General features: G+C 52.9%; 4 protein-coding genes and 2 long non-coding RNA genes across 15 annotated transcripts; 4 read left to right on the top strand and 2 right to left on the bottom strand.

Moving 5' to 3' along the window:
- Positions 1-17,244: 17,244 nt before the first annotated feature.
- Positions 17,245-36,693, top strand: Mycbpap (MYCBP associated protein). 3 transcript variants are annotated; one of them, XM_059271560.1, is made up of 19 exons: positions 17,245-17,352; positions 23,333-23,460; positions 24,232-24,391; positions 24,477-24,580; positions 25,229-25,412; positions 25,663-25,778; positions 26,450-26,600; positions 27,512-27,627; positions 27,708-27,823; positions 28,234-28,345; positions 29,430-29,619; positions 30,044-30,231; positions 31,662-31,808; positions 32,133-32,582; positions 32,974-33,095; positions 33,854-33,969; positions 34,482-34,627; positions 34,847-35,017; positions 36,521-36,693. In XM_059271560.1, the coding sequence occupies exons 1-19, from the start codon at positions 17,310-17,312 to the stop codon at positions 36,620-36,622; spliced, it is 2,862 nt and encodes a 953-aa protein (XP_059127543.1). In that variant the 5' UTR covers positions 17,245-17,309; the 3' UTR covers positions 36,623-36,693. The 3 variants fall into 3 exon arrangements, with proteins under 3 accessions (XP_059127543.1, XP_059127542.1, XP_059127541.1); XM_059271559.1 differs by lacking the exon at positions 17,245-17,352 and adding an exon at positions 17,385-17,573 and having other exon boundaries at positions 32,998-33,095; XM_059271558.1 differs by lacking the exon at positions 17,245-17,352 and adding an exon at positions 17,386-17,573.
- LOC131917603 (uncharacterized) lies at positions 29,111-30,381 on the bottom strand. Its single transcript, XR_009380708.1, has 2 exons — positions 29,699-30,381; positions 29,111-29,573 (listed from the first exon to the last, which is right to left on the bottom strand). It is a non-coding gene; the product is annotated as an uncharacterized LOC131917603 (long non-coding RNA).
- Positions 36,694-37,923: 1,230 nt separating the features above from the next.
- Epn3 (epsin 3) lies at positions 37,924-47,082 on the top strand. Its single transcript, XM_059271567.1, has 10 exons — positions 37,924-38,350; positions 41,303-41,985; positions 42,957-43,075; positions 43,846-43,926; positions 44,117-44,245; positions 45,084-45,171; positions 45,612-45,881; positions 46,026-46,130; positions 46,235-46,462; positions 46,555-47,082. Exons 2-10 carry the CDS (start codon positions 41,445-41,447, stop codon positions 46,881-46,883), a joined length of 1,890 nt encoding a protein of 629 aa, XP_059127550.1. The 5' UTR covers positions 37,924-38,350; positions 41,303-41,444; the 3' UTR covers positions 46,884-47,082.
- Positions 42,192-46,913, bottom strand: LOC131917602 (uncharacterized). 4 transcript variants are annotated; one of them, XR_009380704.1, is made up of 6 exons: positions 46,581-46,911; positions 45,984-46,124; positions 44,884-44,979; positions 44,102-44,198; positions 43,475-43,613; positions 42,192-43,101 (listed from the first exon to the last, which is right to left on the bottom strand). It is a non-coding gene; the product is annotated as an uncharacterized LOC131917602 (long non-coding RNA). The 4 variants fall into 4 exon arrangements; XR_009380705.1 differs by having other exon boundaries at positions 43,475-43,560; XR_009380706.1 differs by having other exon boundaries at positions 43,475-43,549.
- A 77-nt stretch (positions 47,083-47,159) lies between the features above and the next one.
- Spata20 (spermatogenesis associated 20) lies at positions 47,160-59,743 on the top strand. Of its 5 annotated transcripts, none has more exons than XM_059271564.1 (17): positions 47,160-47,274; positions 52,272-52,477; positions 53,383-53,568; positions 53,668-53,732; positions 53,846-54,000; positions 54,077-54,220; positions 54,321-54,522; positions 54,776-54,906; positions 54,995-55,099; positions 55,317-55,391; positions 55,490-55,699; positions 55,785-55,977; positions 56,201-56,369; positions 56,630-56,841; positions 57,994-58,193; positions 59,129-59,209; positions 59,383-59,743. In XM_059271564.1, exons 2-17 carry the CDS (start codon positions 52,284-52,286, stop codon positions 59,551-59,553), a joined length of 2,493 nt encoding a protein of 830 aa, XP_059127547.1. In that variant the 5' UTR covers positions 47,160-47,274; positions 52,272-52,283; the 3' UTR covers positions 59,554-59,743. The 5 variants fall into 5 exon arrangements, with proteins under 5 accessions (XP_059127547.1, XP_059127544.1, XP_059127545.1 ...); XM_059271561.1 differs by lacking the exon at positions 47,160-47,274 and adding an exon at positions 52,020-52,151; XM_059271562.1 differs by lacking the exon at positions 47,160-47,274 and adding an exon at positions 52,045-52,166.
- A 3,577-nt stretch (positions 59,744-63,320) lies between these two features.
- Positions 63,321-129,904, top strand: Cacna1g (calcium voltage-gated channel subunit alpha1 G). Its single transcript, XM_059270711.1, has 40 exons — positions 63,321-63,477; positions 64,663-64,824; positions 65,093-65,148; positions 65,353-65,669; positions 72,862-72,973; positions 73,204-73,337; positions 73,625-73,722; positions 75,665-75,824; positions 76,721-77,021; positions 77,191-77,283; positions 79,661-80,444; positions 82,346-82,722; positions 95,336-95,487; positions 96,167-96,352; positions 96,440-96,554; positions 96,634-96,789; positions 101,409-101,493; positions 101,574-101,770; positions 105,025-105,456; positions 106,312-106,412; positions 106,524-106,647; positions 108,353-108,421; positions 108,582-108,766; positions 109,663-109,789; positions 111,277-111,402; positions 112,258-112,347; positions 112,958-113,150; positions 115,159-115,212; positions 119,895-120,046; positions 120,739-120,848; positions 121,530-121,663; positions 121,924-121,994; positions 122,123-122,201; positions 122,301-122,422; positions 122,711-123,064; positions 123,734-123,877; positions 125,653-125,787; positions 127,237-127,414; positions 127,653-127,822; positions 128,983-129,904. The coding sequence occupies exons 1-40, from the start codon at positions 63,321-63,323 to the stop codon at positions 129,712-129,714; spliced, it is 7,524 nt and encodes a 2,507-aa protein (XP_059126694.1). The 3' UTR covers positions 129,715-129,904.
- Positions 129,905-137,359: the final 7,455 nt, after the last annotated feature.

Here is a 137,359-nt window from a genome sequence, read left to right as displayed (position 1 = left end):
GTAATACCTAATGCAGTATAAACCTATGTAAATAGGGCTGTCGAGATGGCTCAGTGGCTAAAGGCACTTGTCATCAAACCTCACAATCCTAGTTTGGTCCCCAGGACCTACATGGTAGGAAGGAGCTGCCTCCTGTAAATTGTCCTCTATCCTCCACAAGAGTGCCATGGTGTGCACAGACATCCTAAATAAATAAACATAATTTTAAAAAATGGGGCAGGGGCATTGCTGGGGTGATAGCTAATCTGTTAAGAGCAGTTAGCACTTTTGCAGAGGACTTGGGTTCAGTTCCCAGCACTTACATCATGACTTACTCACCAAGTTCCAGGGGGATCTGGCGCCCTCTTCTGGCCTCTGCAGGCACCGGGCATGCATATGGTGCACATACAAGCAAGCAAACACTCATAAACTTTTTTTCAAAGATAATTTTTAACTGAAAATAAGTAATATAAATAGTAGACTGCATTGTGTAGGGCATAATGACAAGGAAGAAAAGATGTAGATGTTTAGTACAGAAGCAGTTTTTCCCCAAAAATTCCCCATTGGGAATTTCTCGAATCTGCAGATAGCGAACCCACAGATACACCAATCTTTGAGCAGCTGAGATGATGAAGATCCATTTTACCCTGGCCCTACTCTGTGGCACCATCCTTTTCCTGGGATAGAAGCATAATCTCTTTTGCTTGATTCAGCAAAGAAAGCCGTGGAGTGAGATGACTGAGTTGTATAACTGCTTGGTGTTCGCTACTACTGTTTGCTACTAGTCCTTGGAGTATAGGGGAGCCTAGAATCCTGAGAAGGGGCAAGAGATGTGCTAAGCCCCAGTTGTAAGAAGTAATGGGTGGACCACTGTCTGTGTGTCCCTTTGGGACAGGGACCTGCACTATTCCAACAGAGAGACTGTCATATGGCAGTTTGGTATCAGAGTGGAGCCAATGGTGGGCAGAGGAGCAGCCAGGCTTGGCTGCAGAAAGAGAAATTAGCATTTGCTGTGTAGCTAGTATATTTTCAGGTAGTTAGTACAGCATAATTGAGACTAAACTGTCAGATGCAGTCTGTGGTCCCAACATTCAAAGATTAACCGTTACTAGGCTGGGTGTGGTCGTGTGGCTCAATGGTAGAGTGCTTGCCTAGCATGCAGCAACTTTGAGTTCCATATCCAGCTCTGAGAAAATGAAGATTTCCCACTGTTATGATTCTGTGGATATGATGGGGATGTGGCTCGGGTCTTAGAGGCTTGCCGACTGGTGCACTGAATACGCCTGGCAGACGTCCAACATTTGCAGTCCTTGCACCCAGGAAATGAAGACAAGAACCTCAGGAGTTCAAGGTCAGCTTCAGCTACATAGCATTGGGACAGCATGGGCTATATGGGACCAAAACTCCAAACTAAAACAGTGAGCTCTCTGATTTCTTTAACCAGAGTTTACACTGTACCTTTTCTAATACCATACATACATTCATCCATAGTTAGTTACCTAGAACCCAGTAGAAGACTCCCAGATCTCCAGTTCTTCTGTCTTTCTTTTTCCTGAGAGGAACTTTAAAGCCAACTTTTATACTATTATAGACAGGTAATACAATGGAAACATTAGGCAGAATTGTAAATGAAAATCAAAACCCTGGAAAGGCTCCCACTGTTCTTATTTGCCCATGTTTCCTTCCTGTGTTTGTCCAGGATAAGCCATAGTTTTGCTGAGTATCCAGGCACGGGTCTAATTTTGTGTTGTGACCCTTTAGCTTCTCGTTTTTCACAAGCAGTTCTGCACTGTGCACCATGGTCGTCTTTTTTCTCTCCCTAACTACTGAATGGTGTTCCAGTGAGTGAATCATTTAATAATCATTACCCTAATGTAAGTCACTTACATGGTTACTCAGTTTTCCCAGTATGAATAATGCTGCAGCATGTTTTTATGGATATCATTGCTTCCTTCATTTGGATTATTTCCTCCAGTCAGTGCCCCAGAAGGAGATAGCCGGGTTAAAGGGTGTAAGTGCTTTGATGATCCTTGGCATGAATGACTATATTGTTTTCCGAAGGGTTTCCCTTTAAAAAAAAAAAAAATTCTACTAAGAAAAAAAAATACACATCTCTTTTTCAACCACATAAAAGAAAAGTAAAAAATTATACTACAGAAATTTCTACAACATTCGGATGATGGTCGTTCCAGACAGCTCGTGATGCATAGATATATATGTAGATGGAGAGATAAAAATAATTTTTTCACAGAAGAGATCATCTTCCTATGCCAGTTTTGCAGACTAGTGTTTTTCTTTCCTTTTTTTTTCCCCAACTCAACATGGTCCTGGGTTTTTCTAATTGATTCTTTGAGCAGCTGCGCCCGGGTGCTGGGATGATGTCGTGGGAGAATTGCTATAAACCAGACGCTGTGCCAAGGACTTTACCTGAGTTAGTTTGTTGAGGCCTGACAAGATCCAGCGAGAGACTCTGCCCCTTTCACAAAGTCACAGACTCAAAGAAATTGCCCAAGGTCACGTGGCCAAGGAGGGGGGGAGGGTGGTGCTCAAGCCAAATTCTTTGGATCTCCAAAACAGATGCTTATACAAAGTAGTACAAGAACATATTTTAAGAACATGTTTGTTTGTTTTTAATTAGCTTTTTTATTGTGCCCTTAAAAAGAAATTTTTTTTTTTTAAAGTGACGATCCCTTACTGCTCCTACCTCCTGAGCACCTCTGAGCACCAGGAAGAGGAGAACCAGGGAGGGGTGGTGTCCACGGCATCCACTCACACACAGAACTGAACAGACAAGCGCAAAGTCCGGATTGAGGTTAGAAGATGACAGCAGAGCACAGGAAGGACCGAGGGTGGGGAGTGGGGTACCCTCAGAAAATCCAGCCGCCCCCAGCTGGGCGCCTGGAGGGAGACAGGGTTGGCTCTAAACCAAGAAGACAGAAGCCATTTAGAAGGGAGGGAGGAGGGCAGCAGAGGGGGTGGGAGGGACTGTTTGGCAACTGGGATCAAGGGATTGCCCCCTCCACCCCCGGTGGGGCTGGTCTGGGGCTACCACATGCTCTAAGCAGGGGCTGGATACAGTTCACTTGTGATTCATGTTTGAGCTCTTTGTGTTGCTGCTGGCCGCCACCACCACCACCACCACCACCACCACCGCCGCCGCCACCACTGCCACCGCCTCTGCCTCTGCCTCCTCCTCCTCCTCCTCTTCCTTTTCATTCGTCTTCATATTTATTTTATTTTCTTTTTAAAAATAATTTATTTAACTTTATTTTATGTGCACTGATGTGAAGGTGTCAGATCTCCTGGAATGAGAGTTACAGACAGTTATGAGCTGCCATATGGGTGCTGGGAACTGAACCCAGGTCCTCTGGAAGAGCAGTCAGTGCTCCTAACCACTGAGCCATCTCCCCAGCCCTTTATTTTTAATTATATGTTCCTGTGTGTCTGTGTGTGAGTATGTGCACATGAGCAGATGCCCCTGGAGGACGGAGGCTTCCGATGCCCTGGACCTGGAGTTAGAGGTAGTTGTGAGCCGCCTGATGTGAGTGCCGGGAACCTGACCTGGGTCCTCCGCAAGAAGAGTGCCTGCTCTTACCTGCTGTACTGCCTCTCCAGACTCCCCCAGGTTCTTGTTGATAGCATCCTTGGAGCTGCCTTGATGGTCTTAAGGGGTACATTCTCAGATGCCCAAAAGGTGAACACCAAGTCCTCTTTCTTGTTGTCCTTAATCTTGTAGGCTGCATCATGGAGAGTATGGTGGCAGTCCTGGTCTGGCTGCATCTTGACAAAGGTTGTGGGGGGTGGGGGTGAGGGGGGCATCCATAGTCTGCCCTGTGCTGCCTGCTTGGGTCTCCATGCCGTCCTCCCGGATGGTGTTTTTGTTCTGACTCAGGCAGAAGAACACTGCTTGTGTCTCTTGACTTTCCTCTGGTGCAGATGGCTTGCACATCATTCTTTCATTGGACACTTTGGTGTAACCCCAGAGACAGCCACACGAGTGACCATGTTTCTGGAAGTGAAAGAAAGACAAAGAACAGCGGAAGAACTGAGCTTTTGTGGCTGCTACTGGGATTGGACTGTTTGGTTTTGGGATTGGTTGGTTGGTTGGTTTTGAGACAGGGTCTCATGTAACCTAGTGTAGCATCCAACTGTAGCTGAAGATGGTCTTGGATTTCTAATTCTTCTGTTTCCACCTCCCCAGTGCTGGGATTCTAGGTGTGGCCACCGTGTGTCCTTGATGTGGTGCCTAAGATCATCTGAACCCCAATGCTTTGAATATGCTTGATGGCGTATATCAAGGCTTGTAAGTGTATGATGGCAAACACACCATCAATTGGACTCCACCCTCAGCCCTAAGCAATGCTTTCTTGATGAGGCTGGATGGAAGGTCTAGCTAGGTAGACAATGGCAGGCAGATAGATAATTACAAATATATTAACTCTGCCTTACTTACTGCAAATATTGCTTCCGATATTGTTTTATTTTGTTTGTTTGTTTGGAGACAGAGTCTCACTGTGTTGCTTAGGCTGACATTAAACTCAAGATCTTCCCGCCTCTGCCTCCCAAGAGCTGGAATTTATAGTCTTGCTTGTCTCAAAGCTACTCTTTTTATCCCTCATAAATTCTTCCTCTTTTGGAAGTGAGTCTTCTAGAAATTTCAACTATATTTATATAGTTGAGTCCATCTGTTGTTGCCTTGTGACTTTTTCTGCCAGGCTCAGGCTCATATGTCCATTCTAACTCCAGAGGCATGGCAGTGTTTAAGTTGCCTCTCTCTTCCCAGGAAAGGCCACTGTCGATGGATGGGTTCAAGTGGGTCTGAATTCCCTTCTGTCGTTTCCCACCTATGTGACTAGGAAAGACTCTTCACTCTGAGTTCTAGGTTTCCTGGCTAGTGAAGGAGTTGGACCAGCCCCAGGTGCTCCAATTTGTCTATGTATCAGGGGCTCCATAAGATACATTTTCCTGCCTGCTCTGTCAGATCCCAAGAATCCAGATTTCCAAACCTGGGAACATAGTCAGTGCTGTTCTGTGCCTGCCATACTGAGCCCCTGCTCAGACCTGCTTTAGAGTCACCGGAAGCCAAGATCTTCAATGGCTTCCTGCCCAGGCTAGGAGTAGTCAGTGAGTGAGAACAGCCAGCAGCCGTGACTGCTGGGCTCCAGGAGCTGGTAACCCTGCCTCTTCCTCTTTGTCAGAGCCCCTACTTGGAGTACAGCCTGAGAAGCAGCCCTGATCACCGCCTCCTTGGCAGTCCTGGGGACTGCCACAGCCACATTCCTGGGGAGAGGCCAGTTACTTAGCAGCTGGGTCCTTATAGCCAAGCCACTCATCCTTTGAGTCTGGGTGTGCTCCCTGATGAAAGCAGGAACAGGGCCTTCCTACAAAGCTGTTGAAAGGGTACCAGTGATGGATGGGTGGGTGGAAAGAGCCTAGAGCTGTTCCTTGTGTAAATGGGCTTGCTCACGTGTGGAGGGCATCATTGTCTGTTTTCATCAACATTTCCAGCTGTAGGGGAGACTGTCCTGAGGTCTGTGGGCTGGGTCTGAGAATTCAGCTGACATAAGGCAGAATAATAGGAGAAGGCATACAAAGTGGTACTAGCTTAATGTGGCACAGGAGAATGCATAAGAACCTGAAGGCCCAAAGACACAGAATTGGTTGGACAAAAGTAGTAAATTAGGAAAATGGGATAAGGCTAAGGGGCCATGGGTTGGAAGAGCGAACTGGGTGGGAAGTAACTAGGAAGGTAAGGGTGAGTTGGGGGAGGTTTGTACAGGTTTCCTTGGGCCTCACACTCCCATTCTGGGACAGAGGGGACATTTTTCAAATAAGATTATCCTTTAGAGACAAGGTCTTACTATGTAGCCTTGAATGATCAGTTCTCCTGTCTCAGTCTCTAGAGTGCTGGGCTTACAGATGTGTGTGCCACTGTGCCTGGCTCACACAGGAGTTTCATCTACGGTTTTCTCTTTTCCTCCTAGTGTTGAGGATGCATGCTCAGGTCTCATGCATACTGGACAAACATTCTGCCACTGAGCTGTCCCCTCTAATCCCTCACCTGCTACTTTTAAGAGCAAGGGAGTTTGCATGCCTTTAATCCCAGCACTTGGGAGGCAGAGGCAGGCAGGTCTCTGTGAGTTCAAAGCCAGCCTGGTCTACAGAGCGAGATCCAGGACAGGCACCAAAACCACACAGAGAAACCCTGTCTCGAAAAATAAAAAAAAATAAAAAAAAAAAAAAAAAAAAAAAAAAAGAGAGAGAGAGAGAGAAAGAAAAAAGAAAAGAAGAAAAGAAGAAGGAAGGTCACAGTGATCTCCTTGGGCCTGCTTTTTCTCAAAGGCCTTTACATGAAAACAGTCAAGACGTCAAGTAGATTTGGGGTCAACATGTTAATAACTTGCTCACTGTACTCAAGCATGCCGGCCTTAGGGAATGCAGATCTACAGCTGGAATTCCTGGCGTCTGACAACACACAGATCTGTCAGTTCCTTGTCACCAGGGACCCAGGGCTCCTGGAAAATTTTTCTTCCTGGCTCAGTGGAGAACTTGTCTCTTGGGGAGTTGAGAGGGTATATGACTGGCAGCCTCCAGGCATCATAGGGCACCTGCCCGTGTGACTCCTCACATGAGTGCTCTTCCCTTCCCCCAACAGGTCTGACAGGAATGGCCCCATTGCTCCAGTGACAGATCAATCCAGGCAGGGACCACCCTGCCTGATACCTGAGGTGCCTCAGGACATGCCTTTGCTTTACCTGAATCTCTGGACTTTGTCTCTTCTGGTTCCTTTCTAGAGACTTCAGGTTATTCTAACGCAGCCTGGGCCTGGCTTCTGTTTGGGGATATTTGGTCATACTGTATGAAAATATGTCGCTGTTTTATTCTGATTGGTTTAATAAAGATCTGAATGGTCAACAGCAGGAGAGGTTAGGCGTGACTCCAGGTTAGAATCTGGTTTGGGGCAGATTTCACCAGGGAGACTTGGAGCAAGTCAGACATAAAGAATGGAGAAGAGCCAGGTGGTAGTGGCGCATGCCTTTAATCCCAGCACTCGGGAGGCAGAGGCAGGTGGATCTCTGTGAGTTCGAGGCCAGCCTGGTCTACAAAGCGAGTTCCAGGAAAGGCACAAAGCTACCCAGAGAAACCCTGTCTTGAAAAACCAAAAAAAAAAAGAAAAAAAAAAAAAAAAGAATGGAGAAGAGGTAAAGAGCTATGAGGCAAGATGTATATTAATAGAAACTGGTTAATTTAAGTTATAAGAGCTGGCTAGGAACAAGCCTAAGCTAAAGCCAAGCTTTCATAATTAATAATAAGTCTCTGTGTCATTATTTGGGGGCTGGCAGTCCCCAAAGAAAGTCTGACAAGGAAGACTGGCAACAGTCCTGGAACCTGATCAACTCACACAGGCCTGAGTACTTTGCTGAGCTTTCTTGTAGTTAAGACCCCAGGGAGAGGCTGGAACCCTGAGCTGTGGGCACTAATAAGGGCTCAAAGGTAGGCAGGGTCTCAGCTTTTGGTCATTAAGGAAGTTGCCATGGAAATCCCCCTTCCAGCCTCCTTCAGATTAATAATAATGAACAGTAGGAGCCGGAGAGATGGTTCCTATGTTAAGAGCACATTCTGCTCTTCCAGAGGGCCTGAGTTCCATTCCCAGCACCCACATCTGGTGACTCACAACTGCCTCCAGGGGAATCTGACGCCCTCTGCTGGCCTCCACAGGCATCTGCACTCACATGTACATAACCACCTCCCCAACACATAATTAAAAATAAAATAAATAAAAAGATAGGAGGCCAACACAGGTAGGAGGAGATTGATCCAGTCTAAAAGAGAAACAGAGCTGGGTGGTGGTGGCTCACACTTTTGATCCCAGCACATGATTGGCTCATGCCTTTAATCCCACCACTAGGGAGGATCATGCCTTTGACCCCAGCACATGGGAGGCTCATGCCTTTAATCCCAGCACTAGGGAGGTAGAGACAGGACTGTAAGGTGGATGGAGACAGGATCTCATGCCCATTCAATTGGAGGGTTTGTAGAGACCGGATGCCCATTCAGCCTGAGATTTCGAAGAGGTAAGAAGTGGCTGACTGCTCTGCTTCTCTGATCTAGCTTTTACTCTCGATATCTGACTCTGGGTTTTAATGTTAAGACTAATTAGGATCATACTCTACAGTACACATAAAGGACTTATAAGGATGCTGAGTCCATGGTAAGCCCTGGAAAATGTTAGTCATTCGGTGTGAATCCCTCTAGATTCATGGGCTGCTCCAGAGAGGGACAAAGAAACATCATTGTAACAGGGTGTGGCCTTTAGAAATTATTTTATCATTTTTTTTATTTATATGTTTTATGTATATGAGTACTCTGCCTGCATGTATATCCATGTGCCATGTGTGCCTACTGCCCTTGGAGGCCAAAAGAGGGTGTCAGTTCCCCTGGAACTGGAGTTAAAGATGGTTGTGAGCTGCCATATGGGTGCTGGGAATTGAACCTTGCTTGGGTCCTCTGGAAGAGCAGCCAGTGCTCTTAACTGCTGAGCCATCTCTCCAGGCCTACGATTATTATTTCCTAACGATCTTGTTAATTTTTTAAAATATTTATTTTTTATTCTTGTGTATATGTTCGGGTCTGCATGCGTTGGTGTTCTGTGTGTGTGCAGGAGCCAGTGGAGGCCAGAGTTGGAATCAGAGGCCCTGGAAGTGAAGTTGCAGGCTGTTGTGAGCCGCTGCCATGTGGATGCCGGGAACCCAGCTCCTCTGCAACAGCAGTAAGTGCTCTTAACTGCTGAGCCATCTCTCCAGGCCTAAGATTGTTTTATCTTATTTATTTTGAGACAAGGGCTCATGTGGTCCAAGTCTGCCTCTAACTGGTTGTATAGTTGAGAATGACTTTGAAATCCTGATCCTCCTGCCACCTCCACTCAAGTGCTAAGATTACAGGCCGACAGCTCCTTGCCTGGCTTCTTATGGTAGTTCTTGCTACTGCCTTAACAAATGCCCACAAGCTGTGGCTTAAGACCACACAATGCCTTATCTAACAACCAGAGGCCAAAGGTCTCTAGTGGCTAACTCAAGTCATCAACAGAGCTGTGTTTCTCCTAGGGGGCTCTAGAAAGAATCTGTTCTGGGCTATCTGAACTTCAGTCTGTGGCTTCTCCTGGCCCTGGGCTACAAGGTGTGCTGGCATCGGCCAACAGCAACATCCCCTCTGACCCTGACTCTTCTCTCTCCCTCTTTAATGAGTTTGTGATGAAAAGGGTCAGTGGATAATCTGGGATAATCTTCAGATCCTTAATCACAGCCGACAAGTCCCTTTTGCCTTATACGGGAACACATTTCACAGCTTTCTGCAATTAAGATAGGCACATCTCTGGGAAGTCTACAAGCTGCTTAAAAGAGACATTCTAGTGGAGTTGAGTGTTCTGGGCCTTAACTATAATCCTTTTCATCTGTGCAGGGTTTAGAATCCTTCCATATGACACTTTTTTTTTCCTCCTTGAATTGATCCTGGGAAATCAATGAAGTAAGTACTGAGCCTACACTGTAAAAGAGGGAACAGCACTTGGCAGGCCCTGGGCCAGGCCACACAGCTACAAAGAGACCCAGGTTCAGAGCTTTTATTATTTTGTCTCCTTAAATATTTACTCATTTATTTTGAAGCAGGGTCTCAGTGTGTAGGTCGGGCAGGCCTGGAACTCACAGAAATTCTCCTGCCTCTACCCCCCAAGTACTGGGGTTAAAGGTATATGGCACCATGCCTGGCTAATATTTTGTTTCTAAAAAATAATACATTTTATAAATTTCATGTAGTTATGGTGTGTGTGCACACTTACACACCAGGAGAGCTGAGGGCAGTCTGCAGTGGTCAGGAATTTCCTTTCACCACATGGAGTCCAGGGAAGGGACTCAGAGCCTCAGCCGTGGCGCGCTTACACAATGCAGTTGAGAAAGACCCGTGTTAAGACCACAGGTACATCAGCTTTATGCAGCATCAAGAATGGAAGCCAAGACTTCATGCATGCCAAGCAAGCACTCCACCAACCAAGTCTTACCCTCAGCCCCCAAATTAATGATGCCTCTTTTTTTTAAACCAAGTACTGGAGATAGAACTTAGAGCCTAGTGCATGCTGGGCAAACACTCTATCACCATGTGATATCCTCTATATCACTATGTGATATCCTATGAGGATTTCAGAAGTTTTGATCCAGTTCCTCCACCCACAGTTCCCAGCCATTTGCTTCCAGAACAATGTGCCCTTGGTGCATTGGGGTGATTCCTCAGGTACCTGACAACCTACAGGACAAAGCCCCCCAAAGTGAGCTGGTTCCCACGGCCTAGATGTGTCCTCAGCAGGCAGCCCTGAAATCAGGAGGGTGAGATGTGGGCAGAAAAGCTGTTGTTTTTGGAGTGTGTGTGTGTGTGTGTGTGTGTGTGTGTGTGTGTGTGTGTGGATACCCTTGGCCCAGAGCCCCAGAACTCGGTGTCCGTCCGTCTGAGGCGTGTCCTCCACAGCAGCTGAGGCTGGAACCCTGTTTGCCTGGAGCACTCTTCTTCTTAGAAAAGCCTTAGTGAGAATCTCTCATAATCACTCCAGTGTGGTTTATGGTTTTGCCTTGGGTGCTACTGCGTGAGAGGAGAGCTCTCCCGGCCCCACAGATGCTGGGGGAAGCTGCCGTGGAACCTCCTGAAGCCTCTCTGAGCACCTCTCCCCCACCCTACCCACCACGATGGTCTTTGTGTGCCTTCCCTGTTCCAGGAACTGGGTTACATTGGATCTGAGCAGGGCCCTGTTCCCTGGTGCATTTGCCTCAGTGGAAGGAGATGGATGGGGCCCGTGGAAAGGCGTGTGACAAGGAATCAGAATTGATTTGTGGGGTGGGAGAGACGGTGACCGCGATTTTGTGGCAGACAATGTCTCCAGCTCTAAAGATGATAGTTCAGATAGGAGCAGAAGTGAAATATAAGCACAGGCTTTGACCAGGGGGTCCATGAGCCTCACCCTCACTCTAGATGGCCCCCACAAAAGGATTGATTGTTAGGTCCTTCCAGCTCAAGACTGGAAGAAGCATCCTGGCATGGTGGCACTCATCTGTAATCCCAGTCCTGAGGAGGCTAAGCCAGAGTCACCTGTGGTTGGAGGCCAGCCTGGACTACAAGGCAAGAGTCAGCCTGGAGCCACATAGCAAGACCTTGTCTAACAGAATTAGATAGATAGATAAACAAATAAATAAAAAGAAAAGGCAAGAAAGGAGTTTGAGCCTGAGAGTAGTAATCAGTGTCATCTCCGAGGCCGAGTAAGTCCACTCTGGAAACGGTGTCCAGCTGTTTTCAGGGCTGAGAATACTGTAAGGTTCCACTAAGTAAGGGTCCAGTAAGCAGGCAGTGGCCTGATGTCAACTTTAACGAGGGTGGCAACCAGATGTGAGACCAGCTGTGGAGAGCGAGTGAGCTCTGTGTGTGGGTGGCCATATGGAGGGAGGCAGGAGGATAATCAGGGAGTGGGGCAAGCGTCTGCAGAGACAGAAGTGGGGAGCCGGAGGGCAAGCCATCTGTGAAAGGCTTGAGGTCAGGCTACCCCGGCTCAGGCTTTGGGAAGTGACTGTCCCCGGGCAACTAATGATGCTGTTGGGTGGATCTCTATCCAGGGAGGCTGTTTAGCCTTTGGAAAGAGCAGTGACAAAATACTTTGCACTTGGCCGGGTAGACATACATAGGGACATGAAGTAAGCCTTGACATCATCTGTCAACCCAGTCACCAGCTCCCCCTCCCTGGGCTGGAGGAATTTGCTCAGGGTTGCTACCTGGGAGGAGGCTGAGGGAGCCTCACCAGCTAAATGATGCTGCTGTGCCTTTAACTGGCACTTCCTCACTTCCTCTCTCTGGTCTTTGGTACCTGTCCTGTCACTGTCTGGGGTGCCTGCCCCTTATCCTGTCTGCTGCACTCTTACTGGTTAGCCCTCCTCAAACTGTGTCCTCTACTGCTCATCTGCTCTCCTTCTGCAGTCCGCATAACACACGTGATCATGTCTGCCCCTCTTCCCAGCATGTACAACCTGGTTGTTTGTTTGGTTTGGTTTGGTTTTCGAGACAGAGTTTCTCTGTGTGGCCCTGGCTGTCCTGGAACTCACTCTGTAGACCAGGCTGGCCTCGAACTCACAGAGATCCACCTGCCCCTGCCTCCCAAGTGCTGGGATCAAAGGCATGGACTGCACAGAGAAACTCTTGTCTTGAAAAACCAAAGAAGAGCCGGGCGGTGGTGGCTCACGCCTTTAATCCCAGCACTCGGGAGGCAGAGGCAGGCGAATCTCTGTGAGTTCGAGGCCAGCCTGGTCTCCAAAGCGATTTCCAGGAAAGGCGCAAAGCTACACAGGGAAACCCTGTCTTGAAAAACCAAAAAAAAAAAGAAAAAAGAAAAAGAAAAACCAAAGAAGAAAGAGGAGGAGGAGGAGGAGGAGGAGGAGGAGGAGGAGGAGGAGGAAGAGGAAAAAAGGAAATATGATTAAAAGAATAAAACGTGCAGATGAATGGATAATCAAAAAAATCAATGAAATGACTCTTAATGATGTTCTGCTATACTCATAGATTGGTGTCTAGCTCAGTCATCATCAGAGAGGCTTTCTCAGGCAGCTGATGGGAGCAGGTGCAAAGACCCAGAGCCAAACATTTGGAGGAGAGCAAGCCCAGGTTGGAGGTCTCCACTGGGTCCTTTCCCTTGGAGCTCAGGGAACCCCAAGGAAGGAAGGAGGAGGGATTGTGGGAGCCAGAGGGATCAAGGACGTCAGAGAGCATGCCCACAGAACCAACTACACAGAGCTCATGGAGGCTCACAGAGACTGAAGCGGCAATCACAGAACCTAAATGGGTCTGTGCTGGGCCCTCTGCATATATGTTATGGTTGTTGGCTTGGTGTTGTAGTGGGTAGCTGTTCCAGCTTTGACCTTGAAACACTGCCCCTAGAGTGACAGCAGGTAACTGCCACACCTGCCTATGACCTGCCCCTGGGGCGTGGCTGAGAGGGAGCCCCTTAAGACTTGAGGTGCGTACTTGCTTGGCCCTTTCTGGATACCTCATGGTCCTGGAATTTGGATGGGAGACCAAGCCAGAGTTCTCTGCTGGATGGTACCTTATCTCTCCTGGATCCTGTAACCAACCCCTATTGGCTGTAAGTTATCTCAGAAATAAACCTCTCTTGATTACCAGATAAATTACGTGGAATTGCCTCTTTAAATACAGTTATATGGTGTTTTTGTAGGGCTCCTGACAGTGGCAGTTGTGTGTGTGTGTGTGGGGGGGGGGTCTCTGACTCTTTGCCTGCTCTTGGGATCCTTTTCCTCCTACTGGCTTGCTTCGCCCAGACTTGATGTGAGTGTTTGTGCCTGGTATTATTGTACCTTGTGCCATGTTCTGCTGATGTCCCTGGGAGGCCTGCTCTTTTCTGGGGGAGACAGGGTGGGGAGTGGATGTGGGGGAACTGGGAGGAACTGGATCTGGTGGGGAAACTGGGAGGAGTGGAGGGAATAAAAAATATTTTATTATTTACAAAATAAAAAAGAATAAGATAATTCACAAAGTAAGTTCAGAATAAACCTAATAAACTTGAAAACTGTTTAATCTCAATAAAAGTAAGTGTGCAGATGAATGGATAATAAAAATGTGGTATCCAGTAGAACATGACTCAGCTACGAAAAGGAAAGAACTACCTGCTAAACAAAGCAACAGCAGAGAGTTTGAGATTTCATTGACACACAACATCCAGAATAGGCAAGCCATTTAGGCAGAAAGCAGTGTGTGGTTGCTAGAGTCTGGAAGAGAAGAAAACGTGTGGTGGGTGTGATTAGTGAATACAGGGTTTCCTTCTGGAGAATGAACACATCTTAGAACCAGATGTAGCGCTCACCCAATGCAGTGACTGCACTAAATGCCACCAAACTGTACAGGTTAAAATGGCAAATTTTATGTCACTCCTGTTTGGTCACATTAAAGAAAATCAAATGTGGGGGCTGGAGAGATGGCGCAGTGGTTAAGAGCACTGACTGCTCTTCCAGAGGTCCTGAGTTCAATTCCCAGCACCCACATGGTGGCTCACAACCATCTGTAATGATACACACAGACAGAATATTGTAATAAATAAATAAATAAATCTTTAGCCGGGCGGCGGCGGCGGCGGCGGCGGCGGCGGCGGCGGCGGCGGCGGCGGCGGCGCACGCCTTTAATCCCAGCACTCGGGAGGCAGAGCCAGGCAGATCTCTGTGAGTTCGAAGCCAGTCTGGGCTACCAAGTGAGTTCCAGGAGAGGCGCAAAGCTACACAGAGAAACCCTGTCTCGAAAAACCAAAAAAAAAAAAAAAAAAAAAAAGAAAAGAAAAGAAAAAGCCCTGGTCTGATCCAACACTTTCATGAGGTACAGAGGGAGGGAGACCCATGGAAGGTCGGTCCCTTGGGCTGGTGGCAGAGCCAGCACCCACCCACTTGCCTGACCATGCACCATGCCTTCCTCTGTCCTTTGATCCCACTGAAGCCTCCCAGCTGGGCTACCCACAAGCTGTGGAACTCCACAAACTTAAAAGGCCTTCCAGAAGCTGGGTGAGGATTGGAGTTACAAGAATGTTTGTCTTTCTCTCCGTGGACTCCCAAGCATCTAGAGTGCAAGAGGAGGCATCTCTCACTTTCCCCCATATTGCGTACAGCTTCTGAAGTAACCTTGGGAGTGAACGGTCCTGTCTCTGTTTAAGAAAGAACTTGTGTGAGTTCCAGGACAGCCAAGGCTACACAGAGAAACCCTGTCTTGAACTGCCACCCCCAAAAGAGCTTGCTGTTTGCTTGGAAGGAGGGTACTTAGCTAACTGCCTCGGAGGACCGAGGACTGTTCTTTATCCAGATGCCATTGCTACCTTGACCTAGACTTCATTAGATGTGCGACAGTGTGGGGTTCTCTTAGCTGACACATTCATGTTTTTTAAAGTTATACTTTATTCTTTTGAGACAGGATCACGCTGTGCTGCCTAGGCTGCCCTGGAACTCACTATATAGCCTCGGGTGGCCCCAAACTCGACATTCTCTTGCCTCCTCATTGTTATTCCAGACACGCACCACCTGCTTAAGGTTTATTTTTAATTGACGAGTGATCATTGCATATGTTTATAGAGTCCATGTGATGTTTTGATGTCCTCCCCCATCATCTTTCACTAGCTTGACTGAAAATGCACACGAATCCCCCCAACACTGAGACCCACTCTCAGAAATTTCTGTTGTTTCCTGCTTGCTCTCTTTCTTGCTGATTAACCACACAACCATATAGTTAGGAATGCACAAACGCTCCCTTCCAGAGCACTCCCTTGTCCCAAGTTTAAAAAGACATACCTGGAAAAGTGCTTGCCAGAGACGCTGACCACAGCAAAATCCATATACCAGTCACTTTAACCAACCCGGACGCTTTGGTTGGTTGTTGTTGTTGTTTTTGTTTTTGTCATTTTTCTTTCTCTCCATTCTTTCGCTCTTAGTTTTTTTCTTTCTTTTGTTTTGTTTTGGTTTTGTTTTTTTTGTTCCCCCGAGACAGTGTTTCTCTGTGTAGTTTTGGTGCCTGTCCTGGATCTGTAGCCCAGGCTGGCCTCGAACTCACAGAGATCCGCCTGGCTCTGTCTCCCAAGTGCTGGGATCAAAGGCGTGTGCCACCACTGCCTGGCTTTAGTTGTTTTTTTTTTTTTTTTTTTTTTTTTCTTAGCAGGATTTTATGTGGCCCAGGCAGGTCTAATGTCCACTATGAAGCTGAGGATGACCTTGGACTTCTGATCCTCTTGCCTTTACCTCCCAAGAAGGGAGTTATGTCTTCTTTAGATACACTGGTCGACAGCTCTCACCACCATGAGCATAGGATGGAGTGCCACCACATTCCAGAAGGGCTATTTTTTTTTTTAAACATTGCATAATTGAAATGACTGTCTGGTACCTACATACCTTCTTTTGAAAAACTATGAGGGCTGCGGTAGAGGTCAGTGACAGATCACTTGCCTAGGGCGCAACGAGCCCCTGAGTTCAATCCCCAGTGTTGGAACCCACCACCATCTTTACCCAAGCTCCGAGGAGATCCAGCACATCTGTAGTCTCCATGTTTGGGAGGAGAAGACAGGAGGACTAAGTTTGAGGATAAGATGGATTAAAAAAAAATCACATCTTTAAAAATCAAAAAGAAAAACCATGAGACTTCTTCCTTAGGTAGGCTGTCATAAAGGTCCCATAAAGGTTGGCTGCTGGAAGCGCTCTCTTTCCATTACTGCTCCTGTTAGCCGCGACTCCACAGTTCCTACAGCGGAAGCCAATCTCACCAGTGCATGTTACCTAGGCCCCATACCTCACTTCCATAAACCTTTCACTCTTGCCGGCATCCCAGACCCTGCTCCCTGGAGGGCCCAGGTAACAGTGCATCTACCTGGTGTGTCCTAAGTGCCCCCTAAGTGTCCCTGGGGTGGAGTAGGAGGACTGTCCTTGGAGCATGTATCAATTATGGGGAGCAGGATCTAGAGGAGCTTGTAGTAAAGTCCCGGGCCTGGAGAGGGGCCCAACGTCAGAAACAAACCAGATAATTCCAGAATGCATTAGAGCCCTAGATTAAAAATAATAATAATAATTAATAATAATACAGATACACTTAGAAATTTGAAAAGCTGGGCAGTGGCACACGACTTTAATCCCAGCACTTGGAAGAGGCAGGAGGATTTCTGTGAGGTCGAGGCCAGCCTGATCTACAGGGTGAGTTCCAGGCTACACAGAAAAACCCTGTTTCAAAAAAAAAAAAAAAAAAAAAAATAGAGAGAGAGACAGAGAAGAGAAGAGAAACGAAATTTGAGATAACAGGAAAGGACATCTTCACTGGGGAGGGAACCAACGGCGACATCTTTATGCAAAGACCCCAAGTATGGAAAAAATTAGGCTGGCTTAGGAAGTGAAGTCCCAGTGGCTGATGCATGGGCAGGGCAAATGACAGGAGCGTGGGGCAGGCAGAAGGGTCTGGAGCACCTATGACAGAAGTGGTCAAGGCGTGGTCAGCCGGGGGTTCAGGGAAACCTGAAGGTCGGCCAGCAAGTGGTGGCCCAGGGCAGGGGTATCTGCAAGGAGTCTGGGTAAGGGATCACACAGGGCAGCGGAGTTACTACTGTCCCTGCTCCAGCCACTCGGTCAGCTACTGCAGCTACCCTCTGTCCTACCCAGACCTGCTGATGACGCCTTGGAGCTCTCTAGCGCCTCCTGTGACGTCAGGAGTCTGACCCGGGCATTCTCCGGGTCTGCGAGCGAGCGTGAGGAGCCGCTTGCGGCGCGCGGGGTCGCATCCTGATGAAGAAGGCTAATGACAAGCAGTCCCCGCCCAAGTTGCTCGGTGGGTGCGCGCCCCCGCGCGGGGCGCTGGTTGCTATGGACGCCGCGGCGGCCGCTTGAGGGCGGGGTCGCAGGGGGGTGCCGCGCTGCGCAGTCACCCTGGGGGCCGGACGCGCAGGGCCACGCTGGTAACCTAGGGCGGCACCATGAAGGCCCTCAAGAAGGAATCCCGTCTCAAAATTCCAACCAGCAGGTTCTTGGAGGCCGCAGAGAGCGTCAAAGGTTGGCGCTGGAGGCCTTGGGTGCTCAGGAAAACCCGACAGGGATGCTTGGGCTGGGTGCTCAGGAAAACCCGACAGGGATGCTTGGGCTGGGGTTAGGACACTACAGATTCGAGGGAGGGTCACTGAGACCGTGGGGTACACCACACAGGGCGCAGAGCTCTGGACTTCGGTGGTGGTGATACGGCGAGTGAGGGACTAACAGAGGGACTTCAGGGGTCAGTGACAGGGGGACAGCCTTGGACAGGAGGAGTAGGCGACCTCCAACTCAATTTTAGAGTGGTGCAGGGGACAGACTTCCTGGGTTGGGTGAGAGGTCCAAGAACCAGGGAGCACCTAACAAGGTTCTTGGGAATTGAAGCAGGGGTCATCTAAGAATCATGCTGGGGAAAAATCCACTAGTAAAAAAACCGACAACGAAAACCCTAACTCTGTTGGTTTCAAGTGACATTTATTTCCTACCTCTTGGCCTTTCCAGCCTCATGACAGATACTCAGTCTAACGTGGACTAGTACCATGAATGTTTCCATTTCCCATTTGCAACCTACTCCCGTTAAAAAAATCCTGCTGGGGATGGACCCCAGGGGCCATGTGCATGCTAAGCAACTCTCTGGTGCTGAGTTACCCCTTACCCTGCTTTTATTTACTGAGGTCTATCATATGTGGACACTGGTAGGCACCTAGGTATCAATATTGTGTGACTCCAATCCTCCAGAAACACAATCAAGCGAAGACCCAGAGGAATACCGAAAGACTTAGAAAAGCAAATGTGGATGCCTATGGGAATTAAGGACCCTCAGAGCTTCTGAATTAGGCCTTGGTTGGTGGACTTAGAGGGAAGGGTTTTCTGAAGTAGATGTCTTAAAGATTAAAGAAAAAGACAAATTAATAAAAAGGAAGGCTTTGCTTCTCTGGGTTTGGAGAGCAGTGTGAATTCGTGACTCAGTGAACATAGGAACCAGAGGACTCTGTGCAGGTGTGCAGGGGCCAGACCATGAAAGGGCTTCCCGTGCAAAGTCAGAAAGTCTTGTTATGTGACCTTGTAGGCCCTGAGGGGACCCAGCCTCCTAGGCCTGGTGCAGCACACTGAAGAGAAGGGCGGGCCAGGGGTCAGTGGAGCCCCTGGGAGGTCCAGAGAACTCAAAAGCCCTGAGTGGGTTTGTCTTTCTTTCTTTCTTTCTTTCTTTTGGATATGGCTTTTATGTTTCTTCATAGTATAAAAAAGCTGGTGCTGTTTCATGACATACTTTTAATAGTTAAGAGAGAAGGAGAGAGAGAGAAAAAAAATCGGTTCCCTTTCCCAAGGGCAGCCAAGGGCTCTTCTAGCCGCTGCCTCGTGCTTACCTACTTTCAGGGTGATCTTAATCAGATTTGTACTCTCTGCTGTAAACAGATCAAGGAAGGATTTTTTTCACTGTGTATTTGTTTTTAATAAGGGAAGGATTCGATTTGTTAAATAGTCTTTGAGTTAAGAACATGCACCAGAGTGGGGGTGGGGAGTGGGTGGGAAACAAAACCAGTGTTTCACATGGAAGGTCACTTTCTCCTGAACTTTCTTAGAAGCCTCCCAGTGTCCAGGCCACAAGTGTGATCTCGTAGTCTTGTGCTATGTGTCTCTGAGGTCTCTGATTCTTGAACATAAAGGCAAGCACACATGACTGGGAACCTGTTTAGAAACCTGAACTACCTACCCAGGCCTGTGGCTCTCCTTGGCCTTGTTGCTAAGCTACAAGTAGCACCAGCTGCCCCTTCCATTACAATGACAGCTCCTCTCTGGAAGGGACAGTTTCTGCCTTGGTTCCCTCAGCTCAACCCTGAGGTCAGTTTCCCCAAGACTTTCAGCAACATCGAGGAACAATGACATTTGTTCAAGAAGTAGAAAAAAAAATCAGACCCCCTCTTCTACCCCCTCCCTCGGTCCCCCTCTTCCTGACCCCCTCAATAACTCCTCTTGCCTTAGCTCCATCAGAGGTATTGCCCGACTGTCCCATTCAAAGAGGCTTGTGTCTGACCCCTGTCAGCACAGAGAAATGCCAGCTCCGTGGCTCACCAACAGCCCCACTCAGCTTGGGTTTCCAGAACAAAGCACATGGGCCTCAAGTTCAGTAGTGACACACCCCTACCCTGTGGGGTCCTCCAGGACACCCCGAACTGCCCCCAACCTAGGACTGGTCCTTCCTGCCAGGTCTGCCTCCAGTCTGTCTGTCTGTCTGTCATTGGATGGGTCATTCTGAAATGTCAGCACTCCACTCTCCTGTTCCAGGGGTCAGATCTCTGATCTGGATTTCATTTAATATCCATTACACACACACACACACACACACACACACACACACACACACACACACACACACAGAGACAGAGTTAAATTCATGCCCGAGAATATTCACTATTCACTGAGCACCTTTGTTATTGTGGTTCTTTTGTTTGGGAATAAGGTCCCAAAGCCACCATGCTGTCTTCCCTCATCCTGATCCACGGCCCTGCTTCCCCAGCAAGCTTCCCATGTCGTCATGCCGCACACACCTGCCACATTTAGCCTTGCTCACTCTGGCCTTACCTGTATTACCACCATCTGCAGGTCCATCTCTGCAAAGCATTTGTCCCTTTCCAGCTCCTCCAGGCTGGATAGCTGTCCCTGCATTAGGGTCCTCAATTCTGCAACTGGCATAGTTATTCTTTGAATATCTAATCAGACCTATTAGCATGCTTTCCACGCAGACATTCACATTAAGATCACTGTGTGTTTGTTTCCTTCAAGAGGAACCACATTGTAACCTCATAGACTATCTTCTCTGTCCTTTGCAGCACATAGAAGGTGCTTGGTGTGCCAGGCATAGTAGCTCACATCTGTAAAACCAGCACTGAGAAAGCTGAGGCAGGAGAATTGCCATGAGTGTGAGGCAAGCCTGGGCTAGATAGTGAGTTCCAAGTCAGCCTGGGCTAAAAGGAGGCCCTGCCTCAAAAGAAAACAAAACAACAAAAGAAAGTGGATAGTCTCTAAGATGAACTTCACTTTAAAATGCATATGTCAGTTTAATGAATATTTAGTTAACCAGAGCAAGCCCTGTCCCCCCAACTGTGTAGAGTGGCAGCATTTATGGTAATGCACTCAAGATAGTTCAAACCTCAGACCAGAGCTTTCAAGGGCTGCTTCAATCTCAACCAATCAGGGTCTGTGTTGCTTGCTAAGCGTGGTGGGAACTTTGGCCCCAGGAGTCTTCAGCAGTGTTGAAGGTTTGTGTTTATATCTACCTACCAGTAATTCTATACCCATCGGTGAAAGGCACATCTGGGACTGTTTAGTCCCTAGGGAAGATGTAGACCGATCAAGGTGATGGGTAGAAGAATCAAATGTCCTGGAAAACATAAATAATATGGAAATGCTTCTAACATTGGGTTGTCAACTGGCCGCAGTTCCCTCATGGGTTGCCACCTGCTTTGACGTTGGTATAGAAGGGGAGAGAATTAAAAATTGGAATCCAAGCCCATCTAGATGGGGGCCAGTAATCTCAGGTGGCTGAGGCAAGAAGATGGCCAGCCTGGGCTTCAATAGGAAGATCCTGTCTCAGAAAGAAAGCTTGGGCATGACACATGCCAAAGGTGGTGTTGACACATGCCTTCAATCCCAGCACTCGGAGGCAGAGGCAGGCCAGTTGAGTTTGAGGCCAGCCTGTTCTACAGAACAAGTTCCAGGACAGCCAGGGCTACACAGAGAAACCTGTCACTGGAGGAAAAAAAAAAAAAAAAAAAAAAAGAAAAAAAAAATCTAAATCAAAAGCCAAGGCTGCATCTCCAGGTGTGGTGGAAGATCAGACCGAAATGGGGTCAGACTGCTCAGCTCTGCGTGTGTCTGTGTGTGCACTTTGTGCAGAGACATCCTGAGCTATTTTTCCTGTGGAGGAGACAGACTTAGAGTTATGTTTGGAATGAGTTTTTTTTTTAAACCACCTGCAATGTGGACATTTCCTTAAAAAAAAAAAAAAAAAAAAAAAAAAAAAAAACAGTTTGTGTAAACCAAAGCCCCGTGATGTTGTAGTGGTGTGGTCTCTGACAGATTAGAGAAGCACTAGATAAAACCAAAATGTTGTTCTAAACACCCTGACAGCTGAGTTTAGCTTCTCCTTTGGATTTTTTTTTTTTTTTTGTATAGATGTTTACATCAAACTCTCCTCAGCTAGAAGGGGGAAAAGATGAAATTACCAACCAGAGGGTCGAGGTGTATGTACATCTAAAGGAGTTAAGCCACCTCTCTGGCGGCAGACAGAACGCGTCCTGGCCAGAGGGCCGCTGGCTGTCACTTAAGTGGCGTGAACTCTGATCGCTGCACTTTTCTGCAGTCGCATGGGCCACTGGTGGCATCTGGCATCTCTGGCTGCAGTAGACCTTTAAATAATCTTGTCCTCAATCTTGGCCCCCTGGGCTGTTCCTGGCCCTGCCCACCTCTGTCCTCAGGGTAGGCTGAAATCCCTCGCATGGATCACTAAGCTCTCAGTGTGTGTGACTCCTATTTCCTCCTGCCTTTCTGCCTCTCACCCGCTCTCACTCCACTCCAGTGATTTCACAGTGCATGCTTGGAGTTCCAGAGGGTTCTCCCTCCTCTCTGGCCTCTAGGCCTCCCTACCTTTCCTTCTGGAATGTTTGTTTTGTTGTGGGGCTTCTCTTCCTCTCCACTCTCAGTAGGGATATCACCTCTTTATGGAAGCTCCCCTAGCCTCCCCTGGGTTGGGGCGCCTGAGTGCCTGACCTGTGTCCCACACTCGGTCAGCCTGACCATTCTGTCTCCTGCAACTGTTGGCACCCCAAACTGAAACTCTCTTCCCAGGACCTCACTATATAGTTCTGGCTGGCCTGGTCTCCCTGTATAGACCAGGCTGGCCTGAAACACAGAAATCCTCCTCCTGCCTCAGCCTCCCAAGTGCTAGGATTAAACTTTTAAAAAAAAAATTTTGTATTTATTTTATGTATGTGAGTGTTTTGCTTAATGTATATATGTGTACCACATGCATGCCTGATGCACACACCTATCAGAAGAGGGCATCAGATCTGCTGGGATTGACATTACAAATGGTTTTGAGTTGGCATACAAGTGATAGCAATCTAAATCTGGGTCCTCTGCAAGAATTACAAGTGCCAGATCGTGGGTCTTACAACGCTGGTTAAAACTGGTATTGCTACAGAGGCAAGCGGATTTCTGTGAGTTTTGGGCCAGCCAGGTTGATATAGTGAGACCCTGTCTCAAAAAGAGAAAAAGAAGCCCAATGCCAAGCCGCTGCATGTGGTGGCATACACCGGTAACCTCAATGCTTGAAAGATGGAGTGAAGAGCATCAAGGTTATCCTGGGCTACATAGTGAATTTGAGGCCAGCCTGGGCTACATGAAACCTTATCTCAAAAAAAAAAAAAAATCAAAATTAGCAGGACGGTGGTGTCACATGTCTTTAATTCCAGCGCTCGGGAGGCAGAGGCAGGCATATCTCTGAGTTCGAGGCCAACCTGGTCTACAGAGAAAGTCCAGGACAAGCAGGGTGGTACCCACCTTTAAGTCTAGCACTTAGAAACAGGTGGATCTCTACAAGTTCAAGGCCAGCCTTGGACATGTGGTGTCAGGAATTGAACCCAGGACCTCACTAACCAGAACATGCTTGCTAGGCAAGCACTCTACCACTGAGCTGCGTCCTGAGCTCTCAATCTGTCATCTTATTTATGTATGAATATATGCAGAGAGCTCTTGGAACACATCTTTTTGCTTCTCTCCAGAAAAGAAGCGGGCAAAGGCACCTGAGCAGCCCACTCCCCCCATTCAGGAAGAGCCTGAGCCTGTCAGTAATGTCTTACAAGGAGATGACATTCTTGCCTTGGCCATTAAGAAGGAAGACCTGAAGAAGGTAAGGCTGAAGGCCAGGAATCCCTTCGAATACCCAGCCACTCTCATGGTCCATCCCTGCCTTGGCTTCCTGATCCCAAGGAGCCACCAATTCCATTAAAAAAAAAAAAAAATCCATCAAATATAAAAATACAAATTCTTTTTTTTTTTTTTTTTTTTTTTTTGTCTGAGTCAGGGTTTCTCTGTGTAGCTTTGGTGCCTGTCCTGGATTTCGCTCTGTAGACCAGGCTGGCCTCGAACTCACAGAAATCTGCCTCCCGAGTGCTGGGATTAAAGGCGAGCGCCACCGCCAACCGGCTAAATACAAATTACTTCAGCATCTAAAGGAACTTACAGGAAGCTAGGTTTTCAAATTTTGAGATTCTAGTGGAGCCACAAAATAGTGAGATACCTTGGGGCGTGCCATCGTGCCCATTCCGCAGATGGGCAAGTAAGTTGAAGCAGCGTGGTTAGAAAGGAGCACAAGGCTGCTGCTGAACTCCAGCGATTTCCCTTACCTGTCAGTCCCCCTTACTGAATCTGTCTGGACATGCCAGGTACCGTTTCTTCCCCTCCAGGTTGTTTCTAAATCTCAGGTCTGTCACACAGGCCTTTCCAGGTCAGGACGTATGGATGGAGCTGGGGGAGCCGACTAGTCAGTCCTCAGGAATTCTACCAAGAACTGGAGTGTGTGTGTGTGTGTGTGTGTGTGTGTGTGTGTGTGTGTGTGTGTGTGCGCGTGCCCCTCCTCTGCTTCCCAGGTAGCATTTTCTTCAACTTTGTTTCTTTTTAGCAACACGTTCCTCAGTTAGTAGATACAGGAGGAAAGCCTGTAGTTACACAGAAGTTTATCATCCGTAAGCTCAAACCGAAGGACTCCAGCAGGAAGGTCTACCACTTGGTAGCACATCCTGCTCATCCTGATGCTGCCACAAAGCCTCTGGACTACTCTGGTATGGGTTCTCTAGACCTTGCATTCTTGGGTGGGTCGGGAAAGCCGACTCTCCGTCAGACAGTTTTTCTGTTTCTCCTCCCCAGGTCCCGGGGACAGCTTCTTAAGTGGTGACCAGATCCTGCCTCACCAGATCTTGGGGAGTCTCCAGGACTTTAAAAGAATCGCAGTTGCTCGAGGGAATACCCAGGTTTGCTCATAAAGAGCTATGTGGCCAAGAGAGATCACTGAAGCCATTTTGCTCCCCTGCGGGGTGGAAGGGGTGCGTGTGGAGGTGGGAGTACATGGGTAGGATTCAAGAGATAGGCCAGTCTCTGGGCTTAGGTGATAAGTGACCCTTTGGGAAGTCACAGAAGCCAGTTGCCAGTTTGAACAACCTTCTGCTGAAGTGGGAATTTACTAAAAGGAATTCAGAGCTTGCCTTGTGGAACTCTGGGTCTGGGTAGACTGAAACCCACCAGGCAGCAGAGCTCTAGGCCCAGCTCCTCATTTCCCGTCTCTGAAGACTGGATTGCTGGAGGGAGATGTCCCCCACTGTTCTCTGTGCTACCTTCCTGTCACCTAGTACTCCTCTGTCACAGATCCTCCCCTTCGATTGGGTGTGGGTACTAGGGGCCCAGCTCAGTTACTCTGAGGGAAGTCATCCGTTGGGAAGAGGAGCTACCCTAAAGGATGTTGACCTTTCTGGGCAGAGGGAACTGTCACTGTTCGGCAGGCCCCCTGGTTTGTTTCCTGTTCCTTGCCACCCCATTGGTCCTGAAGAGGAGGCTCTCTTAGAGCAGGACGGAAGCCAGGGCCTGGGCCCAGGTCAGTCTTCCTCCACACTCGTGTGTTCCAGCTGGCCAAGCTGATACACATCAGGCCCTGTGTGATGACTCTCATCTCAGCGAAAGATGAGCCAAAGCCAAAGGCCCCAAAGGAAGAGAAGAGACCTCCATGGGCCCCACCTCTTCAGCACAACTTCCTGAAGAACTGGAGACGGCATGTCGCTCTGTGGAAGAAGCAACAGGAAGCCCTCAGTGGTGAGCCAAGCTGACAGGGACCTGCCAGGCCTCCACCTGGCACAGAGGCTCCTCTGTGTCTTCTCCCCTACCTGTCCACAACCTGGACTCGCACTGACTAGCATTTGTGCCGCCGCTCCGAGAGCCCCTGGTTCTCAGGCCTCAGTGGGTCCAGAAATGAGCGGGAGAGTGGGCCACTGGATCCATAGTGCCAGAGCCTGTGGGTTCTGTTTTGGGGCAGTGGTCACATTTTTTCCTTCTCCCTGTCTAGGGCATCTGAAGAAGCCAGTGAGTGAGTTGCTGATGCACTCTGGGGAGAATTACAGAAAGATCCAGGAGGAGCGGGAACTGATCGACCGTGCACTTCCAACCCAGCATGACAGAAAAGTGAAGACACTATTCCCAAGTACAGAGAGAGGGAGACAGGGGGGAGAGACAGACTGCACATGGGGAGTGTCAGCTGGTCTCCAGTTACATGGCTGGGGAGAAAACAGCCTGTCCATTACCAAGCATTGTCAAGCCCTTGGGATCTTCATGTTTCGGGGCTGTGCACTTTAATAATTTAGCCTGTGGTGGTCCCTGGCGGTCAGGTTATCATAAGATTCTAAATGTTTGTCTCCGAAGGGCTTTGAATGTATATATATATTTTTTCTCCTTTTTTTGTCTAACCAAGGCCAAAGCACTGGGATGTGTTTCGGCACATCAGTGAGTTCCTGGGCTGGGACCAGCTCACCCCATCTTTTTGGTATCTTTTCTTTCTTTCTTCCTTTTTTTTTTTTTTTTCATTTTTCGAGACAGGGTTTCTCTGTGTAGCTTTGAGCCTTTCCTGGATCTCGCTCTGTAGACCAGGCTGACCTCGAACTCACAAAGATCCACCTGCCTCTGCCTCCCAAGTGCTGGGATTAAAGGCATGCTCCACCACTGCCCGGCTCTTGGTATCTTGAAAACAAGAAAATTGTTAAATGCCCACTCTTCTGCCATTGGGTCCCAGTGGATGCCCCCACCAGCCTCTGACTGAGGTACGGAGGTGACCTCACTGTTCCGTCCCTCTTTGCCAGGTTTTTAAGGCAGCCAATTGCTTCTGGAGTCCACTGGAGTACCTGGGAGATGAGATGACAGGTCTTCTCATGACAAAAACGAAATCTCAGCGTGGCCTGGTGGAACCCATCACACACGTCAGGAAGCCCCACTCCATCCAAGTGGAGACTGGTGAGAAGCAGGGTCTGAACCCATTCACTTCTTCTGCCTAATGAAGGCGGCAGGGCAGTATGGTGTGGTCAGCATGACTCTGGCCCAAATCTGGGATCACACTTGGCTTTGAGCAAGTCCCAGACTCTACCTGGGATCCAGTTCCTTCCTCAGTGAAACTGATAGACGTGATAAAGGAGGCAGGGTAGTTAGGACCCTGGGCATAGAGCTTTCACTATCCCCATGCAGCTACCGAGTCCCTGGAATGTGACTAGTCTGCATAGAAATGAGCTGTCAGGGTAGACCAGTCAGTAGTCATTTCTATATTGGTTGCATTTCTATATTGGTTGCGATAATAGTCTTCATATAAAGTGTTAAAGGAACTATGTTACAATGAATCTCACTTAGAGTTGGTGAGATTTACTTTTTCAACATGCATCTAGAAAATCTGAAGTGACGCACAAGGCTTACATTTGTGGTCTGTGCTATACTTCCATGGGGTAGCCAGGCTTTAGAGCCCACCAGCCTGTCCAGACTCACACCCCAGCTGTGCTGGCTTTCTGAATATCTGTGAGGTATTTGGCTCCCATTGCTCTTGATTTTCTTTCATAAGCATTGTGAGGGGTTAAAAGAGACATTATATGCATTTAAGGGTTTCTGGCTCCCTTGCTAAGACTCAACAGAAGGTAGTTGCTGTTGTTACTGCAATCCAAAGATTTGGCTATCTGGCGGCTTATTTTGTGAGGTTCCTGTAGACGGTTGCTAAGGAGGTATAGCACCAGAGAACTGAAGCAGAGCTGCCCCACAGAAGCTGTATTCACTCCCCAATCCTCCTCAGGAGTGCTGTTGGGATGGGTGTTCTCAGGGCCCTTAGGCAAAGGGTGGGAAGCGTGACAGCAGCCTGCGCCGAAGGTCTTCCATCTCCACTCTAGGATTACCAGAGCAGAAGGATGCTTGGTACCGTTACACCTGGGACCGGAGTCTGTTTCTGGTCTACCGACGCAAGGAGCTAAGGAATATCATGGCAGAACTGGACTTCAACCAGCAGGTTGCTAATGCCTTCATACCCTATCCTGAGGTGCTTCAGGTAGCCTGCCAGCTAGCTCACACTACCTCTATTCCTCTTAGGATATCGATGGCCTGGAGGTGGTGGGTCGTGGGAAGCCCTTCTCGTCTATCACTGTGGAGGAGTATTCAGCATTCGAAAAGAGTATGAAGAGCTCCTCTGAAGACACAGCGTTCCTGTGAGACTGAGCCCTGAGGAGAGAGGGAGGCTTAGTTGCTCTGACATCCACCAGTGTTGGAGGGCAGGTTTTCCTTTCCGAAGTCAAAATCAGAGTGGCCTCATCCCAGCCTTGCCCAAGGCTGCCTCCCTGTCCTCTGACGCATTACTGCATGTCTGACCGCTGTCTGCTGCCACCTTCTTCTCCTTCCCCACAACTGGATCCTAGAGGGGATTGCCCATATATCACTGTGGTACTTAAATGTCCTCACCCCCAGAACCCTCCACAGCTAATAACAGGGAATGGCCTTGGAGAGAGACTCAGCAAGGCTGACCAAGTCTCTAGATTTCCTGACAACTGTGTCCATAGTTCCAAGTGGTGTGAGCACTCAGCCTCCAGGAAAATAAATAATCGTGTTTTTTTTCTTACAGAGACTCATTGACCAACGTCTCTGACATGGTCCCCATGCCTATTCTCGGCCCTTCGCTGCTGTTCTGCGGGAAGCCAGCTTGCTGGATCAGAGGCAGTAACTCAGAGGACAAGGTAAACTGCCTTTTCAGCTTCATGCACTTGCAGGAAAGGCCTCCCTGATGGGCCAGGCCCCAAGGTGACCGTGACAGTCACAAGGAGTCCACACAGTTTCTGATAGGTGTTTTTATCTGATTACACATTCCACATGCCTGGAAATGGTAACAGCAGCACTAACTGAAGCAAAATGAGATCACAAGGCTGAAAAGGCTGGCGGTGGTGCACACCTTAAATCCCAGCACTCAGGAGGCAGAGGCGGGCCGATCTCTGTGAGTTCAAGGCCAGCCTAGAATAGAGCAAGTTCCAGGACAGCCAAGGCTACACAAAGAGACCCTGTGGTGGGTGGGGGGAGACAGACAGACAGACAGAGAGCATCACTGATAATACCTAGTTTTCAACTAGCCCTCCAGCAGGCAAATAAACCCTTTTACATGGATGGGGCTAGATGGAGGTTTTAGGATAATATTTAATATTATTATTTTTTTATTATAGTTTGTGTATGTGTATGTGATATGTGTGCAGACTTACACACATGTGCATGTCCAAATATGTGTGAGCACACATGTTGGGTGCAGTGCACATCTCTTGTGTGAACGTCTGTGTGTAGGCCTGAGGCTGACAGAGCATCTCCATCTCTTACTTTACACCTGTGTACTGAGGCAGGGGCTTTCACTGAACCTAGAGCTAATGTTGGGGTGAGTCTGGCTAGCCAGCTCACTCTGGGGATTCCATCTTCACCTCCTATGTGCTGGGATAACAGGCAGACCATCACACTCAACCTGGCTTCTGGAGATCAGATCTCCAGTCTTTGGGCTTGCAAACTAACCTCTGAGTCACCTCCCCAATACCAGTTCTAGAACATTCTTCAGATGCTAAGGAGCAAAAACAATACCGGGTGTCAAATACTTCTCTTCTTAGTGTTGGTGATAACCTCAGAGGCAATTACCGGTGTAGGGTTGACACCACTCAGGGTGACCAAGCCCAGAGGAACAGTGTCAACACTGGACTTTCAGAGAAGTCATAGGAAACAGGGATGACTTGGCCACCCTAGGGCGAAACTTCTAGCCAGCACAGTGCTTGTACCCACTTCCTCCCACAGCAAACCATTGGAATTGGTGTTCGCCTGACATTTGAGACCCTCGAAGGGGAGAAAACATCTTCAGAACTAACTGTGGTCAATAACGGCACTGTGGCCATTTGGTATGACTGGCGACGGCAGCCCCAGATGAATTTTTTCCAAGACCTAAAGAGAAACAGGACACAGCGGTTTTACTTTAACAACCGGGAAGGTAACCCCAAGCTACCCTCCTCACCAGCTCCCCATTTGCCTCAGTGACCGGGACACTCCAGTGTTTGGTTAGTACCTACCGGTCTCTCCCCTCTTTCTGCCTTGACTCTCTGGTTTCTCTCATGAAGTGTGTGGTCTAACTACTCACATTTGTTGAGAAAACAAGAGAATTCTTGAGAATGCAGAGCAGGAGGAGCCGTTCAGGGAGCACAGACCTGGGGCCAGGATGACCAGCTGTTCCTGACTGACTCGCTCTTTCCCAGCTGTAACACTCAAAGTCACCCACTCCAGGAAACCTTATGGTCCTGAGAAGCAGGGATGGCTGGCTGGTGACCAGATGTGGGCTGGGCTGCAGTGCGCTTTCTGCACGTAGACTGGTGGTTTGGCCAGCCTATCATCACAGCCTCTGCCTCTGTCTCTCTCAGGTGTGATTCTGCCTGGGGAAACCAAACACTTCACCTTCTTCTTCAAGTCTCTGAATGCTGGCATCTTCAGGGAATCTTGGGAATTTGGGACCCATCCTACCCTCCTGGGAGGTGCTGTCCTTCAGGTCACTCTCCATGCTATCTCACTGACCCAGGACACTTTTATCGAAGAGAGGAAGTTGTTGGAGGTAGGAGACTTAGAATGTCAGCCATGGGGACAGCACATGGGTCACTCAGGGGTTCCTCCAGGGATCTTTAATTTTCCTAGCTTGAGAGGTGATTTTTTTCTCACCACACAGACAGGTAACTGCTCTTGCTTAGGAAACAATACCCAGGCCTTTATGATGTAGAAGATGGGAAGTGCAGGTTAGGGCAGGACAGCCAGAGACCCTACCTTGCAGCCCTGAGTTAGAAGGGAACAAGATGAAATCCTGAGATACAGACTTCACAGAATTATGTATGGAGTCCCTAGTAGGAGCTTTCACACTGGGGCTCTGAGTCTCGGGTGGATATGGGAGACCTTGGGGGGGGTTGCATTTTGTCCATGGCTGTCTGCCGCTGTGCGGTAGAGTGGGACTGAACTGACAAGACTTCCAGCCCAGAGACAGTGACTTCAATAACCAGCCTCGGTACCCTTCTCATTGTCGGCCTCCCTGCAGAGTCAAGGTGAGAGCTGGAGGCTCTTGTCCCCGTTCAGTCTCGGTGTGGTTTTCTTGTGCCCTGCTCTGTGGGATTCTGTGGAAAGCTGGGCATTTATGTGGTACCCTACACACAGGCTGGGGCTTGGCCCGTGCCAATTAGATTGTAACTTTGATAAAGGCCAAGTTCACTGTATTTGCTGACTCTAGGACCTGTGTGTGGTGAGATGCCCTTCTGCTTGGTTTCTATGACACTGTGTGGCCAGGCCAGAGGAAAGTTCACTACCATTCTGGGTTTTTTTGTTTGTTTGTTTTTTTGTTTTTTTGTGGTTTTTCAAGACAGGGTTTCTCTGTAGCTTTGGAGTCTGTCCTGGACTAGCTCTGTAGACCAGGCTGGCCTCAAACTCACAGAGATCCACCTGCCTCTGCCTCCCGAGTGCTGGGATTAAAGGTGTGCGCCACCGCTGCCCGGCTTCACTACCATTCTTAATGGCGCCCAACTGTGGACTCTGACTCTACCCCTTCTTCCAATAGGGGAATTGGAGGGTCCAAATCCTGTGCAGGAGTGGCTCTCCTCTGGGACTGGCCTCTGCTAGATGCCTTTTACCTTTTTGAGTGGAACATGGATGCTTAGAGACCTGGAGATTTTTGTGTCTTGAAATAATAAGTGTCGCCGGGCGGTGGTGGCGCACGCCTTTAATCCCAGCACTCGGGAGGCAGAGGCAGGCGGATCTCTGTGAGTTCGAGGCCAGCCTGGTCTACTGAGCGAGATTCAGGAAAGGTGCAAAGCTACACAGAGAAACCCTGTCTCAAAAAAAAAAGAAAGAAAGAAAGAAATAATAGGTGTCTGTGTAAGCCAGAGGGACTGACGTCCAGGCAGGAACTCAGACCCTACTCTAGAATGTTCTGACTCTCTCCTTGAGGATACATGGGCAGTGGAGAGCCTAGGCTGCCATCTTGCACCATCTTTCTTTCCCCAGAGTAAGCTGGCTGCCCACGAGGCTGTCACCATCGCACAGAGTGTGCTGCAGGAGTTACTGAGGGGGGTCTCGACTCCAGAGCGCGTACCATCCCCTGTGGATGCCAATCTCACCGAGGAGGACTTGTTCCACTACAGGAATCCTCGGGTATGGGTTGGCCCTGTGCACTCTGGGTGATTGTAGTAGCAAACCCTTCCACGTGCCGGAACCTGTGCTGGGCATCTTCCACAAGTAATTCACCTCCTCACAGCAATCCTAAGAGAGAATGAGTGTGATTTACACCCTTACAGGATGTAAATACAGGAAATGAAGGCCCAGAGAAGTTAAGGAATGTACCCAAAATAGTTCACAAGTGGGCGGATGCTTAGTAAGACCAGAACATCACATGATTCTTCATTTAAGCCTTGCCTGTCTTGGAAGGCCCAAATGCATGTGCCTATGTGTCTGTGTCCTCCCTCACCTTGGCTGCAGTTGCATTACCAGCATCAAGTGGTGCAAAACCTGCACCAGCTGTGGCAGCAGTACTCGTTCCTGCCTCTGAAGACGGACGAGGCCAGGGCAGGTCAGGAGGATGCCCTCAGCTCCAGGGCTCGGCCTGTTCCATTGCCGTTAGTGTTTGTTGATAAGGCCCAAGCAGACCTCGAACACTCGATGAGCAGCAGGAGCAGCAGGAGCAGCAAGAGTCCAGTCTTGGAAGCCTCCCAGCTGCAACTGAGGCAGGAGTCGGATGCCCCCAAGGAAACCCGAGAGCCCTTCCTGTCTCAGAAGACTGGTGTAGGCACCAAGAGCTTTCCACGGAAGAGCATCATGGAGGAGATCCTGGTGGAGGAGAGTCCTGACAGGGAGAATACCAGGAGCCCTTGGGAGCTGGAAAGCCTTCCCCTGCCCAAGTGGAACCTCTGCCTGGAGGACTTCAGAAAGGTGACCCTAAGACTCTGACGGGGTTGGTGGAGAAGGTCCCTGAGTGTGTTGCTCCTTTCTGGAACCCGCCGGGGAGGCTCCAGCAACTTCCCTTGGCCCATGGGCATATAGATGAAACCTGAGGGCCCAGAAAAAGTAGTCTCTTGAGTCAAAACTTTTTTTTTTTTTAAACAATGAGCTTCTGTGATAACCTTGAAAACTGAGGTTCATGGGAGTAGATTTTTTGAGGCAGGTCACTGGTTCCTAGAGAAGGTATCTTCTTTCTATAGACTCCATAGCTTCTAGTTTTGGGTCCTGTTCCATGTAGCCAGGTCCATTGCTAGGGAAAACACAGGGACCCTTGGAGTTCTGGTCCAGAATGGTTGCCCATGGTGTCCATGGCCCTAACCAGGCAGTGATTACCTTTCCTGAGGAGATCCAGAGAGAGGATGCCCTCATCCGGCTCAACAAGGCAGCCGTGGAGCTGTGCCAGGAGCAGAAGCCATTGCAGTCTGACCTCCTGCACCAGATGATGTAGGTACCCTCCAGGGGACCACCCCAGATCTCCTTCCCCTGGTAGTACCTGGCCGGGGGGCCTGGGAAGGTAGTTCCGGACTCCAGGAGGCTATGTTTCCCTTGAGCTCGGGGTGCTAAGAAATGCTGCAAACATCTCATACTCTGGAACGCGCCACAGCAGCCTCACAGCTGCCCAGTTGCTCCTCTGGGGAGCAGTGCCGTAGAACAAATAGTTAGCCTCCCCCACCCCATCCCTTTCCCCTTGTCTTGTTCCTTCTCGAGCAGAAGAATGGGGGCTGGGGTGGGAGGGGGCAGAGGACACTTGAGGAGAGAGGGAGCCTCACAAAAAGCTTCACTTCTCAGTGTCACCGAGCCGTCACCTGTTTGGACTTATGTGGATAGGTTTTTGAAAGGTCCAGAACACAGCCTCAGGAGCCTCATGCCGGGCATCTTGTGCAAGGCTCAGCCCTCCCCACGGAGCCTGACCAAGACTAGCCATCACTCCAAGCTGGAATTTAGACTCTCAAGCAAGACTGAGTTCATTCAGGCTTATTAATACTAGTCCTAGTCCTCCTCTCTCGGTTGCCAGCACAGGGAGGCCAGGTTCCGATGTGAACACTTGCATGGTGTCAGGGAGGATTGGCTGCTTGGTAACACGGCATTTTCGTGGTAGTGTTCCCCCGTGCTGGAGTCTTTAAAGGCAGGCATCCGAGCCTCCGAAGGTTCGAGGACAGTTCTAGAGTCAGGGCTTTTCTCCAATGTGTCTTTTCCTCTAGTTTGCAGCTGTGGCGAGATGTGATTGACAGCCTGGTAAGCCAGTCACTGTGGCTAAGGGCTCTTTTGGGATTGCCTGAGAAGGAGACGGTTTATTTGGATGTTCCAGAAGACCAAGGTCAGACATTGTGGGGGCTCACCTCGATGTAGTCTTCTCCTCCTCAGCCCTCTGCCCTGAAGGCAATAATACCTTGACTGTTTAACCCCTTATGGTAGGTACTTGAGTCCCTAGTGGTGGGGCTCATCCACCTTGGGTTTTTTGTTTTGTTTTGTTTTCATCCATCTTTGTGTCTGTTGCCAGGACTTGAGACTCAGATTCTACCTTGTTGGAGTGCCCTTGTTTAGCACGCTGAATCACAGGGAGTTTAAACAGAGTGGAGCTGGGACTGAACTGTCTCTTGCCCTGGTCACACAGCCTTGTTCCCTAAGGTCACATGAGGGCTCCAGGAAGTCTTCTTCCCCACTTCCTTAGCCCTCTCTTCTCTCAGCTTGCAGGGATTCTCTGTTTTCCTCATCACCCAGCTTACCTTGGTATAAGCTTGTGGTGTAGGCCAGGCCATGCGCGCGGGGGTGGGGGCGCGCCGGCGAGGGGGGGGGGCTTCTGTATGTCTCCCACTTTCTCCCTCTTAGGTCAAAAGTCCCCCACAGTCATAGAAGTGAAGGCGGTGGTGAGTAAAGTTGGGAAGGAGGAGCGGAAAGGGGCCACCCAGGAAAAGAAACTTCTCGGTGCCAGAGACAAAGAAGAAAAAAAGGGGGCCAAGGCGTCAGGGAAGGAGGTATATGCGGCTGTGATCTGCACCCCGATGGGGCTGGGGAGTGCTGGGGGGGATGGGAGGGGGCCAAGGTATCAGGGAAGGAGGTATGTGTGGCTGTGATCTGCACCCCAATGGGGCTGGGGAGTGCTGGGGGTGGGGGGGTGGGAGGGGGCTCCGGAGAGAACATCAGACCTCCCTCAGAAGCTGCTGAGGTTGTGTGTCTCCAATTTCTCCACGCAGGATCGCCTGAATAGCAAGAAACTGAAGGCAAAGGATGACAAGAAGGTGGTGAAGTCTGCAAGCCGGGACAGGCTCTCCTCAGAAGACCCTACCCCTGACAGCACGGTCCCTTCGCAGGAGCCCATAGACCCCCTGGTCATGCAGAAATATACCCAGAGGTTGCATGCTGAGGTGAAGGGAAGAGGGGACTGCCATACCTCCCAGGCCTCACCCCTGCATCTCTCATTCCCTTTATTCCACTGAGGAGCACTTGCTTTTACCTACAAAAAAACCAAACAAACAAACAAAAACCAAAAAACAAAAACCAGAGAGAAATGAAGGTTGGCCAAGGAAGGGTGCCTTAGGCAGAGGAAGTAGCTTATGCAGAGGAGGAAGTGGGCCAGGAGAGTGGCAAGGAAGAGAAGCTTCGGACAGGGCATGTGGGTGGTCAAGAAGGACTTGGCTGGCCCATGTGAGGCCTTGGAGTTTTCTCTGAGTGACCCCGGGAGTCATGCAGAATTCCTCATTGAGACTGATGTAATCGGAAGTAGGGTGCCTCTAGCTGTCCTTTGGAAAACAGACTCCCGGGAACACACCAAGGGTGAAGCCCTTCCCTTTGTAGAGCTGCTTCTACCTCCCCACAGGTACACACTGGTAGAGGTGTGTTTCCTGGGCCATGGAGGGTTGTCTTAGTCCTCTTTCTGTTGCTATAACAAAATACCACAGATCAGGAGGTTTATCTTGGCTCATGGCTCTGCAGGCCAGAAAGCCCAGGAGTAGGGCACCCAGGAGGGACTCATGCTGCTTCAACTCACAGTAGGAGGCAGAGGGGCAGCTGGGCTTGGGTGGAAGGTAACACAAAAGGAGACTTGTTTTCTGACAACCGCTAGGACTCACTGTGGTGAAGGTATTAATTGCTCTGTGAAGGTGGGACGCTCATGACTCAAAGACCTCTTAAAGGTCTCCAGATTTCTCAACACTCAACGCGGGAAGCAGATTTTAACATGAGCTCTGGAGGGGGCAATGTACATTCAAAGGCTAGCAAGTGTGCATTTGCTGAAAAGACTTCATCACGATCTGGTGTTAAGCAACAGGTCCTCAGAGACGCCCCAGGTCATCTTAGTCTTTGGTTACTATGGTTTTTCAAGGTGTGTGGGAGGTCTGCAAAACCACACTAAGTCAGCATATCTAACAGGGATGCTTCCTCTTTCGCTGATAAGGCATTGCGAATCTGGGCTTGCATTACTGTACACTGTGGGACCGCCCAAGGGTCTCATTTGACCAGAAGTAGTTTGCTGCTGCCTGTGACATCACTGAGTTTTCTGATGGCTGATGGGCTCTAGAAAGGAGTTTTAGGGCTCTGGGGACTCTGGGGTATAAACCCTTCTTTGACTCTACGGTATTGAGTCAATTTTCTTAGGCTGTGTGGTCCAGCCGCAGTAGGGGGCTCAGTCTCGGTTTTGGAAGCTTCAGTATGTAGATCTATGATCTTACAGGAAGGAGAGTTGGCTTCTGGAAAACCAACACAGAATTGGAACTGAGCCCAGGCCCACTCCAGATCTAAAAAATTACATGCAGCAATACACTATCCAACTTGGCATTCTGCTCTCCATATTTCCTCTTTAAGTAAGGCTGGTACATTGGTGCCTTCTGCAGAGCCAGCCTTGGCCTCTGATGTTTATCCCATTCTTGCAGGTCTATGGGCTGCTGGATAACCTGGTTACCGACATGATGATCCTGGCTGATGAGCTCAGCCCCCTAAAGAGTGTTGAAGAACCTTTGCGTTTTTGCAGCTGATTCCTGGGCCCGCAGTGCCTCCTGGGAAAATGGTTAGAAAAAGTCAATAAAGAATCTTTAGGTTCCTACCACACCCGTTCATTGTGCCTCTGGGGACGCTGGGTCTCAACTGTGTCAGGTGATGGTCTAGGACCTCCTGTATCCCACCTGCCCACATGTGGTTCTCAGAGCCACCCACATGGAGGGAGGCGATGTGCAAACGACAAAGCAGGAGAGCAGGTCAGGTGACAGGGCAGATCACCTTTGGAGGTCTCTGGAGCAGCTGCTGCGTGCCTCAGGCCCACACTTTCAGGGTCATGCTTCTCAGATTCAGCTCAAGTGGCGTCACATAGTAGGGACCGAGCGAGGGACTAGGAGGAGAAGCAGGGCTGATGGAATCTCACTTTCTGGAATCTTCTACTTCAGCTCACCTCATCCTTCAGGATGGCACTTGCCAAGCTTTCTAAACCCCGGAGGAATTGGGGCTGAGCCCAGACCCACCCCAGGTCTGAAGAAAAACAAAAGTACAACTATTTGCTATAATCCAAGAAACTCTCACATGTACAAATTTCCCCTCCCCATCTGTTCTCTTTAGCACCCTTGTCCTGAGCAGACGTTAGTCTTTGGGGCTCTGGTCGGCTTCATCCCTTCTGCCAGTCAACTCATCTGGCCCTGAACCATTTTCCTGCTACAGTGAAAAATGTAATCTCAGCAGGACACTGAAGGTTGTAAATTCAAAATCAACCTGAGCTACATAATGACTTGGAGGCCAGCCTGGGCTACACTACACGGGGAGACACTGTCTCCAGGAAAACAGCTTTGAGAATTCCCACTCCTTCCTGGAACGAAGGAATGTGGGACTTGTCAAATGGGTGAAGGGTAACAGCTGGGAAAGATAGGCAATGCCTCCTCAGGTCCTCCCGGGGCTTCTGTTGTAACAACTGGAAACAACTTGTGGGCTGGGGGGGTCTCTAGGAGCAATGGAGGATTAAGGGCAGCCGGTAGCTTGGGAGTAGCCAAATCCTGTGGGATTCATACTGACCTCAAGAGCCTTCAGCACACTCCATGTGAGATGTGGAAGAAGGAGTTTCAGAGCCGGCAGGGCCCTTCCAGAGTTGGAGTGAGAGAGTCCTCAGGACCCTTGTGGTAGCAAGGGGAAGCCAGCTGGGAGCAGGAAAAGACAAACCCCAGGGGGTGTTCTGCCTTCTGTTTTACTGTCGCCCTGACTAGGAGGGGTAGGGCGTGGTGGTGGTATTGGAGTTGCCTCCACCCCTACCCCATTCCCCTTCTAGCTGAGGAGGTAGTGGAAAGGTTAACTCCCTGCAGGGTGGGAGTGGGTCAGCTCCAGGTCTGTACCCCTGAGGTCACCGGCAGACAAACAAGCAGGCCTCCTCCCCTGAAGGCACCGCCCGGCAGACAGCAGGAAGGGGTTAAACACGCCCGCCCGCCCGTCATCCTGTGTCCTGTTACTGCTGAGGCAGACCTGCCTGGCCAGCTGAACAACTTTCCTCCCGAGACTGCTGGCCGGCAGGAGTCGGAGAGGCAGCCGCCAGAGGCTGAGCTCCAACCCGCTGAGGGACCCTGCTGTCCTTCAGAGGGCCCTGTGCCTCTCGGTCGAGGGTGGGGCTCCCGAGACCAGGGTCTATGGTGGATGGCTCTGGAGCTGCTCCTGAGGCTGTGCCGTACCCTGCAAGTCAGAGGGTCACTGCAGAGCCTGCTGGGGCTGGGGCGAGGGAGCCCACACTGGAGGTAAGCTCCCTCCCGCGCTGCGGTGGTGCCCTGCATGAGAGCGGGGGCTAGAGTGGGCTCAGGACTTAGTCTCTCTCCCAGGAAAGGCAGGACTGTGGAGGACCTGGAGGCTTCTTACCTGCAACCCCCTCTACCTTCCTGGTCCCTCCGGAAAGGGACAGGGACGTAGGGCCATCCAGAGGTTCTTGGTGGCGTTCCCCTCAGATCCTGCATATCTCTGTATTTACACCGCTAACCTCAAGATGCCCCCTTAGACCACTCCAGTGCTCCCCAGGACACAGCCAACTCAGATCTGATGAAGCCAGACAGCCTAAGGTTAGCTACCATCCAGTCCCACATCCCTCTAGCAGCAGGAAGGATATTGCCACTCCCCCATTGCTCACTCTGGGCTTGATGGGGACAGAAGATGGGGAGGGGTGCTGGCTGGTGGAGGTGCGCACATACTTTGGCAAATTCGTGCCATGTGATTGGTTCTTTCCGTCTCTCTGAACCTCCACCCTGGGGATGCCATCTGCTTCCTCACTGCTGACTTTTAGGAATTTCTCCATCCCCCACCCTGGCACCCTTCTGGACTTGTGTCCTGAGAAGTTCTACCACTCCAGTTCCTCCTTGGGGACCCGTGTGGAGGAGGGAGTCTCTACTCTCTGCCCCCACCCCCAGACCAGCCTATGCTCCCTCTCTGCTAGTACCCTCCTGCTTTCTTTCCATCTCTGAAGTGGCCTCCCCAGCTTCTGGCTTCTCAGTGTCCTTCCCTCCACCTGGCAGGGTCTGGCTCAAGGTCACTGCAGTAATTCCATACCCGCTGCCCGGGGCTGCCGCTGCAGCACCGTCTTATCGGCAGCTGGGTTTGTGTTTCACTCCCTTTTTATTCCTGGGCATATTGTGTTCGATAAAACCTTCTGCTTGTAACACCGCTGGCAGGGCTCCCAGCCGCTCCTCCAGCCTTCCTTTCCTCTCAGCCTCAGCTTCGTGCACGCTCTGGGACCTTACCCTGCCCCTCTTGCTCCTTACTGTGTCCCTACTGTGTTAAACTCCATGAGAGTAGAGGAGAGGCTGGGGTGGAGGTTCAGGCATCTCCTTTTGTTTCCGGTCCCCTCCTTTCCCCAGCTCCAGCAAAGGTGTGCAAGCAATGTCCACCTTGTTCCCGAGAGGAAAGTCCATGGAGGGTCATGGGGCCTACATAGAGAGGTCCGTTCCTTCCCGTGGAGGCTGGTTGTACCCACCCTGGCAAAGTAGGAAGGCCTGGGAAGCCAGGCCCAGGTAGGGCTCTGGCGGAGCCAGGAGTCTGCTCTGACTGGTTCTGCCAATTCCAGCAGCCAGCAGGGAGGAGCATGTACACCAGGGCGGGCTTCGGGCACAATTATTCCCATCCTGACTGCCACTGCCAGCCCGCCCTCCCACTGGGGAGGTGAATACAGGTCTGAGTCACTAGTGAGGGGGAGGGCAGGAATTAAACAAGTTGTGGCTGTGGCATTCCCACAGAAGGCCAGCTGGACAGAAAGACATAAGGTAGGCAGCACTACGGGCCAGGGGGTCCAATTTCCACAGACTCCCATCCTTCGGCCCAAGATTGGGACCTGCCAAGGCCTGTGGGTACTTTGAACTGAGCCAGTTATTCACTTGCGGGTGCTGGAAGGACAAACTTCCTATACCGCAACTCCTACCCCCACCTTTCAGGAGGCTGGGACAGCTGAGGTCAGGCCGGAGGGTAATCTGGGGAGGTGTGATCTCTATGGTGGTGGTGGGGCATTCATGGAGAAAGTGGAGGTTCTGCTGACCCAGCTTCTCTCCGTGTGTGTGTGTGTGTGTGTGTGTGTGTGTGTGTGTGTACACATGTATTCGTGTGTAAAACTATATTAGTGCCATGATGATAGCAGGGAGGCTCCTATTTTGGGTTTCTGGCAAGGCCTTGGGGGACTCTTCTGCCTCCCGAGGCTGTGGAAAGACATGTGGCCGACCGTCCCTTTGAATCTGCGTCTATGGGACTATCAGAGGTCTTCTGTGTGCCTAAGGCCTTGGTAGTTTGCTTGGACTGCCCCTGCCCTCAGGGAACTTCCACTCTGGCTGAAAAGGCGGTTCTGAGACAATTAGATGGATTAATTAACAAACCAGGTGACGTTGACGATAAGTATTGAATTAGTCTCAAGGAAACAGGTGGTCACCTCAGCCCTGCCACCTACATGCCCTTTGACACAGGCGGGTCACAGCACTCCTGTGCGTGTGTGGCAGAGGCCAGCAGGTGCACCCTCATGCTCACAGATTGCTCACTTCGCTCGCTCGTCCCCTCCATCTCCTCACCCTTCTCTCTGTGTCCCTAACTTAGTGCCACCTCCTCTAGGAAGTGGCCCACTATTCTCTTTGCTTGTGCCTTCTTTACCTCTGAGCATGCCCACAGTGGGCTGTGGTCGGCGGATCCTTCCACTTGGATGTGGGTGTTCTACAAGCATATTGGGGGGCTTAGGGAAGACCCCCAGGAAATGGGTGTTGAGTGAATTAAATTATGAAAATTGGCCGTCTGAGAGGAAAGAGTGAAGGGCTGAACTGGAAAGGCACAAATGGAGGAGGAGGAGACAAGCGTGAGGGAGGCGGGAAACTGACATTCCTGGTGGTCACTTTATGATCCTTGAAGCCACACATTCAGGCGGAGGGAGGACTGCCCCCACTTACCAGCTCTGTGATGTCAGAGGAATAATCATGGACTCATTCTCTGAGTCCTACTGTCCCCCTATGTGACTAGAGATAGGCATCTCAACATCTTGGTCTGGTGGTCGTATGGACAAGCATGCCAAACAAACAGGGTCCATTGAGCAGTGAGCACAGTAAGAAAAATAAAAGTAAGTGTTGGCCAAAGCCACTCCTGGCAGCAGGGACACTCCGGCCAGGTCCTATTTGGTGAGTGAATGCACGGTGAGGAAGCCACCGATCCTGAGTCCCAGGTCCTCTTTTCCTCAGCCCCATGTGGAACCCAAGGACGCAGCCGCCCTGCTGAAAGCACGGTGGCGGCCCACCCTTCGAGACAGTGACCTCAAGACGGTGGCCCTCAGCCCTCTACCTCCGGCGGGGGTGGGGGCTGCCCACCTCCAAGTCCCCAACCATGACAACCTCTGCGCTCCGACGCCAGGTGAAGAACATTGTTCACAACTACTCGGAGGCTGAGATCAAGGTGCGCGAGGCCACCAGCAATGACCCCTGGGGCCCACCCAGTTCCCTCATGTCAGAGATCGCTGACTTGACCTTCAACACAGTGGCCTTTGCTGAGGTTATGGGCATGCTGTGGCGGCGGCTCAATGATAGCGGGAAGAACTGGCGACATGTGTACAAGGCTCTGACACTGTTGGACTACCTACTCAAGACGGGCTCGGAGCGTGTGGCCCACCAGTGCCGTGAGAACCTCTACACCATCCAGACACTCAAGGACTTCCAGTATATTGACCGCGATGGCAAGGACCAAGGCGTCAATGTCCGTGAGAAGGTCAAACAGGTGATGGCCCTGCTCAAGGACGAGGAGCGTCTGCGGCAAGAGCGAACCCACGCCCTCAAGACCAAAGAGAGAATGGCCCTGGAAGGCATGAGCATTGGCAGTGGGCAGCTGGGCTTCAGCCGAAGATCTCGGGGATCCCCCTCCTCCTACACCTGTGAGTAGACCCTGATGGTATGGCTGGAGAGGGTGGTGATGGTGGTGGTAGCCCAGCCACAGTCCTGACTCTGCAGCCAGCAGCCATGAATGAGAGATAGTTCCTACCCCAGAAAGGAGGCTGGGAGGACCCATCCAGATAAAGAACGTAATGTGTAAAGCACTATACTTGCACATAGTAGGTCCTCTGCAATTCAGATGAAATAATGACATTATCAATTGCTTATCCTTGTTATTAGTTAGCTGTTGAGAGGGCGGCATGGAGGTCGAAATGCAGCCTCTGGAGTTGCATACCATTCATTCTGTTCCTTCCAAGCTGCGTGGCTTGGGCAACCAGCTCTTTGTAAAACAGAGGTACACTTACCTCCCTCTATTGTTTGATCTGAGAACTGAATGAGACAAGGCCCGAGAATGCCCTTGACCCTTTTACTCAGACACCTGACATTCTGTAAATCCCCACCACTCAAGAGTATTGTCCTTGAAAACAAGGGTGGCTGATGATGAAACATCCTTCCTGATGGCTTGCCACAGTGGTGGAGGCCTTTGTGACCTTAGGAATACCAGAACGGCCCTCCTCCATAAAGCCCATGATGGCCTGCTTGGGGCTCCGAGGCTGTGATTTTCTTTGATTGGCAGATCCCTTCCTCTTAATCCCCGTGGCCCCAAGCAGGCTAGGGTCCCATTGGAAGGGTTCAAGAGCTGATGTCAGGGACCTGCATTAGGTTCTGACTTAGGGCCCTAAGTGGCCAGGCACCCCCTGCACTGTCTACTCCCTGCCAAGGTGACCCTGGCATCTGCCTTAGCAGTGAAGTGGAAAATCCACAAGGGGTGCCCAGTGCACTGCCTGGCTCCCTGGAGCCTGACTAGCCAGTCTCCTTTGGCTCCCTCTCTGTGAGCCCCAGCTTCCTGGCAGGCAGAGGAGTGTGGGGACCGTGGGGACCGGTGTGCTCACGGGAACCCCACTTGTTGCAGCTGCATCCTCGTCCCCGCGCTATGCCTCAGACCTGGAGCAGGCCCGGCCCCAGACATCCGGAGAAGAAGAACTGCAGCTGCAGCTGGCCCTGGCCATGAGCCGTGAGGAGGCTGAAAAGGTGAGACCTGGGTCTGCACAGGATGCCTGTGGAGGAAGGAAAGGGCTCTGGTACTCACTAGCCTCCACCTGGGCTCTCCACCCTGGACCCGGAGACCCACTCGAGCTCCCAAGACAGCACAAGGGCATGCCGATGTTCCTGATCTGTCCCTGTCGTGGACTCCGACTTTCAGTGTTCTCAGGCAGGGCTCAGAAGAGGGCGCGTGTAGCTGGAGGTGTGTGTGTGTGTGTGTGTGTGTGTGTGTGTGTGTGTGTGTGTGTGTGGTGCACCTTAGGGGTCTGCTCTCTCTTGGTGGTTTGGGAGAGGTGTGTGCTGAGAACACACTCTGAGAAAACTCTGGGACTACTGCTCCCTCCCGCCAGCCGTCCTTTGGAAGGACAGGGACAACACCTCTGATACCTCATCATCTTTGCCATTATCTCTGTGGATCCAGGCGACCAGGCAGGAAACACTTATGCCTCTTGCATGGGTGGGCTAGAGACGTTCTCAGGGTACCCAGAAGAAAAAGATATGTGAGACCTGAGACTGCAGAGGGTGGCTAAGGAACAAAAAAAAGCAGTTGGGTGCTCACTAGCCTCTACTAGGGAGGCTGATTCTTAAGCTGCATCTCAGGCCCAGGCAGGGAGACAGCCACTCTTTCCAAGCCCATCCCCTGGAGCAAGGGGCATCTCTGTCTCCATCACTACGCTTGGGCAGGACTGTGTTGGCCCTCCGGCCCCGGGGGGTGGGAAACGCCGGGCCAAGTTCACTCCTCTCTTCCTCCCTCACAGCCAGTCCCCCCAGCCTCCCACAGGGATGAGGACCTTCAGCTGCAGCTGGCTCTGAGCCTGAGCCGGCAGGAGCATGAGAAGGTAGTACAGGGGCAGAGTCACCTGGGCCACAGGTGCCGACCCTGATTTGGTGCTGGTGAAGGCATTGGTGGCGGATCCAGGGGCACTCACTAATCAGCTTCTCTGTGCTGCGCTAACGTGGGTGCCTCCCACCTGCTCTCTGCTGAGCCCAGTCACCTGCTCATGCCCTCCCTACCTGTCCCTTCTGCAGGGGGCCAGGTCCTGGAAGGACGATGACTCTCCAATGACCAATGGCGCAGAACCTGCTGGCCGACGTCGGCGGGACAGAGAGCCTGGGAGAGAAGAGAGAAAGGAGGAGGAGAAGCTGAAAACGAGCCAGGTAGACAGTGGGCTGAGGAGTGCGGGGCAACGGCATTGGCGTCTGTGCAGTGCGCAGAGCGGAGCTCGCTGCATGCACCAAGTGGGAAATGAAGGTGTGGCGCTCCGCAGGGGCTGGTGACAGAGTTGACGTGAGGTGGCATATCAGAGTCATGATGGAGACTCCTTGGGCTTCCTGCCACTTAATGACTTGGGACATTCTTACTGGCCTCAGTTTCCCTTTTTGCACAGTGGGTGTTTTGGACAGTTCCAACTCTCATACTGTAGGATCATGTGATACTGCGGGTCTGGACTAGGAGCTGGTTCAAGCACATGGTGCTGAAAATATCTCAGGTTCCCTGAGAAGGGGAGCAGGTGGCCACTGAAAACAAGATAACCTTCCCAGGCTATTCATTCTGTCCCCGGGGAGCCTTTCTTTTCTTCCTCTCCTTGTCTGTGGTGGTCAGTTTCTCTTGGGTACTGGGCTAGAGAAGTAGACTCAAAAGGAAAAAAAAAATCATCTGTCTTGACTCCCCCTTTCTGCTGGCCTGGGATCTAACCCAGCTCAGCCTCTCTCTAACTATGTAACTCCGGACAAATCATTTCCCCTCTCTGGGCTTCAAATAGTTAGTTCATCTGTAAAATAGGTACATTACCTACCTCACAGCGATGTTATGAAATGGGACACTTCATGGATGAGGAAACGTTTTATAAATGGGAAGTGCTGATCAGAGGTGAGGGGTCATTAAAAGATGCCTGTGGAGTGAAGAAAGGAAGGGAATGAGCTGGCTTCTGGTCAGGCCTCCCCTCCCTCTGCACCCCACCCACCTCTGAGCCATGGTTGCCTCTCTCCTCCACAGTCCTCCATCCTGGACCTGGCTGACATCTTTGCACCTGCCCCAGCCCTGCCTTCCACACACTGCTCTGCTGACCCATGGGACATCCCAGGTGGGCACACAGGACTTCAAGAGCCCCCCCACACACACACACACCCCAAGGCTGGCCTCTGAAGAGTCCCTTCCTTCCAGCCACTTGCTGGCAAATCACCTCCTCTCCAGGGTCACTGTGCTGCCTCCAGAATAGGGTCTTGCAGTAAGGGCCAGGGGAACGTATCTGCAGATCTTAGCTCCTGGGAAGCTCAGCAGAAGACCTAGCTGCCCTCACTGGCTAGCCAAGCCCTGACAAGGCCAAAACTCCCAGGTTTGGGGGTCCAACTTCCTAGGTTTGTTAAACATGGGCTCCAGAGAGCTGCTTGCTCCCAAGTTAGCATCCCACTTGTGAAGTGGGTACCACGCCACCCAACCTGGGCTGGGCAAACGGGAAGGGCCCTGGACAAAGGGTGGAGGAGTGTTGAGACAATATCTGTTCTAGCTCCCTCTCCTTTCCAGGTCTCAGGCCGAACACTGAGCCAAGCGGCTCTTCCTGGGGACCTTCTGCAGACCCCTGGTCTCCAGTTCCCTCTGGAAATGCCTTGTCCCGAAGCCAGCCTTGGGATTTGCTTCCTACTCTTTCTTCCTCTGAGCCCTGGGGCAGGACCCCAGTGCTGCCTGCCGGACCCCCCATCTCAGACCCCTGGGCACCAAGCTCCCCCAACCACAAACTCCCCAGCACTGGAACAGACCCTTGGGGGGGCTCTGTGGAGACCTCTGACACCTCTGGTAAGTGGAGGGCACATGAGTGAGAAGCTGGGGACTTCTGGGTCCCCTGCCCTCCAATACCGAGGACAGTCTATGGTGAGAAGGCCATATCCCAGACCGTACCTTTCTTCTAGTTCACTCCATTTCCCTCTTTCTCCTGGCTAGCTCTAGGTGGTGCCTCATCCTTCGATCCATTTGCCAAACCTCTAGAATCCACAGAGCCCAAGGACAGCCAGGCCCTGGCCACGGGAAAGTCCAGCAGCCCTGTGGGTGAGCAAGAGGCCAGGGGCTACAGCTATTTGGTTTAGGGGGGACTCCAGGGGCGCCTCCGCCCTCTTCCTTCGCTACCACTGAACTGATCCCCTTTCTTTTAGAGCTAGACCCATTTGGAGACGCAAGCCCCAGCTGCAAGCAAAATGGCATGAAGGACTCTGAAGCCCTTGACCTGGGTGTGCTGGGGGAGGCGCTGCAGCCAGGAAAGGAGGCGCGCCCCTGCCGGACTCCGGAGTCCTTCCTGGGCCCCTCTGCCTCTTCTTTGGTCAACTTGGACTCACTAGTCAAGGCACCCCTGGCTGCAAGGACCCGGAACCCCTTCCTGACAGGTAGAACGCCCTGGCCAGGCGTCTTGGGACCCCGTTGGGCCTCGCCACTTCCATCGTGGCAAAGCCCTTATCCTCTGTTCTCTCGCCCGCAGGTCTGGGTGCTCCGTCCCCCACTAACCCGTTTGGCTCGGGCGAGCAAGGCAGGCCGACCCTGAACCAGATGCGCACCGGCTCGCCCGCGCTGGGCCTGCCGCCGGGGGGACCCGTCGGGGCGCCCTTGGGCTCCATGACCTACAGCGCCTCCCTGCCCCTCCCGCTCAGTAGCGTGCCGGTCGGAGCGACCCTCCCCGCCTCGGTCAGCGTCTTCCCGCAAGCCGGAGCCTTCGCCCCGCCGCCCGCGAGCCTGCCTCAGCCGCTGCTGCCCACGTCCGGCCCGGCGGGGCCGCTGCCCCCGCAGGCTGGCACCAACCCCTTCCTCTGAGACGCTTCGGCGCCTGCGCGCGAGGCCCCGCCTCCTCGAGGGCGGTCGTGCAGGTTGAGCGTTGATCCAGGCCTCCGTGGACCCCTGACCGATGCTGAACGAGCTAGGGACTGACCACATCTAGGGGACGAAGACTACACCCGCCTAATAAAGACTGGAATCTACGTCTTCAGCTCTTACCAAGTGGACTTTTTGAGGGGTGTGGCAGCTGGGTCCGGACCACAGCACTGATTACCAGCTAAGGCGGAAACTACTTGACAGTCTAAATTCCCTCAGAGCCCTTTCAAACCCCCATTCCCATCTCATGTCGGCCTGGTGCCTTCCTTCCCTATGCTCTCACTCATTCAGGCTTTCATTCACTATCACACACGGGATACTCCCATAGTAAGGGGTAACAGCCTTTGCTCATTCTTTGATGCGCTATGTACCTTAGGCAGAGAATTTCATGTAATCGTATTGCAAGGAGCCTCCGCAGTTATACTGTTACTCAGGACTTCAGCGTTTGTAGGGCCCTACCCAAGCTAAACATGCAGAGCTCCTTGTCCAAAACTGGGTTAAGAATTTCAAAACAGAGTTGGATGGATATGGTGACACATACCTGTAATCCCAGCACTTAAGGAGGCTGAGGCAAGAGGATCCTGGGTTCAAGGCCAGCCTGGGCTCAATTTCTTTTCTTTTTTCTTTTTTAAAGGCAAGGACAGGAGAACAATAAACTAAGGGCCCAACCCTCCCAAGTGAGGTGGCACAGGTCTTTCTAACTACTCCTGTTTAATAGCCAACTGAGGCTTTGAGAGAGAGGTACAGTGGCATGCTCAGAGTCACGAAGCTGGAGTGACATGGGGCTGGAATTCAGAGTCAGACAGGCTGGCTCTCTGAGCTGGACCAGATTTAATTCAGCAAACACTGACTGTCTTGGACAAAATGCTGGGCTCACCTAGGGGGAACCAAGGAGGCCTGAACCCACATCTCCCAGGAGCTAGGAGGGCAGCAAGGTAGATGTCCCACTAACACTGGATGTGGCTGCAGCATAGGCAGCCACAGGAAGCCCCTTCTCTTATGTCTGACTTGGTCTTAAACCCAGCTCTGCCCCCACCATTTCACCAGGGCTGAAGGGAGCCACCTTGACCTCCAGAGGTCTGGCCCTCTGGAGGGTTGTTGTTGCAGCGTTTAGGAAACCAAAGAGAGGCAGGTTCTGGGATTCTGCCCTGGGGGTTACCATGTTATCCATGTGTACTCAGGACTCAGGGTCTGGCCTGGCAGGCAGCCTGGTGCTGGCCCCACTCTCTTTGGGGTCACAGAGCCCATGTGGACTTCCTCAGCCTGAACCACCACCGTTGGTGGAGGTGGCACAGTATCACTGTCCCTCCTGGGTACATGGGCAGGAGCTATTCTGCTGGGAAGGGAGGGAGGGCAGGAGCAGCTGCTTAGAAGTCAGCTGGGTCTGCCAAACTCTGCTCCAGGGCTGAACTTAATGATAATCGCTTGGTAATAAGTGGTTAGGCGCTCTTGAGTAAATGACTTCACCTCTCTGTGTCTCTGCCTCTGTTTCCTTACTTGCCAGAGATCCTTCCTCGTGGGTTTGCTATGCAGATGCTCCCAGGCCAGTGACTATTCCTCCCCTTCTGGCTTCTGCCCCACCCAAACCCAGAAGGTTCAATGCTTTTTGGCCCCAGGCTTCTGTCACCCCCCAAACCTCTGCCCCTCCACCCCCAGAGCCCCGAAGAACAGGTGGGTGGCCTTGCTTCCTGAAGCTGCTAAGCTCACCTTCGTCCCCCAGGCTGGCACTCTGCTCTGCCCTGTCTGGGGCACTCCCCATTCCCAGCATTCTTTCCCCATGGCTCAGCTCTCACCCCAGTTCCATATTAACTCCCTGATTCGGGCCTCTCATCCGTCTTCACGCCGCCAGCACCCCAAATCCTTAGCACTCACGGCAGCGCTCTTGCTCTCCCTTGGGAGCTGCTCTTCTGGACCCAAAGTATGTCATGTAGGGCAGCCCCCGCCCCTCCCCCACCCCCACCCCACCACGTCTTTTGCGCTCAACCTCAGACTCATGTCAGAAACCCTGTCTCTCCTCTAGGCCTCTAGGTCTTCAAATCACTTTCTTCCAGCCAAGTCCTGCTCGCCAATATACAGCCTCCTTGGCTTCATCCCTCTTGAAATCAAACCAATTCTCTTCCCCTCTTTCTTTCATAGCTGGTGGGCTGCCTGCTCTCAGCCTGATGTTACTGGGACAACACTCACCAGGGCCAGCTTGCTAAAGCTAGGGGGCATTTGTCCTTTCTTTAGGCACTTCATCCTGTTCTTCTGCAGTGTGTGTGTGTGTGTGTGTGTGTGTGTGTGTGTGTGTGTGCATGTGTGTGGTGTGTATGCACATGGGCACATGTATATGTATCTTAGGCCAGAGGACGGTCTAAGATGTCATTCCTCAGGTACCTTCCACTTTGGGAGACAGGGTTTCTTTTTATTTTAATTGTGTGTGTGTGTGTGTGTGTATTGCTGTTTTGGCTGCTTATGTCTGTGCACCACACGCATAAGTTACAGACAGTTGTGAGCCACCATGTGGATGCAGGGAATTGAACCTGTGTCCCCTGGAAGAACAGCCAGTGTTCTCAACCATCAGGCCATCCCTCTAGCCCTAGGCAGGGTTTCTTATTGGCCTGGAACTTTGCCAAGTAGACCAGGCTAGAAGGCCAGTGAACTCCAGGGATCCGTCTAGCTCCACCTCCCTCTTACCATTGCTGAGATCACAAGCACATGCCACTGTTTGGGTTGTTGTTTTGTTTGTTTTGTGGGTTCTGGGGATGGAACTCGGGTCCTCAAGCTCTTTATTGACTGAGGCACCCCTCCACCGTGTTCTCTCCACCCCACCCTCCCCACCACCAACTTTTTCAGACAAGTTCTTTTCTTGCAGCTCACGTTTGGCCTTGAGCTCATGCTCCTTCTGTCTCAGCTTCCAGTCTCATCATCTCCCTTAGCTTCCTGAGCACTGAAATGTGCAGGTGTGTGTTACCGTGCCTAGCTGCTCTTCAGATCCTTGTGGCTCTGCTTCCGGAATGCAAACCTCTCTGAGTTTATGCATGGGCCCCTGCCTGTCTGTGCTGTCGACATTGAAGGGCCTGAGCTCTCTGCTCCCGATATGCTATTTCCTCAATGGCTCTCTGCATAGACGATCCTTCCTTTCTCCCAACAGTCTCCCCTCTATCCATCAGTCCTTGCTGCCTCCTTTCTACTCGGATGTCTCAAAGGCATTCAGACCAATCGGCCCCAAAGTGACCTCATGACCTCCTCCAGCTCCATACTCTTCAGAGAAAGACCTTATCTCTGACGCCCGCTCTCTTCAAAGTCAGAAGACCCACCTTCTGTAGCTCTACCCCACCCCCTGACAAGCCTCCTGTCTCCCTTGGTGTGCTGCCGTGACCTCCTCACTACCCTCACTTCCACCCTTTCTCCTTTCTAGTACATTCCCTACCAGAGAGAACCGGAGGAGCTTTGCAAACTGCAGACCTAAGGGGCTGCTCTTCTGATTCAAGCCTTTCGATAGCTCTCGTCATCTGTCATCAAAACTCCCTTTCTTTCCTGAAGTGTGACTCTGTGCTGGATCACCTGTGGAGCATGGACAAGATCCTAGATTCCATCCCTAGCAAGCCCCCCCTTCTCAGAGTTCACTCCCTTCCCTGGTCCTACCATCTCCCTAACCTCCTGTGATGGCTAGTTTTATGTCAGCTTGACACAAACCAGAGTGATTTTGGGAGCAGGAACCTCAACTGAGAAAAGGCACCCCCACCAGAGTGGCTTGTGGATAAGCCTGGGGTGCATTTTCTTGATTGATGGTTGATGTTTGAGGGCCCAGGTCACTGTGGGCAGTGCTACCCCTGAGTCAGTGGTCCTGGGTGCTATAAGAGCACAGGCTGAGCAAGCTATGGAGAACAAGCCAGTAAGCAGCATTCCTTTATGGCTTCTTCTGTGGTTCCTGTCTCCAGGTTCCTGCCTTGAATTCCAGCCCTGTTGTCCTGGGTGGTTTTGTGTGTCAACTTGACACAAGCTAGAGTCATCGGAGGGAAGGAGCCTCAGCTGAGGAAATGCCTCCTTAAGATCCAGCTGTAAGGCATTTTATCATTTAGTGATCAATGCGAGAGGGCCACCCAACCCGTGGTAGATGGTGCCGTTCCTGGTCTGTTGGTCCTGGGTTCTATTAAGAAAGCAGGTTGAGCAAGCCAGAGGAAGCAAGCCAGTAAGCAGCTCTCCTCCATGGCCTCTGCATCAGCTCCTGCCTCTGGGAGCCTGCCCTGTGTGAGTTCCTGTCCTAACTCCCTTCAGTGGTGAACAGCAAGGCTGAAGTGTAAGCCAAATAAACCCTTTCCTCCCAACTTGCCTTTTGGTCGTGGTGTTCTATCACAGCAATAGAAACCCTAACTAAGACACCTGACTTCCCTTTGATGATGGACTGTGATGTGGAAGTGTAAGATGAAATAAACCCTTTCCTCTCCGAGCTACTTTTCGTCTTGGTGTTTCATCACAGCAATAGAAACCTAACTAAGCCAGCTCCTGGCTGTGTTCGTTACCTATCTTTTTTTTTTTTTTTTTTTTTCCATTTTTCGAGACAGGTTTCTCTGTGTAGTTTTGGTGCCTGTCCTGGATCTCGCTCTGTAGACCAGGCTGGCCTGGAACTCACAGAGATCCGCCTGGCTCTGCCTCACGAGTGAGTGCTGGGATTAAAGGCGTGTGCCACCTCTGCCCGGCCATTACCTATCTTTTTACTCTTGGCCCTCCAGCTGTGCTGGCCTTCTGCTGTTCTTCAGGCCCAACAGGACCTTTACACATTCTGTTCCTTCCGCTACTTCTCTCACTCACTGCAAGTTCTCTCTCGTTCTTTCTAGCTACTACACAAGTAGGATTTCCTCAGCAGAGCTTTCCTCCTTGTCCCGTCTACTGGGTCAGGTCTCTTGCTAGGTTATACCCACTCGGGGCGCTTGTCCCAGTGTGCGGTTGAAGATTTACTAGCCACAGTCTGTGAATAAGCGGTAAGGAGGAGCACACTGGTGCCCAGTGCCCGGCAGAGTAGACAGCAGTGGACACGACACTGAGTAAATAAAGTGAGTGAAGCAAGCGCATAGAGCGTGCAGTAGGACGCACTGGCTCAGCGTCATCATTCAGGGAAAGCTTCCCGAAGTGGGTGGGTTCTAAGCAGGACCTTGAGATGGGCAGACTGAACCAAGCAAAATTGTGCTGGCGGAGCAAATCCTTCGACTGGAGCCTCATTTTTCGCTTGTAAAAGGGGCAAGGGTTAGGCAAAATGATCGGATGCTCTGAGATCTCACGCCCTCCCAAGGGAGAGGGTAATTTTTCCCGCCAGCACTCTAAATCTAACCCATTTTATTCCTGTTTTAGGCGCGGAGCCTGATGGATCGTAAAAAGCACGGCAGGTCTGTATTTCCGCGCTCTAACGCCGGGCGGCGCTCGGAGACCAGCCACAGGGCCCGAGATACGGCGAGGACCGGGCCCCGGGTCCGCCCCTCGCCAGCACGGCGACCCGAACAGGAGCAGCCACACTGTGAGAGTAGGCCTGACTCGGCCCCAGCCTCCCAGCCCCGCAGGTATGAGCAGGTCACTGCAACATGCCTTGCGCCTGTGGGGCCCTTGATCCGTCTCTCAGGCACCGGTCTGTGGTGTCTGCTCAGATCCTTCTGCATACTTGGCCCTCCCCAACACCATCTGCTCCTTGGTTCCAGCAAAAAGGCTTCCTTATCTGCCTAAGGGCTGGCTCAGGCTAGCTCTGGGACTATCTTAACACCACCTCTCGGAAGCCTTTCTAGAATACTGTGCTGTCCAAAGGCCCTTCCCCTGAGGCACGCATTTTGTCACCGTCTTACATGGCTGCACTGGCCTGTTATCTTTTAGCCGTGTTCCCAGGACCACTCTCTCAGGTTGAACCCCCTGAAACAGGCCTATTTGATTCTGCGTGCTCTGTGTGCAGTACAAGACCTGGTCCCACAGAGTGCCCTGGGTTCTGTTTTTGGTTGTGGGCCTAGCAGTCTCTGCTCACTTCTTCTGGTTGTCCCTCACCTGGCCCAGTCCTGGACCTAGTTCCTTTTGACCTGTCCAGACCCCGGGGGTAACTACTTCCTTGCACAAGTCCCCCACATGCATGCTAGGGATGTCTGCAGTTCAACCACGCCAGGGAGGAGCCCTCCATGGGTGATAGAACCCAGCTGGAAGGACCATTCTACTCATTGTGACCCGCACTGACCTCACAGACATCCTATCTACTGCCCATCCAAGAAGCTGGGGGAGCCTACCCTGGCAGGGAGCCCCTAATGAGCCACCTTTCCTCACCACCCCCAAAACTTAAGGGGGAGCACAAAGGCCACAGTCTCCCCCGTGGTTCAGAAAGGTGGACTGGACTGGGAGTAGGAGCCCCTGAGGCTGGGTGGAGTTGAGCTGGTTGGGGTGCACCAGGGAGAAGTGGTCCTCATTAGCGCGACCTCTCCGCCCGTCCTAGGGGTAGCTCCTCCCGAGAAAAGGACCGAAGTGCTACAGTCAGTAGTTCAGCGCCCATGCCTGCTGGAGGAAAGGCTAGCCGAACCAGCTGTGCGCCGCCGCCACCAGCACCTGAGAAGGCCCCCAACCGCCTGATCCATGAGAAGTCACCATACCTCCTGCAGCATGCCTACGACCCAGTGGATTGGTGAGTACTGTTCCAGGGCTGCCCTTGAAGCAGCTGGAGTCCCAAGCTCCTCTGAGACTCCCTAGGTGGCTGAGTGATGCCTCTTCCTGTCGGACCTAGGTACCCCTGGGGACAAGAAGCCTTGGACAAGGCCAAGAAAGAGAACAAGCCAATTTTCCTCTCAGGTATATACTCACCTTCCCCAGTACGGGGTTCCGTGACAGGCAGCAGATTAGGGAAGGTCTGGTTCTGGGTCTCAGGGACCTTTTCCTGCCCTCACGGCTCTCTTCCATCTTAGTGGGGTACTCCACCTGCCACTGGTGCCATATGATGGAGGAAGAGTCCTTCCAGAATGAAGAGATCGGGCACTTGCTCAATGAGGACTTTGTGTGCGTGAAGGTGGACCGAGAGGAGCGGCCAGATGTGGACAAAGTGTACATGACGTTTGTGCAGGTGAGCCATCTCCTGCGGCAGTCTTGTCCACACCTGTGCGTGGCAGCTCCCCTGACCTTGGCCCTCTCTCTCTTAGGCCACCAGCAGTGGAGGGGGCTGGCCAATGAATGTGTGGCTGACCCCCAGCCTTCAGCCTTTTGTCGGGGGCACCTACTTCCCACCAGAGGACGGCTTGACTCGCGTTGGATTCCGAACCGTGTTGACGAGAATCCGTGACCAGGTCGGTGGACAGCAGGGAGGGAAGACGGCCGAGCCCGGGCTGAGGGACCACAGAGCCTGCAGCACGTGCTGACCTCCAGGTGTGTGCTCGCCTCCTGTAGTGGAAACAGAACAAGAACACCCTTCTGGAAAACAGCCAGCGTGTCACCACGGCCCTTCTAGCCCGATCTGAGATCAGTGTGGGTGACCGACAGATGCCACCCTCTGCGGCTACCATGAACAGCCGCTGCTTCCAGCAACTGGATGAAGGCTATGATGAGGAGTATGGCGGCTTTGCTGAGGCCCCCAAGTTTCCCACACCTGGTCAGTGACCTCTGGCCTATATAATGACCATGTTGACTTAGTTAAGTGGCCCAGTGACCCTGGCCTGTCTTGCGAGGCTGAGCGGCCCAGTTCCTCTCTGCTCCCCCGTGGACCAGTGATATTCTGACCTCTGACTGGGGCAATGGCCCGTGTCCTCTGAGTAGATAGTGAAAATCCCGTCTTTCAGTCTCTGACAGAGACTGAGGCGTCAGAGACCGCCTGGCCCTCTCACCCTCTTCCCCCTGCTCCACAGTGATCCTGAACTTCCTGTTCTCCTATTGGCTCAGTCACCGGCTCACCCAGGACGGCTCCCGGGCTCAGCAGATGGCCTTGCACACGCTAAAAATGATGGCCAACGGAGGCATCCGGGATCATGTGGGGCAGGTGAGGGGGAGGCCAGGTTCCCTGGAGGGGCAGCAGGACTGGTGACAGAGGCTGAGATCAGCCTAGCCCCACATCCTGCCTGGCACAGGGCTTCCACCGCTACTCCACCGACCGCCAGTGGCACATCCCCCACTTTGAGAAGATGCTCTATGACCAGGCACAGCTGTCGGTGGTCTATTCCCAGGCCTTCCAGGTGACTTTTGCCCCTAACCTCAACCCTGGCCGCCAGTCCCAAGGCCTTCCAGCTAACAGTGGCTTCCTCCCGATTGATTTCAACCCGTAATTCCTTCTCACATCCTGGATACCTGGGCTTCCCCCTCCCCCCTCCCCCCTGCTTTCCTGGGAGAACGTGCTCCATGAATCCAAGCTGCCCCAGTGCCCTCTATTTACAGCCTCCATCCCCCCCACAGATCTCTGGTGATGAATTCTACTCTGATGTTGCCAAAGGCATCCTGCAGTATGTGACCCGGAGTCTGAGCCATCGGGTGTGTGTCCACTGAGGCAGGCGGACCTGGCTGCAGGAGGGCTCAAGGCCTCCCGTTGCCTTTTGGATGTTGACCATCCAACTCTCCTATCCCCACAGTCTGGAGGGTTCTACAGTGCAGAGGATGCAGATTCTCCCCCAGAAAGGGGCATGAAGCCCAAAGAGGGGGCTTTCTACGTGTGGACAGTCCAAGAGGTCCAACAGCTGCTCCCAGAGCCTGTGGGAGGCGCCAGCGAGCCACTGACCGCCGGCCAGCTCCTCATGAAGCATTATGGACTCAGTGAAGCAGGCAATATCAGCTCCGCTCAGGTGAGGACCTCCAGGGACACACACGAGAAAGACCCCAGGCCTACCAAGTACACGGGCTCCTTCCGACTAAGGCTGTTTTTCTCAGGATTCCAAGGGGGAGCTGACTGGCCAGAATGTTCTAACAGTGCGGTATTCACTGGAGCTGACTGCAGCCCGCTTTGGCCTGGATGTGGAGGCTGTGAGCACGTTGCTCAACACGGGGCTGGAGAAGCTCTTCCAGGCCCGGAAACATCGACCGAAAGCACACCTGGACAGCAAGATGCTGGCTGCCTGGAACGGTGGGATGACCCTCTCTGAGCACTGGTCCCATTTGCCCCTTCAGTCTTCCCATCCCTTCTTCCTAGGCTTCTTTTCTTTATTTTGATTTAGAAAGAAATAAACAGAGACTTAGGGTCTAAGTAGCCTGCCTGGGCTAGGCATTTGGAGGCTCAGGTGTGTGGTGGGGGTCCCCGGAGCGCTTTCGATGGCCTCTTACCACCCCTGGCGCCTCTTTTCCTCCAGGCCTGATGGTGTCTGGCTTTGCTGTGACGGGGGCTGTCCTGGGCATGGATAAGTTGGTCACCCAAGCCACCAATGGCGCCAAGTTCCTCAAGCGGCACATGTTTGATGTGGCCAGTGGCCGCCTGAAGCGAGCATGCTATGCTGGCTCTGGAGGAACTGTGGAACACAGGTAGGGGGCTGGACAGACCAAGAGGCCATCTCCTTGTGTGACTTCAATTCTTGTTCTTCCCCTTCAATCGACTGATCAGTCACTCCCCCACCGTGTGCGCACTTACTGCTCCTGGACCCCTTGACTCTTTTGGGAAATGGGCTAACTGTAGCCACAGGAGAGGTGGGTGTTGAGAATTAACAGAGAGAAAGTATGAAAAGTGTGCTGTCTGCATATTCCTAGGCCTGTCCTCAGACTTCCCTTCTCTCCTGTACCCCTAGTAACCCACCCTGCTGGGGCTTCCTGGAAGACTATGCCTTCGTGGTGCGGGGCCTGCTGGACCTGTACGAGGCCTCCCAGGAGAGCTCCTGGCTCGAGTGGGCTCTGCGCCTGCAGGACACACAGGACAGGCTCTTCTGGGACTCCCGAGGTGGTGGCTACTTCTGCAGTGAGGCTGAGCTGGGGGCAGACCTGCCTCTTCGTCTGAAGGATGGTCAGTGTGGCTGTGGGCCAGCCTTGGGTCCTGGTTCTAGGCAAGGCAGGGCATTTCCTGAGGGAGACATTTGTGCAGCCTTGCAGTAAAAAGCTGATGTGGGGCTTCTGGCTTCACGTCTTTATTCCGTGTGACTTTGGTAGTCTCCCGTTCTTTCTGAACCTGCTTCTTGATATACAGGTGAGTGTAGAGGCAGTCATTCCTCAGAGTTGATGGAGAGGTTGTTCTCGCTGTCCCGTGAGCATGCAGTGGTCTTTGAAACCCACAGATTCATTTGTTAAACAAGAATGCCTTGGTCTCTGCCTGCAGGAAGTTTACAGTGTGTGGTGGAGATAACCAGCAATAGCGCAAAATGTTACCACCACCAGAGCACTGGGATTGCAGTAAACCTGGGACAGGTATCAACCAGGAGGAGCTGTGTGCTCATGGAGGCATTAGGAGAGAGTTTAGGCAGAGGAGATCGTCTGAGAGAGCCCTAGGGGGATAGGCTGAGTGATGAAAGACCGCGAGACTGGGGGTGGTGAGAGATGCTGAGGAAGGAAGTGAGGACTCAGGGGGTTAAGAGGGCTCTGACCAGAGGAGAGAGATGGCTCAGTGGTTAAGAGCACTGACTGATGTTCCAGAGGGACCGGGTTCAATTCCCAGGCTGTCTGGTGTCTGATCACACCAGGATAAAAATTAAAGGGGAAAAAAAGGGGGGGGGGGAGAGTTCTGACCTGCTCTGGCTTGAATGTAAAGTGGTAGAGAAGACTAGGAACCGGAAAATCAGGGTGACCCACTAAGAGGACACTGATGTTTAGTCTTGGAGGAGCTGCTGAAAGCAGCCAGGGATAGCACCTGAGATGGGGGACAGGGAGGGACTGGGGCCTGTTCAGGCAGCAGCCTAGAAGGATGTGTAGGTGGGTTAGAAGAGATGAAGGAGTTGGGTGATGCCTGTCTGGCCCCAGCAGTCAGTAGCTGGACAAAGGCATCAGTAGTGGGGTAAAGAAACCTGGATACCCACAATTCAGAAGGATACAGGGTCTGTAAGAAAGGAACAATCAGACCAACACCACATGCACTACCCCATCCTATCGCTGGACCTCATAACTCAGATCCAGTCTCAGGGCAGAGCCCTAAAGACCCAGTGACCTTCCCCCTTATCCTTTGCAGACCAGGATGGTGCAGAGCCCAGTGCCAACTCTGTGTCAGCCCACAACCTTCTTAGGTTGCATGGTTTCACTGGCCACAAGGACTGGATGGACAAGTGTGTATGCCTGCTGACAGCCTTCTCTGAGCGCATGCGTCGTGTCCCTGTGGCACTGCCTGAGATGGTCCGTGCCCTCTCAGCTCAGCAGCAGACTCTCAAGCAGGTAGGGAGACGGTAATATGTGGACCGAGACCCAGGCCACGAGTGGAGTTCCAGGGCTGTCCCCAAAGCTCACTTCCATGTGTGCAGGCACTTAGAAGGTCAGGAGTCTCTGCTCTGTGGAGTGGAGATATCTGTGGAAGGGTAGTGTCAGAGGAGACAGGCCTCTCTGGCCCAGGGGCATGCCCGTGAGGGCTTGTTACTGGGCTGTCTTGAGTAAAAAGGCAAAATGGAGGGGCTAAATATGGGTGGTTGTGTGGCTGGTGAAGTGTTTGTAAGGCTCTGCGTGTTGGTCTGATGAATTCTGTTCCTATGTGCTTTATTGCTATTTCAACCCTTTAGTATACACACCATACCACACCACACACACACACACACACACACACACACACACACACACACTTGTTTTTCTGATTTGTGGGCTGGTGTGGGTCAGAGTGTTTGTTTCAGGTTCGCCTATGAATACTCGTGAGTGCCTGTATGTGTGTATGTGTGCAAGTATGTTTGTGTGTATTTATATGTGTGGCATCCACTTCTCTGGGCGTCCTCTGTGCGTGTATGTAACTACTCTATACCTCTTGGTGTGTTGTGTGCCATCCAGTATATCATCTCCTGAGCACCCCCCCCATGTTTGTATACCCACTACAATGTATGACATTGTCACTTGTGTGCATTCCTCTGTGTGTGTGTGCGTGTGTGTGCGCGCGTGCGTGCACGTGTGTGCGTGTGCGTGCGTGTGTGTGTGTGTGTGTGTGTGTGTGTGTGTGTGTCTACTTGGTGAGCATTGAATCTGATGAATCCTCCTGGTGGTGGCTAAGGTGAGTCCTTTCCCTTCTTAAGAATCCTGGGTGGGTGGAGGAAGGACGGGGAAGTCTTGGCAGCTCTTGGGGTCTAGCTTCTCCCTTTCTGACATTGGATGATTTTTCTTGTACTGACCAGATTGTGATCTGTGGAGACCCCCAGGCCAAGGACACCAAAGCCCTGTTGCAATGTATCCATTCCATCTACATCCCTAACAAGGTGAACGTCCCTGCAAAGTTGGGTTCACCCTCCGCCTCCCCTCTCTGAGTCTCCCTACTCAGCTCCCAACTTCCTTCCTTTTAGAGGCTTAGGGGAGAGATCATGTCCCACGGGACTGTGCAATGACTGGTTCCTTCTCCCGGGTGACACTTTCTGCTCTGCCACTACCCCAGGTACTGATTCTGGCTGACGGAGACCCATCGAGCTTCCTGTCCCGACAGCTGCCCTTCCTGAGCACCCTTCGACGAGTAGAAGACCAGGCCACAGCCTACATATTTGAGAATCAAGCCTGCTCCATGCCTATCACTGAGCCCTGTGAACTACGAAAGCTGCTACACCAGTGACTGCCCAGAACCCTTTGAGCTGGGCCAGAAGGCAAAACTTTTCAGCTGATAATGACTCAGGCCTTGCAAGACTATGCCAAACCTACAGCCACCTCAGCGAACCCTGCCACCAGATGATCACAACCATCTTCACGGCTCCCCCATGGGCACCTACTCACCATGAAATAAACCTAACAGTGTCCTCTGGTGACCTTGGGAGTCTAGCCTCTCTTGTGAGGGAGGATCCTCTGCTCTAGCTTGGGACCAGCCCTTCCTCCGAGAGTCCCCAGCCGTCTCCTTCATCTCCTCACACTGTCCCTTCACCTTCCATGGGTCACTAGACTGGTCTTGCCTCTGTCCGTGATTAGTAAGCTTGAATGTAACTGAGTCAGTGGACCAAAAGCAAGTACAGGAACCAGAGTGAGGACCAGGTGTGTACTGCCCCAGGAAGGGAAGCCCCTGGGAGGAAGTGACCTGCCATCTTCCCCCTGGTCCCTTCATTTAAAGCTAGGGAAGGGATGGGGGCTCAGTATAGGCTTTAATATTCAACAGAAAGACATTTCCATTTACTGTAGTGTACTGTAGAAACTGCTATGACCAGAATCAAGACATTTCTTTGGGGGTACCCATTCAACCCTAGCATCACTACAGGAGGTCATGTTCATCCTCTGCTTCCAGAAGGATGGTCTGGGAAAGGGCTATCTTGCATGCAGAGCATCTGTTGTGTTGGAAACCCTTTCCCAAATCCATCTGACTCCTGCTACAGAGACGGCTGGAACCTTCCTAGGACCTCCTTCTGTCCTCTCAATGTGGGGAGATGCTCTTGAATCCCATCCTTGGCAAATGAATCTTCCCAGAAAACTTCAAGTAGCTGCCGTCAGGGAAGAAAGCTGGGAGACGTGCTTGGGATGGGCAGGTATAGAATGACGGGGTTGTGAGATTGTGGAGAAACTATTTCTTTGAGATCTGCTGAGTTTGATCATCATCCTAACCTCCAAGCCAAGCAACACAGATAACTGGAAGAAGCTGCCAGAGAGACAAGAGAGATGGATGGGGGTGGGGTGGGGGACACACTGCTAAGGGAATGTCTGCAGCAGCAGGAGGAAGAAATGGAGCAGGAAAGACTCTAGAGACAGGGCATTGTCACACACACAGCTACACATGGTCACTGAGACCAGAGTTGTCTCAGTCTGGGCAGCGGGCCCTTTGGTGCAAGCCACCAGCCCATCTGGAGGGGATTAGCACTCCGGCCAATGAGGTCAGCTGTCCCCTTTCTTGATGGATCCCACTCAGCCTTGCCAGCAAGTCAAAGACTGGACACGTGGAGCCTGCCTTGGGGAGGGGGGGCAGCAGGAAGAGAGAATACAACATGGTGAGACACAGGTGGCCTTTTTGGCAGCCCCAGCACTGGATTTGGAACAATCTGGGCAGTTCATGTAGTCCCTTTGCCACCGTGGTCCCAGCGACCCTCATGAATGAGATGGTGAGGCAGGAACCATCAGCTTTCTGGAGCTAGCTACTGAAGGGCCAGAGTGGGTAGGAGTCTAGCCTGACACCCCTGAGCATCCCAGGTTCTCTCTGGGGTCTTCAGAATGACAACAAAAGTGGCTGAAGCTTCTTCCTCCTGCCAGGAGGTGGAGGCATGGCTAGGAAGGAGAGTGCATTTGGTGTCCTCTCCCCCCCCCCCACACTTTCCTTTTGCATTTCTCATTTCCCTTCTGCTATCAGGCAGGCACAGGGCTATGGAATCTTGTAAACAGATTCAGAGGAAGGAATTACTTCTCCCAGGAAGGCTGGGGTTTCCAGAGCACAGGCTGAATATAGCCCTTACTGGAGGTGAAGCTGATTTAAAAGTCCCACAACATCTCTTCCTCTTTCTTGGCAAGTGTTACCTTACCTCCCCCCCTTCACACCCCCTCTTCTGTCTTCAGGAACTGGGGTAGCTGTGACCTAGGGTCACAACACACATGTCCTCATGGTTTGGGAGTTGTCATTTCATTTCTCTGAGCTCCAGAAATGGGGGTCCCATTTAATTCCCAGAGGTGTGGAGGTGACCAAATGGGATGCTTGAAATATCCCCTAGTAAAGAGTACCACAGGTGGGTGACTGATTTTGTTCTTATTAAGGGAACCAGTAGGCAGTAGGGGAGGGGCAAAGGCCAGAGGCTGCAGGAGAGGCTTGCTGAGCAAGGCACATATGGGGTACTCCAGCAAACTCAGAAGACAGTTTGGACCATACAGGTCTAACTTGGTTGGAAAACTGAGACGCAAAGGAGCTTTTTTTTTTTTTTTTTTTTTTTTTTTTTTTGAGACAGATCTTCTCTGTGTAGTCTTGGCTGTTCTTGGCTGTCCTGGAACTCGCTCTGCAGATCAGGCTGGCCTTGAACTCATAGAGATTCATCTGCCTTTGCCTCTGAGTGCTGGGACTAAAGGTGTGGGCTACCACCACCACCAGGATCATAAAGCTTTTTCTTCCCCTCCTTCTACTTCATGGTTTGAGATTGTTCATCTAAAAGAAGTTCATTAAGTGCCCACTATGTATGTGTCAAACATTAGGCTAAGGCATGGCTCCAGGAACACAGCCTAGGGGCAGAAATAAATCTATACTCATCATCTCTGCATAGACTTCGTACTGTGAGTGTTCCCACCTTTGACTGATACAGCACTGTGTCCTCAGCTCCTTCTACTGTTAAGACCCTTCCTGAAAGAGGGGCCTGGAGAGATGGCTCAGTAGTTATGAACATTGACTGCTCTTCCAGAGGACCTGGGTTCAATTCCCAGCACCCATATGGCAGCTCGCAACTGTCTGTAACTAAAGTTCCGGTGGATCTAATTCCCTCACACAGACATGCAGCTCAAACACCCAATGCACATTAAAAAAAAAAAAAAATCTCCAGAAGGAAAGCCAGTAGGAAGAGATGGTGCCATAGCTGAGACTTGGAGCATGAACATGAAAGGCTTCCTATCTTCTTTTGTCTTCCTCCTCTCTTCCACCACTTAGGTAGCATATAGGGTTCCCTGATGCCCTAGGCTGTCCTCAATGGCAGATCTCCCCCATTTGCAAACCCAGGGAAGTAGGTCTCAGTTTTCTCCAGCTGGTGCCTGCTTGTCTCTTTTCTTAGTATGTTCCATAACAGGGCAACCCAAGGATGAAGATGTGGAGCCTCTGTCCACTGGAGAACTGTGGGGGCTGGGCAAGCTTCTGGCCTCATATACTCCTCTCTGCTGCAGAGACTGGGTTATGAGAGTCCCTACCTCTAGTTGCCAACCCTAGGGCTTCAAGGTGGTGGCTGAAGGGCAAGCCCACCTGCTAGACTGAGGACACACAGGAGGGAGGGAAGAAATTGTCAGGTTGTAACAGCAAGCCTTAAATAGCTCCCCTCTCCCAGAAGAGGGCCCCGAGTTCAAGATTGGCGCCTCTCGCTCGGAATGAGAGCAGAGACTCCCTCCAGGAGAAACAGGCACTTAGGGGATCTGCTCATTAGCATGAAATGCAAATAGGCCTGGCCTCATTTGCACAACTCAAAGCTGGGATTTGGCGAAAGGGCAACCAGGAAGGTGACAGCGTAACAGCAGCTCTGCCCTCTTCACCCCGCCTCGTCAACTGGCGGGAGTAGGAGCTGAGACAGCCCCAAACCCATGTCGTGGTGCCAAGAGGTCTCTGGAGGATGTGTGGGTTGTGCAACTTTGCCAGGGAAGAATATCTGGGAATCAGGGGCTGCAGGAGGTGATCCAATCCAATGCTCAGCTTTTCCGCAGTAGCTTGTGCTTTCCTGTACTACCGAGACTATGAATCCTATCGCTGCCATCGTATACACCCTACGCAGATTGTGGAGACGTTTCCCTGCGTCTAACCTCAACGCTTCCAGCCCACCCTCCCCCACGTTCAGAATTCCGGCGGCGTTTGGGTCTCTGACACCCACAGCCTTTTGGAGGCACCAGTGGTGTGAGGGAGCTAGAAGTGACTGAGCCCCTGAACACAGGGAGGTGAGGCAGGGCGAAAGCCAGGGTCTCTGCTTGCAAGCACACGCCTGGAAAGCACGCAAGCTCAAGCATCACTCCTAGCAGAGTGGTGGAGGAGAGTTAACTCTGTGGAGCATTTCTCTCTCAGGCAGACTTAAGCCGTATTGGGAATCTGAGAAAGGGGAGAAACTGAGGCACCGAGTGGAGCTTTGCATGATGAAATTGGTAAAAACTCAGCTCTAGGAGTCATTCCTTTCCACAACACTCGAGGCCCACAGTGGCCTTTACAGGCGGTCTCCACTTTGGGGCTGCAGGTAATCCAGGCTCTGTGGTCAGTCTGATGCCACTCCTGGGGGCCACGTTTTTCCAGCATGAAGCCCCTGAGAAGAGTCCCCACCCTGCAACGATCTCTAGAAGCAGGAGATGACTCTCAGAGCATCAGCAAGAAGGGTTAGAGTTAGGCCAGGGTCAACGTTTTAGAAGTGGACCAGGGATCTGGACCAGTAAACCTAAGAGGCTGGTGGAGGACACTCCTAGACCACACCCACCTCTACCTTTTTAGCCTCGCCTATTTGCCTCAGCCTGAAACACCGGGCATTCCACTTTTCTTCCCTTTCCCGAGACTGGCTCCGGGTTCAAGCGCAGCGTGGGTGGTTAACCAGGGGGAGAGTCTAATTCGCTGTGGGAACCCGGTAACATTCCTAACTCCTGTGACTCTGTCTCCCTTCTTTTCCAACCCTGCTTAGAGCTAATTCTGCCTTCTGGCTGCTGTCCAATTCGGGGGTCCTGAACAAAAAAGATGTCAGAGGCCCGTAGGGGCTACCCCAGGACTCAATGCCAAATTCTCTGATTTCTAGAGGCTCCCTCCAGGGGCATCCCAAAGACCCCAGAGACCAATAGAAAAGTGGGTTCGGTCTGGGCAGCTGTCTGATTGGCCCCAGCCTTCGGGAGCGAACCCAGGGCCAAGAGGAGGGGAGAAAGGCGGTCCTGGTTTTGGGGTGGGAACCGGATTCCAGCTGTGGTTCTCTCCCCCGGTATCCCCCTCCCGCACTGGCACGGCGGCTGACCAATAGAAGGGCGGCTCTGGACCGGTGACGCACGGCGATTGGCTGTGAGGTTGGCTGGGGAGAGGCGGGGCCGAGGCTTGAAGTTGGAGTGAGGGATCCAGCTGTGGTGTGCGCCGGGCTGCTCGCCGCCGCTTTCGCTCGCTCGCTCCGCGTCTCGGCCGGAGGAGGAGGCAGTGGCGCCGGCGACAGCTACGGCAACGGCAGCCACGGCGGCGGCGGCCGCGGCGGCGGCGACATCTCCGCCTCCACCCCCGCCCGGGACGGCCCCCCACCGTCTCCCCGCCCCTCCCGGTCCTCTAACCCGCCGCGGGGCGGAGGAAGGAGCCGGCCCCCACCCCCTCCAAACCCACCCCCAAAGAGATCCCTCCTCCCCTCCCCCCCACTGCCTCTGGCGCGGAGCCGGGACGATGCTGACCCCTTAGATCCTGCTCCAGCTGCGCCGAGGGAAGAGGGGGCGCCCCTCCCCGGACCCTTGCCCTCTACCGGGTGGCCCCTTTCTCCCTCCCTCTCTCGGGGGCTGCTTCGCCGAAGGTAGCGCCGATTCGGGCAACCGGAGCCTGGGCGCGAAGCGAAGAAGCCGGAACAAAGTGAGGGGAAGCCGGCCGGCTAGTCGGGGAGCCCCCGGGAACCCAGGGGAAGCGGGACTCTCGCCAGGCGGGGCTTCCCTGCGACCCGGCGCCCCGAGGGCAGCATGCCCCTGCGGGCAAGGGGAGCAGGGCTGAACTGGCCCTCCTGGGGGCTCAGCAAGCTCTCTAGAGCCCCCCACATGCTCCCCCGCCGGGGTCCCCCAGTTGCTTGAGGACACCTCCTCTGAGGGGCGCCGCTCGCCCCTCTTCGGACCCCCCGGGGCCCCGGCTGGCCAGAGGATGGACGAGGAGGAGGATGGAGCGGGCGCCGAGGAGTCGGGACAGCCCGGGAGCTTCACGCAGCTCAACGACCTGTCCGGGGCCGGGGGCCGGCCGGGGCCGGGGTCGGCGGAAAAGGACCCGGGCAGCGCGGACTCCGAGGCGGAGGGGCTGCCGTACCCGGCGTTGGCCCCGGTGGTTTTCTTCTACTTGAGCCAGGACAGCCGCCCGCGGAGCTGGTGTCTCCGCACGGTCTGTAACCCATATCCTTCTGGGCACCGCGATGGGCCGGACTCGGGGGTCCACAGGGGGGCGGGTCGTGTCGCCAGAGGGGACCGAAAGCCAGGTGAGTTGGAGAAGTGAGCCTGGACTGTGGACAGTTGAGAGGGGGGGACTGCTGAGGAGGGGAGGGGGCGTCCGAGTAGAAGCGGAGACTGGAGCAGGTCTGGTGGGTACCCCAGATGAGCCCCACCTCCGAATACACACACCTCAGTCTTCCTTGGGCGGGGGTGGAGGGTTAGAGGGTTGAAATCCAAGCTAGGAAAAGAGAGGAGACGTGACCCTCTGGTACGCAGCTGGATGCTCTACAGATGTGGGCAGAGGAGGGTCGTCATCCTCCAGATGTGGGCAGCTTCAGGAGCCTGGGCTTTCTACTCCTCCAGCTCGCCCGCCGCGGGTTAGCTAGCTGGGTTTGGTTTTCGAGTTTGGGGGCAGGGGTGGAGAGGAAGCTGCGGGGACGGAGGAGGGGAGACCGCAATCTCCTGGGGTTTCCTTATGCCCCCGCCCCAAAGTTTGCGGCGGATTCTAGGGTCCAGTCGCCCAACCTGGTCCTCAAGGCTGAGGTTTTTACTGACCTAGCGGGAAATGGGGGGGCAGGTTAACCCCCCCCAACACCCTCCCAATCCGCGGGTTGGAGGCACAACAAGGAGATTTCGGCGGCGGCTGATGTCAGGGGTGCAGAATGAGAACAAGATGTGGTGAAGGGGGAGCCGTCTGCCCCCAGAGCTGGACTGTTGCCCCTTTCAGAGAGAGCCCAATGCGGCCAGCGCCCTCCCCGCCTCAATTCTTTATCTGATGTCGGGTGCCTAAGGTTGGGTTGGGGAGTTTTGCGCTGTTTTTTTTTTTTTTTTCTTGTTGGTGGGGGGGGGGGGACCGACAAGAGCTCCGGCAAGTGGGGGATGGGATTAAGCTCGTCCACACACTACGCCTTCCCTTTCACAAATCAGAGTGTTCCCGCTGATGGCAGACCAGGTATGGGAAACCGCAGTCCTCTGAAAGTGTTGGGGGGGACCAGGAGACTGCCAGTGTGTTCACTAAGGAGGACTGAGGTCGGGCACCCCAAGCCTACTCTGTGGCTAGGTTTTGGAAGTGCATGCCCCACATTCCAGGCAGATGAATTCTGCTCTTCACCCGCACCTCTTCCTAGCCTGGAGCGGTCAGGGAGCCCCTAGTCCTCTAAAACCGGAAGCACAAAGCACAGGCTTGACTGACGCCCAGCTCTGGGGTACCAGAAAGGTGGGGGCTGGCTGGCACTAATATCCCAGGAACCCCTAAGTCTCTTTTGGCTCTCTCCTTCCAGCCCAGAGGTTCTCTGGGACTCAGGGTGGGAGACCCCAGTTCTACCCTGTAGCCCCTGAGAGCCAAGCGGGGCTCTGCTTTGGAGAGAACAGGGGCAGTGGGAAGCTTGGTGCCGCCTTCCCTCTGCAGCACGGACGCCTCTAGTGCGCAAAGCAGGATATGAGCCTGAGTCCCCCACCCCCTGCTCTACACTCTGCGAGTCTTCAGGAGCGCCCCTAATCATCCTTCCCAATACTTTGCCCCTTCCGTCCGTCCGTCCTTCCTTTCTCTGAGCTGAAGAAAGGAGAGCAGGGGCCTCTGAGGTCTGTGGCCTCTCCAACTGCTGCCAACAGACAACACATCTTGAGTGGTGAGCCTCCATCCCAAGGTCCCCTGCTCCGTGGCAGAGATGGAGATGGGAAAAGAAGCTCTCCTCTCCACTCCTAACCATATTATGAATGGGAAAACCCCAGCAGTGCTTGTCTTCTCCGCCTCAGGGATCCTGGGGTGACTGGAAGATCTTGTCTCCTCTCCTTCCCAATGCCCCCTAAGAACAGAGCTCTTGGCAAGCATCTCTGCCCACTTGCCCTATGTCCAGGTGGAGGATCTGGAGGTAAACGCTTTCCTGGAAGGAGATAAGAGACCAGGCTTGTAAGAGGGAAGAGAGGTGGGAGTCTAGTGTTAATCTGGAGGTTGGGGAGCAGGCCCAGTCTGGAGGGGGTGGTCTTGGTTGTGTAGAACCTATGTCCCTATATCTAGACTAGCTAGCAGGTCAACTGAGGGTATGGTGAGAACAATTTCTTGGTAAAGGGGGTTGCCTGCACTGTGCTCCCCATCGTTCCAGTTCCAATCCTATCCAAGTGACAAGGGCAACTGTATTTCCACTGCCAGAGAGGGGCTCTGAACTGGCCCCGTAGCTTCCCCCCGTCCTTTCTCTCTTTTTGGTTTCTGCGAGGCTTCTGTTGGCTCCAGGAGTCCCCAATGTAGGTCATGAAGACATTGGTCCTGAGGGACTTGAGGACAGTCTTACTACCCCCAGTTAACTGAAACTAGGAACCTTTTTCTTACTATACTTTACTTGGCCCCCTCGTCTTGCAGCCTCATTAAGAGGCCAGCTTTCCTAGAGTGAAGAGCTAGATGCAGGTAGGAAGTGTGTGTGTGTGTGTGTGTGTGTGTGTGTGTGTGTGTGTGTGTGTGTGTTGGGGAGGAAGGACAACAAGAGGTAGAATGGACACGAAAGTATATGTTCCTGTATTGGGGAGAACAGAGACCTGGGCCCCAACCAGCTCCCAGGCAGGCCACAGCCTCGCAGGTTACAGGGAATGCTGGCCTTTGCAGTGTGTTTCTTACAGTGGGAGGGCGTGCATTTCCCCTCCCGGGAAGGAGTTCCTAAGCATTCCCTCTCGGGCTGTTGTGTCACATCTGGAAGTTTGTGTAGGAGTTTCTCCAAGCTCAGAGCCCAGCACAGCTTTTTCTCATTTGGAAATCACAGGCTGGCATTTGGGATGCCGAGAGAGGAGGGGTGGGAGGGGGGCCAGGGAAGGAGAGGGGAGCCTGCCAGGAGTTGGGGGGAGGAGAAGGGGGAGGCCTGAGAGGCAGGAGTCCTAATGGCTTCCAGAAGTGAATGTGAGTGTGGGGCTGTGTGTCACTGTGTGTGTCTGAGTGTGTGCCTCTAGAAGGGAGGAGGCCCTAGGAATTTCTGTAGTCTTCCTTACCATTGTCCCAGTACCTCAAGTGTTCCTGGGCTTCCCAAGGGAGGATTCTCCACTGGGTCCTCAGAGGAAGTGTGTGTGTGTGTGTGTGTGTGTGTGTGTGTGTGTGCACGCGTGTCTGTCGGAGGGGGGGGAGGTTATTTGAATCTCATATGTTCCTCGTCCCCTTTCCAAACCCTAGACCATCTAGAGAAGATTCTGGGGAGAAGGGCTAGAGAAAAGAATAAAGTGGAACTGGGGGCAGGGGATCTTCGGCAATCTGTCCCAGATCCTCCCTTCTTCTGGGTCACATAGACTCCTTTGCACGCGCTCTGCTCCACTGCTGGGGGACTCCCCATCACCCCTCGTGCCAGTTGGAACCATTCCTGGGGTTACCCCTCCACCCTGCCCCCCTCCTGCTGCTCCCGCCCCAGCTCTCACCCCTCCCTGCCTGCCTTAGTCGGGATGGCGACAGACACACTGCTCACACACACAGACACGCACATGCTCACACACACACACACACACACACACACACACACACACACGAGTCACAGACGTTTGAATCAGATTTCTGGCCTATTTCCCCTCCCAAAGATTCCAGTGGCTCTCTCTCTTGTGTCTCTGTGTCTCCTGTCTCTGTCTCTGGGTGGGGCTGGCTGCCTTTCGGGCAGGCTTCAGTTTTCAGTTTAGTTGGAAACCTCTCTCCCCACACACCCACACACCGGAGCTGGGGGTGCACAGGGAAACAGACTAGTTAGAGGGAGGGGGCCTCTGTTGGGGAATCCCCTTTTCTGAAGGGAAAAAAATGAGCACAGGCCATCAGACTGAACCCCTGAATCTTCCTCCACCCTAGGGAACATTGGATCCCATAGACCACCAACCTCTCTGTGGCATGGGTGAGGCAAGGACCTGGCCCCCACCCCCCAACTCTTACTAGAAGGCCAGAATTCCTGGGTCCAGGCCAATTTCCTCCTCAGTGTTCCTTAGTCTCACATTTCCAGACTTCTGGGAGGGAGGGAGGGGGGGAGGGAGGCAGCTAGAAGACCTGCTTGCTGTCTGGGTTCACACCCCAGGCCCAGGGCCTTAGATCTATAGTTGCCAGGCTAGGCCAAAGCTGTGTCTAGATAAAAAGCTGTGGAGAAGACTCATTTGTGGATATAACATGCTCTATTTCCCTCTCCCAGGAAGGAGAGGAGGGGGAGGGAGGGTACAGAGGTCCTCTTCTGCCATTCTCTTTTTCTCTGCTTTTGATGGTGGGCTGTGGGGAGGAGAAAGATCCTCCCCTCTCCTGCTCCCACCCTTTGGGATCCACTCCAGACCCGGACAGTCACCATAGCAACAGTAGACATGTGACCGCACAGGTCTCTCATAGTCACTATGGCAACCAGTGTCCCCCGTTCCCTTGGTTACCATGGAGATCTGTCACATGGTTTCCCCCCAACCTGATAACCTGTGGGGTCTCCTCGCTTTTCTTTCCTTGCATGGACAAGAGAGCAGTCTGGGCAAGGGGAGAGCATGTGTAGGGGAGGGGGGTGTCTCTTTAATTACCATGGCAACAAATCCACACCACCTGGTGACACATTCTCCTGTTGTTATGGCAACAGAAGAACATCACACAGTGACATACTGCCATGTTCCCAAGGAAACAAGCCCCACCCCGAGAAGGGTGAAAGACCCTCTTAAATAGTCCTCTATTCCAGTTATTCTAGCTTTTATACTTATCTACCGTGAAGGGGAAGGTAGAGTGCAAGGCGTGTACCTGGGTGCAGGCTGGATTGCCAAGGGGCCTGCAGAAGGGAATTTTGGTGAAGAGCCTGATGTGGAGTTGTCTGGGGTCAGATTCTGACTACCAGAGGCCCCAGTGTGAGCCTGTAAAAAGTAGGCGCCGGAGTGGGGGCCATCTCCTCTGTGGGGTCAACTCTGTTACGCCCCATATCACCGTGACTGATTTGTCACCACAGAGGGGAACATCAGGAAAACATGAGTAGGGAGGCAAATCTGGCTTCTAGATCAGCAGACGACTGACTGATTGATGTGTTAGTTCATTCATTCATTCATTCATTCATTCACTCACTCTTCCCGTGCACGGATCATCTGCTATGGACTACATACTGCACTGGGCTCTGTGTGTGGGTACTGTGCAGGATGTAGCCGAGGATCCCTACCTGCCAGGAGCCTGTAGCCAGGACAAAGAAGAGCCAAGCATATGGATGACTTCACTCGGTAGAGTCACTGCCATTAGACGTCCCAGTACATATCCTGGAACCCTTCTCCCCTACTGTCATTTCCCGTGGGCCCCTCCTGGGTGCTGCTTCTCCTGCAGAGAGGAGTGGGTTAGCTTGGGGAGCATAGACCAGTTATTAAGGGTAATTGTGTCCTTTCCCTTCCAAGTGGTGGCTTTCTCCCTGTTTTCCAGAGTGACCCCTGGCTGACCCCCATTCTGGAGAGAGATCCGTCGGCTACACTCAGGAAAACAGCCCCATAGAAACACTTCATTTCCCCCTCACCTACTTTCCCGCTTCAAACCCAGGCTTTTATTTTATTTTATTTTTTTTAACTCTCATTTTTTTTTTCAAAATGGATGGATATGAGGGAAACTGAAATGTGTCAGGATTTCTAGGGTGCTAGGCAGAGGGGGTGACAGCGATGTGCACCCAAGAGAAGAGAGCCTGCTGACAGGAAGGAGGAGGGCTTCCAGGTGGTTGAGGGAGAAGTCAGTGTTGGAGATTCAGCACAGTGATGGGGACCATCCGGGAGGATGGTTTTGGGGTCTCTGAATCCTCCTGATTATCTCTTCATGCCTGGGGGAAGCCTTCTCGTCTCAGAAGCAAGGCTAAGACAGGAAGGGTCTGTGGGCTCTGGGGCCCTGAGTGGACTGGCAGGACAGACAGACAGACAGCTGGTTGCCACAACCCCGTCCTCTTTCCTCCCGAGACTCTGCTTTGCTCTTTCCACCTCGCTCCTATCTTTTGATGAGGAAGCTAGGCTGTCTTGTTCATCGGTGGGGTCCAGGGCCATATCCTCATATGCCAATGGGCTGCGTGCAGGTAAACCAAACCTCTCAACAGAACTCACCATGCAGAAAGGCCCGGGACAGAATTCCCTCTGCCCCTAGCTGCTTGAGTCTGGGTTAGAAGGTACAAAAGGACGCCGGGCGGTGGTGGCGCACGCCTTTAATCCCAGCACTCGGGAGGCAGAGCCAGGCGGATCTCTGTGAGTTCGAGGCCAGCCTGGGCTACCAAGTGAGTTCCAGGAAAGGTGCAAAGCTACGCAGAGAAACCCTGTCTCGAAAAAAACCAAAAAAAAAAAAAAAAAAAAAAAAAAAAAAGAAGAAGGTACAAAAGGTGTGGAGGTCGCCTGGCCACATGTATGGTGCCACTACTGCCCATTCTGCACAGCTGAGGCTTGTACCAAGTGCAGGGTCTGGCACGGGTCTTGATTCCAAAAGGCGTGAATGTGACTAAAAGGCTGAGGACTTGGAGAAGCCAGGGAGCTGGTGGTTGGAGAGAGAGCCTTGGGTTCCTGTGAAGTGGTGAGGGGGGCAGAGCTGCAGATGTGGGCTTTCTTTCTGGTACTAGGGCTATCCCGAGTCCCCGCCTGCTGGAGCAGTTGTGGCGCAGGGAAGATAATGGAGTAGACCATGAGCTTGGAAGCCTTCATCTCGTCTTGGCTCCTTGAGCAACTTTGCCATATGACTTGGCTTCAGCTCTCTGGGTCTTGCTGTCCTTGGGTTGTGGGGAATAAAATGATCCACCCTGGATGCTTCACGGGGCTGTTGTGAGCAGCAATGGTGGCATTGTGTGAAAGTGCGTGGTAAACTGTAAGGCAGGCTTAATCCGACTGTAGGTTTGTGTAACACATTCGCATACATTATCTCACTTGCTTCTCACATCTCCCCAGTGCGGTGGGGAGAGGAGGATCAGATTCAGAGCAAACTCATGGAGCCTGGCATTTCCACAATCAATTCTATTCCCTACATGGCTTGTGCAAATAGTCAGGGTATTTACAGCCTCCTCTACCTTACAAATGAGGAGGATGGGGCTGGAGAGAGAAAATGACCACGGCAGGCCAGTCCTCTTCCACCTCACTTGTAGTGTTTCCAAAGGCAATGGGAGCTTAGTTGACAGGTCGCAAGTGTTAGGGATGGCACGGGAGGCACCTTTAACTCAGGCTCTGGACAGCTGTTTCCTTGACCCCCCGGTACCTGGTTCGAGCGCATCAGTATGTTGGTCATTCTTCTCAACTGTGTGACTCTTGGTATGTTCAGGCCATGCGAGGACATTGCCTGTGACTCCCAGCGCTGCCGGATCTTGCAGGTGAGTGTGCATGCGTGTGTGCGTGCATGCGTGCGCGCGTGCGCGTGTGTGTTTTTGTCTGTCTTGTCTGTCTGTCTGTGTGTGTATTAGAGGAAGGGTTGAGTGGTTCTTGTATCTTAAAGCCCTGAATTCTGGTCTGCTAGAAGCCCTGATCCAGCTGGTGGGCACTGGGTGGGGTGGGTGTGTCCCCCATTCTCCTCAGTTTCAGCAGCTCCTCCTCCCCACCTTAGGCCTTCGACGACTTCATCTTTGCCTTCTTTGCCGTGGAAATGGTGGTGAAGATGGTGGCCTTGGGCATCTTTGGGAAGAAATGTTACCTGGGAGACACTTGGAACCGCCTTGACTTCTTCATCGTCATTGCGGGGTGAGGGCTAGGGCTTGGGTTAGGGTGGGAGAGCACTGGGCAGGTCTCCTGCCTGTCTGGCTGTCCACTCTGCTCTTCCTTTTGGGTCTGCTCTCCTCTGAGGAGACTGTCATTGCTGGGGGTGCCCCGGCCCCCTAGACAGAGAGCTGATCTTCAGCTTCCCTTGGTGGAGGAGAGGGCAGAGTCCTAGGTCATTCTGCCACCTCACAGCAGGATTCTTCACTGGCCTCTTTCACGCGGAGTTGGCCTCACACTCAAAGGGCCTCCTTCCCGGCCCCTCCCCACAGGATGCTGGAGTATTCGCTGGACCTGCAGAACGTCAGCTTCTCAGCAGTCCGAACAGTCCGTGTGCTGCGACCGCTCAGGGCCATTAACCGGGTGCCCAGTGAGTGACCCCTTAGCCCTCCCCCCTGGACAGAGGGCCCTCGGAGGAAATGCTTCCTGACCTGACCATTTGAAGCTGAGGCAGAGGAGGGACCCAGTCAGAGCCTCTAACCCTGGTGTTATCACTAGGAAAGCTACCTGGGAAAAACCTCTATTCCACTCATTTCAGCCAGGCTTTGGGCCAGAGTCTTAGAAACACCTCAGATGACCCCTTTCCAGGGGAATAAGGGTGGGTGGGGACCAGTGGAGAGATCATCAGACCAGCAAGAGGAGACACAAATTGTTAATGGTCTTTTTGGTTTTCATTGGTGTGACCGTACTGGCACGGAACACCACTTCTCTCAAGACAAGGCCACTCCACGCCTTACCCTCCGGCTGTGGTTGCATTTCTCCCCCCCATCCCCCTACCCCCACCCCCACCCCTTTCCAACTCTTGCAGTGACTGCCGAGACCATTATCTAAATTAAACCGCATTGGTTTCTGGAGCCAGCAAAGGTTTGGCAGCTTCAGCTCCCCTGACATTCGGCCCCTCCCCCTTTGCAGGCCCCCTTTGCAATTCCTCAGCCTGCATAAGCTGCAGATGGTCCCCACTGGGGCCTCAGGAGGGGGCGCTGTGCCTGACTCTTTATGCCTTGCCTGATGCTGTGGTAACTGCGCGTGTGTGTGTGTGTGTGTGTGTGTGTGTGTGTGTGTGTGTGTGTATGATCCGGTTACTTCTGGGAGGGCAGAGCTGCTGAATGAGTCCCGGGGAGTAGGGGGGGCACGCTCCATGTTAACAGGAGATCCAGAAGAGGGGCGTGGCTGGCCTCCTCTCCCAGGTGACAGTTGCTAGATTGATGGACCTCAGACTAGCCACTGCTGTAATTCCCTTAATGCAAGCCCTGAGGAACTGATCTCAGTTGGAGCTCCGAGGAGCTGAAGGAGGGTGGAAGGAACTGAGGGGACAAGGACTGGCCGGCTGCTCAGGGAAGGGTGGCTGTAGTCACCAGGAAGGTTAATCAGTTGCTGTGTTAGTGTTTAGAACCTTTACCCCTGAGGAAGCAGGGCCCACACAGGGCACTTTGGGGGTCAAATGGGCCACTAGAGGTCCATCGGTTTGACAAGGGCTTGGGAGGTCTGGGTCTCCTAAAGGCTAGTTCAGGTACTAGTCCTAGACCTGGAGTGAGGAAGGAGAATGGATCCCTAATGGGGCTTTTATTTGAGATTGGAAATGTCGTGGCTTTGTCCACGGAGGGAGCCTTAGCTGCTATACTCCCAAGAAGACAGAGTTGCATCTCTTCAGACCCTGATTTCAAGATCCAGACCCAGCAGGGAACAGAGATGCAGGGCTGGGGCCTGGGGGTGGGCTCAGAAACCTGGTAAAGTGCTCGTCATCTTGGCTGCCTTCCAGCCTTCCTCCAGGAGATCTGTCTCAGTTTCCCCAATGGCCCCCAAAGGCCATCCTTTAGGAAGGTCAGGTGACTGTGTCTGGTGAGAGAAGGAAGTGGGAGGTGTGTGTGTGTGCCTGTGCCTTGGGAAGCAGGATTTGGAAGCACAAAAACCTAAATTTAAGTCCTGGCGCCTACATTTAGCAGCTCCCATCCTGAGCATCTCACGTCACTTCTGTGAGCCTCAGACTTCTCATCTGTAAATTGGGGGTGATATCATCAGCCCCGTGGGGACAATGGGAGAGTAAGGTGGGACTCAGAAACCTGAGAGAGCTTTGGAAACCACAGTTACTCTGGATAAGTGTTGGTACCATACAGCAGTTAACATGGGTGGACCGAGGGGGCTTCAAGGACTGCCTGGAAGATGTAGGCATATCTGTCCGTCTCCCCTCCAGCTTAAATTGAGCCTTCTCAGCATCCCCAGTGGGCCCTCGTGGGGGAAGACTGCCAGGCCTGTGGCACTCAGCCCAGCTGGGCGAGCCTGGAACCCCCAGCATGGCTCTTCTGCCTCCACAGGCATGCGCATCCTCGTCACATTACTTCTGGACACCTTGCCTATGCTGGGCAATGTCCTGCTGCTCTGTTTCTTCGTCTTTTTCATCTTTGGCATCGTCGGTGTCCAGCTGTGGGCAGGGCTGCTGCGGAACCGATGCTTCCTCCCTGAGAATTTCAGCCTGTGAGTGGTGGACCGGTGGGTGATGGACTGGGGGGCTGTGGACCTCTCTTAGTCCCTGGCTTCCTGTTGCCATGGATATAGCTGTTCTCCTATCTGGCATGCATTTGGCTCTCAAACCTAGCTACACATTGGATTAACCTGGGGCATTTTAAAGCCCTGGTGCTCAGGTATGCCTTCCAGAGATTCCCATTGCATTGACCTGGGATTCAACTTGGATCTAAGCATTGAAGAAGCCCTTCAGAAGCCAGGCACAGTGGTGTACATCTTTAATCTCAGAACTCTTGAGAAAGGGTTGGGTGAATCTGAGTTTCAGGCTGGCTTAGTCTACATAGTGAATTCCAGGTCAGCCAGAGGTACATAGTGAGACCCTGCCTCAAGAATGGGGAGAGGGAGGGAAGGAGGGAGGGAGGGAGGGAGGGAGGGAGAGAGAAAGAGAGAGAGACTCCTTGAGTGCTTGCCTAGCATGCACAAAGCCCAGGGTTCAATCCCCAGCACCCCATAAACTGTGTGTTGTGGTGCACACCTGTGATCCCAGCGCGCAGGAGGCAGAGACAAGAGAATCAGGAATTCACAACCGTTTGCCTACATAGAGTTTGAAGCCAGCCTGAAATACATGACAAAGGGGTGGGGGAGGGGTGGGGATTTTTGACTTCCAACAAAGTTGGAAAACCAGTTCCCTATTGTGGTCCCCTGGACTCTGGAGTTCCCGACCAAGCTCTCCTATCCCTCAGTGCTCCTTCCCTGTCCACAAAGCCCTGTTCTGCCCAATCTCCTCTCCCACTTTAGGTCTGGCTTGTCCTCTGTGTACCTCAGTGTACCCACACCAGTCTTTTCTTGGCTTCTCTGTGGAGAACCCTGCTCCCCAACTTTACCTCTGTCTCTCCCTCACCCTGCAGCCCCCTGAGCGTGGACCTGGAGCCTTACTACCAGACAGAGAATGAGGATGAGAGTCCCTTCATCTGCTCCCAGCCAAGGGAGAGTGGCATGCGGTCCTGCAGGAGCGTGCCCACCCTTCGTGGGGAAGGTGGTGGTGGCCCGCCCTGTGGTCTGGACTACGAGGCCTATAACAGTTCCAGCAACACCACCTGCGTCAACTGGAACCAGTACTACACCAACTGCTCTGCAGGCGAGCACAACCCCTTCAAAGGCGCCATCAACTTCGACAACATCGGCTACGCCTGGATTGCCATCTTCCAGGTGGGGCCATACGGGCCTTGGGATGTTCCCCCACAACAGTCCCGGGACACAGCCCAGACTGGGAGTGCTCATCCTTGGGGTTACGGTGGTGGCCAGGGCCTTGGTGGAGGAGGCGGAAGGAGGCTTTAGGGGTCCCAGCCAGAGTCAGTCGTCTCTCTTGCCTCCTCAGGTCATCACCCTGGAGGGCTGGGTCGACATCATGTACTTTGTGATGGATGCTCATTCCTTCTACAACTTCATCTACTTCATCCTCCTCATCATCGTGAGTGACTCCTTCAGCCTTCGTGGGAGAGGGAGATAATGGGGATGCAGAAGGAGCAGTGACTAGAGGGGACGTTCTTAGCTCTCAAGTCCTGGAGAGGTGGTGGCGTCCGCCATGCTAGGGAAGGATACAGGGTGAAGTCAGGAGACATCCAAGATCAAGGCCAGACTCCACCACTTACTACTGTTAGGACCTTTTGTAAGGCATCCTCTTTGAGGCCCCAGCCCCGTGATAGGCTTCTGATTCTTTACCCATAAAGTAGAGGGTTCTCAACCCACAAAGCTGTCATCACCTTCCCTAGGGGTGTCCAGAAATGGCCAAGTGTGGTTCTGACTTCATGAGCTCTAGGGGAGCTCTGCTGGCATTCTGTTGGAAAAGAGAAAGATGTTAAACATCCTGAAACGCTTGCAAGCAAAAAAATTGTACACTCAAAATTCCAATCAGTATTGAGAAATACTGTGAGATCTCTTATTCCTTCCAGCTCTGAAATTCCAAGGCTTTCTGAAAGCAGAAGACAGACCAAAGCAGTATCGTTTAATCATTTTAATCACTACCAGTCATAGGAGATGCTTTCATGGCTACCACTTATAGCTGATATTTATTGGGCACTTACAGTGTGCCAGCCACTGCTCCCCGAGGCTTGGGCATTTCATCCTCACCATGATCTCACTGCCACCTTTGTTTTCCAAGCAAGGAGAATGACTTTCCCTCATTTATCTGCCCCCACCATGTGCCTTGTCTAAACTGTGGACCAGTCTTGGCGGAGAGGGCTGTCAATGCTGGTGTGGCTCTTCTTCCTTACATGCCCCTGTGATGTGGCCACTTCAAGGATGGTGGCCTCTAACTTCTAAGTGAGAACTCAGAGCTCTAGAGGGTTGGCCACTGGTCCAAGATCATGTAGGAAGTCAGGGCTAGCGGTGAGATGTCAGCTCCAAGTTACCAACTCAAAATCTAGCCCTTCCATTTTCCTGTATCACCAGGAGGCCAATGAAGAGCCAGGTGGAGGGTCAGATACTGAGAGAAGGAGATTAAGAATGAGATTAAGAAGCTGGGCGTGGCGGCGCACGCCTTTAATCCCAGCACTTGGGAGTCACAGGCAGATAGATCTCTGGGAGTTCGTAGCCAGCTTGGTCTACAAAGTGAGTTCCAGGATAGCCAGGGCTATACAGAGAGACCCTGTCTCAAAAAACCTTAAAATAAAAAAACAAAAATAAAAAAACCTAAAAAAAAAAAAAAAAAAAAAAGAATGAGTAAGATTAAGATCACTGAGGACTAGCTTCCGAGAAGTGGGGACAGAATGGGGCTCCTTCTGGGGAGAGAGACAATGTGCAGGCTCTGAGAAAGGGTGTCTTCCCTAAGCTACCACAACTTTCCCAGGTGTGAAAGAATGACCAAGCTTGGAGCAAAGCTTGGCTGTGGACCTTCACCACCCCTGACCATTACCACAGTGGTGAGGCCGGTACCTCAGGGTATCCGCTCATCTGATCATTGTTGCTGTTCTCAAGCTTGCTCGGGTGGGGGAGGGGTAGACCGGGACATCAGGGGCCTAGTTTCCACCCTCCCACACACCTCCTGAAAATTCTTCCCAAACAGCTCTCTGGAATCACACTAGTGAAGCTAATTATCATAATTACTAGGACATGAGCTAGAGAAAAAAAAAGTCCGCTTTGTCACCACAAATATTTATTTCCATCATTCAGGCTTGTTGTCTAAGCAGTAGGTTACTCGGGGTCCTGGGGGAAACTGAGGCATGGAGTGGGGACTGGGGAAGGATGGGCAAGTCAGAATGACGGTTTTGTTAGTCTATAAAGGTCCCCCTTTTCAGCTGGGGATACTGAAGTCCTGTGGTTAAGAGTGTCCCCCAAGATCATGCAGCTAGAATTGAAATAAGTGGGAGAATTATAGGTAAATCTCAAAAGGTTTTAATCCAAGTTGAAGGTTCTCTGTCCCCAGTAGTACATTCATTTCTACGGCATTCTCTCCAACCAGAAACTGGGGAGATGCCTTAGCGTCTCCAAGCATACGCACGTTTAAAGGCTGGGAACTGGGAGATACCAGCAAAGCATGCTATCACCAGCAGTAGCAACACCCTGAACTTCCACAGGGCTCGGTGTCAGTCTTACTTAACTTGGTCTGTGTTAGCTGAGTGATTGTGGGCTAATTTCTTGACCAGTCTGAGCTCCAGCTTCTTCGCTGCTCAGATGGCGGCGAGTACCAAAGTATCTGCTCCCCAAATTATCATGACAATAAAACGGGAGACTGCCTGGACGATTGCAAACCCCATGCCTGGCCCACGGTGAATTCATTGATCGGGGCGGCCAGCATCTAGATCCGCTTTTCTTCAGGACATCTCCTCTTTCTGCCCCCACCCCTGCAGGTGGGCTCCTTCTTCATGATCAACCTGTGCCTGGTGGTGATTGCCACACAGTTCTCAGAGACCAAGCAGCGGGAGAGCCAGCTGATGCGGGAGCAGCGTGTGCGATTCCTGTCCAATGCCAGCACCCTGGCAAGCTTCTCCGAGCCAGGCAGCTGCTATGAGGAGCTGCTCAAGTACCTGGTGTACATCCTCCGCAAAGCAGCCCGCAGGCTGGCCCAGGTCTCTAGGGCTGCAGGTGTGCGGGCTGGGTTGCTTAGCAGCCCAGTGGCCCATGGTGGGCAGGAGCCCCAGCCCAGTGGCAGCTGCTCTCGTTCACACCGTCGTCTATCTGTCCACCACCTGGTGCACCACCATCACCACCATCACCACCACTACCACCTGGGTAATGGGACGCTCAGAGTTCCCCGGGCCAGCCCAGAGATCCAGGACAGGGATGCCAATGGGTCTCGCCGGCTCATGCTGCCACCACCCTCTACACCCACTCCCTCTGGGGGCCCTCCGAGGGGTGCGGAGTCTGTGCACAGCTTCTACCATGCCGACTGCCATTTGGAGCCAGTCCGTTGCCAGGCACCCCCTCCCAGGTCCCCATCGGAGGCATCTGGCAGGACTGTGGGTAGTGGGAAGGTGTACCCCACTGTGCACACCAGCCCTCCACCAGAGATGCTGAAGGATAAGGCACTAGTGGAGGTGGCCCCCAGTCCTGGGCCCCCCACCCTCACCAGCCTCAACATCCCACCTGGGCCCTTCAGCTCCATGCACAAGCTACTGGAGACACAGAGTACGGGTGAGAGCGTGGGTGGGTGTGCTGGGACCCCACAGTTGGAGGCTGGGTGGTAATCTAGAAGAGTAGGGGTCCGGAGTCTGAGGATCCAGGGCCCAGGGCCCAGTTCCCAGTTTCTCATGCTGCTTCTTGTAGCCCTGGCACCTTCAACCATTTGTTCCATCATTTCTTTTGAGCCCTAACCGTTTCATCTGTTCAGATGGGGACTATGATTATTGTACGTATTACTACAATGTAGGGAGTGATGCTAGCTCTCACACATGCGCACCTACCATGTGCTGCATTCTATGCCTTTGGCCATACCATCTAACTACTGCTGCCCGATGCGTGCCTGTCACATGCTTTGCGGGCAAGATCCGCTTGAGTCCTCTGGACAGGTTGGTAATTAAGCTTGCGTGCACCCTTGCGGTGTGCGTAAGAAACAAGGTGGCTAGGGGTGTTGGTGAGTGTGACCTCGAGAACGTCTGGCTCTGCAGCCCACTCTGTGTCCTTTGTCCCAAGGCTCAGTGGGGGCGGAAATGGTGTGTGACTGTGGCAGTCTGGTGCCTCACAAGGTGACTGTAAACAGAGACCTGGAGCAGGAGCAGCCAGTGCTGAAAGCGGCCAGCCTGGGGGTGGGACATCAGTGACCTGGGGGAGTGTGATGCTTGCTCCTTGTAAGCTGGCTACCCTTGCAAACACAGTCTGAGACCCATGTTTCAGGGAGGATGTGGTGATAGAAAGTAATGGGATATGTGAGATGTCCCCTGGGAGTGTGTGTGGGGACCAGACAGTGTCAGTACAGAAAACAGAGTGAAAGGTTTTTAGGCTAGCTCTCTCACTGCCCTGCCGTGGGTCATGGAGGACCAGTCACATCTCACACCTAGGCTTCCATTTCCCACTGTGTAATAGGTGGGATTGAGGCTATCACTACTGTGGGAGCTAACGGATGGCCTGTGGTATACAGATACATTCAGGAGGGGGACATAGCATTTTGTGTCTTCTGGGGGTCAGGCCTTGAGCCAAGGACCTCCTCACACTTGCTTTACCTGAGTAGTCTCTAAGGTGTCATTCATTTCTCATATTCTGTGACCAAAACAGGATTTAGATGGACAGGGATGCCTTGGAACATGTCCCTGTGTGTATTCAGAACACATCTGGTATACTACGTGTGCTTGTGGGCGTGAAGGAAGTGTGGGTTCCATGTGTGCATGTGTATATGAGGGTACAAGTGTCTGATTTACATGCATTTGGGTATGGTGCTCCTTCCTGGTGTCTGTCTGCACATGCACATATGTGCATGGGTCTGGTATATAAACATTGGATGGCATGGATGTGTTTGGGTACACATGTGTTTGCTCTGTGTGTGTGTGTGTGTGTGTGTGTGTGTGTGTGTGTATTGTGGTGTATAGATTGCATGTGTTCACTATACATATGCACAGTGTGTGCATGTAGTGTGTATGTATGTGTGTCTGGTATGTGTGTCTGGTATGTGTGGGTGGGTCCCAAAGATCCCCTGGGAAATGCTACTCAGCACTGTGTGAGTGCAGGCCTACACCCTCTAGGGAGAGGAGATGGATGGTCTAGGTTCCTGGCAGAAAGTTCCTAGGGCATAGGCCATAACTTCATAGGACATAGCTGTACAGGATCACAGAGGACAACCTGGTGGCTACCTCTTTACCGCAACCCTAGGATCCTCAGAAGCGACCATCAATAGGGTGTATTGACATTGGAATAGTCTGTTATTCAGGAACACCCCATTCACTAAGTGCCTAGCACACCCATCACTGTAACACCCCCCACCCCCCCACCCCCCACCCCCACCCCCCCACCCCCGCCTCTCTCACACAGGCTCTCTATCCTCCTAGGGCAGGGGAGCTCCTGGTGAGCATCTTGATCCTCTAACACCCACTCTTTTGTTCCAGGAACCTGTCATAGCTCCTGCAAGATCTCCAGCCCTTGCTCCAAGGCAGACAGCGGAGCCTGTGGGCCAGACAGTTGCCCCTACTGTGCCCGGACGGGGGCAGGGGAGCCAGAATCTGCTGATCATGAAATGCCCGACTCAGACAGTGAGGCTGTGTATGAGTTCACACAGGATGCTCAACACAGTGACCTCCGGGACCCCCACAGCCGACGGCAGCGGAGCCTGGGCCCAGATGCAAATCCTAGTTCTGTGCTGGCTTTCTGGAGACTCATCTGTGACACATTCCGGAAGATTGTAGATAGCAAATACTTTGGCCGGGGAATTATGATCGCTATCCTGGTCAATACACTCAGCATGGGCATCGAGTACCACGAGCAGGTAAGAATGCAGCCCAGGCTGGCTCCAGATAACTGCTTATTCCCTAGGGTTGATTCTTCTTTGTGTTGAAGTGGCTGGGAGGTGAAGAGATGACGTGGTGGGTGGGGTCTCTAGAGGGTAAGCGCAATGATTGCTATATGCTTTCTGAATGGAAGTTGCCCAGGCAGGTGCCGGTATGTTCTGTCTGGGAAGGTTTCTCAGAAGAAGGAGGCTTTATGTGCATAAATAATGAGCATCGCATGTGGCAATAAGCCACCAGAAGAGACTTGGGTCTTTGGAGAAGGCAAGGCAAGCGGGAGATGTGCTAGCTCAGTAAGTAGAGGGTGATTGACAGGCAGGAGAGCCACTCAGGTAGAAGTGAGGGATTGGTGGTGTTGAGTGGCTGTGCCTGAGAGAACATCAGGGTGCAGCTGCAAGGCAGTCTTGGCTTGGCCTCGGGTTAGAGCCTTGCTGTGAACCAGGGTGGCTCTGGGTAGATAAGAGTGCCCAGAATGGCCAGACCGCTAGAAATCAGCGAGTTGAGGAGCTGCTCCAAGAAGCGGGGTGTTTAGTCAGGAGAAGAGGTTCAGCAGGGACAGTGAGCTGTCTTCAAATATTTGAAGGACTGTCGTGTGGAAAAAAGAAGCTTGTTCTGTGGGTCAATGGCTGCCAGCTATAGATCTGGGCTGAGAGGGGGAAGCTACCTCCAAGCTGTGCAGGTGGAATGTGTCGCCAAGGAGGGGGGCCACACTGGCCTGGGCTGTCTAAAGAGGCTGGCCAGTAGTGATGCATGTGGGTGCTTCCGTGCTTTTCTCTCTTACACTGTTCGTCTGGGTGCTCTTGCCAGCCTGAGGCAGCAGAGAGGGAACTGGCCACCTCTCTTTTCCTGGTTTGGAACTGGGCATGCTCACCCCCTCATTCCAGATCCCCATGCTGAGACAGAGGCATGGAGAGCTTGTGACAGTCCAGCATGATATAGGAGAAGTATCTCAACCAGTAGGGGCCTAGCCAGGGTGTGGGAAGCCAGTAAAATGCTCACTTTTCAGAGGGTTTCGAAGCCCCGTACCCTCACCCCACCAACCTCTGCCCTGGAAATGTCATGAGCATTTGGCTCTTACTTAAACTGCCCTGCCTGGCCAGGCACACCCCCGTTGTCACATCTCATTGGCTCCATTCTCTGTTCTTTGAAGGACCCAGTATGGAGCAGCTATGCTATGCACTGTTCTTCTCCCGTGTCAGCGAGGGGTGTGTGTGTGTGTGTGTGTGTGTGTGTGTGTGTGTGTGTGTGTGTGTGTATGGGTGGAACCACACACCGGCTGCGGTGCCAGTGGGTGGCCATGCATGGCACTGGGTGGGCGTGTTGTGTCTGGGCTGCGTGGGGCGTGGGCATGTATGCACATGCTGGCTCTGCCAGCCTCCCGCAGAGAGGTGCTCTACTCTGCCAGGTGACTGGGGGAGAGTGGGGACAGCATTTTCTCCTTCTGTGACCCAAGAGAAGGCAATCTCTAACCTCTACCACCTTGGATCCCCTAGCCTGAATCGCCACCTCCTCCGCTTCACTCAGTGTGGATTGTGCCGGTCCTGCTCTCCCAAGGGAGCAAGCACATTTTTGGTGCCCTCCCCTCTCCGCGGGGGTGGGGTGGGGTGGGATTGTGCCCAGAAGTCCCTGCCCGGCCAGATGCTGCTGGTGGAGGCTTTGATTGCACTGGGAAGAAGCTGAGTCACACAGGCTGAAGGCAGAGGAAGCTGCAGAAGAGGGCTTTCAGTTAGATGTCAAGAAGGATGCCCCTTTTGGAGTGGAAAGAAAAGCCATTAGTTGAGGTGCTTCCAGCATCTCCTTACCCACGTTCCCGAGGAAAGAGGAGACAGCCCCAGCTCCCCGCTAGCCATCAGTAACCAGAAGCCTTCCTTTTGAGCGGGCAGTATCTGCTGTAGGGATAAGTTTGTCCTAGTACCTGGTTGCTGAAGGCCCCATGAGGGTGAGTGGGAGTCCTCAGCAGGCTGGGCAGATGACTGGTTGCCGCCTGGCAAGCTCAGAGGGTAGGGAGGGTGGCATATAACTCCAGAAGCTGCCATGGTCCTGTGCTTGCAGGCACTGTGGCGTGAATGTCCCACCATCTGGGCCCCTGAGCAGGCTGGAGGGGGTGCTGAAGGGGAGGGAGAGTGAGCAAGTATGCAGGGCTGAGAGACAGCGATACAGAGGGGCTTAGAGGGGAGACAGGAACGGGACAGATGGAGACCCAGGGGGAAAGGGACAGAAAAGACAGAGATGACAGAGATGTGGAAGGAAAGACAGAGACATGGGGGGTATGAGACGGACACAGAGATTTAGAGAGACAGGAAGACAGAAAGGACACTGAAGACAGAGACAGAGGTCCAGATGCAAAGGAGGACAGGGAGGGGGCAGGCACGGGCGCTCAGGATTCAGATGGAGCTGACTGCAGGGGAAGTGGAGCTGATTGGAAGGAAGGCTCACAGATGCTGCTGCGGTGGCTTTTGGGTCCCAGGCTCCTGCTTTCCCCATAGGGCTCTTAATGAAGCAATTGCATCCATCAATTCTAGTATTGATCCGCTTGGGGAGCCCTGGAGAGGGGATTGCTGTGAACGTAGCCCCAGCCCTCTTCCCCAGGTGCTGTCTTCTACTACGGCCATCTACTTTGCTGGTTATTCCGTTTTGTGGCTGGGCACAGCATCTGTCCCTTCTACCTACCTCTTGATGGGGAAACATCATTTTGTTATATCCCCCCGGACCCCCAAGGCTGAGACCATGTTCACTTCAACACTGTTCTGATTCCCCTGCCCCTTAACCACTTGTCAGCAGTATTGGTGTGCCCAGAAAGATCAGTGACAGGGACAAGGACATAGGACACTGAGGAGTACCTGAGCAAGAAAAATGATATGGTGTGACTATAGGATGAGACAAGGCATGTGTCCCACCAACAAGGGCTAGTACAGGGAGTCCAGAATGGTGAATTATCCATCCCTCCACCTACCCATCCATCCATCCAGCTATACATCCACTTACCCATCCATCCATCCATCCATCCATCCATCCATCCATCCATCCATCCATCCATCCTATTCTCTTCCATCCATTTATCCATCCTCCCACCCATCCATCCACCTACCCATCCCATCCATCCCATTTTATTCCATCCATTCATCTACTTACCCACCCATGCATCCATTCATACATCCACCCACTCATCCATTCATCCATCCATCCATTCATCTACCCACCCACCCACCCATCCATCCATTCCACACACATCTTCTATATGTCAGAATTGGGTTTATGCAGTGGTGCTGAGAAATGTTTATCAAGTAGCCCTCAACAAAACAAAATAAACCAGGCCTGATGGTGCTGGCCTTCCCAGCTACTGAAGAGGCTGAGGCAGGAAGATTGAAAGTTCAAGGTCAGCCTGCACAATTTACTGAGATTCTGTATATAAAAAAATTAAAATATTTACTTACTTATTTTATGTATATATGTGTGTGGTTGGGTGGATATTTGTGCATCATGTATGTGCAGGAGCTCATGGAGATCAGAAAAAGTGTTGGATCCCTTGGAACTGGAGTCACAGATGATTTTGAGCTGCTGTGAGTGTGTTTGGGAGCCAAACCTGTGTCTTTGCAAGAGCAGTAAGTGCTCTTAACAGCTGAGTTGTCTCTCTAGTCTTCAAAAAAACCTTTTAAGTAAAGGAAGGCTGAGAATATAACTCTGGAGTAGAGTGCTTTGCCTAGCATACCCTAGGCCCTAGTTTCAAACTCTAGTACTCCAGAAACAAACAATCCCAACCTAACTTGCCAGTTTCCATGGTGTAAATGCTCCCACCATAGCCAAGTTCCTGGATGTGGAGTTGGAAAGGAATGGACCCTGAGCTGAGTCTGAAGGACAGGCAGGGTGCAGCCATCCAAGGACGCAGCAAGGGGGAGAGCCAGAGGTACCAGACACTGAAACCTAAATGCGGGTATTCGGAATGAGTGGGCACTGGATATGGGCTGCATGAGCAAGTGACGAGAGATTAAGTCGGGGAAAACTCAGGCCAGATCTTGAGAGGCACAGGAAGGAGGTTGGCTTGTGTTGATAGAGTCTTAGCAAAGATGTTTAGCAGGTCATATGACCAGGTTTGTGTTTTATCAGAAGCTTCCTGGAAGCCGTGAGGGAGAAGGGGAGGAGAGAGAAGGGCTTGCTGCAGCGGTCCATGATCTACTTTTATTCCTGGAGACAGACAGGAGGGGGCTGGGGAGAGCCCACAGGTAGCCAAATCTTCAGACGTAGCACCAGGTAGCTATTAGGAGAGGGGACATCAAGGATAACCCCAGGCTTCCAGTGGGGAACAGGGGCTGGAGATGATATCTGGGGTCCAAGAAGTGGCCCTGTTCCCTGTGTTCCATCTGGGGCCTCTCTGTGAGTTGGGGTCTTGGAGTCACAGGCTCTTTGTCCCTTCTTGATTCTGAATCCAGTAAAAGCAGGTGCTAGCCACTTGTTTTAGAAGCAAGATGGCAGCATATAGGCCTGGGGAAGCTGAAGAACAGAGAGAGTCTGGGGTAGTTAGCCTTTCAGGCCAAGAGAGGACAGGATACAGACAATCCTGCTTGTCACTCGTGTCTGGACCCATCCTGTCACTGCAGATATATGTCCAGAGAAGGTTTCTATTTATAAGTGATTGCGGTTGGTTCACAGTAAGGGAAGTGAGGGGAAGATGGGGGTGGGGTCCACATGTGGTATGCCTGGACTGTTGAAGGGGACACTGACTCCTTTTTTGGTTCTGTTGAAAGCTGGGGACACTCTTTCTTCAGACACGGACATGCCACATAGATATTCCAAATGCGGCATTTGAGGGCAAGGCTTTATGGATGCCTTCTACCTGGGCCTGGTCCTTGGTTTCCAGATTGTGGACCAGGGGCTTTGGACCTAGCAAGACTTTTCTTTGATGCCTGACCTAGCCTCCTAGTTTCAAGGGGTCTCTGATGAAGGGAGTAAAAAGGGTACTGTTTGGAGCTCTTAGGCTGTGTCCTTTTAGGCATCCGCCGGCTCTAGGACTCCCCAGTTTCACATGGGGTGCACATCTTGGGCACAGCCCACTGGGTGAATTCTAGGATGTCAGAGGGTGGTGACAGAGCCGAAGTCCCCAGGTGGTGTTGTGTCCTTGTTCCCTTTCAATGATAATTCACACACACACACACACACACACACACACACACACACACACACACCAGACCAAGAGCTGGACTCCAAGGGGCAAAGGAGAGGTGGCCACACCTCCACAATAGGTGAGGAAGGCATTATTAGAAAGGGGCAAAATGAGGGACCATCCAGCAGCCAAGCTCGGAAATGCACTGGATTGGCGTAGGGGCACAAGGTGACCAAGCCAGGAGTGACAGGAATGTGGGAAGGGCTCTGAGGAAGCCTGGGCCGCCAGTAGGTGCAGGCCTGGTCCGGGAGGGGCAAGGAAGCTGTTTCTATCACTCAGATGACAGGCAATGAGAGCCTCTCATCAAGGGGATGGCGCAAAGAGAACAGGGGCGGGCATGGGCTGCCGGCCCACTGGCAGGGCCTTTGGCCCTGGCACCTGCCTGTCGGGATGGATGAAGGGCAAGCGCGACTCCCAGATAACTCCGAGGTTCCAAAGCAGAATCCCCAGGCATGGTGGCGGCGTGGGAAGAGGGGGAAGGAGCAGGTTCGAAGAGGAGGTGAAGGCTTTGTTTTGGACGTGTTGACTTTGAGATGGCTGTGGGCCACGCTGAGAGGGATATCAGGCAGGCGCTGGCCGTCTGGAGGAGAAGCCGGGGACTTGGAGGACGTTTGTTTAGTGTCCTCTACACCCCAGTGACAGCTGGAGGGTGGGGAGTGACGGCGTAGGGGGGACATCTAGGGGAGGAAGTGGACCTAGGGGAACTCTACAGACTACTGGCTGAGGGGGAAAGAGAAGGGTCTCCTAGAGAGGCAGGAGGTGGCTGCATGAGGCCAGGGGGCGCCAGGTGCAGGGCAGGAGGGCCAGTCCTGCCTGGATGTTGCTAAGGCAATTATACCAGAAGGACCGGAAAGATCCTTGTATGGGGATGGGGGTGGCAGGGGAGGGGGACACGGCTTATAGGTGCGTGTGCAGAGAGCTTCTGTTTGAGGGCAAAGCAGGAAAGTAACACATGAGAAATGACAGGGTCGACTGATGTAGTGGGTCCTAGTGCAAGCAGAGGAGGGAGAAGAGGAAGGCGCAGGCTGGGTGCGGGAAGGAACCGAAAGAGTGGGCACGTTAGGGACAGAAGTGAAGAGCCACACGGGAGCAGGTAACTGCGGATCCAGCAGGACACGGCCCTGCGGCCGCCCAGCAGGCATGGACTGTCTGGTCAGCACAGCCTGGTTCGTGACTGACTACTCTACTCAGCAGTTCAGCATACAGCTGAGCGGCAGGGACACGGGGACTCACCTGAACCAGGGACCCGCAGCAGGAGCCCTCTGAAGTCAGTAGCAGGAGATTGACCTTCTATAGCTTTCCAGGGGCTCCAGGCCAGAGGTTGACCAGGAAGAGCAGGAAAGACTTCCCTCCCTCCTCATTCCCTTCTTTCCCCCTTCCCTTCCTTTTAAACTTCTTTTTGAGAGTCTCGCGATGTAGCCCAGGCTAGCCTCAAACTTGTGGCAATACTCCTGCCTCAGCCTCCTGAGTCTGGGGTTACAAGTGTGTGTTGCCAGGTTTGGTTGGTACTGTGCTGGGGATGGAACCAGGCTCCACGTATGTTAGGCAAGCACTCTTTTTTCTTTTTTTCTTTTTTTGGTGAAAGATGGGTTGTCTGATAGCCTGGGCTGGCTTAGAACTCAAAATGTAGCTGTAGCTGAGAATGACCTTGAACTTCCTTCTCCCTCCTGAGTACTGAGATTACAGGCACCGGCCACCATGCCAGGCTCAAGGCTCCAGAATTTTAAGTGGCAGGGGCCTGGGTTGGCTGTCTTGAAGCCGGGCCAGCACTGGCAGGGCTGTGCCTACCTGGCTTGTATTCAGCTGGGAAACTTCTAGTGCTGGAGAGATGGTGGAGGCGATAAAGCCAGCTGCTGGCTGCTGGAGCACAGGCGGAAATACAATGAGGGTGCTGGGGGTGAAGTGTGCCGAGATGTGATATCCAGGCTGAGAAGGGAAGGGCAAAGCCGTAATCTGTATGTGGCCTGTGAGATTGGTGGGGAATTCCTTACCACCCCGTGGTCCCCTGACTTCTCACACCTTCCAGAATACTTGCCTTCTCCTGACTCGGGCATCCCTGCAGCCTGCTTATTAGACCCTAGCTCCTGGGAGGGTGAGCTGGGAACATCAAAAGCAGGGTTGAGATTAGCTGAGGAGTCCAGATTGGTGAGCAGAATCTTTTAGGGTCAGTGAAGCTGCTAGGTGCTGAGGAGATGGACTGGGCATGGACTGCAGACCAGGGGTGGCTTGACCCAGCCCCTTCTCAGCTCCGGTCTGGCTTCTCCACCTTTCCCTGGGAAAGGCGCATCACTGTCTGTCAGAACCGGCTCTCAGGCCTCCAGCCGGGACAGCTGCAGTATCTCCTAATTGGTCTTCATCTCCCCTCCAAGCCATCTGCATGCTGCCACCACTGCAGCCAGATGACTCTTCTTAGTACACAGGCTTGCACAGCTCCTCCCTCCCCGCAGAAGCATCAATGGCAGTGCTGTGGGCCAAGGCTGGTCCAGCTTGAGTTGTGGCTGGAAGCCACTGTCCTCGAGGGCCCTGCAGCCTCATCCTTTACCATCTTTCCCACTCTCAACATTTTGGGTCTTGAGTATGGCGCCCCCCACCCCCACCCAACCCCACACATGTTCCTTTCTCTGCACATCCTGCTACCGCTGCACCCAGCTGGGGCTATTCCCACGGATACTCTTCTTGAGTGCCCCCACCTGTACCGGCCCACTGACTTCAACTGGCTTCGAGCTCCATGTTGCTCCTAGCTTTTCCCTCCCACCGCCGAGTCTGTCCTGGCACACTTGAGGGCTATTTCCACTGTCTGCACCCTCAGGGCCACCTGAACCTGAGCCTGGGCCTGAGCTTCGACCCTTCGCTGGCTTGAACTCGTCTGTCCTGCAGAGAAGCCTCATCGCAAGGTGGTGACTCTCTGTATAACACAAGAGGTTCCAGGAAGGCTGAGCTGCTAGACTTTCTAGCTGCTGCTAGAAAGGAAGGGACTTTCCCAAGGTCTCACAGGTAGAAAGGTTCAGAGTTGGCAGGCCCGCTGACTTTGGGTTCAGTCTCACCTTTATATCAAGAACGTTCTGTCCACAGAGGGCACTTTAAAGTATAGTCAAGGGAGATGGTATGGTAGCAAGCAGCTGACCAGGTTATGCTTGGTACCAGCGATGATCAGGGGAGGGCAGGTTGGGAGATGGGCAAGGAAGGATTCCAGCCAGCATCAGCAGAGAGCAGAGGCCCAGGCCTCAGCTGCAAAGGCTCAGGATGCCAGCCACCTCTTACATATGTATCCACTGGGCCCTGACATCTAGGAATGGCAAGGAGTACTCAGCCACCGGAGACCTGAGAAAGGGGATCTGAAACCAGGAAGTCAGTGAGGGGAGTCTGGAACCTGCCACAGGGACTGAATGGGCTTTCTCTCGGAGTGTGATGGGAGTGGTACCGTGAGACATGTGCTCAGAGCCCTCTCCAGAGAAGCCCACGTGACCTCCATCAAGTCTCCACCCCCTCTCCAAGCCTCAGTTTCTCCAGGCCATCTCCTGTCTCTCCATCCCTTGTTTGGTTGGGAGTACAGAGGAAATGAACTCTAGGAGGTCCGTAGTCCACTGGCGCAGTGCTGAATTCTAGCAGAACGTGACTCCACCTCTGCCCCTTTGAGTGGTTAGAATTATGGCTGCAGTCTCTAGGGTAACTGTGTTACTAAGATTGTGTCTGTGTCCTGTCCTGTGTTGGCAAAACATTCCCAGCCTCCGATTTAGTAACTTGGACAGACCTGGTTTTGGAAAAGAAAGGTTTTTTTGCTTGTTTGGTTTTTGTTTTTCTTCTTCCATGGATCAGGAGATGGACTATTGGGTTCTGCGGGGAAAAAGAGGTCTGGCCCTTATGTGTGTGCAGGAGAGTGACAAGGCTGAGTGCCTGGTCCACTGTCTACCTGTACCAGGGACCCCAGCTTCTCCAAAGCTGCTTGGCAGAGCTGGGGGGGGGGCTCTTCAGCCTTTGCTGCCCCACCTCTCTGATGGAGACGGGTGATACAGCTCTCCAGGGGTCCCCTGCCCCTGCCTTCTCCCTGAGCCCTTTGCTACATACTGATAAACTGTTAGTATGTGCCCCTAGGCTGTTGATGCTGATTGCCTAGGGCTCCAAGGATGAAACCTGTGTACACAGAGTCGCTGGTCCTGTTAGGAACCACTGTTGGAGCAAACCCATATATATCAAAGATATGGTGCTGGCAGGGCATGGTGGCCCAGGACTCAGGAGACTTCGGCTGGAGGTTCTTCAGTTCAAGGTCAACCTGGACTGAGCTACATAGGGAGACCACCCCCCTCCCCCCACCCCCGTTTTTTTTGTTTTTTTGTCTCAAAAAAAAAAAAAATTCTTGAAAGCTACTATGCTTTCAGCTTGAAAGGAATTTTATACATTTTGATTCTTAGTAGCTTTTTCGAAGTACAGATTGAATTATCTTGTATTCATTTAAAATGTTTGGGCCAGGTGGTAGTGGCGGAGTTTGCCTTTAATCCCAGCACTTGTGAAGCAGAGGCAAGCATATCTCTGTGAGTTCGAGGCCAGCCAGGTCTACAGAGCGAGATCCAGGACATCAAGGCTATACTGTCTTGAAACCCCTCCCCCCAAAAAAAGTGTTTGGGACCAGAAGAGTTTTAGATTTGAGAGTATTTCCATGTGCATAATAAGATATTTCAGGCATGGGGCCTAGTTTAAACCTTGTGCTTTTGTTTTGTCTCATTTTTTGGGTTTGGTTTTATAACCAGGCCTTTATTATGTAGACCAGGCTGGCCTTGAATTCACAGAGATCTGACTGTCTGTGCCTCTGGGTACTAAGGTGTATGCTGGGATTGAAGGCGTGTGCCACCCTGCCTAGCTGGTATACTTGTTTTGACTGTGCCGTGTCACGTGGTTGGGTGGGAATTTCCACTTGTGACATCACATCGACACTCAGGAAGTTGTAGGTTTGGGATTGGAGATGCTCAATCTGTGCACTTTCTGTGACTCCAAATCCGCCCATTGTGATTGTGCTTGGTGCTGCTTTCGTGTCTGCTTATGTTTCACACACACACACACACACACACACACACACACACACACACACACACACACCTCTAGAAGACGTGTTACGTGCTCAGCCCCTCATGTCTGCATTCACGGGCTCCTCACTGTCTCTGGCTTTGGTCTGAATCCTCACTGTTTAGTGAGATTCCCCTTCCCTGGATCTTCCTGCCTTCTGTCTTAGAACCCACCCCCACTATCTCTTAGCTTTTTCTGCTGCCTGGTAGCAGAGACAGAGGAAGGTTGTTAGGTGGGTGGCAGGTGAAGAAGCCTGCTGAGAGCCAGAAGCCTGTGAGGCCCCGTACCTGTGTGTTCGAGGCTCAGGGAGCAAGGCTGGGTAAGTGGGGCAGGTTCCCTGACAATGGCTCCTTGGTCACTGGATTTTGGAGTGCAGAGCAGGGTCAGAAGAGGTCTGAGCCCTGGGCTTTATCTGCACTCAAATGGCCTCTTCCCTGCTTTCCACACTGTGCCGACACTGGAGGGGCCGAAGGCCCTGTCTTGGTGTGACCCTATTAACTAGATCTGCTTGTACTGTCCTCTTGGGAGAGTGGAGACTCTGAGCTGGTGAATCAAATACTCGATCAAGATCTGCCAGAGCAGGGGAGGACCAAAAGAGTTCCCCCAACAGCGGCTCAGATGACTCTCAGACACCCAGGCCTGCCTCTAGGAAGAACCCCATGCATGGGCTGAGAGTGTATCTACTGTGACCGCCCCCCCCCTCCGCACCCCACCCCCACCCCTGCTCCCCAGCGTCCCAGCCCATTAGTGAGAGGCCCTTTCCTTCCAGCTCTTTAGCCTCCCTCCCAGCCTGGTCACACAGATTGGGGCCATTAAGGTACATTTGGTTGCGCCCAGGACCTGGCTCCACGCTTCGGCAGCCAGACGAGTCATCTGGGTAAACAGGAGGAGGTGTCTGATAGAACGAGGGCCTCATTTGGCTATTTCTTTCGTTTTTTTTTTTTTCTCTTTCTCTTTCTTTCTTTCTCTCTCTCTTTCTTTCTTTCTTTCTTCGTTTTTTTTCCTTCGTTTTTTGAGACATGGCTTCTCTGTGTAACAGCCCTGGCTGTCCTGGAACTCACTTTGTAGACCAGGCTGGCCTCGAACTCACAGAAACCCTCCTGGCTCTGCCGCCTGAGTGCTGGGATTCAATGCATGCTCCACCACCGCCCAGCTGTGGTCCTTTAACTCGGCTTCTTGGGCAGCTACTGTGCACTTCTTTTGGTTTGGTGTTCACCTGCCAGGTGGGCAGTGAGTCCACTAAGCTAATCACATCCCTCCCTGCATCCCTGCCCTGAGCCAAGTCATGCACCTCCCTTCTCCCCCAGCTAGAACGATAGCTCCTCTTCCTATTCATCCCTCCCCCTCCCCAGGGCCCTCCTGGGAGACCCACTCACCTTCGGAGTTCATTACAAGTGCTCCCTCCCAACAGCCTTTCTCTACATTGTCTCTTCTCGTCTTGCCTGTATCTGAATCATATATTTTAGCACCAAGGCAGGTTCTAAGGTCCCTTGTGGTTATTCAGCTGTTTAGTGTGTATACAACTTGTTTCTAGCCAGACACAGGGCTCCTGGGAGGTGTGTTTTTTACAGCTCTTTCAATGCTTGGTACATTGCTAGGCATACAGCAGGCACTTGGTACTGGAGGGAAGAGACTAGTGAGCTGGAACAAGCAGATGAGATGGCTTTTGTCATCTCTTCTTCCGAGGGCCTCGCTAGAATGCATCCCTGATCCCATCCCAGACCTTGGGTAGAAGCGTAAAAGGAATTACCTCTAGTGTTTTACAGTTGGCCAGAGAGGTTGGGAATCTTAGTCTGAAGGTCATGGAGTGACCGGCAGGATAGGGTGAGGATTATTCCTGGTATCATCAGACACAAGCTGCAGATACATCCTCATTCTGGGGATTGCCCTCCTGCTTGTTAACACACATGTGACCAGGAGTGTGTGCATTTGCAATTTATCTGGGAGGAAGCAGATGAGCAAAGCATAGCCTTTGTTATTTGGAGCAGGCTGCTAAGCTCATGGAGTAGCTGTGGGATATGCGCGCTACACGGGGCTGCAGGACTGGGTGTGCACGTAAAGCCTTGGGCATAGCTCCGATTTAGTCGTTGAGTGTACCTTGCCAGCCTGGGCCTCAGAACAGGAACTGAAAACTCTTAGATCTCCTAGGAGAAACAGCAGAACTCACACAGTAGCCCCTAAAAAAAAAAAAACTTCAGTCTCAGGACCTGAGATGCAGTCCTGGGAACGATCCCAGGGTGGCTGTCCTTGAATGCCTTTCTTCTTAGATGCTCCCTAAGGTTGCCATTCCTGATCCTCCTCTCCCTGGGGCCCCATGTTCAGGAGGACTGGGTGTGGGGCTTGGGGATGAGTCTGCTACATACACCGCTGCCCTCTAGCCCGAGGAGCTCACCAACGCCCTGGAAATCAGCAACATCGTCTTCACCAGCCTCTTCGCCTTGGAGATGCTGCTGAAGCTGCTCGTATATGGTCCCTTCGGCTACATTAAGAATCCCTACAACATCTTTGATGGTGTCATCGTTGTCATCAGGTATGGCTGCCCCCTCCCGCCTTTGTCTGAAAGAGTGTCAGCAGGCATGGCTTTGAGTGAGAGACATGGCCTCAGCACTCCATCCCTTTCTCTTCTCTCTGGGTCTCACCTTGCTTTCCTAGAGCCTGGGCCCCCTTTCCCGTCCGCGTCTACCTCTTGTTCTCAACCCTGCCCAGGCCTGGGATGGGTGAGGATCGGAGGGTTGGCTCTCAAGTGGAGTTGGGGGAAGAGTAAGATGCAGCCAGCTTCCCTGCTTGCAAAGTGCTTGGAAACCAACTCAGACGCCCAGCAACTTACTTTAGGGTTTCCAAGACCTGGAAAGAATTCCATCCCCCACCCCCAAGCCCAGGGCCAGAACTCTTTTATTGGTTTCTGGAATTGGCTTTAGATTTCATTGGAAGAGAACAAAGCAAACATTCCATAACTTGATGCTTTTGCATTGGTGGGATCTAGGGAGAGGGCTGCCTGCTGCCAAGGGTGTGATCTCTGCCTGAGAGGGGAGGGTCAAGTGAACTGGAGCTGTCACCTGGATTTTCGGCCCCTCTGAAGCCAGAAGGGTTGTGCATGACCCTTCTCCAACCTGTGCTGGGCGGCTGGGTCTCAGGTGTCACCAGCGGGTCCTCCGAAAGGGAAGTCAGGAGACAGGGGTGTAGGAACTCAGGCTGCCTGCCTCCCACAGTGTGTGGGAGATTGTAGGCCAGCAGGGAGGTGGCCTGTCGGTGCTGCGGACCTTCCGCCTGATGCGGGTGCTGAAGCTCGTACGCTTCCTGCCGGCGCTGCAGCGGCAGCTCGTGGTGCTCATGAAGACCATGGACAACGTGGCCACCTTCTGCATGCTGCTCATGCTCTTCATCTTCATCTTCAGGTGAGCACACTGCTGGCCAAGAGGGGGATGGGGCTAGGGGCAGGAGCACCGGACCCTGACCCTGTCTGGGACTTCCTGTGTCTCCAGCATCCTGGGCATGCATCTCTTCGGTTGCAAGTTTGCATCTGAACGGGATGGGGACACGTTGCCAGACCGGAAGAATTTTGACTCCCTGCTCTGGGCCATCGTCACTGTCTTTCAGGTTTGAGGGTCACCGGGCAGGGGTGAGTCGGGAAGGTTGGGTGTCCAGTCCAGCCCTGACTCCTGTCCCCTGCCCACAGATTCTGACTCAGGAGGACTGGAATAAAGTCCTCTACAACGGCATGGCCTCCACATCGTCTTGGGCTGCCCTTTACTTCATCGCCCTCATGACGTTTGGCAACTATGTGCTCTTTAACCTGCTCGTCGCCATTCTGGTGGAGGGCTTCCAGGCAGAGGTAACCCCCTGCCCTGCCCATCTCACCCTGCTGAGGGCAGTCTCCTGACTCCCAGGAGGAATGACTGCCTCTTCTTCCCTCTGCTGCCGACTATGAGGCCTGGGAGATCCCGCAGGCAGTAACCGTTGGACTAAGCCAGGGTGGGCCTGGGGTGGGGGGTGCTGGGCCTTATGAGGCCTGTCATCAGGGGCTGGGACAGGAGATGGCTGTGTGGGTTATAAGTTGGCGTGTTATAGGGTTCTTTTAGTCAGCTAGGCCCTTCCCCAGAAAGACAAGCCGAATTTGGGGACCTGTGCAGCTGGATCCCAGAGCATGGGCCTTTATGGGACGTGTGGGGAGGACCCATCTGGGCTGAGGGGTGTGGGAGGCTTGTGTGCAAGTCATCTGAGCACAGGCTGAGCTGATGAAGATGCCACCAGGGCCCCAGGCAGGGCTGAGCTGCCCAGGGTGAGAAATGAGCCCAATTAGCTGCGGGCATGGCAGAGATGAGAGTCCTATTTCCAGCCTAGACTCCATCACCTCCGTCACAGGCAGCGTCATCAATTAATATTGATTCACATTGATCCTGCCCCGGCTGCGCCAGGGCACAGCTTCTGTCCCAGAGGCGTAACTCCTCCCTCAGCTCTGCCTGCCTTCCCACCCAAGCTCTCCTCCCCACCCCGTCATCCCAGCACCTCAAACAGGGCAGGTTGACCCAACCTAGAAATGCACCAGGTTGGGCCTGAAGAAGCTCTTGGTCCAGTTCTCGCTGGGTGACCCGGATGGAAACTCCCGCTGCGGCCTGGTCTATAAATACCCAGCACACGGTGGAAAAACAAAAATCTATTTTCCGACTCTTTCCCAGCCTTGCAAGGGAGGGCTGTTCCCCCTGGGCCGGGTTGGGCTGACAGGGGGTTGCGGGTGTTGGGCACTAGTCGTGTGCAGGAGCGTCTGGCCTGCACTGGCCTTCTTTGCTTCCATTTTAATTGTGTGGTTATCCATTATCACATTTCCTCCCTGCTGGGTGGCAGCAAAGGCAGCTTGAGGTGTGTGGAGAAGGCTTTAGTGATGGGTGGGTGGGTCTCTTGCAATGACAGAGGGCCGTGGACACCCTCCTTGCCATAGGACCCTTCTTTGAAGTTTCTCTTGGACCTGAAGATTTGAGAGGTACCACAGGGTTTTCCCAAGAGCCTCGTGACTGGTAGTTGCTAGCTGCCTGCCAGGGTGCAGAGCTGAGTGGGGATGGGTCTCTTTAGTTCCTTCCAAAAGCAATTTGTGATGGTTGAGTTTACTCTCAGGAAAAAAAAAAAACCACCACCACCACCAAAAACAACAACAAAAAACCCTGAAGGAAGTGGAAAATACCCTAGCCTTTTTTCCCTCATCTAGCTACCACGGCGGACCTGGGGTGTCCAGTGTAGATCGCCCCCTCCCCACCAACTGGCTTTCACAAGCACCTTGTTAAATTGAGTGCAGCTGAGCTGGCCTGGTTGCTAGGCAGCAGGGATGTCTGAGTGTGGGAACAGAGCTGCCAGGCCCTTATGTCTGGCCTGGTCACCCTGGCCCTGCTGGGGGCCTGAGAGCTTTTCCAGCATGGGAAGGATTGACAAGGGCCTCAAAGGAAGTTCCCTCCTACTTCATAGTGTAAATGCCCTTACTGGGAGAGTGTCACCCAGGGCCTGGTGCCTCCAAGGGCTGGGTTGCTTCAGGTAAGGTGCGCAATAGAGGAAGGATTTCAAGGTTGAACGTCCTCCATGGGGTGGGCTGTAACCCTGAGGGGCTGGACCAACTGCTCCACTCTCCTGCATGGGGTGTGATTCAATGCTGATGACTTGGGCACAGCTGGAGCCACCTGTCCTTACCTCTGTGGGGTTTCAGTAGGCCCCACGGTCTGGCAAGAGAGGCTAGTTTTGGGGTCGTGATAACCTGAAATACTGTTTTGTTTTTATGAACAAGACAGCCCACCTCAGTGGAAGGAGCAACTGCCCCATTTTGGCGGACCTCAGCGGGAGACCTCAAGGGTAGCCCTCCTGCTGACCTTAACATCCTGCTAAGAGTGGGTAGGGGGTAGCTTAGGCGACAGAGCCTGCTTGGCTGCTGATGCTCTGATTCCCAGGGGGTAGTGCCCTGAATTCCTGTGTATTTGTCATCCATGCACTTAATTAGATGAACTAGCAGCAGGCCCTGTGTGTAGCCATTAATTGATACTAAACAACATCATGGCCGCCATCCCACTGTTACTTGTCACATCTTATCCTACTCCGGGTGTGTGCATCCATTCTGACTCGAAAGGACTTGGGCTGGGAGTCTTAGAAATGACGAGACCGGACTCTGCTCCTCACTGAGGCCCTGTCCCCAGCTTTTATCCACTTTTCCATACCCTCTCTGCCCAGTCCTACCCTTGCTGTCCACACAGACACCTTGGAACAGAGAGAGGGGAGCTGTGTTCTCAGTTGGAGATGTGGGGCACAGCCCACAGTCTCTAACTCCACATGCACAATGTGGGGCAGTTTCTTTAACTTCTGTGACCTCAGGTGCCTACCCTGCAAGAGGCTTATAATGGTGCCATCTCCCACCTTGCAAGGAAGTGAGCTACGTTCATAAGCAGTTTAAGGCTGGGTACGGTGGCACACACCAGTAATCCTGGCACTTGGAAGGCAGAGGCAAGAGGATCATGAGTTCCACTCCAGTCTGAGCCATGTAGCGAGGCCTTGTCTCAAAAAGCCAAGAGCCGTGGGCGTGATTCAGTGGCGGAACATTTGCATGGCACGGTCAAGGCCACGGTTTTGATCCTTAGTTCCACAGAAAAGCACAAAGGCTGCTCTTAGGAGGATTACTGGAGGACTTGATCCTTCCTGAGCTCACCTTCCCTTTGTGGCCTCTGCCTTCGCCCTTCGGATTCATTCAGGTCTGGGGGCCTGAGGCTGAATTCTAGAAGGCTGTCCTGTCCCACTCTCCCGACCCCGTGTCTCTCACTTCCTTCTCATCATCCTCTTGGGACACTGCTGATCCTTGAAGGCCCGAGCGCCTGTGAACTGCAGCCCTCCCCTACCTCCCCCTCTCCCTGTAGGAAATCAGCAAACGGGAAGATGCGAGTGGACAGTTAAGCTGTATTCAGCTGCCTGTCGACTCCCAGGGGGTAGGTATGCGATCACGGGTCGGCATGCCCCTGTGCCCACTGCCCCCTCCAACCCTGCCCCTGTGTCTCTGCTCCTGTTCATGCTCAGCTGTTGTGCAACCTGTGGTCGCCGTGGTGGTCATTTGGTGTTGTGAGGTTTGCTTGGATTTTAAGTCCCTTCCCCCCCCCCCCCGCCCCGCTTGGGGACATGGAAGGGAGGAGCGTCTTTGCCTCTGCCCGCATCAACCCGCAGAGGGCACATTCCCATCCATCCCTGCCAGGCCTGTGGATGGGCCAGAGAAGGAAGGGACTTAGAATCCTCTATGTGCACATGTATGTGGGCACCGCATGCGTGCCTGCCTGCACCTGGGTCCTGAAGGAGTCTGAAACATCCAGCCTCAGTGGAGTTAAGACCTGTGGTCATAGGACACACTCCCTTATTCTTTCCCCCTTCACCCCTTGCCGTGAGCCTCCACTGGAAACCCCACAAATACCTCAGTTCAGGATAAGTCCTTGGAGGATGCAGGGAAGAGGTATAGCTCTTGCCATACTGTGACAAAATTTTAAACCCACCATTGAGTCTCCGACCACCAGTCATTGAATTAAACCCTACTAGCCATCTCTGAGCATGTCCCTCCTTTTGGCCCTTCATGTCAAACCTGTACTCTGCTGTTTCCTTCACTGGCATTAGAATTTGGGGCGAAGCCAGGCTTCCCATGGGACCCCACAGGGCTGTGCATCCCTAGCAGCCCCCTGGAGATCCCACTTGATAATTAAAGGCCTCGTTAGGGATGTAAACTGAGTTAATGAAAATGATCCCCTGAGATGCCAATTATCCAATATTTATGCGCTTATCAAAAGTAGCAATCAAGTATTTTTTAATAACTTCTTAAGGAGGAGTGTATAATTACTGGGAAACCTACTGACCTGCTAAGAAGGAAGGGGGAAAAAATCGATCCCAGAGACAGAGAAGTAGAAATGGGACCAGGAAGAAGCTGGAGCTCGGGGAAGGTGGAGACCAGAGGTCAAGGGGCCCTCTTTCGGCTAAGTGGCTCTGGCTTGGGTCTTTCTGTTTCCTTTGCAGAGCCACAGGTATGAGGTTCAGGGCAGGACAGCATAAGGAGAAGGGAAGGGATCTTGAGTAGGCTTCTGGAATTGAGGCTGCAGTGACCGCTTCACCCCGGTTCTCAACCCCTCTGGCCTGTGCCACCTGCCCATCCAGCCACCCCTTCTCCCCTCAGCTGGTTTTAGTGCCAGGCCAGCCAGGCTGCTTGTGCTGTGGGCTTGGTTATCCATGGCCTTTCGTAAGGTTTGGCTGGTGGGAGGCAGAGGCATCAGCCGTGGGAAGCCCCAGGCCCCCAGCCTGGGTGGTCTGGCCTGTCCTCATGCATGCCTTCTATCGTGGTTGCTGGTTCCTGTGGTCTGTGTGTGGTGTGTTCATGTGATGAGAGGGAGACCTTGGTCCATGCTGATGACACCTGCCTGGCCAGGGTCCTAATGGTCCACTCTTCCCTGACCCTAGGGAGATGCCACCAAGTCTGAGTCAGAGCCGGATTTCTTCTCACCCAGCGTGGATGGTGATGGGGATAGGAAGAAGCGCCTGGCCTGTGAGTAATGGTCCTGAGGGGATAGCCTCTGGCCCGGGACCTGCCTGGATGGACTCAGGATCTCCCCTCTCCTCCTGCAGTGGTGGCCTTGGCAGAGCACCCTGAACTACAAAAGAGCCTTCTGCCACCCCTCATCATCCACACAGCTGCTACGCCAATGTCACTGCCCAAGAGCTCCAGCACAGGTGTGGGGGAAGCCTTGGGCCCTGGCTCCCGCCGCACCAGTAGCAGTGGGTCGGCTGAACCTGGAGCTGCCCATCATGAGATGAAGTCACCGGTAAGGGATTGCATGTCAGTGCTGCACTGTGGGAGATGAACAGGACAGCAGGATGAGGGGATGGAGGCAGGCAGATCCAAGGAAACAGCCCCTGGGATGTGGACTGGACAGAGCAGTCAGGGCTAGGGAAGCAGTGTTCTTACCCAGGGTTCCCTGTTCTCTTCCTGTGTGACCTCGGGCAGGCTTTAACTTTTCTGGGCCTCTTCTGTAGATCAAAGATGGGGTATACATTTCCCCTTTAGACTTAAACCCTAGTTTAGCTCCTGATACCATGCTAGATTCTGCTGAAGATATTGTGAATGAGGTCTTTGCTGCCCCGAGACTGTGAGAGAGAGAGGTACCCTCCTCCCTGCTTCCATTTTACTGATGGGGACCTCGGTCTCAGGTGGCTGGGGTGACCAAGCTAGCTTCATAGTGCAGAAGGCTGTGCTTAGACTGCCATTTTACTTATTTTTATTTTTAAGTCTTTACCTTTAATTTATTATTATTTCATTTGGCATTTTGAAATAGGGTCTTAACTACATAGCCCATGCTGGTTTTGAACACATGACCCTCTTGCCTCAGTCTCCCAGAGTACTAAGATAAGAGGTATGCATCACTCAGCCAAGGCTTTATTTATTTGTTTGTTTTGCTTTTCTGAGATGGGGTCTCCCTATGGAGCTCTAGCTTCCTGCTTCTGTCTTCCAAGTGCTAGGACTAAAGGTGTGTGCCGCCACATCAGCTGGTTGAGACTTTATTTTTAATTGATAAATTATTGTATTTGTTTATGTATTAAAATGTGGTGTTTGGTGCATGCAAATATGAAATGACATGATTAAGCTAATTAATGAATGTAGCACCTCACATATTTTATTGTGTCATAACATTTGAAGTCTACTTCTGTTAGCAAATTCAATGACACTAGGTCATTAGGTCATTGCTGACTACCACGCTACTATAGGTGTATTCTTTTGCTCTGATTGACATGTTTTGCCCTTGGTCCAATAGCTCCCAGCCTCCCAAACTCTGTGAGGCACCCCCCATTCAGCTCTTCTATACATTCAATCCTTTCAGAATCCAAACTGAGATCATGGGGGAATCTGCCTCTCTGTGTCTGACTTATTTTACTTAGTATCCTTTTCTCCAAGGTCGCCCAAGTTACTGGCAGTGACAGGATTTCTTTTATTCCACTTTAACTTTGTATTTAATTTGTATTTAAGTGTGTGTGTCTGTGTGTGTGTGTGTGTGTGTGTGTGTGTGTGTGTGTGTGTGTGTGCATATGCATATGTGTGGTGTCCAATTTTGGATGTCTTTCTCCATTGTTCTCCACCTTATCTTTTGAGACAGGGCCTCTGGGTGAAACTGGTACTCACTGACCGTCCAGACTGGGTGGTCAGCAAACTTGGGGTACGTGCTTGTCTCTGCCCTGACCCAGTGCTGAAGTTACAGCTATGCTCAATCATACCTGGCTTTCGTCCATGGGTGCTGGCTCTCTGAACTCAGGCCCTCATGCTTGTGTGGCAAGGATTTTACCCACTGAGCCATCTCCCCAGCCTCCTTCATTTTAAAGGCTGAGTGCTGTGTGTTCCATATGTTCTTTTCCTTTAAAAAATGTTATTTCTATTTTTAATTATAAATATGTGCGTGTGTGTGTGTGTGTGTGTGTGTGTGTGAGAGAGAGAGAGAGAGAGAGAGAGAGAGAGAGAGAGAGAGAGAGAGAGAGAGAGAATGTACATGCACGTGAGAGCAGTGCTCTCAAGAGTTCAAAAGAGCAGGGCTTATCCCCTGGAACCAGAGTTATAAGCAGTTGTGAGCCTCCCGATGTGGATGCTTGGAACTGAACTAGGGTTCTTTGAAAGAGCATTGCAAGTTCGTAACCACTAAGCCATCTGTGTACCCCGTTTTTAAAATCCTCTTGGCCGATGGATACTTGGTTATTGTGAACAGTGATGCAATGGGAGTCCAGCTGGGTTTTGTGCATAATGATGTAGAATCCTTTCTGTATATACCTATAGTTGTAGAACTGCTGGACTAGACAATCATTCTATTTTTACATTCTTGAGGATCTTCCATATGGTTTTCCACGGTAGCCATACTAATTTATAGTCCCACCAACAGTGTGCAAATGTTCCCTTTTCTCCACGTTGGCTTGGACCGTAGCTATTCCAACAGGTGTGAGGCTCTTACTGTTTTAACTTGTATTGGGGGGGGGGGGTTGGAGATGGCTTCGGTAGAGGAAGCACTTGCCACACAAACCTGAGGACCTGGACCTGATCCCAGCGCTCCTGTAGTGAGACGGGGCAGAGACAGGGGAATCATGGAAGTTCAAAGGCTAGCTGGGTACACAGTGATAAAGAATAAGAGACCTTATCCCAAGACAGGTGGAAGCTGAAAACCAATACCTGAGGTGTACTGTGACACACACACACACACACACACACACACACACACACACACACACGTGAAAAGAAACGATTAGCATTTCCCTGATGATTAGTGATCCTGAACACTTTCCATGTGTATTTGCTTGCGGTTTTTGTCTTCCTTTAAGAAATGTTTGCTCAGGTCCTCTGTTCACTTTGGTCGTTTTGTTTTCTGAGACAGAGTCTCATGTATCAGGCTAACATTGAGCTTGATGTGCAGCCAAGGGTAGTCTTGAACTCCTGGTCCCTGTCTCTGCTTCCCTCCAAAGTGCTGGGATTACAGGCCTGCATCATCACATCCGACCTTCAGCTGGATTGCTTTCTGTGGTGGTTCTCAGCCTTCCTAACGCTGCGACCCTTTAATACAGTTCCTCATGCTGTGGTCACCCCCAACCATAAAATTATTTTCATTGCTACTTCGTTAAAATTCAACTGCAATTTTGCTATGGTTATGAATCATAGTGTAAATATCTGTGTTTTCCGATGGTTTTAGGCAACCCCTGTGAAAGGGTCGTTCAACCAAAAGGGGGTCACTACCCACAGGTTGAGAACCATTGTCTTTCTTTCCTTTTTTTTTCCTCTCAGTGATAACAATACTCATCTCACCAGCTAAATGAAAAACAAGTGCTATTGTTGCATCTACTTCACAGACGAGAAAGCGGAGGCACCGAGAGGCTTAATAACTGGCAGGTTGAAGCAGGTTCTGAACTGAGGCGCTGGATTCCAGACCCCCGGTTAACACCTCTTCTCCCAGTGTCCGTTCCAGGGAGGCTCACAGGATAGGGGTACACATGAGCAATGAAGGTCCTTGCAGCCTCAGCTGAGATCATTTCTCCTCTGCTCACTTTGTAGCCGAGTGCCCGCAGCTCCCCACACAGTCCCTGGAGTGCGGCAAGCAGCTGGACCAGCAGGCGCTCCAGCCGGAACAGCTTGGGCCGGGCCCCCAGCCTAAAGCGTAGGAGCCCGAGTGGAGAGCGGAGGTCCCTGCTGTCAGGAGAGGGTCAGGAGAGCCAGGATGAGGAGGAAAGTTCAGAAGAGGAGCGAGCCAGCCCAGCAGGCAGTGATCATCGCCACAGGGGTTCCTTGGACCGTGAGGCCAAGAGTTCCTTTGACCTGCCTGACACCCTGCAGGTGCCAGGGCTGCACCGCACAGCCAGCGGCCGAAGTTCTGCTTCTGAGCACCAAGACTGCAATGGCAAGTCAGCTTCAGGGCGTTTGGCCCAGACCCTGAGGCCCGATGACCCCCCACTCGATGGGGATGATGGTGATGATGAGGGCAACCTGGTAAGATTCCCGTGGGGCACAGTGACCCCTCACCCCTGATCTTGAGAGAGGACAACCTTGCCCAGGCAGCAGTATAAGGGATTTATCACAAGGAACGCCCAGCTTGCAATCTGACCTCTGAGCAGACTCTTTCTCTCTGCTACCCTGCAGAGCCTCAAGCCCTCACGCTTGTGTCCAGGGCTGTCTGCTCTCCGCTGTCCTTGGTGGATATGAATGGTTTCAGGCAGATGTGTATGAATCTTTCATGGCCCTCCCCCTGTGACTCAGGAAGACCCATCACTCATCTCTCTAAACTGATGTCTCCCCTCCCCTCCTGTCCCCCTTTCCCATCCGAACCTCATCACAAGCCTTGACTTACAGCATGTCCTTAGCCTCTCACTCCTCCCCCATCCCCTTCACCACCCCCTTTGCCCTGAAGATGAGCACAAGGACAGGGATGCGGGATGCAGGGTTAGCACATGAGAAGGGTCCGCGTCTCCTCTGCCCAGGTGTATCTGAGCAGACGATTGTGATGAGTACAATGTTTGATAATTGATGCCGTTTCCAAACTCAGCAGGGAGGGAAGGAAGAAAGGGCTGGGCTGGAGGCTGGGTGGGAAGGGCACAGAGGAGGGAGGGTGGTGGCCGGAGACTGGGGATGCTGGGGAGGAGGGGGAGGACGAAGGAGGGGAGATGCTGGAGGGTTGGCGTATAGGGAGCCAAGAGGTGATTTTAGAGATAAAGGTAAAGAACAGGGCAGAGGGTGGGCAGAGGTGGGGAAGAATGGACCAGGTTGATTCAGGGCTGCTGCGGAGGAGACGGACTTTGACAGCTTAGAGTCCTGGTCCCACTCACACCCCGAATGTTCCTTTCCTAGAGCAAAGGGGAACGGTTACGAGCCTGGGTCCGAGCCCGGCTTCCTGCCTGTTGCCGAGAGCGAGACTCCTGGTCTGCCTACATCTTCCCTCCTCAGTCAAGGTCTGTTGTGTCGCTATCTGGGGATGCTAGCCGTGGGGTCCTAGGGCAAGGCGGCAGGGGCCGGTCTGCAGGTGCCTCTCCTTCCCAGCCTTCACTTCCGTCCCGGGGCAGGTTCCGCCTCCTGTGTCACCGGATCATCACCCACAAGATGTTTGACCACGTGGTCCTCGTCATCATCTTCCTCAACTGTATCACCATCGCCATGGAGCGCCCCAAAATTGACCCCCACAGCGCTGTGAGTCACCAGGATGTAAACACTTCTGTTGAATTCTGCTGCGTGCCAGGTTCCTCCTGGGTTAGCAGTCAGAACAAGCAAAGGGGACGAGAAAGCTCAAACTGTCTCCAGTCTGCCTCAGGTCACACGTCACAGACAGGACAAGGGGACAAGCCAGGGCTCCCTTTGGGTCTGCTGGACTCTAACCCTTGTTTCTAACTGGACTCTAACACACAAGAAGCCTCCTGTGTCCTCTCTTGCCTCAGTTTCCCTTCTACTGTCATATAACAGCCTAGCTGGGTACTTCCTTGTCTTCCTAGCTCGCTTTCTCTCTCTCTCTATCTATCTATCTATCTATCTATCTATCTATCTATCTATCCCATTGTTCTTCTGAGCCCTGTTCTGAGATGAGGTGACACATAAGATTGACCCTGTGTGGGCAGAGCGGTACTGCTTTCCCTGTGCCTGGCCGGGAGTCTCAGTGAACTGTGACTGGTACATTGCCGGGGGACATCTCACACACACACATACACCACACCCCAAGGGTAACGCAGAGCTGGATGGAAGAGCTACACTTTGTACCTTGAGGTCCTGCCAAGTCACAAACCACTAGGCTTTGGAGGGCCTTCGGAGGGCAGGAGGCAAGCTGGCCACTTCTGCTTGACTGTCAATCTTTCCGTGCTCAGAACAGCGAGGCCAGAGGCTTTAGTAACTAGACAACTCCGGAGAGCCTCGGTTCTTTGGATGGGCCCGACTGGCTCTGGACGCTCCCTCCCACCTGGCATCAGAGCCCCTCCCACTGGCAGCAGCTCGGGTTCTAGAAGGGTGACCTGACCGGGGTGACCCTGTCTCCCCCTCTTGGCACTCTGCACCACTTGCTCGAAGGTGGCCAGAGGTCCCCTCACCCCTCCTTGCTGCTCTCCCCATCATTGTTCAGATTTCAGTGCTGCTGGGACTTGTTTTCCATTAGGGTGGGCTCCAGCCAGGCCAGGAGAGGGCAGAGAAAGCCTGAGAATTAGAGGGGCCTGCCCCCCAGGACTAGGTGGGTATGTGAGAGAGTGCCAGCACTGGGGACCCCTTTCCTGGGATGCTGCACCCTCTATGACTGCCTGGTGCCCCCCCAAGACTCCATACACCCTGACACTGTCTCTCTACCTTCCCACTCAGTCTCTCTGTCCCCAACTCTGTGCCTCCCTCTCCTCCGTCACACACACACACACACACACACACACACACACACACGCTCCATACTGCTGGCCACTCTCTCAGTCGTAAGGAATGACCTCAGCCCATAAATACCCGGGCAAAGGGTCACCAATGTCCAGCATACATGTGGTACCTAGGGTGGCACAGTCTGTATGTGCCATGCCCCCCAACCTGCCTGCTGCACCGTTTCTGGGGTTCACAGCAGGAAAGTGAGTGAGTTGGGTAGAAGGGCAATCAGGGTTGGAGAGCAAGTTAAATCCTGCTCCAATTTCAAGAAAGAAATCAAGGACCTGGGGATTCAGATAGCCGCCTGTCGCCTCTACAGCCCACAGCTGCGGTTTTTCTGTTCAGGGCAGGGGTGAAACTTTCCCCAGAGCCTCAAGTGAGGTTGGAGGTGACCCCGTGGGGGTCGGGGTGTGTGTGTGTGGACAACTCTTTCAGTATCAAACACCTGGAGCTGTTTTGACTTCTTCATGCAGAGCAGACCTGATAGGTGGTTCCCACCTTCTCTCCGCTGCAGGAACGAATCTTCCTAACCCTCTCCAATTACATCTTCACCGCAGTCTTCCTGGCTGAAATGACAGTGAAGGTAAGCGGGGGAGGCGCAGCACCGGTGTGGACCCTCTAATCTCCAGTGGGTGTGGAGATAAGGGAACAAGTAGGGGGTAGGAAGCTTGGCCACAGTGGAGGGCAGGGTTGGGGATTGCAGGGAGAGTGGCCAGTGCCAATGACGTGCTGGTGGTTCCCAGGTGGTGGCCCTGGGCTGGTGCTTTGGGGAGCAGGCCTACCTGCGCAGCAGCTGGAATGTGCTGGATGGCTTGCTGGTGCTCATCTCCGTCATCGACATTCTGGTATCCATGGTCTCCGACAGTGGCACCAAGATCCTTGGCATGCTGAGGGTGCTGCGGCTCCTGCGGACCCTGCGCCCACTCAGGTGATGCCTCTCCCCCCCACACCTTTAATAACCAACACTCCTGCAAGGGAACAAAATCCCTTGTGCACTCTACCTCCTGGCGATGACCTCGCAGGTAATTCTGGGTTGCACTCCAGACAACACTCATCAGGTCACTGTTCTGGTCATTTCCCTCCAAGACACACAGTCACTGTCAGTTCTGGACACGCCTTTCCAGTGTGGCACACTCTTCTGTCACAGTCCTGCTGTGATTATCTCTGGTGGGAGCACAATATAAAGGACCATATGCCCCTGTGGCCTCCAGCTGAAGCTTTCCCTTCGAGTCCCCTCAGGGTGGTGTTCTTGCCCTCCCTGTGAGTGACACATCCTCCTCCTGTCTTTCCTCACCTTCTGCACCCTTCAGGGATCATCCCGGCTAACATGCCTCCTAGCAGGGGACCTGCCTTCCCCAGTCAGGAAGTTCCAACCTCCTAACTCAGAATTTCTCCTGAGTGGGGATGATACCAAAATAAGAGTACTATTTCTCTGTAATGATCCATCTCCTCTCCCCCGTTCCTCCCTGCATGCCCCTACTACCGTCTCCTGTCGGGTGTCGGCACCCCCACCTCATCACCCTGCAATCCCCGGTGATGCCTCCCTGGGGTTGAGTCCTCTTCACTCCCAGCCTGATCAGGAAATACACTTGATAGCCTGAGAGAGGAGGTGGAGATGTGGGAGCTTCGGGTGCCTCTTTAGAGACTGCAGAAGGGGGATGTCCTCGTGGTGGGGGCTCTGTGACAACGGGGACTTCCACACAACATGCTGGTAGGGCAGAGCAGAGGGACAGCAAGCTAAGGTTAGGGTGGGAGGAAGAGTCCTAGCAGGGCAGAGGCTATGGGAGTGCCTGAGTGTTTACCACCCCTCCCTCTGCTCTCCAGGGTCATCAGCCGGGCCCAGGGGCTGAAGCTGGTGGTAGAGACGCTGATGTCCTCTCTCAAGCCCATTGGCAACATTGTGGTCATCTGCTGTGCCTTCTTCATCATTTTTGGCATTCTGGGGGTGCAGGTGTGCGGGGCTGGGTGGCCTGGGGAGTCTGTCTGGGAAAGCCTGAGGAGTCCCTCCTCTCCTCTTGGCCCTGGGTGATGCTACTGCTGCCATCGCTCCAAATGAAAATAAACATCCCTTCCCTCCGGGGCCTAGGCTTCAGGCCCCTTTGCCTGCTGGGAGTTTTACAGAAAACTGGGAACCCTCAAAAGGACCCAGTTTCCCGAGGCTTCAGGCCCATTGGTAACCGTAGCTGTCGCCCCTACGCACCGTGTCTTGATCACACATGTTGATCTGCTCCGGGATCCCCTCCCTTCCTTGCTTCTCTGAGCAGGGTGGGCTGAGTGCCAGGCCTGGGGATCCAGGGCCCAGACAGCTGGGCCAGGTTAACGGAGGAGTGCTGCTGGCAGGCAGGCGGGTGTAGACCCTAGACAAGGCAGGAAGTGGGGGCTGCCCGAGAAACCTGGCTTCTGGCCCAGAGAAAGAACTTGGCTCTGGAGGAAAAAGCCGTAGCAGCCTGCGGTTCGGCAGACACCCCAGGGGCTGGGGAGACCCTCTGCCCATCTTTGTCTTCTCACGTCCCCACTCCAGCTGCAGGGTAGACAGCTGGGCAGTGTGGGAACTCCTGGGTGGCTGCTGCTCCTCTCCTCTCCTTCCTCTTTCTGCTTCTAGAATGTCCACTATGCCCTGGGGAGGGGCTGTTCCTTGGTTTCCTAGAAATCCTCTAGCCTCCAGGCCACTTTTACCAAAGCTGTAGAGAGCCTCTCTGCCCCACCCCCATCCCACATGTGGTCTGGTGCCCACCCCTTTCCCATTTCCCTTGGTTTGGGAGTGAGCCATTGTTGATTCCAATCCCATGGGTTTATGTGTGCCCTAAATGGTTCCCTCAGGCCCCTGATCCTCCTGTCCTTCAAATCCCCTCCCTTCCACCCCAGCAGTCATGGTCTGGGATATCCTGGAACAAGAGTAAACTTTCTAGACAGACCTAGATTTAAGACCTTTTCTGCCAGCTACGGTCTTAGCGAGGGAGTGAAGGTCTCTTGAGCCTGTTTTTTCTCTGTCTAAAGTGGGGCTTATAATCTATACACCTCATAGTTACTATGAGAGTTAAATGCCCTAACTCAGTGTAGCCCTCAAACTTGAGCATCCATCAGAATCACCCAGGCTTCTTGTTAAAAGATTGTGGAGCCCACCCTAGCACAGCTGATCCAGGAAGTCTGGGTGGGCTAAAGGAGCATTGTTCTCAGGTGACTTTTGGACTTCCCCTCCCCACATCCAGGGCACCACTGGCCTGCTCTTGGTAGAAGGGGAATGGTTAACCCCCTCCTTCCACTTTGTCCTTCCTCTCTGGGAACAAGAAGAGGGTACCTAGAGGGGAACTGCCTGTCAGGGTTTCTGACTAACCCCCAAGATGAATAGCCCCGTCACCTGGGGTGTGCTGGACTCAGGGGTAAGGTAGGGTTGGGAGCCCTGGGCTCACTCTCTGCCTCCCACATGTGTGTGTTCAGCTCTTCAAAGGGAAGTTCTTCGTGTGTCAGGGTGAGGACACTAGGAACATCACCAACAAATCAGACTGTGCTGAGGCCAGTTACCGATGGGTCCGGCACAAGTACAACTTTGACAACCTGGGCCAGGTGAGTGACGGATTTGGGAAGGGAAGGAGCCCAGAGGGCAGGGGACACACATCCATCCTGAGTAGTGTATACCAAGTCAGCTGGAGTGGGCAGCCACAGAGACTGGCCTTCAGCTGGCTCACTGCCGCTGTGTCCCAGAGCTAGTGTACCCACACACCCTAGTGGACAGACCCCAAAGGCCTGTAGCTCGCCAAAGATGAAGGGATGGAGGCTCAGAGAAGGCAGGGGGCTGGACCAGGGCCAGCAGAGAGCACATGTGAGGTTGAGAGCAGGTTATTAATTTTTATATGGACCCTGGCACCGTCTTTGTCAGCGCAGTGACTTTGGGCAGCTGACCTGTAGGAACCTCTGATTTCTCGTCTGGCGAATAGTTCACATTACTGTTTCCTTGAGGTTTGTAAGTATGTAGTGTATGAAGCGTGTATTTGCTTATGTGATGAGGGTTCATATTTTTCAGGGGATCCCTTTTCCTCCCCGTTTGTGGAAACAGATATATGGGGAGTGAAGTAGCCAGGCTGGGCAGTCCAGGGCGGTGCACTTGCCTACCCTTCACAGAGATGTGGGTTCGACCCTATTACTGCCAGAAAAGATATGAAGTGGCTGGTTTTGCTGATTTGTTTTGGTTTCTAGACTCCCAGGGCCTTAGGAGCCTCCCAGCCTAGATAAGGCCAGAGACTTAGTTATCTCTTGTAGCTTCTGACCAACCATGGGGTCCTGGGACAGAGTGTTCTCCTGGGACTTGGAGCAGGGACCCCAAGATGTTGCTTTGATGGCATGTGATGGGTAGTTCAGCCATACATTCTAGGTTTCAAACGGTCTGCTGTTTCCTCTCCTACCCCCCCCCCCACTCCCCAGGCTCTGATGTCCCTGTTCGTGCTGGCCTCCAAGGATGGTTGGGTTGACATCATGTATGATGGGCTGGATGCTGTGGGTGTGGACCAGCAGGTAAGGTGGGGGTGGGAAGGACCACTTCTGGGTTCAGGTCATTCAGCCTGGGCTGGTTGCCAAGAGTAACCAGGCAAGCACAGGTCAGAAGAACATGCGGCAGCTTACTGCAGGGCTGCATCTGTGGGCCTACAATAAATTTAATTTTTTTTTCAAATGATGGGTGAACAGTTAAAAATTGGTAAATTTGGCATGAAAACTCTGAAGGTCTGAGAATACTGGGCTCTTATCCCCTCAGGGCAGGAGTTAGCAGGCACAAAGAAAGCTACTAGATAAAGAATAGCCATTCTTGCCTGATGCCAACTCATACCAACCACTCACCTGTCAGATCCCTGAAGCTGTTTAATTTTGTACAAGTCCAGCCAAGGTGGGCAGCCCCTGAGATGGTTCCCCGTCAGGCTGATGTGACTTTTGTACAAGTCTAGCCAAGGTGGGCAGCCCCTGAGATGGTTCCCCATCAGGCTGATGTGACTTTTGTACAAGTCCAGCCAAGGTGGGCAGCCCCTGAGATGGTTCCCATCAGGATGTACAAGTCTAGCCAAGGTGGGCAGCCCCTGAGATGGTTCCCATCAGGCTGATGGGACCACATGGCCTTCCTGCTCCCTACCAGCCCATCATGAACCACAACCCCTGGATGCTGCTGTACTTCATCTCCTTCCTGCTCATCGTGGCCTTCTTTGTCCTGAACATGTTTGTGGGCGTGGTGGTGGAGAACTTCCACAAGTGTCGGCAGCACCAGGAGGAGGAGGAGGCGCGGCGCCGGGAGGAGAAGCGCCTCAGGAGGCTGGAGAAAAAGAGAAGGAGTAAGGAGAAGCAGATGGCCGGTCGGTAGTCTTTCCACGTCTCTCTGGGTCATGCTTGACCTTGGCCTTGTGACGGCAGGAGGTTGGGAGCTGGGGTTGGGGGCTGGGAGAAGTGCTCCTGCCCCCCTCCACATCTCCTTTCCTCAACAGCATGTCCGTCCGCCTTTAGAGCCTGCATGAAGCAGACCAGGTCAGCTCCATGGGGAAGGAGCTGTCCCCCCAGGAGGCTCCCTCGGTCTCAGCCTCATACTCCCCAGAGGATGCCAGGGAAAAACTGACACTCAGCATCTCAGTTGTCTCTCAGAGGAGGGACATCCACCTGACCTGACATTACACCTCCCTGTACTGGTGTCCAGTGACCCAGGGATTAGCCTAGGTACCAGCTCAGATCAACACAACCTTGCCCAGCAAATATTCTAATCTCCGTGCGTGCTCAGAGTCCATAGCTGCTCAGCCAGGGCTCAGGTGAACCTGCAAAGAGCCGATAGTTGAGAATGAACTTCAGAACCACAGCCTTTCCCTTTTCTCCAACAAAACTACCTGGCTCCTTGGTGGTTGGTGGTTTTCTTGCTAAACAAGAAAGAAAAGAAGAGCCGGGCCTGGTAGCACAAGCCTATGATCAAGTCACTCAGGAAGCAGAAACAAAAGGATCACAGGCCCAAAGCTAGTCTGGGCTACACAGTGAGTTTGAGGCCAGCTTGGGCTAACAGTGAGACCCTGTCTCAAAAAGCCAGACAAAAAAAGGAAGGGTGAGAAGGAGAAAGAGAAAGGATGGGAAGAGTCTTCTCTTGTCTCTGGAAAGGATTATGCTCATAGGAAAGCTATATAACCACTCTTTGGCCCAAGACTCCCTCCAGGCCCTCATCTGTTCTTCCAGCACCTCTTGCACAGGGTGGGTGAGGCTTCATGCCTCTCACCTTCACGCTCTGCTGTGGACAGGCTGAGACCCATGGGAAAGACACATAGAGTTGGGAGGAAGAGGAGTTAGCTCCGTAGTTGCTGTTTCCGGCGTGTGTGCAGGTGTGTGTGCACCTGGCTCCCGTTCAGGGCTCCTGTCTGTCTGGTGCTCAGTCATCTCCTCGCCTCTCTCAGTAACAGCCCACGTTCCTCCACGTGTCTCAGTGTGTGGGTTTCAAAGCCTTTGTGTGTCTCCCTGTGTCTCTCCCTGTTTGGTCTGTGGGTTTCCCTCCTCTCCACAAACCGTCTGCCTTCCGCCGATCAGATGTGTGCCGCGCTCTGAGTTTCCCTTTGGTGTGTGGAAATGTGAGTACCACCGAGTGAGTTAGGGGCTCAGTGCCTCTGCCCCCCTTGTGCCCTCAGCTGCATCTCCCGCTGCCCGTGGCAGGTGCTTGGAGGAAGGGGAGAGCGTGGAGTTACAAACAAGGATGAGAGGGGGGTGGGGCCAGAGATGCTCCAGGAGGATGTGGAGGGGGACTCTGGCCCCCAGTCGGCCATGAGCAGGTGTAACTCCCTATCTCTCACATCCACCCATCACCCTTGAAAGGCCCCCCTCTTCCCAGCTCTGGGTTGGGGTCTGGCCTTGGCATCCCTGTAGATTCTAAAGCTGGGTACCAGGGCCACGCTCCCACTTCTGCACCACCCACTGCACACCCCTGGCAGTGAGCTGCTTCAACAAGGCATCTGCAGATGGATTTTTTTTTTTTTTTTTTTTTTTTTTTTTTTTTTGGCAGGAGGCACTGTGGCCCCTGCCTGACCAGCTGGCTCTGCTTCTGGGGTCTGTAGCTGTTCAGGTGCAGCTGAGGCCACAGCGGGGGTAGGAGTGGACATCTGGTCGATGACAGTCTGCCTGCCCCCTTCCAGTACCTCCCCACCCCTGTGACCCTGGAGAGTTGCCTTCTTCAGGTGCCCGAGTCTGGGGTTGGCATTCAGAATCAATTGCTAGTGCTCAGCATACCCCATTTGTCGGCAGAGTGAGGGTTGGAGCTGAGGGGCCCTGCCCAGCGCACCTGGTCCGGTCAATGACCAATGTCGTGTTTCGTTCTTTTAGATCTAATGTTGGACGATGTAATTGCTCCCGGCAGCTCAGCCAGCGCTGCGTCAGGTACTGCGTCTGGGGTGTGGGTTCATGCGTGTGGGACATGCTCTTTGCTCCCTCTCCATGGCTCATTGATTCTATCCTCTAGGGGTGAAGGGCTGGGGGTCCTTGGGGCCCCCGAGAGGGCAGAGCCTGAAGCATTGGGTCTGCGTCGTTTCCCCCATCCCCTCCCCCCCATAGGCTCATGATAAGCTGGATGGAAGTGAAGTGTGTTTGCCCCCCTCTGGCTTAACAGTTCTTGGAGGATCCAGGTCTTCTGAAGAGGTCCCGGGATTCTGCACCTCCTCTCTGTTCTCCTGTGCTCACCATTGATTATTAAGCTGCAAATCTCTTTGCCTTCCCTTGTCTGAAAGGGAGTCTTTGATCCAAGGGAGAGGATGAGAGGAGCAGTGAGGGGAAGGATTTGTTTTAAAAATGTAGCAATGAATAATTGAACCAGCTCATTAATAGTCAAGTAATCACGGTGGCCACGTCGTTGCTACAAACGTCAGGAATTGGGAACAGAAAGACTGTGTTAGCTGCAAGCTTCTCCCCGCCAAAGCCAGAGGTTTGAGAACAGGTTGAGTCCGTCCCTCCAAAAGCTGTGTGTGTCTCTGGGAAGACTTCCCAGAGCCTGTCCCTCACCCTGTGCCCCACTCTGTCTCCTAGTCCCCCCCATACTAGTCCCAGATGGAGATTGGGAGGATCAGAGTCTATGGCAAGGGCTGTGGGTCCTCATCACATTCCCTGATGGTTCCCAAGCTGTTTATCCGAGGATTCCCCTTCTGGCCTCTCCCACAGATCCTGCAGTTTGGTAGACTGTCTGAAGTCGGGAGCATGTGGATAACGGCTTTGTTTCACTATTTTCACTAATCAAAGGCACATTTAATTGCTGATCAGAGCTTCTGAGCCGCAGAAGGTCACACAGTAAATGATGGTGAGGAGAGCTGTTGTGCCATTAAATTAGTCTACGGGGTCTTCACATGAGCGAATGGATGATTTCTTTCAAGCTTTGAGAAATTTTATTGAGAATGAAAGGCCCCCACATGGCTGCTTTCTCTGTTGCTGAGGGCTTGGGTTTTCAGCCTGGGAACCACTGACTGTATCATTCCTCCCTGCCCAACTCAGGCAGGTGCCATCCTGGGGAAATGGGCTGCGGGGGTCTGTGAGGGCTCAGAGACCTACTCAAGGGGCCTTCTGAGCCTTGGCAGATCATCATCTCCTGTTGCCATGGTCCTGAGCTATGGTGTTTGACATTGAGTAGCATCCCTCAGGGGGCTCAGGAGTCTCTGGCTGGTTTGGATCTCTATTGCTAGGATCCCCATGTCTCGGTGTCAAATTGTTTTCCAAACTTCTGACATGGTAGGGGATGTGGGGAAGATGGGGAGAAGTAGTCTTTAGCTTAACCCTTCTGAGATACTGGGCAGCAGGCTGGTGTGGAGACTGAAGAACACACATGCTCAAATTTACCCCTAAACACCACCCAAACACACGGCTGGCCCACTGAGGCTCTTCTACCCAAGGAACTGTCTCATTAATTGGCATATGTAGGCACAGCTATCAAGGTCCACCATACCTACACCACAGCACACACTGGCTGTCTTATCCTGCATCCCTACCCAGGGGTCCTGGCTTGCTCCTGACGGCACATGCATACTCTCTTTGGTTGTAGCAATGACCTAGACTCCGAACAGGGCCTTGTAACATCTTACATCCCTCTTCTCAGGGCCTGGGACTCATCAGGGTCTATACCAGAGCTTGCCAGACTTCAGTGTGAGTAAGACTTACATGGAGAGACTGGACAGGGCTTCCTGGGACTCACCCTAAAGGTCTCCCACAGGGATCTTGGCCCTGAATTTCTACTAGACTCCCAGATGCTGGGGTGCTGGTATGCCAGTCTATCTACCACAGTGACTGGGGTCAAGCCAGGTCTCTAGTCTGGGTTTTCTGAGAGTCAAACATATAAACCCCCTTTCCTGCTAAAACATCTTCACCCACCCTTCTGCTGTGGCCAGCGGGAGATATCACCCGGCCCGGGGGAAAGGCGAAATGGAAAAGTTGGATTATCGAGATGCTGGGCCTAAGCAGACACAGGTCTGAGGGGAGAGATTGGGGTGGGCTCCCGGGTGACAAGACCAGCCCTGTGACACTTGACCCCCAGCACCAGCTTCACTTCCTTCAACACCTCTGGCCTCCATCTCCACCGACCCCTCTTTTCTTCCCACCAGGCCGGGACCCACAGCAGCATGGCTTTTGCTGTGGGGGGCCTATATCCCTGCTAAAAGCCTATTCCCTACCACTGTCCTTGGCAGACCTGCTGCCCTAACTGTGCCTTGGGCTCCCTGTGAGCTCTGCTAACTCACTGTGCCTGTTGCTGTCCCTCACAGCCCCCTCCAGCTCTCCTCATTGGCCCCTGGAGCTCCCCAGGGGCCTGGTGCCCCGTCTCCCACTGTCTCACAGAGCTCTACTCTGCCAAAGGCAGTTGGTACTAGTAGGAGGCAGGGAGATCAGGCTGGAGGCTGGGGTCTCGCTGTCTCATTCTGGTGCTGGGCCACTTACTCTCTGGGTCTCTCTGGACGGCAGAGGAGCTGCTGGAGGACAGGGCGCTCTAGTTGGTGCTCTTTTGACCTGTGTTCTAATGGAGGGTTTCCTGGATGCCTGCCAATCAGGGCTGTGGGCTCAGGTGAAGGATATTTGGGAACTGTGGCCATGAACAGCCGCCCTGCCTCAGTCACTCCTGCCCGCCCCCCCCCCCGCGCCCCCCCCCCCCCCCCCCCCGTCCCCGAGTTACCTGGAGGGTCCCTGGCGGAATGCAGCCCCTCCCCCACCACTCAGACTCCTGAAGCAAGGCTGGAAGGCAGAGATGTTGGTGATTCCTCTGTTTGGCCCTGGTGTGCCCACAATAGTCAGGTTGGGGTAATAGAGGACGAGGGGACTTCTCTCAGCCTCCCCTCCACATTCTCTCAACTAATAACGGGGCTAATGAGGAGCCGCTTCTTTTAACCTAATTGTATTCAAAACATTTTAGTTAATTCTCCGTTCATATTTTAGCATAATGGGATCGGGTGTTCTCGGCATTTATGGAGATTAATGCAGAGAAAGAGTCCCGGCTGCTAGAGCAACACAGGGTGACTAGCGCCCTCTGGTTCTCATGGGACTGAAGGAAGGAAGGAAGGAAGGGGCCCTGGCTGGCCCAACCACCCTCCACTATCGGGTGTGGATGACCCGTGGTCTCATGGCATCCCCTGCCTCTGGCCTTTCCACTCCCCATGCTCTTGGTGTCAGGAGGGCCGCCTGAGCAAAGTCACACCTGGCAGGGCCACCTCTGAAAACAAAGGGATGGTCTCAAGCACCTCCGAGGTGCACCTGGCCTTTTTGGGTCTGTGCCCCGGGTTATCCACACCTCAAGGCCGATGTGGAGACGGGTCGGGTGGGCTGGCAGAGTGGTTCGCAAGCCCAAACCTGCCACTCACTTCTGGGCACGCTTCTTCCTTTGGCTTTTGGTGGGGACTCACCCCCAAGCCACTCCCTGCCTCAGTTTACCTCTCTGTGAAGGGATCCTCTGCATGGGAAAAGATAGTTGTATTTGAGCTGGCCTGGGCCCAAAGCTTTCTGCCACTCCTGAGCCAGCTGGTTCCTGGCATGGGCCTCAGAGGCTGTAGCCCTCACTGGCTGGCTTCTAGCAAGACCTCCTAAGAGGGGAAGGGCTGTCTGGGACCTGAGGCTGGCCATGCTTTCCCAGGGGGGCTCTCTTCCCTCTGTGTGGCTTCCTGTGAGACCAATCTGTTGGCACATTTCCAGATAGCATGTCCCCACCTTGGCCTGGCCCTTACTTCAGCACCTGGAGGAGGACCCGCTGAAATCTGCCCCCAGATTTCTCTTGCCCGCTTGGCAGGATAATCTGGCACTGTGACTTTTCTAAGTGGCCGGCTAATTACAAGAGTAATATGTGCCTGTGGCAGACAGATCTCAGACAGCTCTTCCCACCCAGCCTGTAGTGTCAGACCACCCCAATACCCAGGGGAGGCTGGGTACTGCCTCATTAGAAACTGGGTGAGTCTGTGGGTGGCAACCCTCCCAACTTGAGTCTGGGGCCCGGGCAGAGCCCTGGGCCTCCCCTCTCCCTTCCTTACGTGAGGCTGTGGGAAGTCCGGGGCATTGTCCTCTGGGGACCCTGTGGTAGGTCATCAGGCAGCCAAGATGTCCAATTTCCAATCTCCGGTCCTATCGCAAATCCCAGCTCCATGTAATCCCTTCGGCGGCCCCGGAGGCTGAGCTGGGAGAAGGCCTCGCAGCCTTCGCCTCTGCGGCTGGAGCTCCCTCTGAGCACGATTAGATGGGGTCTTTCATCTTATTGATCCACCTTGCTGCTGAACATGGAATCAAAGGTGTTATAAGGAGCTGGCACGATTTAGAAGCTGCCCTGGGATACGGGCTCACCCAGTATCTAATGTAGGGGAGAGGCTCTGCATGTCCCTAACCCATCCCCCCCCCCCCCCCCCCGACTGCAGGCAGTAGAACAGATGCTTGCCTGGGGACAGGCCAAAACGGCCGCGAAGGGCAGCCGGGGTGGGGGCGATTGGGATGCTGGTGACATGATGGAATGTTTCAGCACTGGGGTAGAGGCTGGCGGCAGGGAGGGGCTGCGGGTGGAGGGGTGTGGGGCGCAGGGCCTGACGTTTGCTCTGTTCTCCTTCCTGCCCCGCCAGAAGCCCAGTGCAAGCCCTACTACTCAGACTACTCTCGCTTCCGGCTCCTGGTCCACCACCTGTGTACCAGCCACTACTTGGACCTCTTCATCACGGGTGTCATTGGGCTGAATGTGGTCACTATGGCCATGGAACACTACCAGCAGCCCCAGGTAAGAACGAGTGCTGCTGGGCCAGCAGCCTCAGGGACCTCCCCCAGATGAGGCAACAACCTGAACTGTAGTAGCCTCTGTGTGCCAGGCAAGTGTTGGGAACACTGCATGGGTCCTCGTACCGGTAGCGGTCTCCTTAGGTGGGTATCCCCTTTGTTTTATAGATGAAGACACTGTGGCTCTGTAGGTTAATCGTCTTGACCAAGGTCCCATAGGTAGGCAGTGGGAGACCAGTACATTTTTATTGAGCATCTAGTATGTGTGGCTCTGAGCCTTGGAAAGTGAAGAAGACAGATGGATGTTTGCCCTTCGAAACTTAGATTCTAGTAAATACTTAGCTCCCAAACTCATCTGTTTCCAGTCACCCCTCTCCTCTACCTTCCAGCCCTCAGTTTCCCCATCTGTGCAGGGAGGAGGTTGAGCTGATAAGGTACAAGCCTCTTTGCAGTCTCGGTGCTCTGTGCCTTCTGGCACAGTCTCGTGTGTTTCTCATCACCTCAAAAGGAGACATTAAGATTTGAATTGTCATGGGGTAGTGGCCCGTGATCAGCCATCGTGGTAGAAAATGGGGAGAGCAGGCATCCTTTGCTTCACCCTACTTCCCAGATTGGGGAGGTATGGTGATGGAGGAGTGGGGCAAGCTTCAGCCTTGGGCCTAAGGAGACCCTGCATCTGGCCCCCACCCCTGCCAGATCCTGGACGAGGCTCTGAAGATCTGCAATTACATCTTCACGGTCATCTTCGTCTTGGAGTCAGTTTTCAAACTTGTGGCCTTTGGCTTCCGCCGTTTCTTCCAGGACAGGTAACAGAAGAGAGAGGTCTGGGAGCATTGAGAGGAAATAGAGGTGTGTCTCCTGGGGAAATACCCAGAAGGCTTTGAGCCTAAAGACCTTTCTTAACCCTGTGAGTCCAGCTGCCTCCCTTGGACTGATGGTGATGGTGGTCAAGGATCCAGGGCTTAAGGGATGGGAGGGATTTGGGGGTCTGACAAGGCAAGGCTTGGAGGGATTTAGCAGCAAGAAACCACTGTGTGTGAGCTTGGAGCCAGACTGCCTGGGTTGGGTTCGAATCCTACTTCTACTACTAGGGACTGGTGACTTTGGGCATGCCTCAGTTCCCTCCTCTGTGAAGTGTAAACTATCACTCTCCATATCAGAGTTGTGATACGGATATAAACGTTCTTAAAATGATGCTTGGTGCAAAGTAAACATATAAATGCTGGCAACAAACAGAGACAGATGAAGCCAGGTGTCGCTGCTCATGCTTGTAGTCTCAGATGCTGGTAGGCTGAGACTGGAGGATTGCTATGAATCTGAGGTCAGCTTGAGCAACATAGCAAAACACCATATGGAGGTGGGGGGGTAATAATTAAAAATGAAAAGCACAGGCCCTTCCCTGTTCTACTTTTCTGTGCCACCACAGCACCCTCCCCCATACCACCTTCCCCGGCTCGGGGAGCGACATGCCCGATTGATTTTTCCAGGTGGAATCAGCTGGACCTGGCCATCGTGCTTCTGTCCATCATGGGCATCACACTGGAGGAGATCGAAGTCAACGCCTCGCTGCCCATCAACCCCACCATCATCCGTATCATGAGGGTGCTCCGCATTGCCCGAGGTAGGTCCGGCTGTGCCGCTTGGGTCTGCCTTCCCACAGTAACCAGCTTGCAGGGGGAGATAGAGAGAGTTGGTTATGGGGATGACTATGGGCTCCCAGGGGCTTTCCCCCCAGCCCCTGCCATAGGTAGGGGTTTGTCCAGCATGAGGGGGTTGGGGTGTGGGTGGACCATTCCGTCAGCTGCAGCCCAGCCTGGCTCTCCCGGCTCCGTGATGGGAGACCCGGAGGGGGCCAGCTCTTGACACTGTCCTGTTCTTCAGTGCTGAAGCTGCTGAAGATGGCTGTGGGCATGCGGGCGCTGCTGGACACGGTGATGCAGGCCCTGCCCCAGGTAGCTGGGAGGTGGGGTGGGCAGAAGGGAAGGGTCCTCCTGGGGAGGAGGCGGAGGGGGCAGGGGCCTCAGGGAGGCTGGCTGGAGAGCCAGCAGCAGTCTTTTCTGTTTCTTTCCCTCTTCTCCAGGTGGGGAACCTGGGACTTCTCTTCATGCTATTGTTTTTCATCTTTGCAGCTCTGGGCGTGGAGCTCTTTGGAGACCTGGGTGAGTTGAGATTGGGGATGGGGGAGGAGTCAGGGCTGGAGACTAAGGGGGGGGGTCATGGGACTAATACGGCTTCTCTCCTTTACCCTCTTCCCCCAGAGTGTGATGAGACACACCCCTGTGAGGGCTTGGGCCGGCATGCCACCTTTAGGAACTTTGGTATGGCCTTTCTGACCCTCTTCCGGGTCTCCACCGGTGACAACTGGAACGGCATTATGAAGGTGAGAGCCCACAAGATAGAGGCCCTTCCCAGGGCTGCTCGTGCACAGAGAGGTCACCCCAGTCTCTGACCAAAGGTTCTTTGAGAAGATGTATTAGCCACGAGTAAAAGCAGGCCCCAGAACACTCTGGACTCTCTCTTCTCAGGACAGGCTCTGACTCACTCATACTTACCCCAGCAGCGTCAGACACCTTTCTGTCCTCCGGAAACTGATCTCCCTCCCCATCCACAACAGCTCCATCCTCCATCCTTCCCACCCTCAAGCCTCCGCCCTTGACTCCTCCCACAGGACACCCTCCGCGACTGTGACCAGGAGTCCACCTGCTACAACACAGTCATCTCACCCATCTACTTCGTGTCGTTCGTGCTCACGGCCCAGTTTGTGCTGGTCAACGTGGTCATAGCTGTGCTGATGAAGCACCTGGAGGAAAGCAACAAAGAGGCCAAGGAGGAGGCGGAGCTGGAGGCGGAGCTGGAGCTGGAGATGAAGACGCTCAGCCCGCAGCCCCACTCCCCGCTGGGCAGCCCCTTCCTCTGGCCTGGGGTGGAGGGTGCCAATAGCCCTGGCAGCCCTAAACCTGGGGCTCCACACACCACGGCCCACATTGGAGCAGCCTCGGGCTTCTCCCTCGAGCACCCCACGGTGAGCAACAGTGCCCCTTCGAAAGGGCCGTGGGGCAGGAGAGGGGCAAGGGAGGTCAGGGCAAACAGCAGCTCACTGAGGGTATATAGGAGCCCAGCAGGCCCCAGGGCTTCTCCTCCGTCCTCCTGGCCCTCTTACCCCTTTCCCAGAATGGCTGCCCCTACTCAGTGTGTGCGGCCGCCCTCTAGCAAAGTGGTGGCGGACATGCTAGCTCCTCCAGCCTGGTGTGGCTTCCCCTTCTAGGCTTTAAGCTCAAGGCTAAGTTCTCTGTTTCCTTCCTGTTTCTTTTTTATCTTTACCCGATTGTCAAACCTCTTTCCTACCCCGTCTCTTACCTCCTTGACTCCCTTCCATCTCCCTATCCTTTCCGCTTCTCCTCGTCTCTCCCTCTCCACCTGTGGACCCTGATCATTCTCATCTCCCATCTCTCCTTCCTCCTACACCTTCCTCTTCCCCAATGCTCCTCTTTCTCATCTCTCTGTTGCTGCGTGTTGTGTATGTGTGTGTGCGCGCGCGCGTGAGCGCGCTTGTGTGCACCTGTCACGTGGGTTTCACCTCCACTCGTTCTGTCTACCCCTCTCCGATCCCCTGCCCTGACACTTCTCATCGATGCCCCTCTGACCCCTGCTCCCCTGGCTCTCCGGCTCCTTTATGGGCTGGTCCTCCCAGGACAGACAGCTGTTTGACACCATCTCCCTGCTGATCCAGGGCTCCCTGGAGGGGGAGCTGAAGCTGATGGACGAGCTGGCAGGCCCAGGGGGCCAGCCCTCTGCCTTCCCTTCCGCCCTCAGCCCGGGCGGCTCCGACCCACAGGTTACTGTGCCCTGTCATGTGCCCCTTCCTCTGACCGTGCCAAGCTGTGCCATGCTATGCTGTGCTTCTGGGGTGGCTGGGGCTGTTGCCTGCCCACTGAGTATCTAGAGAAAGAGCAACTGTAGGGCCACAGTTGAGCACTGAATCTGTCAGGAGGCGGGGATGGGGGGGGGGGGCGACCGTGTGTGCTCCAGGCTCTGAAAGGTTTAGGAAGAGATCAGCCTTTCAGGGGAGAGGGAAGGATGGAGAACAGGCTTGGGGAGGTTCTTCATAAGAAAGAATCTGGAAGGAAGATGAGATGGGACAATGGGACTTTAGGGGTAAAGGAGGCTGTGTCAGATCCAGGGGATAAGAGCCTCTGAGGTCAGTGCAAGTGGCTGTGGGACCCATAAAGGGACCTGTTCTAGCCAGCCTGTTTCTTCTGTAGTGTCCAGTACCCATCCCCACTCCTCTGGTGGCCTTGTAAGTACAAAACCCACTAGACGTGATAAGACTGTCGTAGGCCGTTTTCTGACCTGGAAATAGAGGTCCCCTCTGGGACATGAACAGGAAGCAGGCCTGACTCCCGCACCAGATGCCACCCCTTCCTGCACACCTAGGGTGCTCTCCCACAAGCCCAGCTTACCCTGAGCTGTTGCTTTCTTGGTCCCTCCAGCCCCCGTTCTCCTCCCCTTGGCCCAGTACTCCTTCAAGACCCCAACCCCAACCCCAGGTCAGGGACTGCCAATCTAGAGTGGGCTAAAGGATGTCGACTCCAGCTGGAGCCTTGCCGCACAAACCCTGCTGGGGGAAGGCGTGGGCCCACAGGTTCCTGGGCAGCCTTTTGCCTGGTAGAAAATAGACAGTGATTTTCACATGATAAAGACCCGTGCTGCTTCTTGTTAGGATTCAGTCTCAGACCTGGCAGTGACCTAGAATGATCAGTGGGAAAAGGAACACAGCCGGTCCCTTCTCCAGGCTCCCCCATTCTAAACCAGGCCCACAGGAAAGGTGGAGAGAGGGAGGAGAGTGCCACAGGACAGTGGTCACAACAGCCCACTCACCCGGACACCACTCACCGCCCCCAATAGCTCACCCGTGTTGAAGCTCCTAGGTGAGCTAGCCGGATGATGTGGTGGCCCTAGTGCGCCCCCTTCAGACTATCTGGGAGAGCACCTCTCAAAGGCCCACATTGGAGAAGGGGGAGCAGGTTGCAGGCAGGCGGAGGAGGGCCCACGAGGGGAGAAGCCGGAATCTGGGGGCAGGCCAAGTCCTGCTAGGCTTTTGGAAGCGAAGAGAATAGGCAGAAAACAGCCGTCAGATTGCCGGCATTGTCCCCGGTGCGGCGCCCCCACCCCCACCATGCTGCTCTGTCTGCAGAGAGGAGACGGGGCTTTGCGGGCCTTTCTTCGTTCTTTTTTGTGTTTGGTATCATCTTTATGAGATTGGAAGCCCTCTCCTCCGCGCTCTCTCTGGGTGGCGGCAGTGTGGGAGGGGGCTGCTAAGATGCCTGGGGTATCTTTAGAATGTGTTACTGTGTCTCTTGGTCTCTTTTGCTTCGCCAGTGTTTGCTCTGTCTCTTTGGTGCCTGCTACAGTCTCTCTGATCAGAGCAGGGGGTTGAAGTGGGAGGGGGAGGAGGTGCTGTGGGTCGATTGGGCCAGGGGCGGGGAGCGACATGGGATACTTTCCTCCCTGCTTTGTGGAAAGGGGAAGTGGGGGCTGCGAGTGTGCCGCGCGCACGCGCGCGCGTGTGCGTCCTGGTTTCTCATGCCTGCTCATCTCTCTCCTGTCTAGATCCCTCTAGCTGAGATGGAGGCTCTGTCTCTGACGTCAGAGATTGTGTCTGAACCGTCCTGCTCACTAGCTCTGACGGATGACTCTTTGCCTGACGACACTCACACACTCTTACTTAGTGCCCTGGAGAGCAATGTACATGCACACATCCCTTGCTGCTCCCCCAGCCTGGGCTAGGCTGGCTGCAGGGTTCCAGATCCTCTTCCCACTCCGTGCCCTAGTCCTGCCCAGAGGCATTCATTCACCTGTGGGCACAAAGTGCCCCAGCCTTTGCTGGCATGAATTCTTCCTCGAATGAGATAAGATAAAAACCAAGGCCCTGCTCCGAGGGTTACGGGGGCATCAGTGGTGACAGGGTTATTCCAGGAATGACAGCCCAAAACAGAAGTGACTTGGGAGCCAGTTTCTGTGTTTGGAGCCCTGTACCAGCCAGCCCTCCCTCCCTGCTCCCTTCCTTTGCCCTCTCCCTCATGAGACTCATGTCCTGGGTGAGAGCCACGTCTCTGCTGCTACCACCATGTCCTTCCCCTCTGGGGACTGTTCCTGTCTCCTCTCACTGTCCCTATGTGTCCTTGTGTTCTGTCCTCAACAAGCTCGGGGGCTCGGGGGAGGGCTGTTCTTGGGTGTACTTTGACCTTTCTACCCTGCCTCAGTTTCCCTCTGCCCCTCTGACAGTGAGCAGCCCCCTCCTCTTATCATTTGTCTTCTGTCGTGAGAGCCAGGCCAGCTGAGGCAGGATCTTGATCAGAGGCTGGGAGGGTCTCTAGAGATTGTGGCTCGCTGAAAGAAGTGGGTCCTGGGATTGAGACTGTACTCAGCACAGCCATCTTCCACTGGCTGGGACGATCACCGGCTGAGCCCATGTGGGAAGAAGAGCCTTACAGCCTCCCTGAGAACTGGGAATGGGGAGCCAAGGAAAGAGGCTCTAAAGAGGGAGAGAAACTCTGGGATGCGGCCTTGGGTTCCTGTTCTGGGGTCCAGGGCTAATCACTGCCTTTCTTTGAAACAGGTTTCCCAAACCCACTCCCACCCCAAATCTGTCCACTGAGGGAGTACTAAGTCCCCAGGGCCCAGGCCTTGCTACCCACCTCCACCCTCCAGAGTCTCTGTGTGGTTAAAGATCTGGAGATTAGGCTGGGCCACGCCCCTTGTGCTCACCTTAACCTGCACGAATCTAGCTCAGGCCTGCCGCCGCCGCCCCCCCTTGATCCCTGGGGTAACTCTCAGATTCTCTAAGAGGACCACACACAGGCAGTGCTGGGGGCTGCTCTCTCTTCTCTCGTCCCTCCTAGTCCCCCACCATCCCTAACCCAGAGGCTCACAGGGGATCCTGTGGGCATGCTCTCAGGGTGGGGTCTCTCCATCCCTTTCTCCCTATATGTAGAAACCCCTTGTCTGTCTTCCCATCTCCTACCATGCTCATGCCTATCACCTTGGCCTAGGAGGGTGTGGAGGTGGGTGTGGGTAGGTGGGGGGGAGGGCGGTGGGTCTGATAGGGGAGGCCTTAGTTCCTGCTGTCTAGCGTTTCCTCAGTTATCAAACCCAGCTGCATGCTCTTCACCCCGTGCCCTGATCCTTTTGCAGATGGTACCCCACCCCGAGGAGGTGCCGGTCCCTCTGGGACCAGACCTGCTGACCGTGAGGAAGTCTGGTGTCAGCCGGACGCACTCTCTGCCCAATGACAGCTACATGTGTCGCAATGGGAGCACGTCTGAGAGAGCCCGAGGACACAGGGGCTGGGGGTTCCCCAAAGCCCAGTCAGGTACCGAGGCTGGAGCAAACCAGCTTAGCTCACACAGGGAGATCCAACCTTCCCTAAGACCAACAAAAGAAGTGTCTCTTATTTTGAGGAAACCCCGAGCTAAAGAGAAATACCCAGACTGGAAGAAGTCACTTTCATCCCAGGGCAGTGAGGGGTAGAGGCCCTGAGGGGGAGGAAGGACGGAAGGGAGGCCTCACAGACTCCTCTCTACTCACCTCTCCATGCTCCTTCCCCACAGGCTCCATCTTGTCTGTTCACTCCCAACCAGCAGACACCAGCTGCATCCTACAGCTTCCCAAAGATGCACCCTATCTACTCCAGCCTCACGGGGCCCCCACCTGGGGCGCCATCCCTAAACTACCCCCACCGGGCCGCTCCCCTCTGGCTCAGAGGCCGCTCAGGCGCCAGGTGAGCAAGTGTGAAGTGTTAGCTCTGGGCCCTGCGGTAAGGCTATCGATTGGAACTCCTATGCTGTTGGTGACGACTAGAATTGACACTTTCAAACTTTCAGCAAATGTGTACCGTGTGCCAATGATACAGCAGCTCTATGTATGAGGGACATGGTCCTGGGTAAAGCAGAAATGGCTGGAGTTTGCCTTCCACCCCATGCACATACCTTGTTTCACTGAGGAGGCCTAGGGTCTAGGGGAAGAGTTGTTACCAGGGCAACAGACATCCAGTGGAGGTGGTACCCAGGTACTAAGGCTCCCAATCCCAGGCCCAGAGTTTCCCCCAATTCTTCACACTTGGGGCTAAATTCAGGGACACAAGGCAGGGTTTAAGTGTCTTCACTGTTGGCCAACCCTGGGGTCCACCTTCCGTGAACCAGAGAGTGACTCACGGAGCCAAGTGAGGCTTGTGCGCCTTATGTGGCTCTCTGTGGCTCTGGAGCACAGATACATAAAGATCTGCTCAGCCTCATGCTCTTGGGGAGCAGACATGGTCCCCCTCATCCCGCACCCACTCACCAAGCAGTTTCTTGGTGCTAGGCACTGAGACCCAGTTCCTGCTCTCTGAGCTCAGTCTAAGAACGGAGGCGCACATGCCGTCAGATCACCGCAGCCACAGGTTCTAGCTGCAAGGTGCTTGTGTGGGTTGTGCCGGGGAATCCAGAAGAGGCAAGGGTTAGTTTTATTTGAAGTGGATTGCCAGGCACTCATCACAGAAAACCCATGCTCAGAAGAGTGAGGGACACTTGTTGGGAAGGGTATTCAAGGCCAAGGGAATAGCTGCCTTGCTCTCCCTAAAGGCTAGAGGCACAAAGAGGCCAGCTTGGGAAGCAGCGTTCTTTCTGACCTCCCAGGGCCCAAAGCCTGAAGAGTTCCTCCTGCAGGATTTAGGAAAGTGGAGCACGGAGGACCGGAGGAAAGGGTTGGTGGTTGAAGTGGGAGAGACGGAACTACAGAGCTCAGAGGGCTCACGGCCCTCTTCTCTCAATAAGAGAAGTTAATAGGGTGGTCCTGCAGCTTCATGCAGGGTCTGGGACACCCAGCCTGACAGAAAGAATATAAGACAATCCATGTTGGAAAGGCAATCCCTGGGTTGAGCCCTGCACCCACTCCCTACAGGCGGCAATAAGGACTGACTCCCTGGACGTGCAGGGCCTGGGTAGCCGGGAAGACCTGCTGTCAGAGGTGAGTGGGCCCTCCTGCCCTCTGACCCGATCCTCATCCTTCTGGGGCGGGTCGAGCATCCAGGTGCAGCAACGGTCCGGCAGCCAGAGCAAGGTCTCCAAGCACATCCGCCCACTAGCCCCTTGCCCAGGCCTGGAACCGGGCTGGGCCAAGGACCCTCCAGAGACCAGAAGCAGCTTAGAGCTGGACACGGAGCTGAGCTGGATTTCAGGAGACCTCCTGCCCAGCAGCCAGGAGGAACCCCTGTCCCCACGGGACCTGAAGAAATGCTACAGTGTAGAAGCCCAGAGCTGCCGGCGCAGGCCTGGATCCTGGCTAGATGAACAGAGAAGACACTCCATTGCCGTCAGCTGCCTGGACAGCGGCTCCCAACCCCGCCTATGTCCAAGCCCCTCAAGCCTGGGGGGCCAACCTCTTGGGGGCCCTGGGAGCCGGCCTAAGAAAAAACTCAGCCCACCCAGTATCTCTATAGATCCCCCGGAGAGCCAGGGCCCTCGGCCCCCATGTAGTCCTGGCGTCTGCCTCAGGAGGAGGGCGCCATCCAGTGACTCCAAGGATCCCTCGGCCTCAGGCCCCCTTGATGGCACGGCTTCCTCACCCTCCCCAAAGAAAGATGCGCTGAGTCTCTCCGGTTTGTCCTCTGACCCAACAGACCTGGACCCCTGAGTCCTACCCACTCTCCCTGTCACCTTTCTCTACTGGGTGCAGATCCTAGCTCCGCCTCCTGGGCAGTATTTCTGAAAAGTCCCACGTACACAGCCAGGCGCTTCTCCTGGCTTCTTTAGTGGCTGGGGGATCACAAGTGGGACTTCCAGAGAGTCTGAAGAGAGCACAGCCCTGGCATCACCGCCTCCGGGAAGAAGAGAGAGAGAGAGAGAGAGAGAGAGAGAGAGAGAGAGAGAGAGAGAGAGAAGCCCAGTCTGGCAGAGGCTCCCGACACCAGGAGCTGTTGGGAGAAAGCAATACGTTTGTGCAGAATCTCTATGTATATTCTATTTTATTAAATTAATTGAATCTAGTATATGCCGGATGTACGACATTTTGTGACTGAAGAGACTTGTTTCCTTCTACTTTTATGTGTCTCAGAATATTTTTGAGGCGAAGGCGTCTGTCTCTTGGCTATTTTAACCTAAAATAACCAGTCTAGTTATATTCCCTCTTCTTGTAAAGCACAAGCAGGGACCGTGAGTGCATTACAACCCAACTGTGGCCCATCTTCAGTGGAAAGCGAGAACCATTTTGGAAACTGTCATGTAACTTATTTTCTCCTTTAACCTCGTCATCGTTTTCTGTAGGGGGAAAAAAAAAGAGAAAAAGAGAAAAAAAATGAGATTTTACAAATGAAATGGAACCTTTTTATATATACATACATACATATCTATATATCTATATATCTATATAAAATAAAGTAATTTTCCAAAATAAAAAGTTAATCACAGTCCAGAGTAAAAGCAAAGGGGATGATGGAGAGTTAGGGGTGATCAGATGGCCATGGGGTGTGGGGAGTGGGTGGTGGGGAGGGAAGAATCGGGGCTGCCTTTGTATGTGTACAGGGAGGGGGGGTGCGTGTGTGTTTGTGTGTGTTGAGTGTGTGTGTGCGCATTGGTATGCATATGAGCTGTGTGTCTGAGAGAGGAGGAGCTCAAATGCCCATCCGTGAAGGGCTCCATCCTTGCCCCTCCCCACCAGCATGGGAAGAGGAGAACCCTGTGCCTGGTAGGGCTGGGTGGCAGGGGCTTCTGTTTTTCTATCAAAGCTTTATCTTATCGCATCCTCTGAGCCAGGCAGCTCAGGGAATGTGAGTAATTCCAGATTAATTCTTATTTCTGCTGACAGCGATCAGCCGCACATTGAAAGCTGGAAATTGGCATTAATGAAGCTGTTTTGGTTAATGGGGCCAATGGAGGCTGGGAGGCAGCCTCAGCTGCGGCGGATCTAGAGCGAAGGGCTGGTGGGGGAGGGGCAGGTGCTTCTGGGTTTTCCTGCCCCAGTCTTCCACCCTGGCATTTGCCACACTCTGGCCGGGTGGTGACCTGAGGTGTCTCATCTAGCTGCCCGCCGATATTGAGATTAATCTGTGTGAAGAGAGCAGGTTGTCCCCTCCCAAGGATGAGGTTGCGGGGACCAGGGCTGGAGACATCTGATGAGGATGCGGGGTTGGTGGTGGCCAGAATACTGAGCTAGGAAGCTGACTCCCTGAGGGGTGATGAATGATACAAGCAAGGTGCTTACATGGTCTGCTGCTGCTTGCCCAGTGGGAGGGAGCTAGAGGACAGGGAAGTGGGGGGAAAGGCCACCAGGACGGGGGGGGGGGGGGGTGGGCAGGGGGGGGGGAGAGCCACCTGACCTGGAGTCGCCTTTCTGGTGCTACTGCTGGCGATAGTCTCTTGGTTGAAGTCCTAGTACCAAGAGGGAGTAACTGTAGACTCAGCCAGCCTCAAACATCTGTCCTATTTCCATCCCTTTGAACATCCCTGGCCCTCTTAAGTCAGCTCTGTGTGCCTGCATGAGTGTGTGTGTGTGTGTGTGTGTGTGTGTGTGTGTGTGTGTGTTCATGCTTCAGAGTAGAAATCAAACCCAGGGTTTTTACGTGTATTTGAGGCAGCTCTCTCCCTACCACTGAGCTGCACTTCCAGCCCTGGATTGGATTCTTGAAACCTCAGCGACATCCCTCACTCACAGCCCCCATCTGCACCAGCAGCTGGGAGCCCAGTGCCAGGCTGCTGGTTGCCGGTTGCTGGGAGGCTGGACCTGCAGGCGTCCATCCTCTGGCCTATTTCCTAAGCTGAGAGAGCTTTTCTGATTGCTCTATTGGGCAGAAATGATACCACTCATTGAAGCAAACACCTGGTTTGATCTTCCTGGGTGTATGATAGTGCCAAGCTCTAATCCCTCTAGCCTACTCAGCTGAAGAAAGGGGGTTCTTGTAGAAGCTGGCTTTTCTTTCTTCTCTTCTCTTCTCTTCTCTTCTCTTCTCTTCTCTTCTCTTCTCTTCTCTTCTCTTCTCTCCTCTCCTCTCCTCTCCTCTTCTCTCTCTCTCTCTCTCTCTCTCTCTCTCTCTCTCTCTCTCTCTCAGGGGGGAAGCTGTACAAAATTCCTAGAGTTTTGCCACCTGAATCTGGAGATTAAGCTTTTAGATTTTTGTAAAATTCTATAGCTGTCTGTGCCTTATGGATAGGAGGTTTGGGAAGGGGTTGTTCTGGGATTCCCCCTTCTCCTAGTGGTTAGAAGATTCTGGGTCGAGGTGAAGCAGAAAGCTGAACCCTCTCCCCTCACCCAGACCTCCCCCCCACCTCCCTGCCTCTGTGATTACACAGCAGTGCAGTAATGCTGTAGTGTCACATGAGGTAATACACAGCATGTCTAATTCTTTCTAACACCCCCTCCCCTGTTTCTCCCTTCCCAAGAAGGACTAAGGAAGCTTGCTTGGGGTCACACTGAGTATGCTTTAGAGTTGCTTTCCAGAGATCTACTGGGACCCACCCGGCGAGAGGGCAAAGCCCCCCTCTCCCACCCCACCCCATCATGGACCTGAGCACGGCTCTGGCAGAAAGCAATGCCTACAGGGCATCTGGGTGGTGCTGTGGGCATATTAATGGCAGAGTCAAGGTGGATATTTTTGGGGGGGAGTATTGTAACCACTCTCCCAACAGTGCGAAGTCTTTATCGGCCAGAAATGGGGATGCTTGTCTGTAATCTCAGTCCTTGGGAGGTGGAAGCAGAAAGATTAGGATTACGAGGTCATCCTTCACTGCATAGTAAATTGGAGACCAGCTTGAACTCCATGACACTCCCTGTCAAAAACAAACAAACAAAAACCACCAACAAAACAATAACATGGCTGATGGAAAGAAACCGTCGTTGCAAGGGTTTGGAAGTGAAGAGGCTGCTGCCCGAGGAGGCTGATGATCTCCCGGAATTGGGGCTGGGGAGGCAGCAGGTCTTGGGTTAGGACCTCCAAGGCAGGCTTGGAACGGCCCAGGGGTTTCTGAGATGGGGGTGTGTTTGGAAATGAGAACATCTACCTCCCTGGGTGTTTTGTCTCCATTCAGTCTTCTCCCTGGGGTTCAAAGAGGAAATTGTGTCAAGAGCACCTCAGGCATGGCTGCCACGGCTTCCTCCACCCCCAAGGCTCCAGGAAAAGGCCTGTCTGGGGGTGGGGAACTGGGAAGAGGAGTGATCTGAGCTGGTGCTAAAAACAAACCTGAAGCTCACACACAGTCTCTCACTCACTCCTCCAAACGCTTAAGCGAGGGAAGCACCCGGCTAGCATTTTTCCAGGCGGCAGCAGCTTCATAGAGGTTAAGGGACTTGCCTGAGGGTCACACAGCCAGAATTTGGCAGAGTTAGGATTTGACTCCAGGCCTGGCTGGCCCCTCTGCAGCCTCCACCACCTCAATCTATCCTCATCGAGGAGAGAATGGGAAGTGATGGGAAGAACCATGCTCACTCACAAAATGAAGAGTTTGCTAGGAGGCGAGGGGGCCCGTTCTTAAAGCAGTCGCATTTGGTTTCTAGAAATGTACATGTGTTCTCCGTGTGGCATACTTGGTGGATTAGAGAGGTCCACAGCCTCCCACCTGGTGAGATCCTAGCCTCCAACGTGATCTCAGCCATAGGGATGGTGGGGGCGTCCTTTAACTCTGGGTGATTTCCAGGAACTCCACACGCAGATGCAGGTTCTGTAGTCACGCCAGGTTTCCAGGCAACACCCTTCCCTAGAATGGCTTTGCTCTTTGAAACCCTGGCACCTGCTCTCCTCAGCCACCACAGTCTCCACCCTCTCCTTTCCTGTCCCCACCTAGGCCTCTGCCCGCTTTCCAAATAGGCTTCAGCTACACCTTCAAACGCTCTCCCCACCCGTCACAGCCTGGTGCCCTGTGGCCCCTTTCCTTCTCCCCCGGCCTGCTGAGCTGCCAACCTGCCCCACCCCTGTGCTGACAGTGTAGTGAGGGCATCAGACACCACATGGCAGCACCAAGCACCCTTGGCTGGTGCCATCCAAGGTCTCTTCTGAAGAGGGATGAATCCAGGGAGAGGATACCAACCTTGATGGATCCTTCCACAGACAGAAGCACTGTAAAACCCCCAAAGGGGAAGCAGCTCACAGTGCAGAACTTGTCTGTGGGGAAGCCCGGACTAGACTATGCCATCTGGATGCTGGGGAGCCACAGCTGGGTGGAAAGGGAGGGTGAGCCCCTAGTGCCAATAATGGCCCCTGAGGCCAATGAACAAATCCCAGACAGAAGTGGCATGGAGGAGAGAGGACTCAAGACAAGCTTAGTTGTGGACCGGTCCCACCTACAGGGCAGGATAAGGTGCATCAAGAAATGAGCTGCTCCGTAAGCTCCAGGAGGGAATTCTGCTGCAAACTCTCCACTCTGCGTGCCTTAGCCCCTATCTCAACGGAGGAGCTTGGCTGAGGCCCACAGGGCCTATTAATTATTACTTTGAAAACTCTAGGATCAGATACAGTAGTCAAGCCCTCACCTGCATACCAATTAGATAGGGTGCAGGCTGGGGCAGAGGGCAGCCTTGCTGAGACTGGGACAGGACCAGGTGCCTCCAACGAGCCTGAAGTCTGCAGGAAACAGGCCTGCTGCTTGGGAAGACAGAAGAGGGAGGCAGAGTGTGTGCTGGAGCATAATTTAGGGGTGTTCCCAGACTTCAAGGGGTTTTAAAGAAGCAACACAGTGAGGTGGGGACAGCATCCCTTTTTTTTTCACACGGTCCCTTTGTTAGCTCCGCCCTGCCCTGCCCCCAGGCAGCATTTCCTGTGCCTAGATCTCCCTGTCTCCTCTGCCCTGCTTTCTAGCCCCTGTTCTGCATTTGCAGTGATCTTTTCACGCCATTTTTTTTTTTTTTTTTTTTTTTTTTTTTTTTTTTTTTGCCAGAAAATCCCTGGTGCTAGGCTGCCTCAAGATGTTTACTGGCGGGAGGCGGCGGGGGGGGGGGGGGGGGAGGAATAGCACATGCATCGGGCCATCTAGTCTGGAGTTACGGCCAGGTGGAAAGGGAGGGCGAGGCATTGGTCACCCGATCGTGTTCCCCTCTGAGCCTCAGCTCAAACCACATGACTTTGCTGCTCCTTTGAGCAGCCTTTTGGGTAGAAACATCTTGGTTCTGAAAACTCAAAAGCCGAGCGGGCCAGCTGTGCGCACTTGGGGAACTGTTCCTCGTTACATGGTAGCCTACCTATCTGAGAACTGCTGTTGAAAATTTCCCTTTACAGATCAAACTTTCACCCAAACTGTAACAAATTAACCATATTCTACGAAATTATTTATAGCTCTATATTCCTTCTGTTTACAGGCTGTGTGCTCAACCTGTTCAGAACTACCTTCTAAGATTGTAATCAGTATTGCTACGCTTTAGACATCCCAATGTACCCTGTGCCCTATTTCTCCTTTGGGAATCTTTTACGCCCATGACTCAAAACAATGGATGTGTATGGAAGAAGTGACAACCAGGTCTGAGGCCATTTGCTGGAAGCATCGGAGCAGCAAAAGCCACATCACTCCCAATACCCCCAGTATGTGGGTATAGATTCATAATATCTGATTCTGGCTTTGTGTGGCTGTCCTGAGTCAGTAGGGCCAGAAAGAGTTTTCTCCCTGTCAGACCCCCGTAAAAAATGAAGACAAAGACTCCTCACTCCTACGGTTACTGGATTTGTCGTGCTGTTCAATATGGAGAGGATGGCCTCTGTTCAGCATCTACTTCTTAGGGTCTCTTAGATGAGGTTGCTCTTTCAGACGAGACTTCTATTAGATTAGGAGAGGAAAGACCAAAACCCCTCTCAATATATGAAGGCCCACTCTTGTGTAAAGCTCACCAAGAGTTAGTCTTTCCTCTTTCGCGTGGCATAGCCACGTGGGGAGCCTTGTGGGAGGAAGCGTTCTTTTGAGCACTGCGCAAGTCTGGAGGAAACGGCCAGAGGCGGCAGCCCCAGCCGGCTGCTTGAGTTGGTAAGCGGGCAACAAGCACAGGGCTTTTCCCACGGGTGCCAAGTAAACCAGGCTCCTTCTTGCCAGCCTGATCTACTCTGGCTTTGGCCGTCACTCTGGGGGGCTCTGTCCCCTGAATTTAGAGCTCACACACAGCAATGAATGACTCTGCTTACAAGAATCAGAACTGAGACGTCTTTAAAACAAATTTATGAGCTTTTAAGCATTATTCAGAAGTATTGCCCTTGGTATCCTGACCATGGGATGCTTGATTTGGAAACTTGCAGGGGCTGAGGGGGATTGGTAACCAGTTACTCTGTTGCATAGGACAGGTTCAACAGAAACACCTAATTCTTTGGAACTATATTAGGTGAGCTATAGAGTTTTGTTTTGTTTTTGTTTTTGTTTTTGTTTGAGACAGGGTTTCTCTGTGTAGTTTTGGCCCCTGTCCAGGATCTCGCCCTGTAGACCAGGCTGGAGATCTGCCTGGCTCTGCCTCCTGAGTGCTTGGATTAAAGGCATGCACCACCACCGCCAAGCTGAGCTGTAGAATCTTATCAACAGAAAAAAAGGGGGAACTTCTGGAAAAACCACCACCTACTAAAACTGGTGCACCCCCGAGTTTTCTGCCAATTAGTAATCCATATACACAAAGTGCCTTCCAAAAATGCCTTGAAGAGGCTTCTCAAAGAGGAGAATTTTTAACTGCATACCCTATCTTTAGAGAAGACAGTTCCCAGCCATGAAGTGCTCTTACTTTCCTGCTTAAAGATCTAAAAAAGAGCATTATAGAGCCAGGTAGTGGTGATGCAAGCCTTTAATCCCAGCACTCAGAAGGCAAAGGCAGGTGGATCTCTGTGAGTTCGAGACCAGCTTGGTCTACAGAGTGAGTTCTAGGACAGTCAGGGCTACACAGTGAAACCCTATCTCAAAATAAATAAATAAATAAATAAACAAACAAACAAACAAACAGATAAGAGTATTATAGAGAATGGAGGCCAAGGCTATTTTTACCAGGAAATAATAGATGTTATAGCAAATACATGTGAAATGATGCCTTTGGACGGGCAAGCCCTTATAGAAACAATTCTGTTGTTGTTGTTGTTGTTGTTGTTGTTGTTGTTGTTGTTATTGTTTTTCAAGACAGGGCTTCTCTGTGTAGTTTTGGTGCCTGTTCTGGATCTCACTCTGTAGACCAGGCTGGCCTTGAACTCACAGAGATCTGCCTGGCTCTGCCTCCTGAGTGCTGAGATTAAAGGCGTGTGCCACCACTTCCCGGCTTGGAAACAATTCTTGCCACTGCTCAATATAGTTTATAGTTCCAGGGATGAATGGATAGAGGGATGGATGGATGCTGGATGGAT

The sequence above is a fragment of the Peromyscus eremicus genome, chromosome 8a (assembly GCF_949786415.1).
Source record: "Peromyscus eremicus chromosome 8a, PerEre_H2_v1, whole genome shotgun sequence".
Classification (NCBI taxonomy): Eukaryota; Metazoa; Chordata; class Mammalia; order Rodentia; family Cricetidae; genus Peromyscus; species Peromyscus eremicus.
Note: the sequence above shows the minus strand (reverse complement) of the source record. Positions and strands in the feature narration are given on the sequence as shown.

Excerpts from the sequence above, each read along its gene's own strand:
- Mycbpap (XM_059271558.1), top strand. The coding sequence starts at position 17,498 with ATGAAGGCCCTCAAGAAGGAATCCCGTCTCAAAATTCCAACCAGCAGG. Across the intron at positions 25,779-26,449 it reads CAACCCAGCATGACAGAAAA|GTTTTTAAGGCAGCCAATTG; the intron begins GTGAAGACACTA and ends CCTCTTTGCCAG. Across the intron at positions 34,628-34,846 it reads CCAAGGCGTCAGGGAAGGAG|GATCGCCTGAATAGCAAGAA; the intron begins GTATATGCGGCT and ends TTCTCCACGCAG.
- Epn3 (XM_059271567.1), top strand. The coding sequence starts at position 41,445 with ATGACAACCTCTGCGCTCCGACGCCAGGTGAAGAACATTGTTCACAAC. Across the intron at positions 41,986-42,956 it reads ATCCCCCTCCTCCTACACCT|CTGCATCCTCGTCCCCGCGC; the intron begins GTGAGTAGACCC and ends CACTTGTTGCAG. Across the intron at positions 43,927-44,116 it reads GCCGGCAGGAGCATGAGAAG|GGGGCCAGGTCCTGGAAGGA; the intron begins GTAGTACAGGGG and ends TCCCTTCTGCAG.
- Spata20 (XM_059271564.1), top strand. The coding sequence starts at position 52,284 with ATGGATCGTAAAAAGCACGGCAGGTCTGTATTTCCGCGCTCTAACGCC. Across the intron at positions 54,523-54,775 it reads CCCCAAGTTTCCCACACCTG|TGATCCTGAACTTCCTGTTC; the intron begins GTCAGTGACCTC and ends CCTGCTCCACAG. Across the intron at positions 56,842-57,993 it reads GCCTCTTCGTCTGAAGGATG|ACCAGGATGGTGCAGAGCCC; the intron begins GTCAGTGTGGCT and ends TATCCTTTGCAG.
- Cacna1g (XM_059270711.1), top strand. The coding sequence starts at position 63,321 with ATGAATCCTATCGCTGCCATCGTATACACCCTACGCAGATTGTGGAGA. Across the intron at positions 80,445-82,345 it reads ACTGGAGACACAGAGTACGG|GAACCTGTCATAGCTCCTGC; the intron begins GTGAGAGCGTGG and ends CTTTTGTTCCAG. Across the intron at positions 106,648-108,352 it reads AAATTGACCCCCACAGCGCT|GAACGAATCTTCCTAACCCT; the intron begins GTGAGTCACCAG and ends TCTCCGCTGCAG.